The 144179-nt window shown below is 36.1% G+C and overlaps 8 protein-coding genes across 10 annotated transcripts in view; 2 read left to right on the top strand and 6 right to left on the bottom strand.

Moving 5' to 3' along the window:
* LOC144438740 (uncharacterized) overlaps window positions 1-6740 on the bottom strand; it is an 8034-nt gene extending 1294 nt beyond the window's left edge. Inside the window, exons 1-5 of the mRNA XM_078127894.1 lie at window positions 6399-6740; window positions 2161-2287; window positions 1620-1793; window positions 754-950; window positions 227-325 (exon numbers count right to left, since the gene is read on the bottom strand). Of these exons, the coding sequence (XP_077984020.1) occupies window positions 227-325; window positions 754-950; window positions 1620-1793; window positions 2161-2287; window positions 6399-6740 (939 nt within the window). The remainder of the gene's footprint in view (window positions 1-226; window positions 326-753; window positions 951-1619; window positions 1794-2160; window positions 2288-6398) is intronic.
* A 2866-nt stretch (window positions 6741-9606) lies between these two features.
* Window positions 9607-21229, bottom strand: LOC144438738 (uncharacterized). Its single transcript, XM_078127892.1, has 6 exons — window positions 20888-21229; window positions 13194-13323; window positions 11918-12094; window positions 11282-11502; window positions 11050-11148; window positions 9607-9753 (listed from the first exon to the last, which is right to left on the bottom strand). Exons 1-6 carry the CDS (start codon window positions 21227-21229, stop codon window positions 9607-9609), a joined length of 1116 nt encoding a protein of 371 aa, XP_077984018.1.
* A 3318-nt stretch (window positions 21230-24547) lies between these two features.
* Window positions 24548-36418, bottom strand: LOC144438737 (uncharacterized). Its single transcript, XM_078127890.1, has 8 exons — window positions 36368-36418; window positions 35397-35545; window positions 34468-34801; window positions 28402-28531; window positions 27240-27416; window positions 26067-26287; window positions 25834-25932; window positions 24548-24694 (listed from the first exon to the last, which is right to left on the bottom strand). The coding sequence occupies exons 1-8, from the start codon at window positions 36416-36418 to the stop codon at window positions 24548-24550; spliced, it is 1308 nt and encodes a 435-aa protein (XP_077984016.1).
* Window positions 36419-37303: 885 nt separating this feature from the next.
* Window positions 37304-45839, top strand: LOC144438734 (uncharacterized). The gene is made up of 9 exons (XM_078127887.1): window positions 37304-37372; window positions 39230-39566; window positions 41113-41602; window positions 42091-42176; window positions 42416-42534; window positions 43081-43229; window positions 43810-43897; window positions 44325-44784; window positions 45598-45839. The coding sequence occupies exons 1-9, from the start codon at window positions 37304-37306 to the stop codon at window positions 45837-45839; spliced, it is 2040 nt and encodes a 679-aa protein (XP_077984013.1).
* A 2135-nt stretch (window positions 45840-47974) lies between these two features.
* On the top strand, window positions 47975-55818 carry LOC144438733 (uncharacterized). Its single transcript, XM_078127886.1, has 6 exons — window positions 47975-48322; window positions 51893-52022; window positions 53321-53497; window positions 54111-54331; window positions 55020-55118; window positions 55672-55818. The coding sequence occupies exons 1-6, from the start codon at window positions 47975-47977 to the stop codon at window positions 55816-55818; spliced, it is 1122 nt and encodes a 373-aa protein (XP_077984012.1).
* A 4328-nt stretch (window positions 55819-60146) lies between these two features.
* On the bottom strand, window positions 60147-76973 carry LOC144438732 (uncharacterized). Its single transcript, XM_078127885.1, has 10 exons — window positions 76837-76973; window positions 74692-74843; window positions 70391-70645; window positions 70195-70265; window positions 68910-69115; window positions 67674-67770; window positions 65072-65224; window positions 63542-63714; window positions 61128-61293; window positions 60147-60726 (listed from the first exon to the last, which is right to left on the bottom strand). The coding sequence occupies exons 1-10, from the start codon at window positions 76971-76973 to the stop codon at window positions 60532-60534; spliced, it is 1605 nt and encodes a 534-aa protein (XP_077984011.1). The 3' UTR covers window positions 60147-60531.
* A 1425-nt stretch (window positions 76974-78398) lies between these two features.
* On the bottom strand, window positions 78399-117646 carry LOC144438879 (WD repeat-containing protein 19-like). Of its 3 annotated transcripts, XM_078128089.1 has the most exons (34): window positions 117510-117646; window positions 116079-116179; window positions 115448-115787; window positions 109930-110087; window positions 108734-108958; window positions 107887-108019; window positions 107387-107467; window positions 106679-106791; window positions 106021-106194; window positions 104998-105241; window positions 103848-103868; window positions 101090-101204; window positions 100211-100317; window positions 99865-99993; window positions 99129-99278; window positions 97630-97777; window positions 97264-97430; window positions 96301-96436; window positions 96032-96093; window positions 95598-95708; window positions 93831-93940; window positions 93183-93240; window positions 92114-92343; window positions 85919-86059; window positions 85524-85613; window positions 84718-84842; window positions 84248-84429; window positions 83624-83798; window positions 82620-82744; window positions 82314-82395; window positions 81616-81766; window positions 80729-80852; window positions 80265-80341; window positions 78399-79751 (listed from the first exon to the last, which is right to left on the bottom strand). In XM_078128089.1, the coding sequence occupies exons 3-34, from the start codon at window positions 115580-115582 to the stop codon at window positions 79637-79639; spliced, it is 4194 nt and encodes a 1397-aa protein (XP_077984215.1). In that variant the 5' UTR covers window positions 115583-115787; window positions 116079-116179; window positions 117510-117646; the 3' UTR covers window positions 78399-79636. The 3 variants fall into 3 exon arrangements, with proteins under 3 accessions (XP_077984215.1, XP_077984216.1, XP_077984217.1); XM_078128090.1 differs by lacking the exon at window positions 103848-103868; XM_078128091.1 differs by lacking the exons at window positions 115448-115787; window positions 116079-116179; window positions 117510-117646 and adding an exon at window positions 111476-111563.
* A 4505-nt stretch (window positions 117647-122151) lies between these two features.
* LOC144438731 (uncharacterized) lies at window positions 122152-122541 on the bottom strand. The gene has a single exon (XM_078127884.1). The coding sequence runs from the start codon at window positions 122539-122541 to the stop codon at window positions 122152-122154; it is 390 nt and encodes a 129-aa protein (XP_077984010.1).
* Window positions 122542-144179: the final 21638 nt, after the last annotated feature.

Genomic DNA, 144179 nt, shown 5'->3' with positions numbered 1-144179 from the left:
TCTTTTGTAGTTATTTAATCAATATTTTGTCATTATTTGATGTCTAATTATTATTTTATCATTATTTTATCATTAACTGATTGAAGTTATGTAATCTATATATTGTCATTATTTGATGATTAATTCATAAAATTGTCATCATTATAAAAAACCTATCTACATAATAGAGGAGAGGTAATTCAGAGACATTTAGAATAAAAAGAGTTTATAGGACAACATTATTTACCTTCTGAGAGCCATTATCCTCGTAAACATACGCCCAAGTACTCGTATCACCATAGTATAATTTATAAGCAGTAACCCATTCACTATAGTATTCACGTCCCTGTAAAAGAACATATATATATATATAATTAAGATTTTACACTCGTGATATCACATGACAAAGCACTTGTACTCTGCAACATTTGACCCACATAGCACGACGCAAATTGTCAATCATAAATAACACTCTGCACTTTTGTTCCAACAACATAACAATGCCTAAATCTAATACTTCATTTCTCTAAGCCAATGTTACATCTTTAGTGGGTGATAGAGTATTTTCCTTGTTTCGAATACAGTATTAACTTGGTGTCTTCAGAAAGTTGACAATCTTCACCAAAACTTGTTTAAAAAACGAAGAAGTATGCAACATACGTAACTTTATTATGAACCTTACATCACCATCTTCCTTTCTTCTCATTCTTTGTTAAAACATTTAATTATTATCAAAAAGCAAACCGTGTCACTCAGATATAAAAGTTACTGTACCTGAGTAGCGACCTGAGTTACCCATTTAACAGACCCAATATCAACTTGTAGCCACTGACCAACCGAGTTGGAGCTTGAACGCCAGGATCGGTCCCAGTAGGTGGCTGCGTAGTACCATGAATAAACAGAACTGGCTGTTATCTGATTAGAAGGAATGGCACCACTTTCACATCCTACAGCAACACCATTACACCATGATGATCATAGAAAGAAAGCCATTTGCAATTGCTGTTTATCGTTTCAATTCATTTCGAAAAATCAATCGGACAATTGGACAGACTGAGAAATATGAATGAAGTTGTGTGTGCATGGTTTACATTTCAATGTAGTTATTGGAGACACGTTTTCTTGTTTTCTTTCATTCTTCCTTTCCCTGTTCATATTCCCACCTTTCCCATATCCCCTTTCCAAAATGTATACATGTGGTACTTCAAAAGAATTGTCATTGACATCTGAAATACACGGTGGTTGGATTTTAATAGAATGACGTCACTGATAGCAATATGTTACAGCTGAGGACAAGTTGACAGGAAGTGGAAAAATGTAGCAATGACTTACTAGTAAAGTTGGCGGGAGGGTTACAACACATGACTTACTTGTACAAGTTGGTGGGGAGGGGTACAACATAGCAATGACTTATCAGTACAAGTTGATGGGAGGGGGTATAATATAGCAATGACTCACCAGTATAAGTTGACGGGAGGGGGGTACAACATAGCAATGACTCACCAGTATAAGTTGATGGGAGGGGGGTACAGCATAGCAATGACTCACCAGTATAAGTTGATGGGAGGGGGTATAATATAGCAATGACTCACCAGTATAAGTTGACGGGAGGGGGGTACAACATAGCAATGACTTACTAGTACAGGTTGGCGACGTAGTCCAGCTGCCCTGGTTGCACGTGACTGTACTGGATCCACTCATACTGTACCAGCTGTTGTCACATAACATTTGGATCTGTGTCCCACTAGATACTGGGTAAGTGTGGGAACCACTGATATAGCCATATGTAGGGGCCCTAGGGGTGTAACAGTTGGCTGGAGTGTTTTAATAAAGGGGCATGACCTGAATGTAAGTTTTTGCTGCATAATCAACAGTTACTCACAGTATCATACTTTCTAAAGTATTACCATCACCTCAGACCACATAGTGCTAGTGAGCCAACTGACAGAACTCACAACCTGACCAACGCAGAATCCGACCAAGTAAAGAAACATCAACTAGCAATATAAGGAGACGATTGTAAGCCATAGAAGACATTCTCTGAGGTTTAATGTAATTTGCATTTAAATAAACGGTTAAATAAATGAAACTTAGCTTGTGCTACACATTGTGTATTCGTATGTGTACAAAAATCTTTGGGAGAAATTTCCAGCACACAAAGTAAGAAAATTACAAAAATACCTGAACAGTCATATCCCACATATCCTTCAGTACACGTACATTTATAATATCGAGCACTGCCGTCACAAATCTCAGTACATGTTGCACCATTCTGACATGGATCACCATAGCAACCACCCAAAGAATCCTGTGTAATACGAAAATTGTATTATATTAAATTTCTTTAAAATGTCAACATTTCGACGTTTCAGGCCCACTTTTTGAAATTACCATTAACCTTGTATGTGTTTCAGTAGTTTACTGCTGTCAAGGAAAAAAATGTCTATGTTCCATCAAAACATGATTACATACATACATACATACATACATACACACATACATACATACATACATACATACATACATACATACATATTTATTTATTTATTTATTTATGAAGCCGTGTACACAAGAAGTGACATTGGCAAGAAAATATACCAAATGAAACACGTACTGATGTTTAAAATGTCTTGAAAATATTAAGAGATATTTAGCTGTGACACTTGTAACATACATACATACATACATACATACATACATACCTACATACCTACCTACCTACCTACCTACCTACCTACCTACCTACATACATACATACATACATACATACATACATACTGTTGCGGAAAGTTTGTGAGTGACACGCCCCAGGGTGCATGTATTTTGAAATTGGCTCATCTCAGTACTATAATGGAGAAAGTTGGATTTTCCCCTGTATTTCAGGTCTAGATACCCCGTGTTTTAAAGCACATTGTTCATATGCCAATCGGTTGCTGAGGGGCGGAGTCTTGGTCACATGGTCAGATAGCTATAGCAACACTTTTCTCCTATGCTCTATCTCTCTCTTGCTGGACACCGTGTAGTCAACATCGTGTCAAATACGCTCTTGACATAAGAAGAATTTAACGTTGGAATAAAGATGGATCAATTCACTTTAGAAGGTAGTGAGCTCAAGGCAATAGCTAGGCCTAGACTAGGAGCTTCGATCTGTTCCGTGGCTACTTCTAAAAAGATCCAAGTTAAACCATGAACATTGCATTGTGTGTAGTCTGAGCTAATTCCCTGAAGTCCAAGCGAACCCTTGTAGATATGAGTAACACGAAATGTTACATTGGTTGCGGCCTTGGACAAGGTACGTAGTGACACGACGTTTAAACCTTAAGAAGACGAAAATTAAGTGACGGAAATTGCAGAAGCACAGACTGTGTCTGAAAGCGTGGAATTGTGAATAAACAGAAAACGATAGACGCGGCTCGACTAGCTGACATGTGATTGGATTGGCATAGCAGAGACAAGGAGTATTAAAGAACAGTTCGATTTTCAAGAGATATCGGGCTCACTCTGATCAGAACGCAGCAGTTTGCACGTGAAGTATGTTTAAGACTTTTGATGGACAAAGAACTCAATCATACGTTAGCAAAATCTTTTTCAAAGATTGACATTATTTTTATTGCGCGAATTTATTTCTATTCGTGATCAGCGATTTTGTTACTGTGTGTACAAAGCTAATCATGAGAGAAATGTATAAGAAAAATAATTGTATGCTCGATTTGCTTTGACGACGAACAATTTTTGAAATCTATTTTCTTATCAGAACCATTTCAGTGATGCTGTTTTACACCTGAACAGTCGCGTACAAGCAGAAAGAATATTATTGATGATTTATTTATGGATAAATTTTAGATTAAGATTTATCGAAGTTTTATTGATCGAAGTTTGACTGACTCAGAGCTATAGTGAGCCGAAAACGCTACAGATATATGCGTTGCTCACACGTTGAGTCGGACTGTGTGATTTAAAGTTCCTACAGTAAAGAAAGGAACCATGGTGATAAAGTATTTTATTGAATCTGCAGTACAAGATAAATATTCGAATTCAAATTTGAGTATAAAACACAGATCCGACCCGAAATGAGCTTTAATATTGTCTATGCAAAATTTCTTTCAAATTCCGCAAGAATTTATGAAATTCCTCCGATGCTAAAAAACCGTATGATAACTGCTAGTCCAACTTTTTTTCAATCGTAAAGTTGTTTTTTAAAGAAAGAATGTAATATCACTTGTTTTTATGAAATTATCGTTTATTTCATGATTTTTGAGTTATCATTGAAGAGTACCTGTATGATTGATTTTGCGGCAAGTCAAAAGTAAAAAGGGGTTTAATTTTATCTGGGAAAAAGACAGGCATAACTGTGTGAGGGAATGAATAGTCTGACCAGACGCTGTATGATAGAGGATTCTAAAAAAGGTTCTTCTTGAATAGAATATCCACTCAAATTATCATCAATGTTGAAACGATAATCGCTGCAATTCTAATCTTTGAAAGTAAACTCGAAATGAGACTGTTGATCAAGAAATGAGCACACATTCATAAATATTCCAAGTTTAATTTCTTAGCTTGTAATTTTCTCCTTTTCTATCGATTTACAAGATCATCAAAGAATTTCAGTTGTGGAAGGCAATTATTTTGAATATTTTAATGCCTGATATGGAAGTCAGACTTTGGGAGGAGGGGATAGTGTTACGGATGACAGAACACAACTTTCTGATATTCGAAAAGTTTTAAAGTCATGCGAGGTCACAGTGAAAACTCAGTTGTAGTGAATTAATAATTGGAACAAATGTTTACATATCGCGAATAGTATTCTTCTAAGATGACAACATTAAGTTATTATAAGATCAACAGTGTCGAATAATGACTGATTACAGGCAGCTGGAAGAACAATGACGTGATCACATTGTTTAACTAGTTTTCACATAATTGTCAATATCATTTGTATTGAATTAAGGCAACAACAACACTCCCGTTTATTCATTTATGGTGCTGATTATTTTATCATCCAATCATTTGAGTATTGTATAGTTTATGTTTATAAGAATTTAACGTTGGAATAAAGATGGATCGATTCACTTTAGAAGGCCTAGACTAGGAGCTTCGATCTGTTCCGTGGCTACTTCTAAAATGTTCCAAGTTAACCATGAACATTGTGTGTAGTCTGAGCTAATTCCCTGAAGTCCAAGCGAACCCTTGTACCGTGAATCAAGTGTAGATATGAGCTTAACACAAATTGTTACACCTGAACATCTCTCAACCTATCGCTGAGTTATCACAGCTTTTCAAATGTATCAGTCGTTTAAAAACACCTATATGTTCTGCATATATATCAGTTTATTTCATCTATACTTACGATTCCTGGAACAGAACATATCTTAAATATTTGAGACTTCAACTTCTACTATCGCTCGTCACTCAAGACTGTGACAAACCTGGTATCATGAACCATGCATGTAACATGACACACATTACATCGAAAGAGTTATGGACAATGACGCTGTCACAAAAATGTTAACACTTACAGTCAAATCAGTTAGATAAAATATTTCCACTCTAAATATATGTTTGGGTATTGAAGTTGGTGTTTAGATATCACCCATTCAATTATAGCTTTAAGTCCTCAAACTCTTACAATTGTTTGGGAAAGTATATTCAAAATATACTGCAGCCAATGTCAACACATATTCCACAATCTTGTCTCAACTTGGAATTTGGAACTTTAAGTTAACTAGCCACTGTATGCCATTTGATGAAGGGAAAGTAGCCGTCCTGCATTCTTCTCCAGTCAGAATCGAGTCCCCATATGAATTCCCATCACACGTGTTTCAGCCAAGTGCCTATACTTGCCTTTTTTCAAGTATGACAACTAAGCCTAGCCATTTCATAGATAGCATCGCAAATATACCGGCCACATAAAGAAACTGTGCATGATTAATATATTTTTGCAATATATATATTTTTCTCACCGAGGAGCTCAAAATTGTCTATACCTAACTTTACCCTACCTGTGACCCACCTAATCACCATCTCTGTCCAAGGGGAGTACGAGAGGCAGTACCACTTTTGATTGTCTACAGCCCCCAGGGGAGAGATCACCAGGGGTAAATTAAGTCAAAGGTGTCACTTTGTCTCATACTCACCACATTTACACATCCTCTGCTCAAGATTTTCACCGGTGGAAATATATGTTAAAATATGACTTTTCGTTTAGTGATAAGGTTTTTCAGGTTGTCCAGTGTTATCACCTGGCCTAATCTTAGCTTATGTAACTGACAGGTGCAACCCATGTCATGGCATGGGCAACATGTGGCTGCGACATCTTAATCGACAATAAACAAAATTATTCCTCTTCGGTGAAATTTGTTTTATATGTAAATTATATCATACACAATTTCTTTTTTGTTTTCAGTATAGATTCATCATACCTGGTGTGCTTCAGCTAACTGCCTATACTTGCCTCCATACAAGTATGACAATTGTCCCATTTCGTAGATAGCATCCCTGTTTAGTTGACACAGAGATTCGGTCTTCCAGAAATTCAGAGATTCACAGTCGTCACTTTTGATACAGAATGATACACACTCTCCAAGACTTCGTGCCCTCTTGTTCTTGTACACCCCACCAAGGTAGACGAAGTTGGTTTCGTGTTTCTCGATAGATACCATATAGGACGATCGGTGACAGGATAACCGAATATTTGCAAAGTTGTCTTCATCATTGCAATATACCACTCCAAAGAGGAATACCAAGATAATTATTTTAAACATGACGAAGAAAACGTAACGAAGAAAATGGTGTTTTGGAAAATTCGTCAAATGTGGTGACACCCTAAGTCGTTCTTACATGTACCTCAGATTTCAAATCCGGTGGGGAGATGAGAGTAAATTACAATATCGTTTATTTAGACTTAGACTTAGACTGAACTCGTACAGAAATGAACTTTCATCATATCATCGTTTATTTACTATAATAGTATAAATATCACATAAGTTCACATTTCCTCATACTTTTTTTCAGAATAACTGCTTAAAGGACTATTTGACACAAATAGACAGAGCAAAGGAGTCATTTGAATGAAAAAGTCATCAAAAAATAACAGTTTGAGTCTCATATAGTTAGTTGTACGGTGATGGTTACTGAACCAATTAGGAGTAACTCAAGGGGTCCTACGAATTGTACGTAATTTTCTTGGATCGATTTCTAAAATTGATTCCTATGAGGTTTTCATGATACTGCTGACGTCATCGGTTGTCTGTCGAGTTTCTTTTGTTTTCCAGTGCCTAATAGAATCCACATTCTAAATTTTCAATTGTCTCAAACTTACATATGTCAGTGGAATAAAATACAAGTTATACGGTAACGTCTTCAGCTATAAGTTAAAGACCTTTCTATATATTATACGACTAATGTCTTCAGATATAAGTTAAAGACCTTTCTATATATTATACGACTAATGTCTTCAGCTATAAGTTAAAGACCTTTCTATATATTATACGACTAATGTCTTCAGCTATAAGTTAAAGACCTTTCTATATATTATACGACTGATGTCTTCAGCTATAAGTTAAAGACCTTTCTATATATTATACGACTAATGTCTTCAGCTATAAGTTAAAGACCTTTCTATATATTATACGACTAACGTCTTCAGCTATAAGTTAAAGACCTTTCTATATATTATACGACTAATGTCTTCAGCTATAAGTTAAAGACCTTTCTATATATTATACGACTAATGTCTTCAGCTATAAGTTAAAGACCTTTCTATATATTATACGACTAATGTCTTCAGCTATAAGTTAAAGACCTTTCTGTATATTATACGACTGTCTTCAGCTATAAGTTAAAGACCTTTCTCTATATTATACGACTAACGTCTTCAGCTATAAGTTAAAGACCTTTCTATATATTATACGACTAATGTCTTCAGCTATAAGTTAAAGACCTTTCTATATATTATACGGTAACGTCTTCAGCTACAAGTTAAAGACCTTTCTATATATTATACGACTAATGTCTTCAGCTATAAGTTAAAGACCTTTCTATATATTATACGACTAATGTCTTCAGCTATAAGTTAAAGACCTTTCTATATATTATACGACTAATGTCTTCAGCTATAAGTTAAAGACCTTTCTATATATTATACGACTAATGTCTTCAGCTATAAGTTAAAGACCTTTCTATATATTATACGACTAACGTCTTCAGCTATAAGTTAAAGACCTTTCTATATATTATACGACTAATGTCTTCAGCTATAAGTTAAAGACCTTTCTATATATTATACGACTAATGTCTTCAGCTATAAGTTAAAGACCTTTCTATATATTATACGACTAATGTCTTCAGCTATAAGTTAAAGACCTTTCTATATATTATACGACTAATGTCTTCAGCTATAAGTTAAAGACCTTTCTATTATACGGCTAACGTCTTCAGATATAAGTTAAAGACCTTTCTATTATATGGCTAACGTCTTCAGATATAAGTTAAAGACCTTTCTATTATATGGCTAACGTCTTCAGATATAAGTTAAAGACCTTTCTATATATTATACGGCTAACGTCTTCAGATATAAGTTAAAGACCTTTCTATATATTATACGGCTAATGTCTTCAGATACAAGTTAAAGACCTTTCTATATTGTCCAGAATAGGTGACATTCTCACAAGTCAGAGCACATGTTTCTGCTTCCGGACGATGCCGTAAAGAGGTATGAGGTTTACGACGTTGGAACAGAATATAGAAGCCAATACAGAACTAAAAAAGAGTAATCTATTTTATTGATCTCTATGATTTTAATGAGCACACAATAAAACATACAAATCATGTATAAACATGCATTTTACAATTTCTTTTATTTAAGGATTTCGGAAAAAGAAACAAAATCTTTTGGGGCTGATATACTCTTTGATAATAAAAATCATCTTGAAATATAAAATGTTTAGTATTTCTATCCAACCAATCCATTGGAAGATTAGTGTTGATAAGAACACGTGACAGAGACTAAATCCGTCGTATGGATGAGAATATATATTGAAACACAGTGTATACTATTTCACCCGTATATACATTATATACATGTATACGAATACATTTACCCATGCATATTTGTTTGTTTGGTTGTTTGTTTGTTTGTTTGTTTGTTTGTTTGTAACGCGCGCTCTTTTGTTCGTTCAATCTTACGCACGCACGCACACACGTACATACATTAGCATAGTTTATTATAGTGACATGAAGTAAAGTATGACTAATCTACCAAAAAGTTACGATACAGAACCTCCCAGTCGAGTCAAATGACCTTATATGCTACACCTCATATGCCACCTTAGTATGGAACAGAACTAGACATATAAGCTTATATTACATTAACAAACCCTTAGATAACAGGTATGTTCCAGATGTATGAAGAAAAATATTGGGGAATAATATAATTATACCCCCTAAGCATGGTTTATCAAAAATCACCGATTCGAAGTTCGGCCATGTTGACTCAGGTTTCGAGCACGACAGAACCAGTGACGTAGAAGGACTAGGATATATAATCCATATTTTCTGCTCAAACACAATGATTTATAAAACATATATATCGTGTACAGCAGCATTATTCATGTTAACATCTGACAGAAACTATCCGTTGCATGCATAGACTTCAACTCTCATTGACATATGACTATACCAAGATTGAACCACGAAACGTACGTAACGCCCTATAAAGGACTTATCACCCAGGGCATGGTAAACTATCGTATGGCTGTTCCAGTTTGCTGAAAAAACCTGAAAATGAAAAATAATTATTGTTTCATAAAAAAAAGAGACGATGTGGGACGTCGGTATGAAAGTATACTTTCAGACATAAACCAAAAACAACATGTCTCCTATGTCAACTGATTACTTGCTCTGGAAAGACCGAGGGAAAGACAATTTCCTTGAACGCGATCATTCGATATCCGTGAGATTCTTTGAGGACATGTCTTTAGTACATTTAAACAAATTGAAAGTTGTCTATGTGCTAGTGTTATTTTGTCTCTACCACAAAAGACAGCCACTCAAAGTTGATCAAAATAAAAAACCATCATAGTTGTCGTTTGAATAAAGTTTGTTCATGTTCATGATATTCTCCATTCCGCGATATGAAGCAATATTTTTACTTACATATATTATTGTGGTCAACACATTGTATTGAAAATCAAAATGGCTGCCATATCCTGACATTGCAACTGTGTACAATACATACAACCTATTCTTGTCTATGCACTGTGATCGATCATCTCCAGTAAACGTTGAAAAAACGACTACATGCAGGCAAATAGTAACTATATCAATATGGGGGGGGGGGAGATCCCGCCAAATTAGAATTCCTTTATATATGATTTTGTTATATATAATTGTCCAATTCCCAATTCCCATTATATCACTTTTACCTTTATTCTTAATTATTTCAATAGTAATTCACACAATTATAATTATTTTATTATTATTTTATAATTAATTGACGGTTTTATTATGATTTTGTATTTAATCAATATTTTATTATTATTTGATGATGTTATCATTATTTTATAAATTAACTGACGGTTTTATTCAATTCAATTCAATTCAATAATTTTATTATCCGTATATAAATGCGGAAATTTGTCTTTATGCTCAAAATGCAATTTACAAAACAATTTTCACAAGTACAGTAAAGATAATGTGAGTTTAAAATGGTCTTTACAATGAGTATAAAATTGACACAGCTGTTGGAACGAACGATTCTTTAAAGAGTTTTTTTCTCGCAAGAGGCATTCTGTAACGGCGTCCAGATGGGAGCTTATCAAAAGAGTTGTGTAAGGGATGCATATGATCAATGACAATTTTGATGTATTTTATCATTATTTGATGATGTTATCATTATTTTATCATTATTTTATCATTAACTGACGGTTTTATCCTTATTTTGAAGTTATTTAATCAATATTTTATCATTATTTGATGATTAATTCATAAAATTATCATTATTATAAAACCTGTCTACATACATACAGGGGAAGTAATTCAGAGATATTTAGTTTATAGGACAACATTATTTACCTTCTGAGAGCCATTATCCTCGTAAACATACGCCCAAGTACTCGTATCACCATAGTATAATTTATAAGCAGTAACCCATTGGCCAGCGTCTCCACGTCCCTGTAAAAGAACATATATATATATATATAAGATGTTACACTCGTGACATCACATGACAAAACACTTCTATTCCGCAAACTTTGACCCACATAGCACGACGTAAAATGCCAATCATAAATAAATGTTACTGTACCTGAGTAGCAACTTGAGTTACCATCTTAACAGACCCAATGTCTATTTGTAGCCACTGACCAACCGAGTTGGAGCCTGAGCACCAGGAGTGCGAATAGCCACTCCTGCCCCAGTTTAGACGACCTTGAGTGGCAAAGTGGTTCCATGAATGGCTAGAACTGGCTGTTATCTGACTATCGGGAATGGCTCCACTTTCACATCCTACAGCAACACCACTACACCCTGGTGATCAATTTGAAAAAAATAATCGGACAATTGGACAGACTGAGGAATATAAATGAAGTCGTATGTGTGTGCACGGTTTACATTTCAAACTAGTTATTGGAGACACGTTTCCTTGCTTTCTTCCATTATTCCTTTCCCTGTTCATATTCCCACCTTTCCCATATCCCCTTTCCAAAATGTATACATGTGGTACCCCAAAAGAATTGTCATTGACATCTGTTGAAATACACGGTGGTTGGATTTTAATAGAATGACGTCACTCATAGCAATATGTTACAGCTGAGGACAAGTTGACAGGAAGTGGAAAAATGTAGCAATGACTTACTAGTAAAGTTGGCGGGGAGGGGTACAATATAGCAATGACTCACAAGTATAAGTTGATGGGAGGGGGTATAATATAGCAATGACTTACTAGTACAGGTTGGCGATGAAGTCCAGCTGCCCTGGTTGCACGTGACTGTACTGGAGCCACTCATACTGTACCAGCTGTTGTCACATAACATTTGGATCTGTGTTCCACTAGATACTGGGTAAGTGTGGGAACCACTGATATAGCCATAAGTAGGGGCACTAGGGGTGTAACACTTAGCTGGAAAACAAAGAAATTGTTTTGAGTGTTATAATAAAGGGGCATGACCTGAGTGTAAGTTTTTGCTGCTTAATCAACATGTACTCACAGTATCATACTTTCTAAAGTATTACCATCACCTCAGACCACATAGTGATAGTGAGCCAACTGACTGAAGTTAAACCTCACCAATGCAGAATCCGACCAAGTAAAATATCAACTATCAATGTAAGGAGACGATTGTAAGCCATAGAAGACATTCTCTAAGGTTTAATGTAATATAGCTAAAATGATGTTGGCTTGGTGTTTCACTCATGGGACATTATGTTTTTGACACAAAGATAGACACATTTTAACTCTCGACTAACAATAGCAGAGACACAATAAACACAGCAGGAACCATTGACTAACAATAACATAGGCACAGTAAACACAGAAGGATCCTTTGCCCAAACACATCGAAAACTGATAAGCATTGCTATTCTTTCACAGTGCAGTAAAAACAGGCTTCTAATGAAAACATTACACATGGACTTGATGATTTTAATGGCTGCAATTGTTTATTTTCTAACTGATTTCAATTTCAATTTGACTACGTCTACATCTCCACTGTGCATGTCTCCTACACATGTAATCAATGTATGTAATTGTTTCTGAAGTTGTCTGAGGGTGTGTATTAAATATTATGTTATATGAGTGAAACACCAAGCCTACATGATTTTAGCTATAAGTGTCAAGTTACATGAGTGAAACACCATGCGTACATCATTTTAGCTGTAAATGTCATGCCCATGTTACACGAGTGAAACACCAAGCCTACATAATTTTAGCTGTAAATGTCATGTTACATGAGTGAAACACCAAGCCTACATCATTTCAGCTGTATATGTCATGTTACATGAATGAAACACCAAGCCTACATGATTTTAGCTGTAAATGTCATGTTACATGAATGAAACACAAAGCCTACATCATTTTAGCTGTAAGTATTTGCATTTAAATAAACAGTTAAATAAATGAAACCTAGCTTGTGCTACACATTGTGTATTCGTATGTGTACACAAATCTTTGGGAGAAATTTCCAGCACACACACAACAATTAGAAAAGTACAAAAAATACCTGAATCACAGTTGTATTCTTCATAGCCTTCCGTACACGTACATTCATAATATCGAGCACTGCCGTCACAAATCTCAGTACATGTCGCACCATTCTGACATGGATCACCATGGCAACCACCCAAAGAATCCTGTGTAATACGAACATTGTATTATATTAAATTCTTAAAATGTCAACATTTCGACGTTTCAGACCCACTATTTCAAATTAGTATCATCCTTGTACGTGTTTCAGTAGTTTACTGCTGTCAAGGAAAATTGCCTATGTACCATCAAAACATGATTTATGTGCAACTCCCTTATTTTACCATTATAAATTACGTTTGTCAGTAGCCAGGACATTGTATTTGTAGGAGGAGGGTGTATTGGTCATGCTTGTAGTATCGATTTGATAACAAACAAATAAGAAGTACATACATACATACATACATACATACATGCATACATGCATACATGCATACATGCATACATACATACATACATAGAAAAGCATAAGGAACTAATAAACCAGTCCGTATATATAGCTGTAAAATCCGACGTTTCGAATAAATAACTTCCAATTCACGTTGTTCTGTACGTACGTACCACCATATCTCTAAGACTGGTATCACGACGCCAAGCTGTTAATGGTACTGCAGGAAACAATGAATTGGTAACCCTATTAGAACGTAAGATATTAAAATGCTTGTATATAATGTTTTTAACTCTAGTTGAAAAGGGATGGTATGTAAGAGCTAGTATGGGACGATCGTTGTTACTCCTCTGATCATGTGATTTGATACAAGCTTCCCTAGACAAAGATGATACTTTATGTAAAGCCGCGTTGGTAACAGACATAGGATAACCACGTTGATGGAAGTACGTGCAAAATTCAGCAGACCTTTTTCTGAAATCCAAATCACTACTACAAATACGACGTAAACGAAGTAATTGTGAATAGGGAATGGAATCTTTACACTTATTAGGATGTGATGAACCATACTGCAAATATGAATGTGAATCAGTAGGTTTAGTATAAATAGATGTAGCTATATCATCACAACTACATACATACATACATACATACATACATACATACATGCATACATACATACATACATACATACATACATGCATGCATGCATGCATACATACATACATACATACATACATACATACATACATACATACATACATACATACATAAATGTTGACATAAATATTGATGCTGAATTCCTTTGTTTTATGAAGACTTTGTTGATAATCTTGATGTTGATGACACTCATGAATTTGGTGATCGCAATTTTGATATTTTGAATGCTCGTATTTTAATCTCCGAGATTGTTGAGTGTGTTAAGAAAATGGAAAAGGGTAAAGCACTGGAATTGATGGAGTACCTATCGAAATATTCAAAAATGCACCAAGAGTTCTTCTCCAAATGATTTGTTCACTATATAATGCATTTCTTGATAAGGGTAATTTCCTGATATATGGGCAACTGTATGATAACTCCATTACATAAGAAAGGGTCAAAAGATGACCCACAAAACTACAGAGGTATTACTTTGTTGTCTGTCATGGGTAAAATTCTCTGTAGTATTGTAAAATTGCTGAGGCACTAGCAGGTTTCAAAAAGAAATACCGTACTATAGATAATATTTTTGTTTTAGCAGCAATTGTTAATAAGTATTTATCTTGGCACAGGGGTCGCCTTTACTGTGCTTTTATCAATTTCGAAAAAGCTTTGATAGAGTTGATCATTATTCTTTATTTTATAAGTTAGCTAATTGTAGAATCAGAGGCAAAGTCTTAAATTTATCATTTGATCTGTATAAATCGGTAAAAGCATGCGTACAGACACCTGGTGGTTTAACACATTTTTTTCCTGTAACAATGGTTTACAGCAGGGTTCAGTTATTTCACCTCATTTATTTAGTTTTTATATCATTGACGTAGGAGAGTTCTTAGACACTGATATTTACCCTGGCGTCCACGGTGGGTATCCTACGGCTGTAGTACCTTTTATTTGCAGATGACTGACCTTGTTAATTTTAGTAGTTCTAACATTGGACTTCAGAGACTACTGAACATACATTATGACTAATATTGAAGGTGGAAACTACGTATCAATTTGGATAAAAGCAAAGTTATTGTTTTTAGAAAGAGCAGTTCATTCCACTCCATAAATAAATAAAATGAACAAAGAGATTTATATAGCGCCTAGTATCCATCAATGATGCTCACCTGCGCTTTACAATAGATACTGTTACAGATAAGCGCTCTCAAAAAGGTATGTCTTTAGTCTTAATTTGAGAGTCTCAATACTTGGTGCAGAGCAGACAGTGTTAGGTAGTTGGTTCCACGGAATTGACGATTTGAGTCTTGTTCTGGGAACCTTGAGTGTTGTATGATGACTTGAGCGCAAAGATCGTGTAGGGTTGTTAACTATGATAAGTTCAGCAAGATATTGAGGGGTGACACCATTTAATGATTTATAGCTGAGAAGTAGAATTTTATACTGAATTCTGAAGGTTCCCGGAAGCCAATGGAGATGCATCAGGATTGGTGTGATGTGATCACGTTTCCTTGACTGTGTGATAAGTCGGCGGCTGAGTTCTGTGATCTTTGCAAAAGATTGATGTGCGCATGTGGTAGTCCGAACAAGAGGGCATTGGCATAGTCTAGTTGTGAGGAGATGATAGAGTATATAAGTTTCGTGCAGGCATCTTGAGAGAGGTATTTCTGGATGAAACCAATACGACTTGCATGTAGATAAATATTCCTGCAGGTTCGAATAATGTGTTGCTTAAAATCGTTTGTAGTATGAAAACTGGGTAATGGAAGGTAGACCTATTGAAGTCGTTTCTTTTTATAGATACCTTGGACGTTTCTTTTCAAGTGGGACAGTTGGTATAAAGCACAGAAGTCTTTGTCCGATCAAGCGTGTAAAGCTTTGTTTAATTCGAAATCATCTTTAAGAAGATTTTTGAGAAATACCGATTAGTGTTTTAATTAAAGTGTTTGATACAAAAATCCTTCCCATCCTTCCCATCCTTCTATACGGAAGTGAAATTTGGGCCTTTCACAAAGCTCTAGATATTGAACGAGTGCAATACACATTTTGCAGTTACGTTTTACGTCTTTAGGGAGTGTACATTTTTAATTTCCAGGGGGAGGCCGGAGGATTTCTAATGAAGCAAGGGATTTTTATTGGTGGCCCCCCCTACAAAAACTGGTATAAATTATCTGGCCCCCCCCTAAGACTTCTTGTTTTTATTTCATGGCCCCCCCTGAAACCACTAACAAAATACATACAGATGAAACACAGATACAGCAACACATAGATTTGCCAGCAGTTGCTACATGTATTAACTTATTCCATATTTATACTTACTTCAGAATTGAACCAGTGCACAAAGTTGTTGAATCATGGACACTCATAAAATCACAAATAAAGACTATTATTAGTTAAATTGGCTGACAGGATGTCTACTTACAACTGAGGGGTGACAGAATAGACTACTGGTCTGGCTACACTTTTTCTTGGATTTTTAGCCCATCACTGACATAAATAAATTAGCAAATAAATGAACAAGTAAATATATATATATATATTACTTATTTATCACAGGTTTGGAAAAAATAGTGCAAAATTGCACCATGAGGAAACTTTTTTCCATGTGAACATATTCAAATTTTAGGATTAATTTGCAGTGGTTGGTCACACAATCATTTATTATTAATTTAAACACTTAAAATTACACATTTTAGAAACATTTTTAATTGCAGTGCAAATGGAAAACATGTTATTTAAGATTGAAATACATATTAAGACCCTTCCTATATTATAGTATTCATATTATCTCTACGCAAAATATAAAACACTTCTGGACTATATTTCAAGAGACTTTAGTAAACTGATGCGCTGAGGGGGGGGGGGGGCAGTACATGTATCACTTCAAAGGGTTGAATAATATTTTTATGAATGCATGGCTTGTTATGAATACATTCCTCACCCAGCACCTGTGAATAATTTTGTGTTTAATTCAAACTCACAAAAGCTATCATATAATACTTGAACCCTACCATGGTGATAGAATGAAAATTTATTGAAACCCATTACAATATTGGTGAGCTCTATATGGAATTTATTAGGGATTCATGTATACAAAATGGCTCAAAGTGCAGTTACTGTTCCACTACAGATTGGGTATCGCCATCTATGAACAGAATACCACATCCTATGCCAGATATGCACAACCCAGGTCATTATATGGATGTGTTTGAAACACCAAACACAAATCGAACTGTTGATGACTACCAACCACGTGCTAACTTAAAAAAGCTCTATGTTTCAAAACAATTAAATGATGAAGCTGCTATTTCTCATTTTGCTGAGAAATATATTGTCAGTGTGAACAGTGTTAAAAACTACATTGAACATTTGAGAAATTTGGAGAGGATGAAAAACATTAGATCCAGACATCGGTTAGTTAGAGGTGTAACAATTTATATGGTGACCTCTTCTGTTAAGGTAACCCCCCTCCATGTTACTCTCTCACTCTCCACTCTCCTCTCTGTACTCGGGATCGACTTGGACTTTTAGAGAATTAGCTCAAACTACACACAATGTTCATGGTTAACCTGGATCATTCGGAAGTGGCCACGGAGCAGATCGAAGCTCCTGACCTCGGACCGTCTCTTCCAAAGACTGAATCCATCATTTTATTATTCCATCAAATTCTTATAAACATAAAATATACAATACTCAAATGATTGGGTGATAAAGTAATCAGCACCATAAATGACTAAAACGGAAGTATTGCCGTCGCCTTAATTCAATGCAAATGATATTGGCAAATATGAAAACTAGCTAAACAATGTGATCACGTCATTGTTCTTCCAACTGTCCGTAATCAGTCATTATTTGACATCAACGATCTTTTAATAACTCAATGTTGTCATCTTAGAAGAATACTATTCGCGCAATGCAAACATTTGTTCTAAGTATTAATTCATGACAGCTGAGAGTTCACGGTGACCTCGCAAAACATCAAAACTTAGCGAATATCAAAAAGTTGTATTCTGTCATCCGTAACAGAGGTACAGAAGAAAAGAGAAAACAAGAATTATAATGACTATGACTGGTTGCAGTTATTCATAAGTGGAACTCTAGAAAAACTGAACGTAAAAGAGCTAGATAAATATCTAGACAAGCATAAATTGCCAAAATATAGAAAATTAAAAGGAGAAAAAGTAGACATAATATCAACGCACATACTTGGAACACCTGAATTTAGGTCAAGAAAAGTGACTGCAAATGAACTTCAAACTACAACTACAGACATCAGTGATACAAATAGTAGTGACTCTGAAAGTGAAAATGCTATAATAGGTGTTATAGACAGTGATGATTGTTTTTCTGATAACTCTGAAACTTCAAGCACGGCTGATATCTCAGACAGTGATTGTGATGAAACAAGTCCTACACAATTTCATGGGAAAGTTACCTTGAGAAGTGGCAGAGTCGCCGGTCAATTTTTGTTTCACTGAATACAAATATTGTGATTTAATAGGTTTGTGCACTGTTTTATCATCAATCCATGTTAAATGCTACTTCTGTAGGACATTGTGCACAGTCAAGTGTTTTGCCTATATTTTATTTTATATACATATCTGGCACTTGTCCATCCTGACATTCAGGTTTAGGTTTTTTTTGTGGCCCCCCCTAACAAATAGTGAAATTTTTGTTTAGCCCCCCCCCCTAAATTTTCTTGAGAAAAATTGGTGGCCCCCCCCCCCCTAAAAATCCTCCGGCCCCCCTGGAAGTTAAAACTGTACACTCCCTTACAATAACACATCCAATCTCGTTGTTATTGCAGAACTTGGGTCGTTTTTCTCTCAAGGTTAACATGTTTGTAAGGATAGTTAAGTATTGGTTGCATAAATTAGATATGGACGATTCTAGGTATGGTCATCATTGTTAACTGCATCAAGTCAATGTGACTGAAAATGGACGGAGCTGTTGGGCACTGCACATCAAAAATCTTTTATTTTCATATATAGGTTTGAGAGGTATGGATTATGCAAGGGATGGGAGACAAAGGTTTATTTTTAAATCTTTTCAAAGAGAGATGTTGTGATATAGATGGTCAAATTGGGTCAATGGTTTGTCAAAAAGTCAAAAACATACAAGCATTTCAATTCTCTTCTGCAATGTGAAAGTTATCTTTGCACGCACATACGTACATATGTACTCGTACATATACCAACACCCTCGATTCAAGGTTATTGTATTTGATGGTGTATGGACACTGTACTAACTGTAGAATACAGTGACTAGCGTTTGCGTAACAAATATTTATGAACAATGGTCTGATCGATATGATTTGTACCTGATTAATTATTCATGTCGTTCAACAACATAAGCATTTGTTTAAAGCGTAACAGTTGGCAGTTTGACACTAGTCTACCGAACAACCAACTTGTTTTATTAGATTTTACAAGGCATTTTATACTAGTAAACATTAGTCATATGGACAGTTCCTATATTGACATCTTGTAGAGGGTCTATGGTATATGCATTGCAAAATAACACCTCCCTACCCCATCACTCACACAGTGATAACCACCTATAATCAACAATTGAATGGACGAATAAAAACCATGGCCACCATTGCAGTAAAAGTATGTTACATGTCTTACATACCATAAAGCAATATATTCCGTCATTACCCGTGTGTTCATACTTAGATGTTCTATGTTTAATAATGGTGAAGTGACACGATGACGGTATTCGAAAACTAACAAAATACATGATTAACTGACTGACTGACTGACTGACTGACTGACTGACAGACTGCATGACCAACCAGCCAGCCAGCCAGCCAGCCAGCCAACCAACTAGTCGTGTTGTTCAGCCCTATCAGGTTTTCGAAGCGAGTGATACCTGACAACATGGCACGAATTTCCTCTATCGCTCGTCACTCAAGACTGTGACAAACCTGGTATCATGAACCATGCATGTAACATGACACACATTACATCGAAAGAGTTATGGATAAATAACGCTGTCACAAAAATGTTAACACTTACGGTCAAATATTGGTTAAATAGAATATTTCCACTGTCCAAAGAAGTATACAAAGTTGGTGTTTGGGTAATAAAGTTGATGCTTGAGTATCACCCATTCAATTACAGCTTAAGTGCTCAAACTCTTACAATTGTTTGGGAAAGTATATTCAAAATATACTGCAGCCATTGTCAACACATATTCCACAATCTTGTCTCAACTTGGAATTTGGAACTTTAAGTTAACTCGCCACTGTATGCCATATGATGAATGGAAAGTAGTCGTCTTGCGTTCTTCTCCAGTCAGAATCGAGTCCCCGATAGTTAATAGAAAAGAACATGAATTCCCACCCGTGTTTGCTCAAAGTATGACAAATAAGCCATTTCATACAGATAGCATAGCAAATATACTGACCACAAAAAAATCTGCATGATATATTTTTTCAGTTTTTCACCCAGGAGCTCAAAACTGTCTATGTATAAGGTTTTTCTAAAGTCCAATGTTACCGCCTGGCCTGATCTTAGATTATGTAACTGACAGGTGAAACCTGGGCAACATGTTAATCGACAATCAGCAGAATTATTCCTCGGGTGAAAAAAAATCATATCATACAGTTTCTTGTTGTTTTCAGTATAAGTTCATACCTGGTGTGTTTCACCCAACTGTCTGTATTTGCCTCCATACAAGTATGACAATTGTCCCATTTCGTAGATAGCATCGCTGTTTAGTTGACACAGAGATTCGGTCTTCCAGAAATTCAGAGATTCACAGTCGTCACTTTTGATACAGAATGATACACACTCTCCAAGACTTCGTGCCGTCTTGTTTTCGTACACCCCACCAAGGTAGACGAAGTTGGTTTCGTGTTTCTCGATGGATACCATATAGGACGATCGGTGACAGGTAAGCCGAATATTAACAAAGTTGTCTTCATCATTGCAATAAACCACTCCAAAGAGGAAGACCAAGATAATTATCCTAAACATGACGAAGAAAGCATAAAAAAAAATCACGAACAAAATGGTCTTTTGGAAAATCCGTCAATGAATGTTACCGAGGGTGACACCCTAAGTCTTTCTTACATGTACCTCAGATTTTAAGTCCGGTCTGGAGCTGAACATAGATTAAAATATCGTTTATTTAGTATAAATATCTCGTAAGTTCACAATTTCTCATACTTTGTCAGAATAACTTCTTAAAGGACTATTTAACACAAATAGACAGAGCAAAGGAGTTATTTGAATGAAAAAAGTCATGAAAAATAGTTTTGAGTCTCTTATAGTTAGTTGTACCGTGATGGTTATTGAACCAATTAGGAGTAACTCAAGGGGTCCTACGAATTGTACGTAAGTTTCTTGGATCGATTTCTAAAATCGATTCGTATGAGGTTTTCACTATACTGCTAACATCATCGGTTGTCTGGCGAGTTTCTTTTGTTTTCCAGTGGGTAATAGAATCCACATTCAAGACCGTAGCCTGACCAAATTGCCGGGGGGGGGGGGGGGCGCAGAACTTTGTCTTGGTGCAATCAGGCATTTAAAATTTAGAAAAGTGCTAATTTACATAAATATGCATGTCAACAGGTAACCTAACCCATCATATCGGGTAAGTAGGTCGATTTCATTTTTTTCACAATGCTTGACAAGGATAAAACAAACCATATATAATGACAGCAAAATATTTCAGGTCGGGTTTAGATAGAACTTAGTCATCTTGATACTATCTCATGCAATTTGTCTGCATAGCTACAGTTAGGAAATGTACACAATTTATAGTTAAACAAATGGTGTAGTTCCTCGCACCCTCTCTTCTAAAAAATGTTAAGCCCCGCCAATTGAAACTCAAGCATTATTTTAGCCACCCCTTCTCAGGCTTCTGTCACCTACACTACAGTGGAGATATAAAATCATATGGTACAATGATGCACTGGAAGGAGACAACTCCAAAATAAGACAGTGTAGGAGGCCATTTAGAGGCATAAAATATCAAACCATAGACATAATAAAATACCAGAATTGAAACAATTATGCTATGTATTACATATTATCTGGAAGTGTATTTTGTAGCGGCGAAGCTGAAAGATATTATGCGGATGTGCGCATGGTAAATTACTTCTCCTGAAGTTTAATTTCGTTCCAAAAAATCCCGAATAAAGAGCAAAACATTTCAAGACTTTCAGACTTTTGATGGCCCAATGGTTGTAAACTTTTGTTCAATTCTTTTTAGTGCACATTGGATATTTAATCTCAATTCATGCTTGAATGCAACATCAGAGCCAAGTAAACCACTGTATAAGATATTATATAATTTGGAATAGACTCAAATGTATATTGTTACATGTACTATTCAGAAAAATATAAAGAAATATCCTTAATTTTGAAAAGAAATGCGAAGCCCGCATGAGGATATATTGCCAATCCCCAGAAGAAAAAATATATGGGTAAGTTGAACAGCTTTTTCATTTTTTCTGGCCTACTGTCGCATCTTTCAAGGTAGTTGCCGGAAAGATGTCATATTCAAAGTAAAAATATGGATGGTGCTTTCTCAAATAAGTAACACAACAAAATGATCATTTTCTTTACCCACTCCCAAAACTGTTATGGCCTCGTTTATGTCAGAACCCAAGGTGAACTCAGTGAATTCTCCTTGTCATTATCACTGATTATAATAGAAATTGAAGTTTGGATTTTGATGTCGAAGGTACAGCTCTGTTTACAAATTCAAGGCCATTCTTTCCATAGCAAATTGTCGCTTCAAAATGAATTGAGGAAAAACGCTAGTGTCAGTGTGCAATGAGATAATTATATCAAACAACATTTTAACCAAAGACAACGTCGAACACAATTATTGAAAGTGGATCTTCAAAGAGTGGATCTTAAACTGCGTACCTGGTTTAATAGTTTTTCAGGGCCACAAAATATTCCAAAAACAGGTCTGTCGTTTTATCAGTAAATGTTTCAATATAAGGAACAAGATGTAAATGAGATCGAGCGCATCTTCGGAGTTACTGCATGCAGCATAGCAGGCGACCTCACGTTGAACGACTTTTCCAGTCTTTTTTTGAGTTTCACTCGCTGACATTATAATTGCGACTTGCTATCTTAAAATGAAGGAGACTTTCAAGACGACTGTTACTCGCGGAAAATGCACAGTTCTTTTGTACTTTCCCACACCAAGAAATTTTAATTTGCTGCAAAAAAGTTATAATTTTTAACTGGACACATTTTTATTCAAAGTTAAGTCAGGGTACAATAGCAATATAAGATACATATTAGCCAGGAGTCAGCAGTGTACAGTCACTTTAGTGAACTGTCCATTTAAATCGCGCATACTAGGAATCGTCACGTAGATAACGATTTTAATAGCATCGCTATGTATTCAAAAAGTAGCTTTTTTATTTCTTTTTTCCAAAATCTCAGGGGGGGGGGGGGCAGCTGCACCCCTTGCCCACCAGCAGGCTACGGTACTGTATTTCTGCTTCCGGTCGATGCCGTAAAGAGGTATGAGGTTTACGACGTTGGAACTGAATATAGAATTCAATACAGAACTAAAAAAGAATAAGCTATTATATTGATGTCTATGATTTTAATGAGCACACAATAAAACATACAAATCATGTATAAACGTGCATTTTAAAATTTCTTTTATTTAATGACAGGATTTCGGAAAAAGAAACAAAATCTTTTGGGGCTGATATACTCTTTGATAATAAAAAAACATCTTGAAATATAAAATGGTGAGTATTTCTATCCAACCAATCTATTGGAAGATTAGTCGTATGGATGAGAATATATATGGAAACATAGTGTATACTATTTCACCCCGTATATACATTATATACATGTATACGAATACATTTACCCATGCATATTTGTTTGTTTGGTTGTTTGTTTGTAGTTTATTATAATGACATGAAGTAAAGTATGACTAATCTACTAAAAAAGTTACGATACAGAACCTCCTAGTCGAGTCAAATGACCTTATATGCTATACCTCATATGCCACCTTAGTATGGAACAGAACTAGACATATAAGCTTATATTGCATTACCAAACCCTTATATAACAGGTATGTTCCAGATGTATGAAGAAAAATATTGGGGAATAATATAATTATACCTCCCTAAGCATGGTTTATCAAAAATCACCGATTTGAAGTTCGGCCATTTTGACTCAGGTTTCGAGCACGACAGAACCAGTGACGTAGAAGGACTAGGGTATATAATCCATATTTTCTGCTCAAAGACAATGATTTATGAAACAAATATATCGTGTACAGCAAAATTATTTATGTTAACATAACAACTATCCGTTGCATGCGTAGACTTCAACTCTCATCGACATATGACTATACCAAGATTGAACCACGAAACGTACGTAACGCCCTATAAAGGACTTATCACCCAGGGCATGGTAAACTATCGTATGGCTGTTCCAGTTTGCTGAAAAAACCTGAAAACGAAAAATAATTGTTTCATTAAAAACAGGGATTTGGGACGTCGGTTTGAAAGTATTATTTCAGACATAACCTTCGATATCCGTGAGATTCTTTGAGGACATGTCTTTAGTACATTTAAACAAATTGAAAGTTGTCTGTATGCTAGTGTTATTTTGTCTCTGCCACAAAAGACTGCTACTCAAAGTTGAACAAAATAAAAAACCATCATAGTTGTCGTTTGAATAAAGTTTGTTCATGTTCATGATATTCTCCATTCCGCAATATGAAGCAATATTTTTACTTACAGATATTATTGTGGTCAACACATTGTAATGAAAATCAAAATGGCTGCCATATCCTGATATTGCAACTGTATACGATACAGACAACCTATTCTTGTCTATGCACTGTGATCGATCATCTCCAGTGAACGTTGAAAAAACGACTACATGCAGGCCTATAGTAACTATATCAATATGGGGTGAGATCCCCGCCAAATTAGAATTCCTCTATATATGATTTTGTTATATTTAATCATCTAATTCCCATTATATCACGTTTACCTTTATTTAGCAATTATTTCAATAGTAATTCATAAAACTATAATTATTTTATTATTATTTATAATTAATTGACTGTTTCATTACGATTTTGTATTTAATCAATATTTATCATTATTTGACGATGTTATCATTATTTTATAAATTAACTGACGGTTTTATTCAATGCAATAACTTTATTATCCGTATATAAATGCGGAAATTTTGTCTTTATGCTCGAAATACAATTTACAATATTTTAAACAAGTACAGTAAAATTCCGTGAGTTTAAAATTGTCTTTACAATTAGTATAATATTGACACAGCTGTTGGAACGAACGATTCTTTAAAGAGGCATTCTGTAACGGCGTCCAGATGGGAGCTTATCAAAAGAGTTGTGTAAGGGATGCATATGATCAATGACAATTTTGATGTATTATATCATTATTTGACGATGTTATCATTATTTTATTATTAACTGACGGTTTTATCCTTATTTTGAAGTTATTTAATCAATATTTTATCATTATTTGATGATTAATTCTAAAACCTGTCTACATACATAAAGGAGAGGTAATTCAGAGACATTTAGTTTATAGGACAACATTATTTACCTTCTGAGAGCCATTATCCTCGTAAACATACGCCCAAGTACTCGTATCACCATAGTATAATTTATAAGCAGTAACCCATTGGCTAGCGTCTCCACGTCCCTGTAAAAGAACATATATATATATATATTAGGATTTTACACTTGCGATATCACATGACAAAACACTTGTATTCCGCTATCTTTAACAAACATAGCACGACGTAAATTGCCAATCATAAATAAAAGTTACTGTACCTGAGTAGCGACTTGAGTTACCATCTTAACAGACCCAATGTCTACTTGTAGCCACTGACCAACCGAGTTGGAGGCTGAGCACCATGAGTACGAATAGCCACCCCTGGCCCAGTTTAGACGACCTTGACTGGAATAGTAATTCCACCCATAGTTAGAACTGGCTGTAATCTGACTATCAGGAATGGCTCCACTTTCACATCCTACAGCAACACCACTACATCCTGGTGATCATAGAAAGAAAGCAATTTGCAATTGCTGTTTTGTCGTTTTATTTCAATTTGAAAAATTAATCGGACAATTGGACAGACTGAGGAATATAAATGAAGTTGTATGTGTGTGCACGGTTTACATTTCAATATAGTTATTGGAGACACGTTTCCTTGTTTTCTTTCATTCTTCCTTTCCCTGTTCATATTCCCACCTTTCCCATATCCCCTTTCCAAAATGTATACATGTGGTACCCCCAAAAGAATTATCATTGACATCTGAAATACACAGTGGTTGGATTTTAATAGAATGACGTCACTCATAGCAATATGTTACAGCTGAGGACAAGTTGACAGGAAGTGGAAAAATGTAGCAATGACTTACTAATAAAGTTGGCGGAATCTCGAGTTGTACAACATAGCAATGACTCACCAGTATAAGTTGATGGCCCGGGAGGGGTATAATATAGCAACGACTCACCAGTATAAGTTGATGGGAGGGGTATAATATAGCAACGACTCACCAGTATAAGTTGATGGGAGGGGTATAATATAGCAATGACTCACCAGTATAAGTTGATGGGAGGGGTATAATATAGCAATGACTCACCAGTATAAGTTGATGGGAGGGGTATAATATAGCAATGACTCACCAGTATAAGTTGATGGGAGGGGTATAATATAGCAATGACTCACCAGTATAAGTTGATGGCACGGGATGGGTATAATATAGCAACGACTCACCAGTATAAGTTGATGAGAGGGGTATAATATAGCAACGACTCACCAGTATAAGTTGATGGGAGGGGTATAATATAGCAATGACTCACCAGTATAAGTTGATGGGAGGGGGTATAATATAGCAATGACTCACCAGTATAAGTTGATGGGAGGGGGGTACAACATAGCAATGACTCACCAGTATAAGTTGATGGGAGGGGGGGTACACAACATAGCAATGACTTACTAGTACAGGTTGGCGATGAAGTCCAGCTGCCCTGGTTGCACGTGACTGTACTGGATCCACTCATACTGTACCAGCTGTTGTCACATAACATTTGGATCTGTGTTCCACTAGATACTGGGTAAGTGTGGGAACCACTGATATAGCCATACGTAGGGGCACTTGGGGTGTAACACTTAGCTGGAAAAGAAATTGTTTTGAGTGTTTTAACAAAGGGGCATGACCTGAGTGTATGTTTTTGCTGCATAATCAACATGTACTCACTGTATTACCATCACCTCAGACCACAAGATAGAGATATTGAGCCAACTGCCAACTGACTGAAGTTAAACTTGACCAACGCAGAATCCGACCAAGTAAAATATCAACTAGCGATATAAGGAGACGATTGTAAGCCCTTCTACATTCTCTGAGGTTTAATGTAATACAGCTAAAATGATGTTGCCTTGGTGTTTCACTCATGGGACATTATGTTTTTGACACAAAGATAGACACATTTCAACTCTCGACTAACAATAACAGAGACACAATAAACACAGCAGGAACCATTGACTAACAATAACATAGACACGGTAAACACAGGAGGATCCGTTGCCCAATCACACCAAAAACTGATAAGCATTGCTATTCTTTGACAGTACAGTAAAAACAGGCTTCTAATGAAAACATTACACATGGACTTGATGATTTTAATGGTTGCGATCGTTTATTTCCTAACTGACAATGAACATTTCAATTTGACTACTTCTACATCTCCACTGTGCAAGTCTCCTACACATGTAATAAATGTAATTAATTATCTCTGAAGTTGTCTGAGGGTGTGTATTAAATATTATGTTATATGAGTGAAACACCAAGCCTACATGATTTTAGCTCTAAGTGTCATGTTCCATGAGTGAAACACCGAGCCCACATCATTTTAGCTGTAAGTGTATGTTACATGAGTGAAACACCAATCCTACATTATTTTAGCTGTAAATGTCATGTTACATGAGTGAAACACCAAACCTACATCATTTTAGCTGTAAGTTTTTTACATTTAAATAAACAGTTACGTAAATGAAACCTAGCTTGTGCTACACATTGTGTATTCGTATGTGTACATAAATCTTTGGGGGAAGTTTCCAGCACACACACAACAATTAGAAAAATACAAAAAAAATACCTGAATCACAGTTGTATTCTTCATAGCCTTCCGTACACGTACATTCATAATATCGAGCACTGCCGTCACAAATCTCAGTACATGTCGCACCATTCTGACATGGATCACCATGGCAACCACCCAAAGAATCCTGTGTAATACGAAAATTGTATTATATTAAATTCTTAAAATGTCAACATTTCGACATTTCAGACCCACTATTTCAAATTAGTATCATCCTTGTACGTGTTTCAGTAGTTTACTGCTGTCAAGGTAAATTGCCTATGTACCATCAAAACATGATTTATGTGCAACTCCCTTATTTTACCATTATAAATTACCTTTGTCAGTAGCCAGGATATTGTATTTGTATTCGTAGGGTGTATGGGTCATGCTTGTATTAATTTGATAACAAACAAATAAAAAGTTCATACATACATACATACATACATACATACATACATACATACATACATACATACATAAATGTTGACATAAATGTTGATGCTGAATTCCTTTGTTTTATAAAGACTTTGTTGATAATCTTGATGTCGATGACACTCATGAATTTGGTGATCGAAATTTTGATATTTTGAATGCTCGTATTTTAATCTCCGAGATTGTTGAGTGTGTTAAGAATATGGAAAAGGGTAAAGCCCTGGAATTGATGGAATACCTATCGAAATATTCAAAAATGCACCAACAGGTAATTTCCTAATATATGGGCAACTGGTATGATAACTCCATTACATAAGAAAGGGTCAAAAGATGACCCACAAAACTTCAGAGGTATTACTTTGTTGTCTGTCATGGCTAAAATCTTTGTATCGATTCTCTGTAGTCGCCTACAAAGTTGGTTTGACGAGTATTGCAAAATTGCTGAGACACAAGCAGGTTTTAAAAAGAAATACCGTACTATAGATAATATTTTTGTTTTAGCAGCAATTATTAATAAGTATTTATCTTGTCACAGGGGTCGCCTTTACTGTGTTTTTATCAATTTCGAAAAAGCTTTGATAGGGTTTATTATTATTCTTTATTTTATAAGTTAGCTAATTGTGGAATCAGAGGCAAAGTCTTCAATTTATCATTTGATCTGTATAAATCGGTAAAAGCATGCGTAAAGACACCCGGTGGTTTAACACATTTTCCCCTGTAACACTGGTTTACAGCAGGGTTCGGTTATTTCACCTCATTTATTTAGTTTTTACCTCAACGCCGTAGAAGATTTCTTAGAGTTAAACTCTGATATTTTCCTGGCGTCCACTGTGGGTCTCCTACGGCTGTAGTACCTTTTATTTGCAGATGACCTTGTTACTTTTAGTAATTCTAACATTGGACTTCACGAGACTATTGAACACACTTTGTGACTAATATAGATGGTGGAAACTACGTATCAATTTGGATAAAAGCAAAGTTATTGTTTTTAGAAAGGGCGGTCCACTCCACTTCATAAATAAATAAAATAAAATAAACAAAGAGATTAATATAGCGCCCAGTATCCATCAATGGTGCTTACCTGCGCTTTACAAGAGATACTGTTACAGATAAGCGCTCTCAAAAAGGTATGTCTTTAGTCTTAATTTGAAAGTCTCAATACTCAGTGCAGAGAGGACAGTGTTAGGTAGTTGGTTCTACAGAATTGACGATTTGTGACTTGTTCTGGGAACCTTGAGTGTTGTATGATGACTTAAGCGTAAAGACCTTGTAGGGTTGTTCGCTACAATAAGTTGAGCAAGATATTAAGGTGGGGGGGGGGACCATTTAATGATTTATAGGTGAGAAAATTTTCTTTATACTGAATTCTGAAGGTTACCGGAAGCCAATGGGGATGCATCGGGATTGAATGTGCCTGCCCCAGCCTGTGTCTAGATATTTGATATTCAATGTCCATGTATATAGTTAGTCTAGTTCCTATATATTTTTTTACGTCTAATGTATGATATCTACAATCATCTCCATTAGAAGTCCCAAATTGATTTACTGTTGAGATCAATAGTTTAATGTAGGGTAAAAACTAAATTCTTTTAGTGTGGGGTGGGGGTGTGAGAGGAGGTCTTTTATAATGAAATCTGTTTTGTACCCCAATACAAACAATTCTAAAAATGTCAGATTGAAAAATGGGAAAAAAATTGTTATGCATGGCACTAAAATACATTTATTGTGCCAATAAAAGAGCGATTTTTCCTCACTACATACTGGCTTTGTATCCATAGCACTACATAATACTACATACTGATTTGAAATTGATTGTGCCGTGTGCAACAATTTTACCAGTTTAGTTGGAAGGGGATAGGGAAGGGGTTCTGAGGCGTCACTAAAAGAATTATTTTTTTTAACCTACTACCCCTAATGTGTTGATTTATCATACATGTACAAACTAGTGAACTGTTAGTTTGCATAGCTATAGTATCAACTACATGTCTTATCAAATATTACTTTTCGGTGTTTGTTTTTCACTTCTTCTCTGATACCTGTGACCATCACCAAGTTTAATAGATGTTACCAGGCTACATGTGAAACCCCCTTTTCTCTTGCTATTGTTTTACACCATAAACTACCAAGAAAGAAATATATTCCAAGGTGAACACAATATTAATCGGATTCTCGGAGACTATATATCATGTGAATGACAAAGTTATAAACACAGATTTGTTTGATGATGATCTAGTAGCCAGGACTTCTATAGTACTGACACGGTGCAAAGTTATGAGGAAAATTAGATTTTACATCTCCCCTGGAATATCTAGTATCCCCATTGAGTGACTGTATACTGCGAGTACAATTTTGTCAGCAGATCATGGTATTACATTTCCTTGGTATTAGAATGTATTTATTTTCAAGGCTATCATGTTGCCTGCAATATACTGGACAACATAGCCAATAGTAAGTGAATTGAATTTAGTAATCTAGTTTAGAACTGCTGTAGTACAGAAAAGATTTTTATGACATTTTTTTAATTTCTATTTTGAAACCAATGAAATTTATCACATTTCATTATCTAAAACCTTTCAAAAATATTTTGGTTAAAATTAGCAGTGTGGTCAATGAATTGGGGTGGGGTTTTGAGTCAGTGCCAATTATGAACAGGACAAACAAGTGCCTTGAGGAGTGCAAATGTGTACATGTATGGAAAGCCGCAGTTGTGTTAAGTCTAAAGAAAACAATACATTGACTACATGATGTGAACATATCTTTATATGATGTAAACAATTCATTATATGATGCAAGTACATCATTATGTGTGACAGTTATTGACATGAGTTTACTAGTATATTATCTCTATTTATAATATTGTACTTGATAATTAGCTGAATTAATCAATATTAATAGTTCACTCAATCTAAGAGATATCCTAGAACTTTTGGTTACTAAAACATGAATATTTTGTATGTCCGTGAACAGACAATCATACTTCTCACATGGTTCCTATCTAAAGAGCTTTATACATGTGAAACAGTGGATTTCGGATGGCTATTTACCAGATACACTTAAAATTACTGAAAATGTAACATGTAAAATTAACTATGCAGTGTGTGGTATTATGCTTTGAGAACAGAGTGTCTTTTGCAAGAACAAAAAGTGTTTCTTGTCAACAGATGGGGGGGGGGGGGGTCATTGTGTTTTTTTTATTTGTCAGAGAGGGGTTGGATTGTTTTGTGGATGAATTGCAGGGGGGTCACCCCTGGCCGTATAAACTGATCGCTCCCTTACGTTTTACGTCTTTACAATAACACATCCAATCTCGTTGTTATTGCAGAACTTGGGTCGTTTTTCTCTCAAGGTTAACATGTTTATAAGGATTGTTAAGTATTGGTTGCATAAATTAGATATGGACGATTCTAGGTATGGTCATCATTGTTAACTGCATCAAGTCAATGTGACTGAAAATGGACGGAACAATTTGGCACTGCACATCAAAAATATTTTATTTTCATATAGGTTTGAGAGGTATGGATTATGCAAGGGGTGGGAGACAAAGGTTTACTTTTAAATCTTTTCAAAGAGAAATGTTGGGATATAGATGGTCAAATTGGGTCAATGGTTTGTGAGAAAGTCAAAAACATACAAGCATTTCAAGTCTCTTCGGCACAGTGAAAAGTTATCTTTCAAATGTCGATAAGATATTTCGAACGACTCTTTGTCGATTTAGAGATACTGCTCACATGAATTTCATTTTTTGTTTAATGTGCCCTGTATATCAACACGGAGCACACACACACACACACACACACACACACACACACACACACACACACGCACACGCACACGCACACACACACACACACACAAGTATGTATACGTACATATACCAACACCCTCGATTCAAGGTTATTGTATTTGATGATGTATGGACACTGTACTAATTGTAGAATACAGTGGCTAGCGATTGCGTAACAGATATTTTATGAACAATGGTCTGATCGATATGATTTGTACCTGATTAATTATTCATGTCATTCAACAACATAAGCATCTGTTTAAAGCGTAACAGTTGGCAGTTTGACACTAGTCTACCGAACAACCAACTTGTTTTATTAGATTTTACAAGGCATTTTATACTAGTAAACATTAGTCATATGGACAGTTCCTCTATTAACATCTTGTAGAGGGTCTATGATATATGCATTGCAAAATAACACCTCCCTACCCCATCCCTCACACAGTGATAACCACCTATAATCGACAATTGAATGGACAAATAAAAACCATTGGCACCTTTGCAGTAAAAGTATGTTACATGTATTACATACCATAAAGCAATATATTCCGTCATTACCCGTGTGCTCATACTCAGATGTTCTATGTTTAATAATGGTGAAGTGACACGACGACGGTATTCGAAAACTAACAAAATACATGAATAACTGACTGACTGACTGACTGACTGACAGACTGCATGACCAACCAACCAACCAACAAGCCAACCAACTAGTCGTGTTGTTCAGCCCTATCAGGTTTTCGAAGCGAGTGATTCCTGATAATATGGCACAAATGTCATATCTTACAGACTACCACAAACCAACTATATACGTTACGCTTTCGTTATTTTATATTAATAAAATTTAGCTTGTCTGGGTGGTCCACTGAATATAATTAACCATATTCAAATCTCTGATTGTTTTTAATTCATGAAAATTATAAAGCCTGAACATCTCTCAACCTATCGCTGAGATATCACTAGTGTTTTTCAAATGTATCGGCATCTTTATAATTCACGAAATGAAGTCGTTTAAAAAACACTTATAGTTTGTGCATATTTATCAGTTTATTTGGAACAGAACACATATCTTAAATATTTGTGACGTCACGTTCTATTAATTTCCTCTATCGCTCGTCACTCAAGGCTGTGACAAACCTGGTATCATGACCCATGCATGTAACATGACACACATCAAAAGAGTTATGGATAAATAACGCTGTCACAAAAATGTTAACACTTACAGTTAAATATAGGTTAGATAGAATATTTCCACTGTCCAAAGAAGTATACGAAGCTGGTGTTTGGGTATTGAAGTTGGTGTTTAGATGATAAAGTTGATTTTTGGGCATCACCCGTTCAATTACAGCTTAAGTCCTCAAACTCTTACAATTGTTTGGGAAAGTATATTCAAAATATACCGCAGCCATTGTCAACACATATTCCACAATCTTGTCTCAACTTGGAATTTGGAACTTTAAGTTAACTAGCCACTGTATGCCATTTGATGAATGGAAAGTAGTTGTCTTGCGTTCTTCTCCAGTCAGAATCGAGTCCCCGATAGTTAATAGAAAAGAACATGAATTCCCACCCGTATTTCGGCCAAGTATGACAAATAAGCCATTTCATACAGATAGCATAGCAAATATACTGACCACGAAAAAAATCTGCATGATATATTTTTTCAGTTTTTCACCCAGGAGCTCAAAACTGTCTATGTATAAGGTTTTTCTAAAGTCCAATGTTACCGCCTGGCCTGATCTTAGATTATGTAACTGACAGGTGAAACCTGGGCAACATGTTAATCGACAATCAGCAGAATTATTCCTCGGGTGAAAAAAAATCATATCATACAGTTTCTTGTTGTTTTCAGTATAAGTTCATACCTGGTGTGTTTCACCCAACTGTCTGTATTTGCCTCCATACAAGTATGACAATTGTCCCATTTCGTAGATAGCATCGCTGTTTAGTTGACACAGAGATTCGGTCTTCCAGAAATTTAGAGATTCACAGTCGTCACTTTTGATACAGAATGACACACACTCTCCAAGACTTCGTGCCGTCTTGTTTTCGTACACCCCACCAAGGTAGACGAAGTTGGTTTCATGTTTCTCGATGGATACCATATAGGACGATCGGTGACAGGTAAGCCGAATATTAACAAAGTTGTCTTCATCATTGCAATAAACCACTCCAAAGAGGAAGACCAAGATAATTATCCTAAACATGACGAAGAAAGCATAAAACAAAATCACGAACAAAATGGTCTTTTGGAAAATTCGTCAATGAATGTTACCGAGGGTGACACCCTAAGTCTTTCTTACATGTACCTCAGATTTCAAGTCCGGTCTGGAGATGAACGTAGATTAAAATATCGTTTATTTAGTATTATTATCTCGTAAGTTCACAATTCCTCATACTTTGTCAGAATAACTGCTTAAAGGACTATTTGATACAAATAGACAGAGCAAAGGAGTCATTTGAATGAAAAAAATCATCAAAAATAACAGTTTTGGGTCTCACATAGTTAGTTGACGGTGATGGTTACTGAACCAATCGGGAGTAACTCAAGGGGTCCTACGAATTGTACGTAATTTTCTTGGATCGATTTCTAAAATTGATTCGTATGAGGTTTTCACGATACTGCTGACGTCATTGGTTGTCTGGCGAGTTTCTTTTGTTTTCCAGTGCCAAATAGAATCCACATTCAAATTTGTCAATTGTCTCAAACTTACATATGTCAGTGGAATAACATACAAATTATACGGCTAACGTCTTCAGATACAAGTTAAAGACTATCTATTATACGGCTAACGTCTTCATATATAAGTTAAAGACCTTTCTATATTGTCCAGAATAGGTGACATTCTCCCAAGTCAGAGCACATATTTCTGCTTCCGGTCGATGCCGTAAAGTGGTATGTGGTTTACGACATTGGAACTGAATATAGAAGCCAATACAGAACTAAAAAAAGAATAAAACATACAGATAATGTGTAAACATGAATATTTTTGTTTATTTGATCATCATAAAATTTTGTGAAAAGAACAAAATCTTTCAGGGCTGGTGTACTCTTTAATAAAAATTGAAATTTGAAAATGGCGAGTATTTTTATCAAACCAATCCATTGGAAGATTCGTGTTGATAAAAAGATGTGTGATTAAATCCGACAAGTCGTTGAGTTTGATGTATAGTAGCATATTTACAAGTTCCTTCTTGAGCTATTGCATACAGTTTTATCTGTTTGCGAGTATGTGCGTGATCGGTCTGACCACCACCACAAGTTCAGTTGTGAGTGTTAACCACTGTCAATCTGACCGGCATGATTGTCAGTGGGAAATGGGTACGTAAGTGTTATCACAGACCACCAAAGGTGGGCTGAGGTGTTATTACATCGACCATGCATCACCACTAGTACTTTTTTATCACTTGCAAAGTGAATTAGATGGTGCCAACATTGAAGGAAAGGATATACTGCAATATCTATAACTAGGTCATCTCGACCCTTCATGGCGAAATGTGTCAATAGTTCATTCACCCACTTTTCTATCACTGATCACAGATCTTTGTGAAAACAATGTGTGTCTTCCTAACACCTGCTTGGGATGAAACGTGTGTTATAAGACTAAAACGGGTTTCAAAATGTATTAATCCACGAAATGCTCCATATATTTTGACATCAAATTTCCGGAAATTCGGGTATTTTTTTTCATTTATTTTAGAAAAGTCCAGCACAAACCAACCCATACCGGTCCAGTGTTAATGCATAGGGGGATACTTGGATACCCGTAGAAAACCCACATCGTTCAGCTGGGCAAAACTCGAACGATACCCCATTTTGCTTTTATACGCCCATCTATTCAACTTGAAACCCAGCCAGTTGTGTCCGGGTTCAAACCCACACATCGTGGTAATAGGATGGTGAGATCCAGACAGCTGGTTGCCGACAATCGATTTTGTCTGCAATATGATATGTATACCCGGGATATAGTAAGTGTTTCCCCACACAAAATTACTATTTGTTCATTATTATCAAATTAAAGAGTATATTTTCGGTTAACATGAAAGTACATCTGTGTCTGTGATAATTCAGAGTTTATGCATGAATGCACACAGGAAACATTCATGGTGCAAACGCCAGATCTATTGGTTATTCTGTCATCCGGGTCATTCTAAATCAACATACACATGATCTATAGAGGTACTTGTATCACTTGAATTACATTACTCAGTGAGAATCAGACAAATACCGTCCTATTAGGTATACTGTTCCTGTTAAATATTCCCTTGAAAGAGCGCGTCACAGAAGGATCATATAATTGGCTCAAAACTATGGTCAAATGATACCCTTTGTTTGATACTCCAAACAGAAAAATGGTCCACCCCTCTGAAAGTGTAGAGTTCCTAAATTTGCATTCTAGGTAATAAAACATCTGGTAATTCCAAACAATATAAATGAGACATTGAGGCGATGCATCTATTAGGATTGTTGGCAGCGGATAGGGACGGTGCATTGTGCGGGAAGTCGATCTCCTTACCTTTTGTTTCTTTCTCTCGAAAACTTTCGTTTCAAGCTGTATGTGTTGAAATTCGTACTTCAAAATGGCTACACAGACGTTTTACGTTTGTACTGCGTTTCTTTCCATCCTTGTTTCATTTATATCAAGCCAACAACTCGGTCAAACGATCAGTGACAAAGTTTTCGACACCCTTTTCGAAAACATGGGGCAAGCGTACGTGAAGGAATTTGCCATAGTGGAAGAAAGACTCGTATTTGAAGTTGTCGCCCAGGTAAGATGAAATGTAACATTTCTCTTTTGTCCCGTCGCAATTTATAGAGTATGAGACGAGTAGTAGTTTATTTATAATTGTATGTGACTTACAATTGAAATAGTTGTCCGGCCCAATAGATGCTAGTCATTTAACAGAACGAGATATGAAAGTTGGAAATATATCGGAAAGGTTTGAACCTGCTGAAGACCTCGCATAAAATTGTTCAGAGTATAGTATTTCTTGCTAGTTTTGCTGGAACTAATTACTCGTCCGTTTCACTATGTTGTAAGCCGTAAAATTTAGTGTTTTTATCGCTTGTTTTCAATTAGCTGCAATAATTGCAGCGTTTGATGTGATTTTGAGGGCTTTTTCGTCTGTTTTTGTGCCTTTTTTCGTTCCGACTTTTAACCCGAATCAAACGCTACAATTCCTCAAACGCAAACGGAAATACGGAACGGACGGAACCGATTCAGACCTGAATCGTACAGTTGGGCGGATTTTTCTGCTAAATTTCGCCTTACATGGCAAAAAATCTGACATTTCCTAACGCCAACATTAATTACAGCGCCTTCAAGACCCAAGAAGTGTTCAGATGTACCCCAATTCCGTCAAAATCGGCAAATGTAGCAACGCATGCAGCATTTTGAAACGGGCAGTACACTGACACCTCGCTCACATTTTCAACGTGGTCTCGTCTATTTGCGTTTGCGTTACATGAATTGTAGCGTTTGATTCTGGTTAAACGTCGGAATGAAAAAAAGGCACAAAACGGACGAAAAAGCCCTCAAAATCACATCAAATACTACCATTATTGCAGCTAGTTTTCAATGAACTTGATTTCTCGGCGGTCGAAGGGGAAAACAATTGGTCACGTCGGAACCTTTCAGAAGTTACTTCATTTAGTACTTAGCTGCAATAACAGTAGCGTTTGCTGTGATTTTGAGGCTTTTCTGTTTTTGTGCTTTTTTGTCGTTTTTGTCGTACAATTCCTGTAACGTAACGTAAACGCAAATAGACGGAGATCACGTTCAAAACGTGAACGACAGGTCAGTGTACTACCCGTTTCAAAAAGCTGCATGCGTTGGTACTTTTGCCGATTTTGACGGGATTGTGGTACCTCTGAAACATTTCTTGGGTCTTGAAGGCTCCGTAATTAATGTTGGGAGTTAGGAAATGTCCGATATTTTGGCAGATACGGCGTAATTCACCCAACTTCGCGATTCAGATCTGAATCGCTTTGCGTTTACATTACAGGAATTGAAGAAGTTGCTTCCAGTTAAACACGGAACGAAAAAAAGCACAAAAGCAAGAAAAAAAACCCAATCACAGCAAACGCTACAATTATTACAGCTATTTAGTATGCATGCATACCATAGGGGACGTGCAAGGGTTGAACTTCAGAATCAGCTGTTTTCCTTACAAGGACGTGTGATTGGTTGTGTACGACAACTAAAATTTAAATGTTAAACTTCAACACGTTATGCTAGGAGTGTGTGGCTCTCTGTCGCTGTCTGTCTGTCCCATTTTCTCTAGAACGACTGGTTCAATTCAAATATTTTTTTGTCTTTGGGGTGACAGCTAGCACTAAAACTGATTATATAGGGGCGAAAGCCATGAATGACATTAGACTAATCGAGGTAAAATAGAAATTAGGCAATGTCTCATTAGTAGTTGATTAGAATCATATGTAATTTGCTGGGTACAATGATTATAGCATACTATTTCATATATTTGGTGGGCGTGGCTTGCATGTTAATGTATAATTTGCATGATTAGTGATTTCGCATAAATAATAAGATGGTGATTGTCTTCTAACCAATTGTCCAATACATCTTACGGGAGGTATTCAATTTACATCTGGTTAATTCTATTCAGGATACCGTGAACGAAGCAGAGTTTTGGGTGATTGATTTTCAACCGTACAAAGAAGATGAAGACAATCTACCAGTGAACCCAGACACTGGCGACATCCTTGCAGAAAATACTGGTGAATGTTCTAATGTGATGCCAATGGGTACCTTTGATTCCAACGGAGCAGGGTACTATTTCTCGGACGATGGTAATTTCATATCTAGGAATGTGTCCATTCAGGATGCTGCGGACGCTAACTTCAAAAGACTTTTCTCGAGTTACATCAGAGGTAGTCAGTATATAGCGCTGGACCAATATGGAGTGAATGCATCGAGAAGAGACTACAGTATGCGATTTGAAGGTATTGTACTCTAGTTTTTTTTATTATCATGTTGAAAACATGAGCTCGAGCGAGATGTCACCGTACTGTCCGTTTCAAAATGCTGCATGCGTTGCTACATTTGCCGATTTTGACAGAATTGGGGTACCTCTTAACACTTCTTGGGTCTTGAAGGCTCCGTAATTAATGTTGGCGTTAGGAAATGTCAGATTTTTTGCCAGGTAAGGCGTAATTTAGCAGAAAAATCCACCCAACTTTGCGATTCAGATCTGAATCCCTTCCGTCTTTTTGCGTTTACGTTACAAGAAATGTAGCGTTTGATTCGGGTTAAACATCGGAACGAAAAAAGAGCACAAAACAGACAAAACCCCTCAAAATCACAGCAAACGATACAATTATTGCAGAGGTCAAACTTGCTTTTGAACTACAATTTCACCAATACGCGAATGAGCTTTTAGAAAGCAGGCATAACTGACTGCATAAATAGAACCAATTGTAGAATTGCAGACGTCTATGGTAGAACTTGAAGGGCCACCTTTTCTGACTTTAGTAACCCACCATTATTAACTTATAATAGAACTTAATTGGTTTCTGACATTCTTTGCACATTTGATATTATAACTGGGCTCTCCTCGACTTTTCAGAATGCAATTGAACTATTTATGTATTCCTAAATACCAGTTTTTGAGTTCTTGTCAAGTGATGGTTCAGTTAGGCAAAGATAAACACGACTTCAAACAATAGGAAAAATTGATTTGATTTTTTTTTGAGAATTTGATTCAACACCACGACCCAGGTACTTATTGTTCGCAATACTTCTATCATAGGTTTGATCAGGTGTAAAAGTAAATGAAGACAATATTGCAAACTGTACTGTAGAAATTCCACTTGCTCTGAAAAGATCTCGTTTCTCTGGAATATGTTGATATTAAAAAAAATTGACAAGGATTCTTTGGCAGAGAAAAATTCCATGGAAAATATTCCACGGAAATAAAAGTAAATTCTCGCACCATTTTACCTTTTGAATGCAAAAAAAATACTCAAATATATCTAAACCAACAGAAATGCATGGACATGATTGAACACTAATCCGTAATGATGCACAGTATTCATTATTGCGACTTAAATACCAACATGTCATAAATTCCCAGTTGAGATACTCCGAACATTTTGTGAATGTAACAAACTGTGCAAGGCCAGAGGCTTAAACTAGATTCAGTCGGGTTATCGGAAAGTTTTTAAAAAAAATTATATAGTACTAGTAGAACACAGTAAGTATCTTTTAATCTACAGTTCAAATTAATTATCCTCAAAACGTATAAACTCAGATTGTGTCCCTTTACCAGTTTTTACAAGTACTGGTCGTTCAATGCGATCCAACATGTCAATTATTTTTTAACATCACAGGGAAGTATTGGGAAAAAGTTCAAGATGTATTTACAGTAGTCAAACGTAGAGACATGCAATCACCTTAATATATGTAAATGTATGTATAAAGTATGTGATAGTAAATTTATCATTTGATGTAGTTTTCAGCCAATTTGATAACATCTATATTTCTCTGTAGGCAATATGGGATACTTTTTCAATTGCACCAACACCGAAGATGAAAATATATGGTCTTTCGCCAACACAACGGACTCCATAGAATACCGAACAACGATGCACGTCACTAACGTCAGACCTATCAATCCATCTGTTGGTACAGACGGGATTGGTTTCGTGTCATCTAGCATCGACTTGATTTATCGACTGAGTCGTATCGCCATTGCCAACTTCGTCCTCAGTTCATCACCTCTTGTTCGACCCGTCATAGATTTCGTCATCGTGACTCCTTACTTCGATGAAGCCGGGCAACCGGTCACCACCAAGGCTAGGATTGAGATTCAGTTCAAAACCGTTATCGGATCCACGCCAACGGATGGATTAATATTGTATTATCTGAATGGTACAGAGACTTATAACCCAGAGAACAGTAATAACTCGTTGTCTGTGGGTGAAAATTTTACTTTGCCATCAGGCTTCAAAGAGTGTACATTCTATGACGCTGAAAACGTGTAAGGGAAATAACAATCCTCTCTTGAGTTGAATTATGAATGCAATATTGGTATGTTTGGCTACATGATGTATCCTTCGACTGCCTTACTTGCACAGACATATTTCGTATTTTGTCAGGATCAGCTTAGAATCTCTAGTTTAGTTTCTCCCTCGAAATCATTAGTTTATATACAAGCCCTGCCTTTCGCTCCAAATTCTACTGGACATGGTGGTTTGCTATTTTCCGCTTTTAATGTCAAAATCTATTCAATAGGAAGATGTTATAGGGACTTCCAAGGGTCATTGACTAGTGAGATGAGACAACAGTAGAATCGAATGCGCCAATTTATAGACGACCACTCGATAGGCAAACCGATCGATTTGAGAAGCGCAAGTTAAATCCTACATCTCCATTCACATGGCACGTGAACGAAATGAGGTTATTTCAATATAGAAAACATAGCTTTCAATGACCTTACAAATAAAATGACACGCTTTCATCTTCCAGGGAGTGTACACAAGAATGGAATTTCCACTTAGTATTAGAAGTTGATGATACTGTTGAAGAAGACGACATGCCGATTGATGCTACAGGTAAATTCGTTTATGTAACTTGAGTAGTATCAATGTGGGGTGGGGGTGGGGGTGGAGGTGGTGGCACTTCAGTCTCGTCTGCTAAGCTTCCATACGTCTATTAGTTATTTTTATTTCATGTAGGTTCGCTTCCACCGGGCATGCTTTGGGATTTTTCCTTTATTTCGTTTTCCACCTTCATGTAGACAAAGCACGTTGAATGTCATTGGTTACATTTTTCGTGGGTTTTAATTTTGTAGGTGTATTCAGCTTCGAATACAGTCAATACATCTGTACGGACACCCTGTCAATACCACCAACGGGATGTGTCAAGACTCCCACCTCTCCATTTCTCATTAGTATGGATATAACTATTCAGGTACGTACCTTTCTTGTTCGATATCGACCTGCCCCATGTCACCGTTGTCAAATTTTAGTTTTTGATATCTTTAAAAGCGAAAACAAATCTATGGTTTTAGCCAGCGGTTTGCTTGCCTCAGTTTGGAAAAATGCGACCACTTCGCTTTTGTTACCAGAGGGTTCAATTTAACCCTTGACCTACAAAAAACTTGCCAAATAATTGATCATTTCAATAGAAATAAGACTACATCTAAATCCAGTTGGGGTTTAAAATGCTTCTTCCCGTACACAAGTACATCACACTCTGGTAATGCAATCATAGGCCAATTAAGTCTTCCCGTACACAAGTACATCACACTCTGGTAATGCAATCATAGGCCAATTAAGTCTTCCCGTACACAAGTACACGTCACACTCTGGTACGTCACTTCGGTTGGTAATGTAATCATAGCTCCAGTCAATATGGATGCAGTGGGACGTTTGTAAATTACCATAAATTGTCTTGAATTGTAGACTGGTGTTTGTAATTGATGCAAGACTTTCCATCTCCCTGTCTTGTCCTTAGACTGTAGTCTTTGTAACCGACTCCGAGAAAGACTATCCATTCCTGTATCTTCTAAGTATCACTGGAGGTGATGGAGCAGATTTAAGAGGAGGTACAAGGGCTGGCAGCAGAGGGGTGAACCACCTCGAACCGATTAATATGAAAATACAGTAAGTCCATCGTCCTTTACAAAACATGGTCTCTTTAAATTCTATGATTAACATTTATTTGAACTTTGACCTCTACATCCTATGTTAACCATTTCCATTGATCTGTGCACGAATTTATTAGCATTTAAAACAGATTTATGAATGAAAAATGTATGGTCGGCTTCTGGTTGAATGATGACGTCATTCTGTATTGAAAGTTCAACTTAATCGTGATACCGGTGGCCCATGTTTGATTACAAGATTTTATTATATCGAAACAACCAGTCAACTGCGAGTGCGTCAGACGTGAAATCCTTCAGTTGTCTCAAGGCTTCAGATTAAAAAGTCGTTTTCATTTCGAAATATTTGCGCGTTTTGGAAAACGTAACCAATCGTACAACTGTTAATTCTCTGCAATCTTAAATGAACGAGGATGCATTATTGCATCAGAACATATCAATACTCTGAGTAATCCCTGTATACGGACAAGAGCACCAGGGAGTAATCATTTTGAATCTAGTAACTTAAGGTTGCCAAAGCAAGTATATGATTTGTCGGTCTTTACTTCATGTTCTTTTTATACACTTTCATTTCATTACAGACTCCAACCCGATTTCCTTCGAGACTACTACGACTTAGAATTGACACTGTTCATGGTTTGTAAAGAGGATCAAACGGATAACATAGGTGTAAGTTACTCTCAATTTACGTTAGTTAAATTACAATATTTATATCTACTATTTGGGCTCTACTATTTATTCAACCTAAAATCTATTATTTCCCTAAACGCTTTTCTGACTTCCATGTTGCCAAATAGGTTGAAGTCTTTACCATGTAAGGTAGTGGTTAGTTGTGTCGAGTCTGTTCATTGGTGATTACACCGGACGATGTGCCGAGTCTGTTCGTCATCGGCAATTACACTGGAGTAGAATTCTCGAATCACAATTACTTCACAAAGAGAACTACAAACAAAATGAAAGTAACAAACTTTCAAATTTGGTACGGATAGATTTAACTTGTTACTGATGTTTTATCGGTACTATTGTACAATTGCGATCTTTTCAGTCTTTTAGATCATCGGCTATTAAACGCTTTGTGGCTGTTTCATGTTTTTAGGGTTGCCTGGATGTTTCGACCACAAATAGATACATAGCGTATAGAACTGACGATTTCCAATTTGTTGCATCGGATGAGAACAATCAGGACGTGGTGTATGCAATGGATACCTTTGACGGGGACAATTGGGTACCTGATGGCAGCAACAGTTCCTACCAGTATCTAGACTACCATTCCTACGACACGCCAAATAAAAGATACGAAATCGATTTTACTAACTCTGCACTCTCCCAAGAAAGACTGGAGTATACCATCACTACTATCTTCAGATTGGTCGAAAAAGCTAGACGTCGAAGACGAAGACTTATTACAACGAAAAGTGCAATGAGGAATGGTGAAGTCATCATCATTCAACATTCGATGAACCCATTTGCCAAGGAAGAGTATATTACAATGCCTGAAGTTGGAACTCAAGTCCGCAAACGAAGGGATATATTTGAGCGAGCCCAGGACCCAACAGGTAAGCCTATATGATCAAACAAGGAACATTTCATTGCAGAATTTGTAAATTGTGAGTGTAGACCGATCAATGTATATGTACTTATCTCGGACCACTAAACTATTTGGTGTTGGATGGTTTGAGACTATACATACTCGTATGCACTGAAAAATGTGAGGTCTTGTTTCGCCCAAGTCGGCCGATTGTGAGAGCGCCCCGACACGGTGTATCTTTCGACTACCAGATCACCGGACAGTAACCCACACATTTCCTATTGAATATAAACTTAAATGCATTTCATAATCATCGAATACATTATTATTAAGTGTTATTTTGGTAGTGCGTTGTGCGACAATTACTCCGAATTCAAAGATACTCTTAAAAACCTTGTATTGTCTGTACAGAATAAAAACAATAGACAGGGATTTCTCTACGACTAAAAGGTACCATCGTCTGAGGAAGTTTACTTCTATGGTGGCGCCATTGTTTAATAGTTGATCCCATTCTCAGTGTTGACCTTTTTGAGATCATATTACAAGATAGTAGGTATTAGATCAATGTAGTCAAATACAAATATGATTTTGTACGCAATGAAATTTTCCTCAAATTTCGTATTCCGGTTTGTGAAATGTTAATTGACCAGTTTTAGACGTAGGCACATACGAGTACTTCAGCGAATATCAGTACAAATGCACTGCAGACCAAGATGCCTTTTGACTTTACTTCTCAAAAACGGCCTGTATTTCACCATGAGCTTAGCAGGGCACCTCTATCTTAAGATTGTACTAAATGTTATCCATGAGAGTAACGTTTTCTATTTTTGTATTTTTGTAGGTGAACACGTTGCTTTCCAGTTTGCTGGATGTCCTAAGTACTCCCTCTACGACGACACTTCTTTAGCCTGTCAGTGCGAAGACAATTCTTACTACAGTACGGCGTCATACTCCTGTGAAAAGTCACCAGTGGTTAAAGTCAATGACGATAAAACTGGCCCATCTTCCGCCGACAAGCCTCAACCACTTGTCATAATTATGTTGTTGAAATTACTTGTGTTCATTCTTTATCGTCTGTTTTGATGGTAGACAAATCAAATGAAATTCTGTGCATATGAATTACTGTCTTGTTCTTTGTAGATAGTTTGATGTACGCTTGTATATAAAATATAAAAATGTCGATACTTATAATTTATAATCTATATCGAAGTCTGTGGTATTTTTTTCAGTATGATTCAAGGATTATGAAAGGCAATATATATTGCAGTGTTGTATTGTGTATAAATACACAAAAAACTGTACATTAATCAAAACGTTTTCATTTGACGATTTTCCCTTACGCCAATGTATAGTTGCTATATTGTACTGTGCGTTATGGTGTGTTGAATTAATAGACGAGATTTCTTTTACCGCCAACGTAGTCTATACAACCATTTCAACTTCTATAGTGTTTTCTGACAAATGTTCGTTTTGACTCCATAACTTGCTGAATTGAGCTATCTGAAATTGTATGTTACAGTATATGTATATATATTCTGACTATCGAGATGAAAACTAAACACTTGCATTACATTACAAGTACATAACCCTTAAAATAATTGCAGAGACGTCACAAGCATAGCCTACTTGACTACCAGACGCTGCTACACTATTTCCGCTATCTTGGATCCTAACTGAACATTAAGATTTTTTTGAATTTTTGCTCGTCCATACGAGATGGAAAGGGAAGATCAGAAAGTCGGGATAGTATAGCGTTAGTCCTTCAAGACTACAGGTAGGCTGTCACAAGCACGACTGCACGATTAAACAGTAGTCGACCATCATCGTCAGCACTCTACGTCGTGATGGAAATTAATGTATTATATCGAACGGATCGTCAAATTTAGTAATTTTACGTTGTCCGGCCAGACACGTGGCTGTGTAAAATCAGGGATAATTCTGAATGACTTGCAAACTTTACACTTTCGATTATCATGAACCTCCTCAAAATAATGCACACTGACGGTGACATTTTAGAATACTGCCACTTCCACTTAATCTAACTCGTTTGGTTACAACTTCCATATTATTTTGATATATACTGTTTAATAACTATCAGAGTTTTTTTAACTTGTATAATTCCTGTAAAGGATGCAGTCGACATCAAAATGCATTCAAAGTGGTACTTAGTCTGTAGCCACTGTCCCATGGCCCGCTTTGAAGCCCGTACCAAATGCACATGCATCACGTACGTTTAATAGACATTGATATTTAGGAGCAATATGCTATAGTATGCGAAAAGAGAATTTGTAACAGGGACTTGCGTTCTATTTTTTAAAATTCTATTTCGTATCTTAATAGTGGTGAGAAATCTACTTGTAGATAGACTAAATACGAATAGATATTCAACATATTAAATTAGTTGGGAATAATGTTAATGCAAAAATGTCGTTATGAAAGTAAAGTAAATCAACAGGTTATAACGGACGATGAACCTGTGTTAGTCATTTGATTTATCACAGACGTCTCTCTGGATCTACCAAGCTGGTGAACGTTTTTGGTTACGAGGGGGAAGGATAATCAAAAACAACGATAAAAGAACAAAATGTCCAGTTTCCGTCCAATTTTCTAAAATCCAGGAGCAACGTGGTTAAGAGGTGATGGAAAATACACAAAATGACTTGGTAACCGTGACTTGTGTTCAATAATCTCACATATTCAAGAAGTTAAGAGGTACAGATTGGAAAGGTGCCATCAGGAGAAATTACAAAGAATTGATTTCGAAATGTCAATCCTTTGTTTGGTTTCCCTAAAACAATGACGCTTTAGATTACGACACGTCTTCATTTATCTAAACAAGAAGGCGATCGATGTTAATCGACCCAAGGGTACGACTAGTGGGCAGCGCCCTCTTCAGGATCCTTGTAACAGAATTATCGCGTTTATACCAATACATTTTACATTTAGTCCATATTTCTTAATCTCAAATGATATCCCCTAAATAGTTTCCACGAAGTAGAGGAACTTAATGCTATGATTTGAACGACTTTGGTGATGTAGCCGGTTATCTTCATTAAAAAGACTTTCTATTGATCGAGCATCTTCAAAGTTCAAATCGACGAAATTCTAATTAACATAAGAAAAAGTACAAACAAATAGCGACAACTGAGTGAAGATGATCTTGCATCCCTAGATAATGTTATTGGGGTGCCTAGAACACACGTACGCCTTGTGTGAAGATGATCACATTTAAAATTTTATCCTTTGCCTTCCTTTTGAGAGTGGTTTATTGCAATGATGAAGACAACTTTGTTAATATTCGGCTTACGTGTCACCGATCGTCCTATATGGTATCCATCGAGAAACATGAAACCAACTTCGTCTACCTTGGTGGGGTGTACGAGAACAAGACGGCACGAAGTCTTGGAGAGTGTGTATCATTCTGTATCAAAAGTGACGACTGTGAATCTCTGAATTTCTGGAAGACCGAATCTCTGTGTCAACTAAACAGCGATGCTATCTATGAAATGGGACAATTGTCATACTTGTATGGAGGCAAATACAGACAGTTGGGTGAAACACATCAGGTATGAATCTCTTTGCAGTTACACTGTTCTAAAAAACGGGACAATTAGCGATCATTTACTAGAACATGACGAAATAAGAAGTAGTTTAGAGGTCGCCCGACAAAGCTCGCCCCAAAGTACCATATACCAAAATAAAAAGAAGTGATACATGTATTTTTCCATCACAAAATATATTAAACACTGTTTAGCCGCCATGTTATGACTTTGTTTTATCATTAATGTTACGAAGCTTATGAGAAGTACATTATCAACAGAAAACGTCTTGCTTTGAATTCAGTTTACAGCAGTTTCGGGGACAGTTTTTGATTTTAGAAAAGTCTCCGAATACAAAAATGTAAAAAATTTCCATTCATGAAATGAGTTGTATCTTTGTAATAAGTCCAATAAAAACTTTATTTTAAAGACACAAAAAATACCTGTTCACTAAAAAGTGTACATCTTGCGGTTATATCGCATTGTAGTTGGGAAGAGGGATTTATACTGCGTCATTTATCGTTTTCTCCAAACACTGGGTACATTCAGAGATTTGTGTGAAGGAAATCTATCATATGCCCATATGTACTCATACAAAATCACGAGTGTATCACTTGGTATCTATTCACTTGGTGGGTGGGTGGGTGGGTGGGTGGATGGATGGATGGATGGATGGATGAAGAACAAATATACGTAGTGCGTTTAAAACACCACTGTACGTTCAACGAGCAGTCTGTGGTATATAGTAATCATTTTAAGGGGCACAAACTGAGTTCATACCTTTTTGGGTGTAATTTTGCAACACACTTAAACTGTACTCGTAGTATCTACTGAAGGATGCATACCTAACCATCACTTGCAATTGACTGAACTCAATCCTGGTATTAAAATATAACTTATAAACTGTCCAATGACGTAATTTATTATACGTAACACATAAAAATGTCCAGGAACGCTACTGGGCAATCAAATGTTCCAACAATGCATGAAGACAAATGTAATGTAATAGAAGGCATAAATCGACATTAACACTGTACTAGAATAGTGTAATCAAGGTTTTGTGCAAGTATTTACACTTCAGTAAGACTGTTTCTTAAACATAGGTTGTGCCACCTTAGGATTGTTTTCAAGTCAAGTGTGTTACAAAGTAAAAACCTGAACGTTTGAAATATTAAGAGTTTCCAATTGTTGCAACGACAACTTTGTTGTATTTTGTTGTGCGAGTATTCGAGTATTTCGTGCGACATGCTTTTCAAGAAGAAAAAGAAAAACAACAACTTATTCGATAAATTACCATTCTTTGGGCGATCAAGTCTTCAGCTTAGACTATATCTGGTACAAACAAAATCGATTGACCCCACGCAGACACAAAGGAATGCAATTAGACATGTGCTATAAATAGCCCGGCTAATTTGTTGTTTTGACTTAATAATATATATCCTAACAGATGAGTAGAGTACATAATAATGTAATATTTAACAGTTTATAATGGTTTTTACCCGGTGAAAATACTTGTACATAAAAGCTAAATTAACGCTGGTTGCGCCTCATAAATAAACAGTTCAAATTCTTTCTGTTACTTTGTTCAAGAAAACTCCAATCTATAATCCAGGTACAAATCAACGGAAAAAATGAGGGGTTACCGTACAAATTGAATAGATGTCAAACTGATATAAAAATGAAGCCACTTTAGAATCCAATATGGCCGACGACTACTGCGTTATCTGTATGTGAAAATAAAAGATTGTTGATTTCATTGAAAATAAGATGGTGGACCACAAATTTCATTTATTACATGTATTACAAAAGGACCAGGAACAAGCTTCCTTAGGACCAAGTTTGGAGAGATTTTATGGTCTTTGATTTCCAGGAAAAAAAAAAGTCGATCATCGAGGCGCACTCTACCTTAAAATATTATAATATTGATAGCAAGGTTGATGACATGATGGAGGGCTTTCTATATTTTAGTGGAGTACGTATAATGGATTACGTCATCGAATCTTTCATGTTTGAATTGTGTCGATAGGAAGTGATGGCCATGGTTAAGTATGAATCAATAAACAATGTAGTACAGGTACCATAAAAAGTTACCCTACAAAATTACAGAAACACTTTTTTTTCGCCTTAAAGCCACAGTAGCAGTGATTGAAACCATGACGATAGTCAAGTTATCTTTATAAGTTTTAGTCATTTCTATTTATGTATGCTATTTATATATATATATATATATATATATATATATATATATATATATATATATATATATATATATATATATATATATATATATATATATATATATATATAGCGCTCGCTAAGGCATGGATAATGACGACTGCTTATCAAACCCTTCCAGTAATTATTCCTCAAATTTACAATCTGTCGATCAACAAGTGATCCGTGGCTTTGTACTTACATGCCGGTGTACACCGTTGGGTGGGGTGGGGTCACTGGGGTGGTGTGGATGTGTGACCGTGATAGGAAAATAAACGAGGAGTCAAATGGTAACTGAGCTCACAAAAGCTTTATTAAGCTTTTTACTCATTGACAAGTGAATATACCTTCAATAAAAGCACATTCCAGTATAACGTTAATGTTGACGCATGTCTTCTATAACATTACGATTGTCTTCTTGCTTTGTTAAAACAGGTAAGTGCAAAGTAGGAATTTGATGACCATTTTTTGATACGTACGATAAATTACGTCATCATATCGTTTATAAGTTATATCCTAATACCAGGTGTGAGTTCAGTCAAGTGGTGGTTCAATAAGGAGAATACTGCAAGTACCTTTTAAATATGTAGAAAACAATTACATGCTAAAAAACATATAAACTCAGCTTGTGCCCCTTTAATGTGTTTGGACGGTTTCTTCTGTATTTTCCAACGGACTAGAATAATGAAAAATAACGAAATATACTGAGGTTAAAAATTTCAGGATATATATTTTTCGATATAAGGTTGGGTTGATTGTAATTTTCACTTTCTTGCCTGTTTATTTACTTTTCTAAGATACGGGATACAAATCTCGATAGAAAATGAAATTGGAGGAATATCGGCTTTTTTGCCATTTTCAATTATAATTTAGTTGGACAACTTTCAACACAATGAAGAGTCCTTGGCACATTTTCAAGTATCACCTCAAGACTTTCTCAAGAGCGTTTAAATCAATATTCAAATGAATAAACAAGTCAACGAACCCTATAAATGATTTTTTTTTACAATTCAGATTCTCTTACCACGAGTCTCGAGTTTGTTCAGGCTCTCATGACGAATAAAACCGAGGTGTTTATTAAAATACATATACATTTTCACTGCATATAGCGCCATAGATACGATTGCAAGTGAAAAGCTAGAATAGATGTTGCATTTTATTGTTTAGAATGACTATTTTTTCTCTTAATTCTGTATATCGAAAACTACGAAACTGTAAGCCTGGCTCCTCATTGATATCGTATAACAGTTAATTAATGAAGTACTCTCAATATTATTATGATCTTTTTTGGCGTTTTGTGTACAAATACGCAACCAAAGTTATCATTTCAAGATTAAGAATTCGATTCAAAAGAGAGTAAATAACGCATTTGTCTTGATGTAGGATTCTTTGGGTGGTTGCCATGGTGATCCATGTCAGAATGGTGCGACATGTACTGAGATTTGTGACGGCAGTGCTCGATATTATGAATGTACGTGTGCTACAGGGTACGAAGGCTACGACTGTGATTCAGGTACGTACGTCACGCGTTATTCCAAAACATACACGTACCCTACATAAATACAACGGGAATCGTGAAACCTGAAACAAAATGACGTCTGGCTAGACAAAAATCTTACCAACATTGCTACGTTTTATCATCTGTCCAGACAAATATTTTAAATCTTATGGTCTGACAAGACAAAATATGTAATTAAAATTGTTACTGTTTTGCATGACAAAAATGAAGTACAATAGCTACATTTTTGTCAATTAATTAATTAATATAAAGTAAAAGTTTATGTGTCAGTTTATTCTTAGGGAGCCTTCAGTAATTACATATAAAGGGAGTGGGTCACTTTTTACAAATCGGTTCAAGGGGAGGGTCATATTTTAAAAAAATGGATAAGGGGAGGGTAACATTTTACTTTGATTCACTTTACTGTCCAACTTTGTATTATTTAGTGATTTTGGCATCCCACCGCTGCCACCAGTTCTACATCCCATTGCTGCCACATTGGTTAGGGTTCAGTTTTATTAGGGCAAGGGTTAGATACTGCATTAGCAGAACATATCAATCAAATCACGGCTGACAGATTTTAACATGCAGTGAATCAATTGTCAGTTATGATGTAAGGAGAGGATTAGGCCTGGCAATAGTAAAGGATGTACAGTTTGGCTAGATATTAGGAATCAATAATATTGTAGAGATGTTGACATCGGTCACGACCATGTCGGAAGTGTGCCAATCTAATCGTTGGGAGTGTGACCTTCAGCTGAGCCAATGAGATCCAAACACAGATATTAATTAATGCAGTGCCTTCACGCAAATTCACTCTGGTGAGATGTAAAAGTAGTGAGAAATACCCAACGTAATGCCTTTAAAACTGTTAACATCCAGTAGATTTAAGTCATTACTATTGACATTTTAACATATATTTTGAAATATTTTTACAGGGAGAGGGTCCTGTTTTAGAGTAAGGAAATGAACGGAGGGTTACTTTTTAGCACAGCGTAATCGGGGGAGGGTCACATGTTACACCACAGCCCGAGCCTGTATTTCCCCTGCCCTCCCCATTGTAATTATTGAAGGCTCCCTTAGTGGTAATAAAGAATGGAAAACAAAAACTATACAGAATGGAAAAGATATTCTAAAAATAAATCATTATTATGTACTATATATAACCAATCAATGTTCGTATATTGTGTAATCGAAAACAATTTCTATTCAATAAACACTGAACATTACTTTTGGTGAATACCAAATGACATCTTTCAAAGCTGTCTCCGTTATAAATTAAACCCTCAAATAATTTTTTCTTTGTTTTTCAGCTATGTGTTACACCCCTAGTGCCCCTACGTATGGCTATATCAGTGGTTCCTACACTTACCCAGTATCTAGTGGAACACAGATCCAAATGTCTTGTGATAACAGCTGGTACAGTTTGAGTGGCTCCAGTACAGTCACGTGCAACCAGGGCAGCTGGACTGCATCGCCAACCTGTACTAGTAAGTCATTGCTAACCCCCCCCCCCCATATCAACATGTATTATTAAGTCATTGCTACATGTATGTTGTACCCCTCCCGTCAACTCGAACTATTAAGTCATTGCTATGCTGTACCCCTCCCCGTCAACTCGAAGTAGTAAGTCATTGCTATGTTGAACCCCCTTCCCGTCAACTTGTACTAGTAAGTCATTGCTATGCTGAACCCCCTCCCCGCCAACTTATACAAGTCGGCTGAAGTCATTGCTATGCTGTACCTAGTCCTGCTTCCATGACGGTGCACGAGTCTGTATTACTGACTTGACTCTAAACACACACATACATACATGGAGGGGGAGGGACAATTGTCAGAATCGAGTCCCGAATTCCTCCGTATGCAAGCAGGACTATGCTGTACCTAGTAAGTTGTTAATGTGTTGCTGCTCACCTCTTGATTTGCACCGTATGCAAATCACAATCAAACTGAGTTGTTGGCGTTCGTATACACATTTTCAACTATTATTAATTAGCAATACAATCATGATAAATGAATACATTTGAAGTCTTTCTGACTAGCTAGTATTGAAATTGTCAATATTTTGTCATATTGATGTTCATCCTCCTTATTCCTATCCAGGATGTAGTGGGGTTGCTGTGGGATGTGAAAGTGGTGCCATACCAGATAACCAGATCACAGCCAGTAGTAACTGGGCTTGGAATCATTACTCCAGTCAAGGTCGTATAAACTATGCCCGAGGTGGTTATTCCTATGCATGGTGTTCAGGCTCTAACTCGGTTGGTCAGTGGTTACAAGTTGATATTGGGTCTAATAAAATGGTAACTCAAGTAGCTACTCAGGTAAAACATTGTCAACAAGATATTATAGAAAAGTCATCACATCGCGTATAAACAGTTATATTATAGTGACACAGTATGTATGTAGTTATGTATGTATGTATGTATGTATGTATGTATGTATGTATGTATGTATGTATGTATGTATGTATGTATGTATGTATGTATGTACGTGTGTGTGTATGTGTGTGTGTGTGTATGTATGTATGTATGTATGTATGTATGTATGTATGTATGTATGTATGTATGTATGTATGTGTGTGTGTATGTATGTATGTATGTATGTATGTATGTATGTATGTATGTATGTATGTATGTATGTGTGTGTGTTTGTTTGTGTATGTGTGTGTGTGTGTGTCTGTCTGTCTGTCTGTCTGTCTGTCTGTCTGTCTGTCTGTCTGTCTGTCTGTCTGTCTGTCTGTCTGTCTGTCTATTAAATTTTGCATACCTAATATTACCCCGTCTTAATTTCTTTCATTTCTTTATCACCTGACCGCTGTCTGCTCATACATATGCTTATATATATATATTTTGTTTAACTTTCTTGATGCACTATATTTCGATAATTGATGTGACGTTAGGAAATGTCACGTAGTGTAATAATCTTGTATGTATGTGTATAAGAATTCTTTGACCGATGACGCCGTGATACGTCACTTAATCAATCTTTATCCTGTATGTTCTCTTACAGGGACGTGGAGACGCTAGCCAATGGGTTACTGCTTATAAATTATACTATGGTGATACGAGTACTTGGGCGTATGTTTACGAGGATAATGGCTCTCAGAAGGTAAATAATGTTGTCCTATAAACTCTATCATTCTAAATGTCTCTAGCTTACCTCTCCTCTACATAGATAGATATATGATATAAGATAGTAATAACATGAGTACATACAAAGCCGTTAGACGTTTCAAACGGTGTATGCCAACTTATTTGGGGAAACTCATTGCTGCATGACCTGATCAAAGGCTCTGAGGTAGATTTTTCAAAAGCGTCACTTCATATTATCGTGGAACCCTTGAAGTCTTTAAAAGAAAAGAGATACAGAAATTGGTGTAAAAAATAAAACTAGACGACAGACAGTTTTCAATCTTGCTGTTAGATGTACAAAGATGTGTCCTCAAAAATTCTCACACATATTATCGACATATTATCATAGTTACAGAAATTTTCTTTCCTGAGCAAACCACTGAGTCGATACAAACTGGATATAGAAGACATATTTTATTTTCGTTTCTGTCTACAAGCGTAATTTCAAAGCATCCTATGTCGTGTTTTTTATGAAACAATTTTATCATTGAAATATTTGTTTTTAAATTGTTCCTTTTATTGGTTTTCAGGTATTTTCAGGAAACTGGAACAGCCATACGATAGTTTACCATGCCCTGGGTGATAAGTCCTTTATAGGGCGTTACGTACGTTTTGTGGTTCAATCTTGGTATAGTCATATGTCAATGAGAGTTGAAGTCTACGCATGCACCGGATAGTCGCCATGACGACGAGAGACGGTGCCTTAGTCCACGTGTTATTAGTTATCATGGTTACCGTTGTTGGAGATGACTGTAAGAAAGCTTACAGCCAAGTACCTGTAAAAAACCTCAAAGGCTAAACTTATTAGAAAAGTGTACAGATAGATACGAGCTTAATAGAGCCCAGTGGGTGACTATGTGGGATTCTTTGCCTTATGTTTAATAGGTCCGGCAGTGAAACAAGTTGAAACATAGTTATTACTGGTTGGAATAACAACAACAAAGATGTCTTTACTTTGTGTGTTTTGCAGTAAACAACAACAACAACAACAACAACAACAACAACAACATCAACAACAACAACATAGTTCCATTCATTCACGTCGTTCATAAAAAAAACAATTCTAAACAATAATGCTAAACACCCTTCTGGAGATTAACATTGTCTTTACTCTCAAAGAATGATTATATACAGTAATAAATATTAAATATTACATAATAAATATTATTTGAAAACTTTAATCGTTTTTAAGTTTTTTAAAGTACATTTTATCAAATTGTGATTTGCGCCACCTAGTGTCCAAATCTGTCTTAGTTATAAAGTGATTCAAATAGACACTCTGAAATTCAGATTCTTTGATGATGAAATAAATGTTCAAAGTGTGTCTTTTTATGTCACCTTCTCTGATAGGTCAATTTTCAAATAGAAAGTAAATTGAAATGCGACCACCAGAGGAAAGCACCTTCAGATTCACATGTACTATTGTTTGCCTTCACCTGGAATGATTTTCTAAGGGTGGCTAGCTGGCTGTCTGAAACTCTGTTAGTGTTCATGTGTGTTCGTGTGTGTGAGAGAGAGAGAGAGAGAGAGAGAGAGAGAGAGAGAGAGAGAGAGAGAGAGAGAGAGAGAGAGAGAGAGAGAGAGAGAGAGAGAGAGAGAGAGAGAGAGAGAGAGAGAGAGAGAGAGAGAGAGAGAGAGAGAGAGAGAGAGAGAGAGAGAACTAAGTATCATAGATTTGATAATCTGAATGCAAGAGAGTGGTGTATTAAAGATTTGATAATATAACTACAATGAAGCAAACTAATTAACTTTATACATTCTTTTATTTCACAAAAATCACATATTTACATGCTACATAAATATTCATTCTCTCTCATCTACTCACAAAATAACTTTTTTTTTAATTTACTTCATTTTCTCTTCAATTAAAAAGTTTTACAAATCTATGTCAACATTAAAGCCTCTCCCCTAAATCACCCCCCCCCCCTAAATCACCCCCCCCCCATCACACCAATGGATATATTTGAAATAACTTTACAAGGAAAGTTCAGTTTAGATGTTCCTATGAAGGCGATTACTATGAACTGAGTATAATGATCTTAAAGAATGCTAGTGAAGAATAGTCAGTCTGATGTTTTAAAAGTTGATATGCATGCAGAGACTGATGCAACTTTGGAGGTGATTCTCATATATACATATGCAACAGCAGTTTGTAAGATTTGAATGTCTGCTTTCTCTGAGAGCTCTATTCATTGAAAGCAGACTGCTGGATATTAAAGAATACTGTATTACACCATAGACCTTACACAAAGGGTCTATCTATGATTACACAGTTCCCTTGATATACCAACTACAGCATGACTGCAATCCAAACCTGGATAAAGTTAGTCTCCTCACAAAGAGCACTCCTAGATCATTATGCTAAACACTTGGGACCATGCTTTAATGTAACATATCTGAACAATAATGAATTTGAACTTGGCTACACTTCAATTTACCTAACATGGCTTCTATATCAATAATGAACTTGGGACATGGCTTTTGAATTTGACACAATGATGCTGGTTCAGGTCAAAGTTCAGAATGCATTTACCAAGGTAAAGAATACATCCTTGTACTTAGGGTAATAGCAGAATGTCACACAAACTCAATAAACAAACTTTGTTTGTTTAGGGGGGATGGGGGTCTAGCATCAGTGCCATATTTTGAAAACTTTCATTCCTTCAATGATAAAAGTTCTGTATTTACTACTGAGTGAAGTTGATAACCCTTAAGTTAATTCAAATTTATCTTCTAAGTTCTCTGATACACAGTGTTAAGTTTCAGCTTGTAGTTCACCATCATGTTTTTACATTGCATAGATTGTAGTGTTGTGACCACTGTAATTTCATCATGGTTTACATCATATATAAATGGTGTCAATGTCACACTTGTGAATGTTTGTTTAGGGGAGGGGGTTTTGTCCTAAAAGAACAAAGTTCGTTTGTTGTGCTTGAGTGACATTGTGCAATCGTCCCTTAGTACTTGACACTTGAACCACAATACAGTTCATAGCTTGTGATAGGCAAGAACCATTTTGGTGTGAAATGACAGTATCTATTATTGGTAATTTGATTACATCTCCTATCTGTGGTGGTCTACAAATAAATCCTCACACAATACAGTTTTAATATATATGAATAAATACTAAAATCGATTGCCCAAAATTTTCTTCAATTTGAGAAAAAATCTTTGCTTTTTGAACTTATTATGATTGTTGTTATATTTTATGTAAAACATCAAACTACAACACATAGAATATAATGGTTTTATAAAAGAAGTACACGTAGTAAAAGCAACACATAACTAAAAAAAAAGTTTGTTGCCAGGAATCATTAATTTCAAGTACTATCCAGTTGATAGTGTTATTTTCAAACACAACCAACATTAACACTTCAATGCTAGGAGTTCTACATAAAACAGAGTAAATTAGACTGGCATATCAAACATTTGGTAATCTCCATATTTTTTCTCTACAAAGATTTTCACAGAAGAGTAAGTTCAAATTCTTGTGTAAAAATGTCGGCACAATCTGGTTATTCAAATATATCAAGACACGTCCTCTTTATATATCTTTGTTATAGTTTTTTCTCCACACATTACATTTTTTTACTCCCTGGAAAACTATTACAATGGGTTGTTGTCTTCAAAGATGATAATAACTTTTGAAACGTGTGTAGCTAAACTGAAAGACATAAACATGAGCTGTTCTAGTCATTAAATGCTGTTCAAATTATTCTGGCACTCACAGCTATTCTGTGATTTTGACAGAAACTGAATTAGCATCAACTATATAAGGGATTTTATGTCTTGTTGCATATCTCATGAAATATGTGCGATGATATTGAGAACAATAGTGTTGCTAAGCATTTGATACTTTCAGCTTGACTACCCTAATGTGGTTGCTATGGATGCAATGGCTAACGTGGGATCTCTTGAGATCTGCTGCGAAACAAAAAATGTTGTATTGACATCATTCTCTGTTTACCAGCATAACAAGTCAAATCTGGTTTCCCTCATCATAATCACAGGATAGCTAAGAACTTGTGTGTTGATACTGATGTAGCAAATGATTGGGGGGCATTAACAATTCTAAAGAAAAAGATCTCCAGGCAAACACAGTCTGACGTTAACAATACTGACATAATCATTGCACTCAATTGTAAAAATAACAAATATGACAGAATTCAGAAGAGTGAACCAAGAATGTCACCCCAAGCCATGTTCAATAACCATGGCCAGATTGAGTTTCAATCCCAGGTTCTTACATTAGTGTTATCTTATCAGTGGAGCCAATGTGTTCAAGAACCATGGCCAGATTGAGTTTCAATCCCAGGTTCTTACATTAGTGTTATCTTATCAGTGGAGCCAATGTGTTCAAGAACCATGGCCAGATTGAGTTTCAATCCCAGGTTCTTACATTAGTGTTATCTTATCAGTGGAGCCAATGTGTTCAAGAACCATGGCCAGATTGAGTTTCAATCCCAGGTTCTCACATTAGTGTTATCTTATCAGTGGAGCCAATGTGTTCAAGAACCATGGCCAGATTGAGTTTCAATCCCAGGTTCTCACATTAGTAGAGCCATGAAGATCACATAGGACCAAAATTACTACTAAATACATGATTAATATAGTGCAGTAGATAACAGATGGCCAATGGAACTCTCAGTTTTTCCAAAGCTAAGACCTTGAATTTCTCAGTGTCCAGTCAGTATATCATGGGCATGTCTTTTAGACATATTTTTGTGGAATTGCATATCACTATATACATTACAGTATGTATCATTTTAGATTTGACAATATTATATTTATACATACCTGTGTATTTATGTATTAGTCAGAATTTGTCCTGCCTTCACTATCTAGGCATACTATCATAAGAAGTGTATAAAGTGACATTATTTCCTCAGGAATAAATTAAAAAAGGTGAAATCATAAAAATATATTTTGTAAAATTTCATCTTTTTAAATTATTCTTGAAGAAATAATGTCACTTTATACACTTCTTAGGATACTGGACATTGAGAAATTCAAGACCTTTGCTTTGGAAAAACTGAGAATTTCATTGGCCATCCATTATCTACTGCAGTGTATTTGGAAATCATGTATTTAGTATTTTGTCATTTGAGTTTGAGTTTGCTAAAAATGTATGCTGACTATATTCTTGTACCAGTTCAAGCAAATGATTCCTTAAACATGGAAAGAGCGCCCTCATATTTTCATTCATGGTAGTCACTTTGATAGACGTCACTATGACAACAAAGCCTACACATCACACTCAGTATAAAAGATAAAGTAGAAAAAGTATTGCAGTAAAAAAAGAGATATTTCTATAGACAGCAACTAATTTGCTTTTCTAAAGTTAAGTCAAGTCAAGTCAAGGCAGCTATCTGACATTGTGGGAGTTGAGACTAGACTATAAATGTCTTTGTAGCTTCGATGTCTTCATCTTGTGGTGGTTGTCTTAAATGAAAGTATTCCTGGATATTTCTTTTCAAGCCTTTATTGTATGGATTGTAGTAGTGGCCATGGGCATCTTTCAAGTAGTTGTATCGTTGCCAATTTATTCTCTCATTGGTGGTGATATTGAAGGCAGCCATGCACCACTGTAGAATTACACAAACAATACAATGTTAATGACATAACTTAAAATGAGACTGTTCTCCCTGGTGGCTTACTGAGAAACTGAAGTACTCTCTGGTGAGTTGGTGGAAATGGAAACAAGGCCCTCTGGTGACTTACTGGGAAAATGAGTGGCATAAAAAAGTGAATTTTTATATTTCACTAGCATTAACTGTATTTTGGACATCATAAAAATACCCTAAAACAAATAACATCATAATATATTATACCAGCAGATTTTCAAGAAATAAATACTGGTACCTCTTGTCTCATCTTATCCTTTGACTTTTAACTGTAGAGGGCAGCATTCAGTTGAAAGACAGGAAAAGAACTCTTGGGTGTCACTGAGGGCAGTATTCAGTTAAAAGCGAAGAGAACAACTCACCGTAGCTAAAGTCAAACCAATAGCAATAAAGCCAAAGAAAATGACTTGAACCAATCCAAAAATATACAACCATCTCCAGCCTTCAATCTTGATAAGTGCCATGGCAAATAACTCAGTTATCAAGGCATTGATGGCAATGGTAGTTACAAAGCCAACAAAATATTTCCTGTAAACAGAATTAGGTATAGTGATAAGTTGATGTCTGATGTCATATCATGGCAGTGATAGATGGTAAGTTGATGTCTGATGTCATATCATGGCAGTGATAGATGGTAAGTTGATGTCTGATGTCATATCATGGCAGTGATAGATGGTAAGGTGATATCTGATGTCATATCATGGCAGTGATAGATGGTAAGTTAATATATGATGTCATATCATGGCAGTGATATATGGTAAGTTAATATATGATGTCATATCATGGCAGTGATATATGGTAAGTTGATGTCTGATGTCATATCATGGCAGTGGTAGATGGTAAGTTGATGTCTGATGTCATATCATGGCAGTGGTAGATGGTAAGTTAATATATGATGTCATATCATGGCAGTGGTAGATGGTAAGTTGATGTCTGATGTCATATCATGGCAGTGATAGATGGTAAGTTGATATCTGATGTCATATCATGGCAGTGATAGATGGTAAGTTAATATATGATGTCATATCATGGCAGTGGTAGATGGTAAGTTAATATATGATGTCATATCATGGCAGTGGTAGATGGTAAGTTAATATATGATGTCATATCATGGCAGTGGTAGATGGTAAGTTGATATCTGATGTCATATCATGGCAGTGGTAGATGGTAAGTTGATGTCTGATGTCATATCATGGCAGTGATAAATGGTAAGTTGATGTCTGATGTCATATCATGGCAGTGATCAATGGTAAGTTGATGTCTGATGTCATATCATGGCAGTGATAAATGGTAAGTTGATATCTGATGTCATATCATGGCAGTGATAGATGGTAAGTTGATGTCTGATGTCATATCATGGCAGTGATAAATGGTAAGTTGATGTCTGATGTCATATCATGGCAGTGATATATGGTAAGTTGATATCTGATGTCATATCATGGCAGTGATAAATGGTAAGTTGATATCTGATGTCATATCATGGCAGTGATAGATGGTAAGTTGATGTCTGATGTCATATCATGGCAGTGATGAATGGTAAGTTGATATCTGATGTCATATCATGGCAGTGATAGATGGTAAGTTGATATCTGATGTCATATGCTGGCAGTGATAGATGGTAAGTTGATGTCTGATGTCATATCATGGCAGTGATAAATGGTAAGTTGATATCTGATGTCATATCATGGCAGTGATAAATGGTAAGTTGATATCTGATGTCATATGCTGGCAGTGATAAATGGTAAGTTGATATCTGATGTCATATCATGGCAGTGATAGATGGTAAGTTCTAGTACTAGTCTAAGAGTGTTGGAGACTGCCATTAAAGAAAATCTTATGTTTTTCAATATACAAAACCATTAGATCAGATACAGATATCAACATATCTAGTTTTGTACTTCAGTACTGTAGTCATTGCATGTATGATACATTTCACATTCAAAACATTGGTCGCAACAAAGAGAATCTCAGAATGGATTTGACACCTGGCATTTATCAAAATAAATTCAAAAGCATGACAAATTTGGAAATCACAAGGAAGACATTCTGGTAAGTTCACGTTTTAATAATGCGACTAAAAAGTTAGAATATTTGTCTGTCTTTATGTCTGTGCCTGTCTATCTGTCTATGTCTGCCCATGTGTACATGTATGTCTGTGTATGTGTCTGTATGTATGGGCATGTGTGTATATCTGTATGTAATATGTATGTATGTATGTATGTATGTATGTATGTATGTATGTATGTATGTATGTATGTATGTATGTATGTATGTATGTATGTATGTATGTATGTATGTGTGTGTATGTATGTATGTATGTATGTATGTATGTATGTATGTACATACGTACATACCTATGTAAATAAATCATGCCATGCACTCGTAAACCATAATATGTTACGTATGTACGTACCTATGTATGTATGTATATGTGTACGTACGTACGTACGTACGTACGTACGTACGTACGTACATATGTACATATATATGTATGTATGCACATGTGTGTGAGTGTGTGCGTGCGTGCATGCATGCATGCATGTATGTATGTATGTATGTATGTACGTACGTACGTACGTACGTATGTGTATATGTGTGTGTGTGATTATGACAATATCAATACACTTCTGTACATGTACATGTATATGTATGTATTGTATGTGTATGTGTACTGCATGGCTGTGTGTGCATGTGTCTCTATGTGCCTGTTTGTGTGTATTTGAATATGACAGTACATAGGAATACATAACCGTGATGGTTTAAACGACACACCTACCTGTTGTAAAAACCCACACAATTATAGATGTAAGGACAATGGTGGTCAAAATGTTTGACACATCGATTGCAAACTTTGCAATGTTTGGTTCTCAATGGTTTCACTATTCGACATGTATGACAAAGTCTGCTCAGTGGATTCTTGCCTTGCTTCCACTCATCAAAGTGAGCAACCTGATAAGTCAGAGAATATCATACACACAGTACAAAAAGTAAAAGATAATATGAAAAAAAAGAAATAAAACCTGATCATCATGCTGACCAAACGCAGTGTTTTTCTAAAGTTTTGAGAAAGAAAATCTGGTATTACTTACATGTATATACATTTCTATACATTGTACCATTATTTTAGTTGGGCACCCTCATTTAGATATAACTTGCTTTAAATACTAATCTTAACAAAAAACACTGCGTTGTTATGATACAAACGAATAAAAGTATACTTGCATTCATTCATTCATTCATTCATTCATTCATTCATTCATTCATTCATTCATTCAGTCAGTCAGTCAGTCAGTCAGTCAGTCAGTCAGTCAGTCAGTCAGTCAGTCATTTTTCAGGTTTTGACAAACAATAACACAAATAAAGTTTGACCCCTGGGGCAAGTGAACAAAACTTAACAATGAGAATCAGCTGTAACTGAAATGACTAAATCATGCCATGCACTCCTAAACCATAATATGTTAAAGGGACACAGTCTGTCACTTTTATGTATTTAGTGGCTACTCTTGTCTGGTAAATTTGATATTATTCGAAATACCAAACAGTGCCTATGATGGTTGAATATACATGTACTATGATGTAGTGTAGTCAGCTTGGAATTATGTAGGTTGTAGGTTTGAACCCTGTCGCTGCCATCGTTTCTGAATGGCTAAAGTCTTTGGGCAAGATTTGAAACACCATTGTGTCCCAGTCAACCCAGCTGTATAAATGGGGACTTGGTACAGGTTTAGGGATGTGCTGGGGGTAATAATAACGTAACCCTCATGAAAAGAAATAAAACAACCACCTATGAGGTTATCAAGTCTAACTAAACTTTTATTTATTATGATTTCTACCAACAAGTACAATTTTCATGAGAAACTTGTATATGGCATAAAAGGAACACCACCACATAATATTTTGGTAACTAAAAAAGTAAAAACACATCTCATTCTCAGTTTCGAAGTCTTTTTGTACACATTTAAACATCTCTAGCACACTGTCAACTCAGATTCACTTCTAGGAAAATTATTGGGTGTATTGTGCAGTTGTTTTTATGCACTGACTTCAAAAGTTGAAAACTGGGCCTGTTACAGACTGTACCCCTTTAGACTGTAGACAAGATTACAAACAAAATGACTATCTTCATCTACTACTACTTCTAACAAGCATTTTATCTGGTGTATAAGTATCATCATTTGGCACAAATTTACATGGAATTAATTATGCATAAAACAATTCTAGCAGCTGAGAAAGAAAGAAAGAAAGAAAGAAAGAAAGAAGCTTAAATTACAAAGTATGCCACCACTAAAGTGACTTATATATTTACCTGTTTGATAGCTCTGTCGTATTCCGGTGTATTCTTAGGATAGAAACCTGGGTCTGTTGTGTAGGCCTTGTAAAAATTATACCACATTAACACATTGAAGAACAGAAAAATATAATGGTACTTGGGGAAGAAGGCATATGTAAGTGGTAATGCCTGCAAGAAAAACACAAACACATTGTAAGTAAGATGATTTTATGAGTACTTGTAGGTTACCACACAACAGTACTTGTAATGTTAGCATTACACTAGCTGTAAATAGAACATTTTTTCTCATAAATGTTTTGTTAGATACAATAACTCACTCATAATATAGTACACCATGAACAGTATCACATCAAGATGTGGATAAACATATTTTTGGAGCCATGTACACGATAAATCAAATCAAATTGATTTCTGGGTCCGCACCCCAAAATCAGCGCCCTCAATGGCGATTCTGTACTGCTTATGGATACTATCAACCACTGGTTAACATGTGCAATGTCTACTTACTATAGTATTGGTATTTTAACAATTTGAAGTGAATATATTGTGGTTGTCTGATTGAAAATGATACTCCAGTTACATCAGTACAGGGTAACAGATTCAAATCTAAGCTTTCGCTCAAAATCTTAACTTGCCACTACACTTGTCTACAGATAATATTGATTACTAATTAACAGATACAATGTCATTTTATAAATAATTGACAAATTTTTAATAAATATATCTTCGGTTCTTTGATGAACAAGTCATTGAGAATGACATAGTTCCCGCTATGATTGGGTTTTAAGGAACTGGCAGTTTATGTTGTCATTTTCTTGATATCACTACTCTGATCATGCCACAACACTTGTGAACCTAAATCAAACAGACTTAGATATGTTGTGTCTGCTCGTTGGACATGGAAAATGCCTACTCATGTTGTGTCTCCTCATTGGACATGGGACATGCCTACTCCTCAAGATGACGTGATGGAATAAACCATTCAACAATAAAGAATGGGTCGGGTATGGGGGGGGGGGGGGGGAGGGGGGACCTGTTCAAGCATGTCTGAGTTATGGCTTTTGGACATGAAAACTGCGCCAACAAAATGTCTGCCAGGTAGCCATATCGGATTGTATCACGACGAAAATGGATATGCACATGTATTTCATAGAACACTGTCCTAACACCAACTTTGAATGGGATCTGTTCAAGCATGTCTGAGTTATGGCTTTGGACATATAAAATTAGCAAACAAAATGGCTGCCAGGCAGCCATATTGGATTGTATCACGATGAAAATGGATATGCACATGTATGTTATAGAACACTGTGCTAATACCAACTTTGAATGAGATCTGTTCAAGCATGTCTGAGTTATGGCTTTAGACAGGGAAAATTTGCAAACAAAATGGCTGCTAGGCGGCCATATTGGATTGTATCATGAAACAAATTAACGTGCATATGTATGCCATTGTATGTTGCCCCTGTACCAAGTTTGAAAGAAATCGGTCCAGGCATCTCCAAGAAATGGCTGCGGACGGACGGAAGGACGGACGGATGGACAGACGGAACCCAATCCATAAGTCCCCTTCCCGGACTTCGTCCGGCGGGGACTAATAAATATCCCAGTTGCAGCTAGTGCAGGTTTCACAGGGTTTCATGTATTTCTTATGTTCTTCTTCTTGTTATGAATTGTTGTTCTAACAAAGTGGTCATGTACATCAAAGCAGGAATTGTCAAATGCCACTGATTTCATGTTGTTGCACATCATATGAGAGCCAAGCTTTATACATACAGTATTCTTAGCATACAATAGCACTGGATACAAAAATGGAATTTTAGACTAATATTTTTGAGCATCGATATTACCGAGGGGCTACTTAGATGAGACAATATTCTGTATTTATTCTACTTCTTACTGCAAATACTGTAACAAGAAAATGGTTTTAAGAAATTCATTTCTTACTGAGCAAGCAATCCATGTTACTACTATTGTTACATATGTACTAGTGATTACTTGCATGGGTACTGAAAACACTATTCTATACCTGTATGCAATTGATATGCTAATGCGTGTGCATTCATTCCTTGTACACAAAATCATGTGATTACACTTTAGAATATTTACAGATAAACGTACGTGTATGTAATAATAAGAGAACCCCATGCTGTGTTAGTGCCATTGTAGGTACTCTGGGATATTTACACCTAGTATTTGCAATGCTTTATGCTGTACTTTCACAAGTGTATAATCACAGAAAACACAGCAAGCATTCATGTAAATACTCTGAATATGCCACGCTTGCATGCTTGCTTGATGAAGACAAGTCTCCATACAAGACATATCCCCCACTGGTTTGGCAAAGTTATTCTTCAAATTTAAAGTTTTACCTTGCAAAATGAAGGTTATGGTTAAAAACTCTGTCAGCCATAACCTAATGTAATAGCCCCCTCTAGCTGGTGACTAATTAAAAGACATTTTCAACAGTTTTGCACTGTTGGGAAGAGGTTTAGGACTAAATATTCTCAGTCATTGTAGAACATATACTATTGTGTATTTCCCAATTTACATTGACACTTTATCACATACATTTAGGCAATAAATCTGACAGTGAATAGTAACTTTGCATACTTACTTTGAATATGTACATAGGATAACCCCACAATACCACATTGAACAGATAAAACAATAATGGTGCTTTTGTCTTTCCAGGAGGTCCAAACATAATACTCCTTTGAAAAAAAAAGAATAAATAAAACAATGGTATATTATAAATCTTTATGTATCTTAACAATGACTATAATTAAAAACAATGTAAAATACAATTGAAATAAGGATACGCTTCAGATGGTGCCATAAAGAGGCCAGTGGTTTATGACATTGGCCAAGTCTTTCTTTCACTGTATAAGTGTGCTTGTACCTTTAGCATTCTAATAACATTCTTTAGTAAAATCCAATTTCAAAGTCAATTCTGATAACATTCAAATAAAACTTTATGAATTATTATACCATGAATAAGCCAAAAATATGGAATATATACATCGTTTTATGTCACAACAATGTGCACCTATGTCATGACAACGTGTGTATATGTCAGCGGTTTTGCTGTGTTCGAAATATGAGTCAAAACATTCAAAATTGCTACTATATCCCCCAATTTTTCTTTGGCATTGATATAATTATGTTATTCTTCAATATTTTTCTTCATTCAGCTAGAAAATACTCATGACCTAGTGGCTCGTCATAACAAAGACCCCTTAGGTCACTCATATTTTACTTGGCTGAACAAAGAAAAATATTGGGAATAACATCTAAATAATTGCCCTATTTATGAGTAGTAAAATTTACAAACAATGTGTTTATGAATGGGTAGGATGAACATTTACACTACCTGGACTTTCTAGGCATTTTCCTAGGATTAACCTATACATTTGCAATGGAATGAATATTTCTGCTTAACTGGCTCACAAAACATATTTATGTATGAGAAAACACCGAAAAGTGAAAGTGTTCTTGTAGTCATAATTTGTTCAATGCTAACAATAATTGTTATACAACAGGTCAATACATCACCTGTATGTTTACACAACACATCACATTATAATAATTGAATACCATTTGACTGGGTCTGTGTCGGCCATATGGTTACACACACACACACACACACACACAAGCACACACACATACATATACATACATACATACAGTGACACAGACAGACAGACACATATACACATACATACATACATACATACATACATACATACATACATACATACATACATACATACATACATACATACATACATACACACACACATACACATAGTACACTTGGACTAGTATTTGCATACTGTTTATTATCACTTACTTGCAATCTATGTGAGGTATAAGGCTTTTCTTCTTGTTCACCATCTTTTTAAGATAGTTGTCGATATCTGAGTACTTTCTACCCTCTGCCAACAGGAGAGGAGTTTTACCATTGTTATCTTCACACTCAATATCAGCACCATCCTGTTCACATAACATCTCAACTGATAACAGATCTCCACTTAGACAGGCAAGATGTAACGGTGTCTGATAAGAAACATAACATGTTGATTTGGAAGTGTAGTAATACCAAATACCATAAACTCAGTATGGTACATTTCAGACAGAATAGAATTTGACATCATCTCACATCTGTATTATCTTGGCTACAACCAGCTACTAAAATGGCTAGTATGAATGTCAGACCAGGGTTTGATCACATCTAACACAGTTCTCCTCACAGCTCTTGAAAACAATATCAAATAATTTGTAGGATTTACAGCTATATACATGATAAATCAAATCAAATTGATTTTTAGTTCCGAACCCAAACATCTGGACCTTCAATGGTGATCGTAATTTCAACCGGTTTCTGTACTGCTTATGGATACTATCGACCACTGGTTAACATGTACAATGTCTACTTGTTGGCATTTTAACAATTTTCAGTGAATATATTGTGGTTGTCTGATCGGAAATGACACTCCAGTTACAACTAGTACAGTTTTAACATGGTGACAGATTCAAATTCAAGCTTTCACTCAAGATTCAAACTTGTTACCACACTACCTACAGATAATTACTTCCATTTCCTTGTTTTGACTATGTAACTGTTCTTTCTTTTTGTTATGAAATAAAAAAAATATTTAAAAAAAAAAAACCAAAAAAAACCCAACATGGTGACAGATTCAAAACCAAGCTTTCACTCAAGATTTAAACTTGCCACTACACTGTCTACAGATAATATTGACTACTAATTAACATATACAGTGTCTTTTTATAAGTAATTGACAAATTTTTATTGAATATATCTTTGGTTATTTGATGAATCAAATGCCCCAGTTGCAGCTAGTGCAGATATAATGGTACCTATGAATGTGTAATATCACAATAATACTACGAATAACATAAGGAGAAATTTATTTAGGAAATCTTTTGCAAAGTTATTTCTTCAATTTATTCTTTGTCAAGTGCTTTTTGAACCATCCATGGTATAAAAATTTGACTAAGATAGTTTACAACTGTTTTTGAACTCAGAACCTTTTCCTGTTACATATGTGTATTATCCAAACACTCTGAAATATGAAGTTACAACAATGACTCTATCCAAAGTAGAAGATACTAACCTGTCCGTAGTTATCTTTCTGTCTTGGATTAAACCCTGAATAAATTAGTAATCGTGTCAACTCACAGTGACCTGTGGAAAACAAAACAAAAACAAAATATTGAGTAAATGTAAGTTTTAGTTCATAGCAGCGAGTAAATTTCAGAAATCTGTCTGAAGCAATTGTAAAATGTAAGTGAATGTGGATATTATCTCACCTTTAAAAGCTGCCCAATGTAATGCATTATCACCTTCACGGTCACAAATCTGTAGCCTAGCACCTTTACCCATCAGATAACCCGCTAACATAGTTTGACCATACTGGCAGGCAATGATCAATGGAGTACAGCCTTTAGCATCTGTTGTATCAATACTAACACCAGCCTGTAGAAGTATATCAACCACTGCTATATGACCATTGACCGCAGCCCAGTGTATTGGTCTCGGCTCTAACTCATTCTTACTTGCCACATCTGAAATACAAACAATTTGATTATTTAAACATGTTATCAAAATCAAAATTTGCATTTAGTAGACTATTATTAAAGTATAACTTTGATAAATTAAAAGTTGTAGAAAGATGTATAGGAAAGTCAATTATTATAAGTTTACCACAACCACTTGTACAGTCTAAACAACTCTGTTATTCAGATTCCACCTGTTGCTCAAAGATGAAACAATCTGATTAAAATCTGATTATTGAAATCACTTGATTCATTTCATCTAACACATCTCACACCACTGTGCTTGGCATCTATGTATTACACATCTAGGTTTTAGTGGTCCTAGTAGTGGATACCCAGTGAATACAAAAGAGGTGCGACTATCTACACTTTGTAGCTTTGGGTCAAATTGTGATAACATATACATATACATACAATATCAAATCTTATAACATATCAAGTTCATATTGCCTTCAGTGATTAGCCTAAATCATGCAATGTGGCGTGGACTAATGACCTACAGTGAACTCAATTTGCATAGAACGGGGCACTAGTCGTGTTCTAATTGCCCAGGGCAATACAATAGTCGTGTAGCATGGAAGTGCTAATGATTGAAACAATATGTTCCTGAGAAAGTGACTTGTTATAAAACCCTTATTACCTGGCCTTATTCAGGCACTAGTAGACATCATATTAACCCTTGAGCTGTTATGTAGTAACTATATCCCTAAGCTTTCAGCCTTGGGAAATAGTTGCTGCAGCCCTTGGTGTAGTAGATGTCTACTAATGCCCTCATATACAGGCAGTAATTGTATAATAGACCATAGAGGAGGTAGGGGGTGGGGGTGATCTTTTCCAAGACTAATGACATCTTGACTAACCAAGACATTATAACTATGACATTTATCTCTCCGTCATTTACCTCCCTTGAAGGAAAGTCAGTCTGAATGATACCCATATAGCTTACATCTGCATCAAACAGTTACAACCTGATTTAACTTTGAAGTTACCCTACACCAAGGTCTATGAGGAAACACAATGACACACCTCATTGGGCATTGAGTTGTTGATGGCAGCCAATCAGGATAACTATTTTAATTGCGATCTAAGATAAATGAGTTTCAATGACTGTCCTTCAAGGCAGTTGATGGAGAGATAGATATTGAAGTCAGAATGCCTTGCTTATTCAACGTCCAATGAATGATCAGTTCAAAGGTGAGAAATACATAATATACCTAGATTATATGTAACACAGACAAACACAATGACAATAACAATTAACAAAGACAACAAGAATTGGAGGATATTTGGATTAACTTTATAATTGTTTGTTTTGTCTATACATGTATTCCAATTGATGTACAATTATGCATCAAAGAATTAATAGGAAGTCAAAATAAAATTACAATTTAAGTTAAATCAATTATAAACAGATGTATATTGCATGTAAACCTTCAGCTGTTACAAACCATTCAATACAATACAATACAATGTGTATGTATCTATTGTTTGATAAAAGAACTACCTACAGATTGTGGTGAGGTGAAAGCTGACAACACAGACACAGCTGGCGGTTTATTACAACTATCTAACTATTACTGAACATTCTCAATCAGATACAATTGGTAAATGGACCAACAACAGAGTTAGTGATTTTACTACTGTTTAGGGCACTGACAAAGTTGACCAGTCTATCAACCATCTTACTTGGTAAAGGTCAGAGGTCAAATATAAACAATTTCATGCTCATGTCCAATCTGATTAAAATCCGATGTAGATGTCGGCTAATCGTTCATTGCTATTTTCCAGAGGAGGCGATCAGGCTAAAAAATGTAAACATGTACCAAGAAGGTCAATTCAGGCAAAATAACGAAGGTAAAATAGCAATGAACAATTAGCCGACATCTACATCGGATTTTAATCAGATTGGCTCATGTCTGGAGATTTACAATACAGGAAAACACACTTTTGATATGAAAAGTTTCCTTCATAGCTCTGAATCTGAACATTCCAATAATAGAAAACAAGTGAGTTTTTTTGTTTTTTTAAAAATTTAATTTGGGGGAGGGAGGCTGTTTTATTATCATTTCCTATGTTTATGGGAAAAGTGTTGTGTCTATAACCTCTCTTGAAACTCCCTGTACAGTAAGAATAATAAAAACAGAAAAAATACATGTAGGTGCAACTGAAAACTAGAAATGGAGAAAGAAAGAATTAGAATTAGAGATTTTATGGAAGAACTTCACACCAGTATTGTACATAGCCTGGAATCAATACTATGGTAACCATGGTAACACTTTTATCACATACAATTATGTTTGTAACTCTACAGATTTGGCTGTAAAACACAAAAATTGATTAGTTTGGTGAAAATACACTTTTATATAACCATAGACAGTACTGGATTCCTCCATTGTTTATGACATAATCTAATGACATAGCAACAGTAATATCTGGTGATAACTCATCATAAAATTGTAAAGTCAATGTTTACCTACACTGTCTGTCTATTTAATCATTAGTACTTGGGTGGAATTTGGAAAATGTCTTTCCCTAAAAGAGGAACTGAATTTACTTTTCGGTTATTTTTGCCATGTTTTAGTGTTGGACAAGTACAGCATAGATTCCAGCTATACTGTAGAACAGGACAGTATGGATTCCAGGCTATACTGTAGAACAGGACAGTATGGATTCCAGGCTATACTGTAGAACAGGACAGTATGGATGCCAGGCTACACTGTAGAATAGGACAGTATGGATTCCAGGCTATACTGTAGAACAGGACAGTATGGATTCCAGGCTATACTGTAGAACAGGACAGTATAGATTCCAGGCTATACCGTAGAACAGGATAGTATAGATTCCAGGCTATACCGTAGAACAGGACAGTATGGATTCTTAACTGAAAGCTATAGTGTAGAATAGAACAGCATAGATTGAATGCTAAAACACAAAAAATACCTAAAATATTATTATCGTCATTATGTAATCCAATGTCAATACCACTAACACCATTTATACCAACACCTCTGATTTGTCCACTCATTGAAAGGTTTTGTTTTCTGCCAGCATCTAAATAGGGATATATTAGTAATGGGTCAATTATTACTATGGAATAATGATATAAAAACAAGGACACATACAATGTAATAATCTTTATGGCCTGGATATGGGTTTTGTGGACTGAGCTTGTATGGCAGAAGGGCGCAACTACCAAGGTCTGCAAAACCCATATCCAGGCCGTAAAGTTTTTATCATATACCTCATGTAGTGGCATGAAAACATCATTTGAATCACATAATCACATAAATTGACAGTGAAATATTAGTTTATTTGCTAAAACATGAAAATAGTGAAGAGCTAAATCACTGAGTGAACAGATATTGACAAGCTAGCCACCATATTTGGACAAAGTGTGTAAGGTGTGATATGGCAAATTATTGCCCAGTTTTTGGTGTGTGTTCTCTCCATTGAATTGGAAGTGATACTCTAGGTATATGATAAATATCTATATTTCCTAGGATTATAGACTAGACTTTAGTACATTCTACATCCCTTGTGGATCAACTTATCTTACTTTGATAAAGGATATAGTCTCTATATTTTGGTATTACTACTAGTACATGTATTTAGTTGCAATGATTTCATCCTTTTTGTGGTAAGTGATATCATAGACTGTGGAGTGATGGTTCAAGGGTTGATATACATTTATGGTGATGTAGATGAAATACTGCATTACAAATCCAGACAAAATGGAAATAAACAACTGATAAGCAATCAATCACCCCCTCCCCCCCCCAACACACACACAACTTCCCATTAATCCCCCCCCCCAACAAATACAGTAACACCTTCCTATTTCTCAGATTTGAATCAAACTTAATACCTCCAACTAATGGTAAACAAGAAACGTCCACAAAATACAAGGATATGTACAATTACAAACAAACATAGACACACCAGATAAATAATACAATTAAAATATACAGGTACATAAAGTGACAACAGTAATCATATAAAAGTAAACTTGGAATTTTAGCAAACAGATGTTGAGTGTACATAATCATTTCACATACCCATGTTAATCTTCTGGTCCACCATAAATCTAACAATATTAGTGTGACCACCCAATGCAGCCCAATGTATCGGTGTATGTCCTTTGTCATCATAATCTGTCAAAATCTCTGGTCCATTCTCCTCTACCAATTCTTGAACACGAATCAAGTATCTACAAATTTACAACATGTCATAGTATTTATAATATATATTCTATGGGGGAGGGGGGGGGGGTATTTGTTTGTACTAACTTTTGTTGACATTTCTAATTTTTTGAGGAATTATATTATATTTGTACAATGATGTCTCCACAAACTTTTCACCTTTCTAAGGGTTCTCAAATCTTCCAACATTTCTGTATTTTCATTTTTTTAAAATCATTTTAGTTTTCTCTAGAGCATGTGATACTTTTCAGATACATGGTACTAAACCAATGGTTGTCATTATTATTACAATGTACTTTTCTCTAGGGGAGAATTTCTTCAATTTTAAAATGGGGGGGGGGGGATTTAAACATTTGAAATGGTGGGGGTTTCTTGAAAAAAAGGGAAACTGAACATTATCAAGTGACACATCGAAATGGTGAAATATATATATTGCTGCAAATGGTGAAATAAAGGAAACATATTTTCTATCTACATTGTACCTATTATGCAGATTGGAATGCGTGACTCAAGACCTTCAAAGACCTCTACATGTAATACATGTAATGGCACAAGCTTTACCCTTAAAAAACCTAAAGAAATTCCAATAGAACCAATAGCGACCCTCTCCATAAACACCGATTATCCAATGACATTGATTGAAGGCAAGGCCGTTAGGGGTAAGACTTGGGTCATGCAGTCCAATCTGCATAATAGGTAGAGAGAAAAAAATTGTTTCCGTCATTTCACCATGCATCTTTGGTTGGCATGGTCTGATTGTAACAACTGAGTGATTTATTGAAAGTTTATTAAATTTAGGAACTAAAGAGCTTTCTTAAGGTGATGGACGATAAAATTTTCAAAATGTTTCCAGACAGTAGTCATGTTGTACGTCATTCTGTGGCTGTGTTCTGTTGCAAGCCTTGTTTATATTATTTTGCAGTGTGTGGACTTACGCTATCCTAGAAATCTGTGTTACTTTACCCCTTACCCCACATATTATTGGCCAAGTATCTCAATATTATTGCATTCTGAAACATATCTTGGGAAACAAGTACCTGTGGGAAAAGGCTACCTGAACATGTGATTCAAGCTGAAGTGAAACTGTGTTGGAATTCAAAACAAGACTTGACTCACAATTTACACTGAGGGATTATATAAGTCTCTAAAGGCTTCCTTCCCTGTTTGGCCATGATTTGTGAAAAAAACCATGTACATGTGACATGTGTGACCTTCTACCCTTATATTGTACAAATTATTATGCAAAACCGACAGTTAAATAAAGGTCAACCAGCGCATTCACTTCCTTGTTTCGCATACTGATATCCATATTGATAGTCTATATTCCTTTGTTGCTATCAAAATCTCAGAAAGTTAAAAGAATATACACGTAGGCAAAATTTTGTATTGACTTGAAGTTGAATTAATATCTGTCCACTAACTATTTAAAATAACCGCACCCTAACTTCTCCAATACTGCCTTGGTGACGAATATTGACTTAAATATTTAGTAACCAAGTAATGATTTTAATAGATAACAATTTATTTCACCGAGTGTCTATTTCTGAGACACAAAAACTAGCTTTATAATAATGTACGGCCAATAATGTATGCTATGTGAAAGAGGGGACAGTATTTATTTACAATGGTACGTGTGTTTACCATATCGATAGAAACGGAATGTTTACAAAGCTTTTGTACTCGAGCCAAAGCTACAAATGGCATTGGCCGTGATTCTAATATCACTTTGCTATACAGCTAAATAAAACATTTTAAAATCAAACCATACAATGATTTCATATCCCCATGACATATATTATCGAGAAATGTTGGACTCGTGACTGATATCAATCTATACGAATATACTGCCACATATTTCACCGTATGATGGATTACAAATAACACGTTACGACGAGTCGACTCGAAACGCTGTGATCGGACGGTTGTGTTACTAACAGTAACAGCCCCGGGCATATTATCACCGGATGGTATTCACGTTTACGGCGCGATGTCGCTACCTACCCACTTTTTGTTGCCTGGAATATATCCATTGCAAACCTATAAACTTTTTTGGAAGGATCTTCTTCGTGTCCATTCTCCGACTTCGACGTATTTTCCACTGGATTTGGTGGTACTCCACCTGTCCCGTTGGCTGCCATGTTTCACTTTTCAGATAACCTTTGACCTCGAATCCTACCAGTTAAAATGCGCCCTCTTACGTTAGAACAGTCAAATTTTGATATGTTTGGCTTTATAAAATAAATTCACTATGTTTTTCAACTTGAAAGAAATCAGTAAAAAGCATTGACTAGTATCGTGCTTTGTACATTGATAAATTGTGGTCATGTCAAGTGAATGGTTGGCCAGCTTGGAATCTGCAGGTTGCAGGTTCAAGCCCCATCGCTGCCGTTTGTTTCCGAGTGGCGAAAGTCGTTGGGCAAGATTTGAACCACGATTGTGCCTCAGTCCACTGAGCTGTATAATTGGAAACCTGGTAGGATAGAGGTTGCAATGTGAATATTTTAATCCTATGTGCTTATAAAGGCTGCAATGGATGGTATGCTCCCAAGGGAGTTGAGGAAGTATAAAAGGGATTTTGTGCCAATATAGACCCAAGCCAGGGGTAATAATTGTAAATTGCTTTGAGCACGTGCAGACTAGGAAAATGCTATATAAAAACCCAAATTATTATTATTATAAATTGCAAATAGCTGAAGTGTGTCAAAAGCATGTAAAGGGTTTATCTTCTGCAATTAATCAGATTAAGTTACAAACTTAGATTTGGTCTAGGTAGCTTCATATTGTATTTTAAAGGAATTAAAAATACAAAATAAATACAAAATTCTCATCCATATGGCCACTTTTTAAAAGTGCACTTTTGTACTCATATTTATATACATCTTTATCAGAGGTTGTGAAGTAAACCATAAATACATCAAACAATTACAGAAATTTCTCAAGTCATTCAATATAGTGGTTCTAAACAGAGTACTTCATGAGAAATACAAAAGATAATTTTCTGAGCATTTAATTTGTCTATTTTGATCAGCTGCTGGGCCACATTATATATATATTAGGACCACTAACTTACCGGTAATCTTATCATAAATATTAGCTATTATTGTACTAATCAACAGTTATCAAGACAATGGAATTGGGTTAAGACTAGTCAAAGTTTTAGAAGTGGTCATACCTGACTGGAAACACACACACACACACACACACACATTATGCATACATGCATGCACACACAGAGACAGACGTGCATGTACACAGAATGAATGGAGAGAGCGAGAGAGAGAAAGAAAGAGAGAGAGAGAAAGAGAGAGAGAGAGAGAGAGAGAGAGAGAGAGAGAGAGAGAGAGAGAGAGAGAGAGAGAGAGAGAGAGAGAGAGAGAGAGAGAGAGAGAGAGAGAGAGAGAGAGAGAGAGAGAGAGAGAGAGAGAGAGAGAGAGAGAGAGAGAGAGAGAGAGAGAGGGCGAGCGTGGGTGGGGTGGGGGGAAGACATTAAAAACAAACATTTTTAAAATCATTGAGAACCATAATATACAAATTGTTTAGAATACAAATGTTTTTATTCCCTTAACAAGCTTCACTCAATTCATAGGTGCAGGGAATATGCAAATAGAATTTCTTGTATTTACTAATAAACACATGACAACTAAAGTACACAAAATAACAAATATGAGAAATTACAGAACTTTACAGAAATGTACAGGATATATCACACTTTTCAAAATATCAAATATTTCTATGTCATACTTGTTTTTCAATATATATATATATATATTGACTCAAGGTATCATAAAGATCATTAATATAAGTACAGACATAATTCTAGCTACTGTCAACATTTCAGGAAGAAATCAATTTCTGTTGTGTTTCTGTAGTAACTTGACCACTTTACTGTTTATGCTTACAGTTTTAATATTTTGCAAATTCTTGGGGGTCTCTTTAGTCATAAATTGTGACACTGTGGTAAATCAGAAATGATAAGACTAGCCAAATCATCATGAACTTGACAATATTTACAGTTGTTCCTTAACATACAGTGTGTTTGTATTCAATCAATCATGTATGTGTTTATGCTATTCTTGAACTTTTGACTGACATTTTGTGTAGTGTCTTCACACAGTGTACTTTTCTCACTTCTATCCCCTTTCTTCCATAACATTGTGTGTACCTATCCACTATCCCCACTAAGTACGTAATAACTTATAATCAAATAGATGTGTACAGTGAAATAAGTTTTGGAGATAGCAAAGTGTACATGTTAAAATTGCAGAAACACACATAAAAATGTTATCACCCAGTGCACAATCTGAGGCCAATCAGTATTTATTCATGTTCAGGGCATTACTGAGTACTGTTGCTGTTTTCAAATTTAATGATTCATTATCAATGGATACTACTTACTGTCCTCAGATCTTGCACTGTATACTTCTGAATAGTGTTCAAAGACTATGTACGCATACAGTAATCAATTTCACTTTGAAACATCTAATGCACAATCTGAGGACAGTCAGTATTTAGTCATATTCAGTACATTAATAAGTATTGCTGCTGTCTCCAAATTTAATAATAATTATCAAGGGAGAATATTCATAGACCTCAGATTGTGCACTTTATATATAATGATAGACACTACATATAGTAAATTTTGGGGTGAAGGATAGATGCACAAATTCAGAAAATCTGGATGGTTGTTTTTTGGATTATTTGTTCCAGTTCTGGTTGAGTAGATTTTGAGATGAATTGTGTGAAATGGTTGATATGTTTTGATCATAAATTTTGGTACAAATATGCTGTCTTTGTGTTGTATTTACTCATCGCCTTCATCTGGGTGTAGATACAAGGATGGGTCATCAATCTTTGCTACCTGGTTGACAGATACTCTTTCAGAACACATAGGACAGTTGTCTTCTGTATCCATTAAACTGAAATGTAAAAAATTTAGTATTTTATTGTTGGATCAACTCCAGAATCTGTGTTCACTAAAATTTGATTCTGCTATCCAACCTGTCAATATATATAAGTTTGTCTGATTTGACAGTGGTGATTTTGATTTATATTAAACTAATACAGATTATGCCTGTGAAGTGGAGACATGTCTTGATTCAAACTTACTTTGTTGCTGATGAAGAGGGACATGCAAGGTTACAACCCTCTGTGTTGTACATGTCAAGACAGAGAGATCATGGTAAATGTGCTGTCATCACCATAGATTTTCCTATAAATCCTTGTAGGAAATTTCCACAAAAACACATTTCAAGTGCAGTACAGCTTTTTGACAAGATTTCAAAGTTGAGTAAGTTACCAAGATGCTGCTGTATTTTATATGTAAGCTGATGAGGAATAATCAATATAAATGTACTAAAGGCAGAAGTAAGTCTGACTGGACTTTTCCTCTAAACCTAACCTCAAAACAACTATAAATAGACAATACTTACTTTTTAAATTCTGAATTTAGTGCTGGGAAATCACATCTAGGACATGCAGCAAAATCATCCCTCAGCATGTGTCGACCCTGAAATAGAAAAATAATATCTGTATCAGGGAAACCCTTTTTCTTTCAATTCTTGAATTTCTATGTGAACAATAATTTTTCACCAGCGGTGTCTAATTATTAGCATTTTCCTCACTTGCAGTGCAGCCATCTGTCCATTGTACATTTTTATCTGATCTGGCTGGACAGTACTCTTTTTAGTAAGATTTAAGAAATACAGGGTGAGTATGGTTGTAAGAAACAGGACAAGTCTTTAGAGAAGACACAACCCCCCCTCCCCCCTCCCCCTCAAATATTTTATTGTGACACAGGGACATCTTGTATGAGACTATTAAACCATCACAATAAGGTACCGGTAATTAGAATTCATGGTGTCGATATAAAACATACTAATTTTAACAAACTTACCGTGACAATACAGTATGGAATATTATTCTTACATTCTGGACACACTAATTCAGTTTCTGGTAACTGAAATTTACAATACGGACAAGGAGAGTTGGCTTCTTCTTCTTCCGTTTTATCAGGTTTCCTGAAAAATATCATAATTGACCTTTATTGAATTTTGGTCTTCTATTTCTGATTCTTTTTCATGCATATACAAAATAACCAACATTAAAGGAGAAAGCCACTCAAGGAAATAAAGGCATTTTCATATGCTATGGGTTCTGGAGAGTCATTTCATGATTTTACATCACCTACAATTACTTGTGATTTCAGAGAAACATCAAGTTGGTTTTGTGCCATTATAGAGTATCTTTGCTGTGGGCTATTGAATCATGGGAGTCAGCAGAAAATAATATATTCATAGTTGCACAATGAATATTCATGAGAGATATTCTGAAGGGATTATAAAGCACTCACAAGTGATGAATATTCATGGTGCAACAATGAATATATTATTTCAGCTGACTCTCATCATGGCCCACAGCTGAACATGCAAGTAGGTAATGTAAAATCATGAAATTACTTTCCAGAACTTATATTTTATGAAAATAGCTCTATTTTCTGGAGTGGCAATCCCCTCTCAGGTTTGATGGAGAGGAACAAAGACTCATTTTGAAGTGAATGATTCTCAGTCAATAATAATGATAGCTATTTAAAACTACATATTTTTCATAAAAGAAATTATGTGAATTTTATTGTCATGTTGTTGTTTTTTTACATCGAACCAAAATATGTGTATTTGGGGGTGAAAACATGATTTTTGGTTATTTCAATCACTGATGGCTATGTGAAAACGATGTGTTATAATTTTCATTATTTGCCCTGAGACTAGGACATGTATCATTTACCTGACAATGGCTTCTATCTTCTTCTTATACTTCAGATCTATCTTGTTTCTATATTCTGGTCTCATTAACATTGCAGCATAGCTGAATGAGGAGTTCTTCAGACCTGATCTATGACATTCAATTACTGTTGATGTCAGAATGGGTACCACGTCTGTATGTACACAAATAGGAGGGAAGTACTAACTATATTAGAACTACAAAAATGAAATAATAAATGACAATTAAATGTTATTCCCCAATATTTTTCTTCATTCATCCAAGGAAAATATGAATGACCTAAGGGGGCTTTGTCATTATGAGTTGTAAAGACAACCCTTAGGTCATGAGTATTTTCCGGCTGAATGAATGGAGAATAACATAATTATATCAGCACCAGTAAAATTAAAAATATAAAAATTGGGAAAATAACAGCAATTTTGAATGTTTTACTCATATTTTGAACACAGCAAAACCAGTGACGTAGACACATGTTGTCGTGACATAGAACTACTATGGTATAATCATGGTCATACAACTAGTTTTGCTCCAAGAATCATAAACGTTTTGGACGATAAAACTTTACGTTAAACTTTCTTTCCGAAAGTCTCATCATTTGTAAGATGATATGATAAGAAACACAGACTTGAGTACGAGCACCCTAATACACCTGACAGTTTATATTGTTGAGAAATTACGAGGTCAAGGTACACATGACTTACGAGATGGAAATTTACTGATGTTGTTGGCTACCCTGATCAGCATCCTGGCTCCTTTTAAGTGATCACCTCTCTTAACATGAATCTGAAATTAATGTTAGAAATAAAATGTCAAATCATTTTACATCATCTAAAACAATATTAAATATAAAATATCATCACTGATTAATATCTGTAGTCAGTACCTTGACTGGTCGATTTCTTTTAAAAAAAGGTTTTGGATATTTTGAGAATTTAAACATCGTTAGATTTATTGTGAAGACCGTAGTCACAGGGTGTTGGTGTGATGTAGAAATGATTGCTGCTTACCTTAACCAATATATAACTGTGTAGAATCATCAAATTATTTGCCATCTCAGCTGGGATCTTAATTTTATGTGATTTGAGTTCAGTATACATGGAGAACAGCACATCATGAGCATTCCTGTAATTTCCTGTAAAACAAACCAAAAGATTATCAAATTAGATGTACTAACTGTATTTGTACTTTACTACAAAACACGATAGACTATAGAATTAAAATTAGGAGGGATGGTGTTTTTCACATCTCAAACAGCATTTTCTGTTGTGAATTACACAAAAAAAATTCACATGATAAGCACATAGAATGTTAGATTTGATCTCACTGGAAGGGAGAGGCAATCTCACAGAACAGGTCTGGATATATTCAAACATGTAGTAACCTGAAGATAGAAGTAACATGTACACATTGTAGGTCCAGATAATTAACCCATTTTTTTTCTCAGTAGCTTCAGAAGTGTCTCGCCAAAAGTTGGTTTCTTAGGGACGATCACACAATGTCACACAAGCTCAATAAGTGAACTTTGTTTTTTTAGGGGGAGAGGGGGTCTGGTGTCAATGTGATTGCTGAACTTCATTTTCACACTTCTAACTATATTTTGACAGAGAGTGTTCACTTCTTCAATGATAACAGCTTTGTTATTTATTACTGAGATGTTGATAAGTTGATAAAATTTTAATTTTAATGTGAGATATGGTGCTGGTTTTCTGGTAGTATTTTAATGTGTTTACAATCCTGCTTGTACATTACATCGATTGTAGTCGTTTGACTGCTACAGTTTTCATCATCGTTTACATCATATATAAACATTTGATGTCGCACTAGTGAACATTCGTTTAGGGGAGGGGTTTTTGACCTAAACGAATGATGTTCATTTGTTGAGCTTGTGTGACATTGTGCGATCATCCCTTAGTAGCTTGAGACCCATTAGGCCAACAGGGCCACTGACAGGGCTGATGTTAAAGATACAGAAATGGAAACACACACAAATAAACTAAGATTTATCCCCTACCTGCATTTTGTTCTTCCCTAGCTATAATGATAGCAGTCCTTGCAGCCTCCCTGTATTGCTTCAATGCCATGTATAATCTAAATAAGTATTTGGCATCTTTTGGCATGTTGTCTGTCTCACCCATTAGATAGTCAATTAGTTGATGAGTTAGTTGATCATCATTGGCTTGACCCACCTAGTATAACAATACAAACAAACTGACATGAGATAGAATAGTATGAAATCCCATTCATCCATCCATTCATCTATTTGTCTACCTATCTATCCATCTACCCATCTATCTATCCACCCATACATACATGTACACCCACCCACCCATCCATTCATCCATCCATCCATCCATCCATCCACCAACAAATTGACATGAGATGAGATAACATACAATGCAATTTGATACAAATACATTGACCTTGCCATCCATTAATTATATCCATCATATTTACCCCTACAAACTCACCCATCAAAACTCTAACACCCATTCAAACACATGCACCCCTCCCCACCCACAGGGCTATCCCAGAGAAAGTACAAATATTATATTGCCATACAAGTATATGTAGTTTTGTTTGATGAGTAGTTTGTAGTCCTAACCATCATTTTGTGCATCCATTGGATAATACTTACGGTTTCTATTGCCATTTCTATAGCCTGACTATCATCATTGGTGACAGGACACTTCAGGAAATGTTTCAATGCTCTGGCATATTGTGTGCATAACAAGAAGAATTTACCAGCCAAGAAATGATTCTTTTCATTCTCAAAGTACAATGCAATGCTTTGATAATCATCAGGAGTAGCATCAGGACCTGAAGTAAATACAAAGTGGAATGTCATATGGAAGACTTTATCATTGTGATGCAAATGCAGGAAATACAAAGTCAAACATGGAATGTCATATGGAAGCCTTTATCATTGTGATATAAATGCAGGAAATACAAAGTCAAACATGGAATTGTCATATGGAAGACTTTATCATTGTGATAATAGTCTTAGACTAAGAGATAGCACAGAGGAGGGGAAGAGAACAGAGATAAACAGTGAACTAGACAGATAAAGAAAATGTGGCTACCACAGAAGGAGATACTACTGTTTACCTATAATATCAGCATAGATCTCCATCTGTCCATGTTGTTGTGCCATCTGGAAAGCTTCATCATTACACCGTGACATCACCAAGAATTGAATGGCTGAACTATAGTCATTCAATTTCTGGAAAAACCTGATATAAAGCAATTCATATACAGAGAATTATTTGCAATTCAGTATTCATTGATTTTGAACTCTCATTGCCTCAAGAAAATGTGACTGTCTTTTTTTAAAAATATACTACATGTACCAAACTAAAATGACTATAGAGTTTCAATTAGGTGGAACAGTGTTTTTCACATTTCAGGCAACATGTTTTGTTACAAGTGACACAAACAAACTACAGACACTGATAGTACACAAGCACATGAAATGTTAAATTCTATCTCACTGTGAACACAAATAAACAGTTTGAATCTTCCTTGTTTCATCTGACAGTGATGTTGATTTGTGTTCAAAGTGAGATACAATATGTCATTTTATATGTTTGTGTGCTATCAATGTCTGTGTTATAATATGTAATTTGTGATTCAAAACCTTCTGTGAAATGTAAAACACATCATGCCACCCAATTAAAACTTTTATAGTCACTCTTGTTTGGTAGTAAACTGGTTACAAAATAAGCTTCAAAATGTGATATACAAAATTGCAAAAATCACTCAAAATGTCCGTAACTTTTTAACCGTGATGCAGTATGAAAGTAATCTCCTAATTAATACAGACAATTGAAAAACTGGAAACTCAATTTCAAAACAATTCTGAAAAATGGGGAAAACTCATATTACAACAGCTAGTCAGTATGTACGTGACTTACCTCGCTACCATTTTAGCGCCCTCTATAGACTGTGTTTCACGTACTATCTTGACTGCCTCTTCAGGATTATTGAGATAGTCAAGATGGATCCTGGATAACAAGATGAAGACTATTTAGTTTAACTCTTTCATGATAGAATAACATAACACAAGTTACAAAGAAAACACTTTCATGTGGACATACTCTGCTTACCACTTTTTTTCGGGAGGATGGGGTCATTGTTAGCTACTTTTTCAGTTCTTTCTCTGCCTCTAGCATATCAAATCTGAATACAAATATTTATAATGTAGACATATAAAAAGCATGTTTTTTTTTTCCAATTCTGCTACACAAAATGAAAGACAAATGTACATGCAGATAATTGCTTTGTTGTTTTTCAGTAATTGCCTCCTCACCTGATGACATTATCAAAGTCTTTAGCATTTTCATATGCCAAGGCTGCTTCCTTGTATCTTCCATCAGCTTCTTTAGCCTTGGCATACTGTGCATGAATCTTTGGTGATGATACTTGGGGTAACAACTCACCAACTTTGGTCCTGAAAATATCAACAATGAGATTATGGTAAGCTAATCGAATCATAGGGTGAAACAGGCTGCTTGGGTTTTTCATTTTGTATACCTTGTACCCTTCACTTCAAAATTGGTCCACCAAGGACTATAACTGGAAGGTTCTGATGAGAGTGGTGGTGGGTGTTTAGATTGACCTCATGAAGTTCTGGTTTCTTTTGTAGGTTTTGAGTCTAACTTAAACTAACATTTTGTATCCATCATGACACAGAGTTCACTGTTTTGATGAAACTTTCTTAGTCAACCTACTCAAAAATGATACTTTGCTTTTTCTCTTTAAGCAAAAAATCTGCACTCATCTACTGAGAAAATGTATGTATGTACAATTTATGAAAATGTATGTATGTATTCATAATACAGATTGTGAAATACAGAGTCAGCTTGGTATCACAGGGGCACACATTTCTCAGTATTGAAAATAAACATTATTACACAGGAGTCACTTTGTGTTGAAGTGAATTGAAGTTTCTACCGAAACTAATTTCTGTGAAGAGAAAATACTCACCTTTATTATACTACTATTGGGTTACCCTTTTGCTTTTAGCCTAACTTCGCAAAATAAAGTCGTGACCCCTGACCCACCTGTGGCTATCCCATGATGCCCCTTTTCCCGCCAGTACTAAATTTTGTCATATTAACAGACAAAAATACGGAAAAGTACACAAAACAGGAACTGTGGGGTGGTGGGAGGGATTCACATAAAGGTGAGTATTTTCTCTTCACAGAAATTAGTTTCGGTAGAAACTTCAATTCTGTTCATCGAAAATACTCACCTTTATTATACTACTATTGGGTTAGAATTTGTCAGCCAATTAGGAGGGGGGAGTTCCTGACATCCCAATTATACAATGTGCTGACTGACACAGACTGGACCCAGAGACTGCAATTCAGATGCATCCTGGGCCATATCTCTAAGATAGTAGCTTATAAAAGAATTAGGAGAACGCCAGGTAGCAGCTTTGATCACTTCTGCTACTGGAATTCCTGCATGTACTGCCCAAGAAGTTGAGATGGCTCTAACTTCATGGGCTGTGACCCGGGATAACCTTAAACTATCATCAGATGCTTCCTGGTATGCCCATCTGACTGTCTGAATAATCCACTTAGAAATTATGGCTGCCGAACAATCGCTCTTGTTGTCGGAGTCATAAGGGATGAAGAGACGTGATCTCTCTCCTCTGAATGAGTTTGTACGATGCAAATACCAACGTATGGCTCGAACCGGACAAAGTAATCTCTCTTGTTTGTCAGAACCTACCAAATTAGAGAGAGGAAGAAGGGTAATGGGGGAAGAAAACGACCCCAGTACCTGGTTCTTTGCTAAGAAAGATGGGTGAGGCCTGAGAATTACTTGTGATTCAGACCAGGTAATTCTCCCCTTGCTCACATCTAAAGCATGGATCTCACTGCGTCTTCTGCCAGACGCTAAGGCCAAGAGGAAGACTGTTTTGAGTGTCATTGCTCTCAATGAAACTGATTGCATAGGTTCAAAGGGAGCTTTCTCCAGTACCCTCAGGACTAATGCCAGATTCCACTGAGGGACCGAAATAGGTTTAGGAGGACGCTTGATATGGAAATGCCTAATCATGCTAGACAAAACTTTATCTTGACCAAAGTCTTTGCCTCCTGTACTCTTAATGGTAGATGCAATTGCTGCGCGGTATACCATTATAGTTTTTACAGCAAATTTCTTAACATTAAAGAGATCTAACAAGAAGTCTGCAAAGTCTCTGGTAGTGATATGGATTGGATCAATCTGCCTTCGCTGACACCAATCACAAAATCGTTCCCATTTGCTGTTGTAAGTGCTGAGAGTACTTGCCCGCTGCGGTCTTGCGATAACCGCGGCAGAGTCAATAGAAAATCCTTTCTGAACGAGGGATTTCTCGATAGTTTGAATGCGTGAAGACGAAAACTCTCTGGGCTGGGGTGAACAATGCTCCGACCCTGAGAGAGAAGGTCTGTCCTCTGTGGAAGCCGAATTGGGCAATCTACTAGAAGAGACAGAAGCCAAGGGAACCAAGACCGATTTGGCCATAGCAGTGCTATCAGAATAAGGACTACATCCTCCTCCTGTACCTTGCGAAGGACCAGAGGAAGAATCACTATTGGAGGGTAAGCATACGCTAATATTCCCTCCCATGAGATTGACAGCGCATCCATCGCTAATGCCCTTGTGTCCGGAGTTGGAGCTACGAACATTGGCAGTTTTGCGTTGTGGTAAGTTGCAAAGAGATCCAGCAGGGGGGTTCCCCAGTGAGCGAAGACCTGATTTGCTACCTCCTGGGGGAGATGTCGTGCTCTTAGGGTTATGTCCCTCTCTTTGCACCAAAACATCATGTCCCAGAGCAGATAACAGAGGTCTGGTGACTTTGTGCCCCCCATTTGTTTACATATGCTACCACTATCGTATTGTCGGAGTGGAGCAGTACGTGGCGAGCCGACACCAGAGTCTCGAATTGCACTAGGGCTAGAAAGACTGCCTTGAGTTCTAACCAGTTGATGTGTCTCTGACTTGTTACTCCCCCCCACTGACCTGAGGCCACCTGGGAGTCGCAGTGGGCTCCCCATCCCTCTTTCGAAGCATCGGTGAAAAGGGACAGGTTCGCTTTTTGATACGCTAGGGACCTCCCTTCTAGCAAATTGTTCTCATCCACCCACCAAAGCAGGTGCAAGCGGAGAGACGGACGAATAGGAACCTTGAAAGAGAGGGGGTGTAATGATGGGCGCCAGAATCGTGAATCGGTACATGAAAATATGCGTCCTTTAGATCGATTGACGCCATCCATTCCCCTGGCTGAACAGCGGCGAGAATGGATCGCGTGGTCTCCATCTTGAACTTGGACACGGTCATGAATTGGTTCAGTGCTGTTAGGTTCAGAATTGGGCGCCACCCCCCCGATTTTTTTGGCACCAAAAACAGGTGGTTGTAAAACCCTGGACCTGCATTGGTAGCGTTCACCTGTCTGACTACCCCTTTTTTGAATTGCTTCTAACAGAGCTTCTCTTTTTTGCTTGTTGCCTGGAAGCACTGTGACAAAGGGAGACGTTGTAAGTGGTGGGTGACGTTCGAACTCTAGGCGATAACCCTCTCTTACTATTGAAAGAACCAAGGAATCGTCGGTAATCAGCTGCCACTCTTTGGTGAATGACAGGAGCCTTCCCCCTACTGGCCCTACGCTTGATTGAGAGGGTGTAGTAGGGGCGGCAAAGAAGACGGGAGCACCGTCAGGAATGTTGCGCGAAACCACTTGCACCCCTCTCTGAGGGTGGTCCGGGTTTGCTGTCTTTGTTCGTCACAGACCACTGAGGCTTGCCTCTACCACGGCCTCGGGAAGTCTGTCTGCCCCGTCCTCGACCCCTCTGTGAACCTCGTGAGATGTTTGTCACAGGGGACTTACTACTGACTGGGGACTGTTTGAAGTTTGTATGCGGTTTCGAACGAGGAGTGTCAAAAATCAAACGCTCCCGCTGCTTTGCTTCACTGGCACGGTTAGCTATAGAAGTCAAAGTGCCAGCAAATAGAGAAGGTGCATCAATCGGTGCTGCGCGAACTTCCTGTTTTAATTCTGTTGGCAACACAATTGAGTTACGACGCAGAAAAGCATCTCGCTGAAGGAGTAACAAGGCAGCACGTGACCTAGTCGTTTGCTCAGTCACGTGGCTAAGTGCTTTATTAACTACCTGCATCAGACGAAATATCTTCTGTGAGTCAGGATGGGCGGACCTCATCTCTGACACCGTAGTAGCAAGGAACCAATCGATAGAGGAGAATATCCGAAGGGATAATGCGTATCCTTCTCCTAACCGTGATAAGTGTTTATTATCAATGGTAGTATTCTTAAAACCATCACGATCTTGGTCAACAGCGTCAGCATCAGTGTCCAGCTCTGGAAAGTTGACACGTTGATCGGTTGCGTGGGTACGATAAGGTTTCCCTGGATAGCGGAACCAAGGGTACCTATTCATTCGCATTGGCGGCTGACCTGGACCCTTGCCACAAACCTCTGAGGACACTTTACCCTGTACTGAAGTGACCATAGCTGAGAGGGGGAGTGTAGCAGGTTGATACTCCGTCTGTTCGAGTTGGCCCTCCAACGCTAAGCTTGTCTCAGACTGTACCGAATTCGTTGCAGTGGGACGGGTACATTTATCTGGGAACTGTTGATAAACCCATTCAACGCATTGACTAAATGGAATATCAGCAAAGCGTTCCGGAGAGGGCGCTCTCCCCTCTGATTCAGAGGGCGGCGGTCTAACCCGATCGTCATCCGAATGGTCAGCGCCCCCAAGGAGGTCGCGATCCTCTGGGGCCGTTAAGGACATTTCATCGGGATCGCGTCTCCATAGGGATCCGAAACGTTCGCCCTGTAAGCGGCAGAAACGTGTCGGTGAAGACGAGGGAGAACGCTCTTCACGCGTTACCGGAATGCGTGGTCTGGAAGAGCGTCTCGGTGAAAGCGATGATCTACGATCCCCACGCCTCGGTGGACTGTGCGAGCGGCGTGGGGAACGAGAGCGATCTCTGCGAGATCGAAGTACCCCTATGTCACGTTCCGTTTGCGGATTGCGTGAACGACGGTGGCACTGGGAACGGTCATAAGGCGGCCGTGACCTCTCTCTATCTCTATCCCCTCCTCCCCAAGGACCCCTAGACTGATGGGTATCCATGGTGGGGGGGTAACCATAAGGTGACCAATAATTAGGTGGAGGCCAAAACCCTGTAGGTTGGCCAAAGGCAGTCCAAGGAAGTGGATTTTGTCTTGGATCCAAATCTGTGGAAGTTTCACCTTGTGGGTAGCCCATAGCATTGAATGGATATGGTAGCGTCCCCGTAGGAGGCCATGGTATCGACCTAGGATCAGGTGACTGATCATGTGATCCGCTAGCGGTAGGACGGGAAGTGCGTCTTTTGACTTCCGGTATTACCCCACGCGAAGAATCTAGACTATTCGACGGCATGGTTTGACGTTCACTGAACGACCCTTGAACGGTATGTGGACGGCTCGAAGGGTTTACGTCAGTTCGCCTGGGAGGTTCTCGAAACCGACCGCTATATTGAGGTGTCGGAGACGGAGAACGAGAATCAGCTTTGTAGGAAGAGGGGCTGTTTGTAATTACAGGACACTCTCCACTAACAATACCCGTATCAGGACGTCCCTTATCGGACGAGTCCTGCATAGGTCCACGAGAAACCCGTACTTCAGAACCCGTTGTGGTTAAGACCTCGCCCTCAGAAGGGCGTTTTGTCGTGGGAGAACCCACACTTACACAAGACTTACCTGAAAATTTATCTAAATCAGTGCTCGGAGCAGCGGAGGTCCGCTTACTCTGCTTTGATTTTGGTTTACGTGACGATTCAATAGGTTTATCGAATTCCTGCCACTGATCGTCTGCCCAATGACCGCATACAGTTTTGCATGGTGAAGTACGGGAACACTTCCGACAAGAAGGGCAAAATTTGTGGAGGTCCTCTATGTGGAAAACATGTCCACAAGACCCCTTCTTTTGGTTCGGAAGCATGGTTTGAAAACACGCTTTAAACAAACAATAGTCAAAAGCGGAAAAAGAATGAAACGGTCGTGTAACGGAATACAATAGACGACCGCTCAATACAAACAGAACAAACAAAGAAAAGCGAAGCTTAAAACAAGCACAATTGAATGAAAAGAATAAAAGAAAGGACTCAGCTGGGTTTCCAGGGACTTGGGTGCCACAGAAGTCAGCTATAAAAATCCACCAAGGCTTGAAAAGGCTAATTTGTCGTGAGCGAAGAAAATATACGTCTTCTTTCGCTCGCAAAATTTAGTACTGGCGGGAAAAGGGGCATCATGGGATAGCCACAGGTGGGTCAGGGGTCACGACTTTATTTTGCGAAGTTAGGCTAAAAGCAAAAGGGTAACCCAATAGTAGTATAATAAAGGTGAGTATTTTCGATGAACAGAAACCAGTATACTAGAAGAGAAGTTTTACACGGTCTTGTTCATTCTCTGAAAATGTAGATGATAATATTAATAACTTACCAGTTTTTACTTCTGATATAAACAGCTGCAGCTTTATCAAAGTAACCACCTTTCTCATACAGCATAGCGGACTCTGCATATTGTTTCATACTTTCAAGAATGGATGCACACTCCTTCTTTAACATTCTGTTTGGCATCTTCATGGCCATGTTGACACCACGTCGTATATCACCCATACGTAATGACATTCTAGCTATGCCTGCTGCACATGCTTCATCATGTTCACGTTGCTGTAATTATGAACAGTGGATATTATCTGTTTGTTTAAATGTACATCTATCTCATCACTATACTGTAATACTGTAAACCTAGATATTTTCGCCACTAGAAAACTTTGCAATTTTACAGTCTTCCACTAGTTCTCAAAGACTAATTTTTAGGACTTACTATACCTCACACCACCTTGGTGTTCTGAGACTACACTCTTTATTTACAAAGAGGCATTTTTAATAGTCACTATTTATTTTTGTGATTTTGTTTTCCAGCAAAATAAGCAAAAATAAGTCTTCATCAAAAATGTCCAGGTTTACAGTATACTGAAAATGCTACTTAAACATACATTGCTGATTTGTCAAATTCATCAGAACTTTTCAGTGATTTGGTCTAAGTATAATGAACAATTGTTAGCCCTGCCACACACCTATAATGGAACAACCGGTTTCAAACTATTCAGTTCATTTCTCTGAGGATGATAGTTGACCAAGATAGACTGAAAGCTCAGAGGTAAAAGGTTGAATGGATCTACCCATTCTCGCAAACCAGAGCTGTTATTTCTTCCACTACACTTTGAAATAAAGACTGAGTGGGGACTGCTCGTTATGAACGGTGCCGTAAAACAGGTTGTGGTTTGGCAACGATGGGATCTACCAAGCTGACGAATATTTTTGGTCAGTTTCATTTTTTATTAGATTTTAGCAAAAGTGGTACCTAAGTTATAGACTGAGATGCTTTAGTAATGTAAATATCTACTAATACTAGTGGAATAGTTGAATAAAGCACTTTGAGGACAGTCTGGGAAAGCACTGTATAAAAACTAACATTCTTATTATTATATAATTATAATACTCACTTGTTCATCTCTTGTGATACCTTTCTCATAGTGAGTCAGGGCATTACCATAATCACCACTGAAAATGACAAAAAAACAAATCATAACATTACTAAACAAGGCAGTTTGAGTGGAACCCTGAGAATTTAATAAGCTCAGTCTTTTTGTCAATGACCAATTTCTTCTACAGCTTTGCTAGACAACAGTTTTTCTCACTCAAATTTGAATTCAAATCAGAACTGGACATAGTTGCCTGCATATCATTGTAAAGCTTTTAAAACTGTACTTGCTCTAACTGGGGTATCATCTTTTCGATCAGACATCCAACAATACATTTACTAAAAATTCTGAAAATACCAATGACTGTACATATCATTTAGAGATCTGTTTTATCTAAGTATAGTAATAAGTTGAAATTGTGATTCATTGGAGGTGCTGATTTTTGGGTACGGACCTAAAAACAATTTGATTGGATATATTGCACCATACTACAATGTATGTGTACTACTATATGAATCTGTTAATCCACCGGTGATTCAATACATCTCATGGTGAACAATATTAGGAGTATTAAAGTCATTATATATAACAAAACAGTTTTCAAATACATTCCAGTTGAAGCTAGTACAGTTTTAATGATGTCTATAAAATGGTCAATGGTAAACATACGTGAATTCCAGTTGTTGGGCATATTCCTTGGATATATATGGTATCTGGTCTGGAGCTAATGCCTTGGCTAACTGCAATGCCTGGTCCCAATGTAGTAGATCTCTCCTCATCTATAATGACAATGTATGGTCAGTGAAACCGATATTACAATGTATGGTCAGTGAAACCGATATTACAATGTATGGTCAGTGAAACCGATATTACAATGTATGGTCAGTGAAACCGATATTACAATGTATGGTCAGTGAAACCGATATTACAATGTATGGTCAGTGAAACCGATATTACAATGTATGGTCAGTGAAACCGATATTACAATGTATGGTCAGTGAAACCGATATTACAATGTATGGTCAGTGAAACCGATATTACAATGTATGGTCAGTGAAACCGATATTACAATGTATGGTCAGTGAAACCGATATTACAATGTATGGTCAGTGAAACCGATATTACAATGTATGGTCAGTGAAACCGATATTACAATGTATGGTCAGTGAAACCGATATTACAATGTATGGTCAGTGAAACCGATATTACAATGTATGGTCAGTGAAACCGATATTACAATGTATGGTCAGTGAAACCGATATTACAATGTATGGTTAGTGAAACCGATATTACAATGTATGGTCAGTGAAACCGATATTACAATGTATGGTCAGTGAAACCGATATTACAATGTATGGTCAGTGAAACCGATATTACAATGTATGGTCAGTGAAACCGATATTACAATGTATGGTCAGTGAAACCGATATTACAATGTATGGTCAGTGAAACCGATATTACAATGTATGGTCAGTGAAACCGATATTACAATGTATGGTCAGTGAAACCGATATTACAATGTATGGTCAGTGAAACCGATATTACAAAGTATGGTTAGTGAAACCGATGTTAAAATGTATGGTCAGTGAAACCGATGTTACAATTTATGGTCAGTGAAACCGATATTACAATGTATGGTCAGTGAAACCGATATTACAATGTATGGTCAGTGAAACCGATATTACAATGTATGGTCAGTGAAACCGATATTACAATGTATGGTCAGTGAAACCGATATTACAATGTATGGTCAGTGAAACCGATATTACAATGTATGGTCAGTGAAACCGATATTACAATGTATGGTCAGTGAAACCGATATTACAATGTATGGTCAGTGAAACCGATATTACAATGTATGGTCAGTGAAACCGATATTACAATGTATGGTCAGTGAAACCGATATTACAATGTATGGTCAGTGAAACCGATATTACAATGTATGGTCAGTGAAACCGATATTACAATGTATGGTCAGTGAAACTGATATTACAATGTATGGTCAGTGAAACTGATATTACAATGTATGGTCAGTGAAATTAATGTTTCACTGTATGGTCAGTGAAATATATAGTGCATTCAGGTGACAAGAGTAAAAGTTTATGTTAATTATGATATCAAACAGTATAATTACTGGGGAACAATGAGAACTACATTGTGTATATTTTATCAGTAGACAAAACACTAGAATGGAGACTTTGATGAAGAAATCAACCACCATTACATAAAGGGTTTGTTGAACTGTAAAAGTTCACGTATAGTACAACACAACTCGTAGGTTTTTGTGTACAAACAAATACCTAACTAGTGAAATGTACATCAATGTATATTCAGTGACTAGATCAGGAATTATTGGCTACCTAGCAAAATGTACACCAATAAACATTCGGTGACAATATAAAGTATGCATTCAGTAATCACAGTAAATAACAATACCTCCAATGCTGCCATAGGGTTGGTTGAAGCAAGATAGAGGTCTTGTGCAAGACTGAAGTCCTCCATAAACATTGCCAGGTAACCAGCTAACAAATTACCATCTTCTACGCCCTACATTCAGGTGGGGATAAAAATAAGACAACGTTTATAAATAAATAAACATGAGTCAGAAGAACAGTTGCTCCCCCAAATCACACCACAATAGTTCTTTACTAAGTCAAGCCTCGCTTGGTACCACCATGTATTTTAGTTTGAGTTATGGGTAAGACTGCAACTTGATTATCAAATAATAGCAGCACCCTTTGGTTTTGTTGTTATGCTGTAGTCATGAAACAGACAATAGTGTCCTTTCCATTCTAATAGTCCCCCATACAAATCAACAAGTATCAGTTAAAGTGAACGATTTGTAAGATATTTCATAATTTAGTACATACCCGTATCTTCTGTAATGATAGAACCATACCGGCTTCACCAATATTTCTATACACTCTTATTGCTGCATTGGGATATACAAAACAGGACTGGTGTCAATGTTTGGTGAGTTACATCATAATGCATTCTTTTAATGTACCATGCAAAGATACACTACAGCATTAGTGTAACTTTGAATGGAGGAGCCATCTGATATGAAATGTGAGATTAAAATTTCAAAAGCACTGAGAAACAAACGGGTCTATCATATTGTTATATAAAGACAACTTACCAAAGTCCACTTCCATGTGTTGTATAGCAGCTTTAGCTAGATCTAGCCATGCTTCTTTACTGTTCAGGAAATGACATAGTACCCAGGCATCCTTGAATCTCTTTAGTATCAGACATTGTTGTTGAGCTGATCTCAGCTGAAAAGTGACATCAAATCATAATCAATTCAGACTTTAATAGAGAAACATAATTGATTCCATCATTTGTCTATGAATTCATTAGTTTTAGCATTTATTCAAGCCATGACAATTTCACTTTTTTACCAAATTACTATGAAGTCTACTACAACTGCTGATGGAACAAATACATATGTCAGTTTCATTTACAAAAAAAACCAAACAAGTGTAATTTTCAAAGAATGTTCTTATCATTACAAACAGTATATATTAACTTTTATTTCCACTAAGTATAACACAAAACAACTCCCTAACAATGTATTAATTTTCCAAATGAATTTTCTTAAAGTGAAAATGACAGCAGAAAAACAACAAGTAAAGAGTGATATAAACCACTAGTACTGTCTGTTTCAGGAGACTTTGTACTACAGGGTTACCTAAAGTTACTATTCATCATCTCAGATTCATACAACCATCCAGAAACCAATAAGAAACTGTATATGCTACACTTCACAGCTGTAAGAAAGCAAGATTGGGTGAAAACAGTTTCTTGTGATATTTTGTCTACATGAATGTTGACACCATGTAGACATCAAATGCAGCCACCAAAACATTGGACCCCAAGTGTCTGCATCTAGTTGCAGTACGTTTAAGTGATTTATTTCATAAAAGACAAAATGTAGCAAGAAATTGTTATCTTAGAGTAGAATATACAGATTCTTATTGGTTTCTGCATGGTTGTATCAAACAAAGTCGGTGAGTAGTAACTGTAATGATACTTCATACATATCTGAACAATTCAAACCGTAGTCATTTTTCCATTGTTCCATATGTAGTACAATACTCACATCTGCAGGTGCTAATTCTGATGGTTTCTCATGGAAACAATGTGTGGACAACATCAATGTTGTAGTTTTACCACTCTGAGTTTGGCATGTGACTTCACCATTGTTTAACATGATGGGGTACTGTGCATAGGGTAGTTTGGTTGTACCTGCTAGCATCACCTTAGGACCTATAGATCAAATATACAAAGTTAAGGTACTGTGCATAGGGTACTTTGGTTGCATCAGACAACATTATGTTAGGACACAGCTTTCAATGTTAGAATGAATTTAACTCCCACCTGTATAATAGCTATAGTCCTACAAGTCACTATTTCAGAATGACACAATATACTTGACTGTGTAGTTGACATGAAACAAGACACTTACCTCCCACCATCTCTTTACAGTAGACATATGTATAGACTTTATCATCATCATATGCTATAAAGACACCTCGGTCTAGTGGCCAGTTTTCCCACAGGATTCCCTTCACTGTGGGTGAAAAGTTTGGAATATCCAAAGTGGCATCATTCACCTGTAGAAGTGAGGAGAATAGAATTGATTGTTATACTCTAACAGCATTGGTTGCATTATTGCAAACAATGTACATGTATCTTGTTCTTGGGAGAACTTGATTGTGAGTGTACTTGGTGGTTTGGCATGGTATGTTGATCTGTTTTGCACTGCATTAACTGTTTTATTGGTCCATTTCAATGTTGACACAGTCATAACTCATAGGTTTCAACACATAAAATGATGACAAGTTTACCACTCATACTCACAGGGTTGTACTCATAAAATGATGACAAGTTTACCACTCATACTCACTGGGTTGTACACATAAAATGATGACAAGTTTACCAGCCGTACTCACTGGGTTGTACACATAAAATGATGACAAGTTTACCACTCATACTCACTGGGTTGTACACATAAAATGATGACAAGTTTACCAGCCGTACTCACAGGGTTGTACACATAAAATGATGACAAGTTTACCACTCATACTCACTGGGTTGTACACATAAAATGATGACAAGTTTACCACTCATACTCACTGGGTTGTACACATAAAATGATGACAAGTTTACCACTCATACTCACTGGATTGTACACATAAAATGATGACAAGTTTACCACTCATACTCACAGGGTTGTACACATAAAATGATTACAAGTTTACCACTCATACTCACAGGGTTGTACACATAAAAAGATGACAAGTTTACCACTCATACTCACTGGGTTGTACACATAAAATGATGAGAAGTTTACCAGCCGTACTCACTGGGTTGTACACATAAAATGATGACAAGTTTACCACTCTTACTCACAGGGTTGTACACATAAAATGATGACAAGTTTACCACTCTTACTCACAGGGCTGTACACATAAAATGATGAGAAGTTTATCACTCATACTCACAGGGTTGTACACATAAAATGATGACAAGTTTACCACTCATATTCACTGGGTTGTACTCATAAAATGATGACAAGTTTACCACTCATACTCACTGGGTTGCACACATAAAATGATGACAAGTTTACCACTCATACTCACAGGGTTGTACACATAAAATGATGACAAGTTTACCACTCATACTCACAGGGTTGTACACATAAAATGATGACAAGTTTACCACTCATACTCACAGGGTTGTACACATAAAATGATTACAAGTTTACCACTCATACTCACAGGGTTGTACACATAAAATGATGACAAGTTTACCACTCATATTCACAGGGTTGTACACATAAAATGATGACAAGTTTACCACTCATACTCACAGGGTTGTACACATAAAATGATTACAAGTTTACCACTCATACTCACAGGGCTGTACACATAAAATGATGACAAGTTTACCACTCATACTCACAGGGTTGTACACATAGCCGTCACTTTTATCATCAATGAAGACCATTCTGCTACCAGTCACATCTGGGTAGACTTTACGAATACCAACCACATGACGGAATTCATTCACAAACTGCCAATCTTCTATAAAGAAGTAATGTAATCCACCAGCCTGTCAACACAAAATAAAAGTACAAATCATTTTAAATCCTAGGACAGCGTTTTCTTTATTGTGTTACTTACTATGAAACCTTTAAATCCCAACCATTTTGTCATTTAAAGGACAAAGTCTGGACCAAACATACTTGTGACACAAAGCAAAACTTACTAACGGTAGAAGTAAATCTCTGAGTCTGAGTCTAGACAGCATAATAGAGATAATTAAATAGGGAAAAAAGATGCTAAGTAACTCTCTCGATGTTTTGAAAACCATAAAGTCATGTCATTCTGTCATTTTCAAATTTCTGGTGTAAGTCAGTTGCTAACCCACATATATGATTCAATATGTTTTAATACTTACAGTAACATAAGCACATTCCAATATATAGCAAAAAGTACCCATCAAAAAAGCCATGATTGAAATAAGTTCCTACAAGTACATCTAATGCAAAATTCTTTTGTTCCCAACTTTTGACAGCCTTGTTTCAAATTCAGAGAAGTCAAAAGTAGGTTTGCATTTTGTATGTGTGTGTGTACAAAGTGCAAATAAATTCTTTTAATTTTTCCAATATGGCGTATAGTAATTTTCTATTACTTACATTAGTTCCATAGATAAGGAAGTCGTTAGTGAGGGCACAGCAAGTGATTCGTGTATTCATGTCAGAATCGGGAAATAAACGAGTTTCACGCTCTTCACTCGTAGTGCCATCTCCACCTTCTCCTTCAATCTGTACAATAAACCAAAGACAATGGATATCAACATTTGATAATTAATTAATAAGTGAAATATACACTTTACAAATAACACTTTTACACTTTTGTTGTTAACTTTTGTACTTTTGAGGAGACTGTACTTGAGATTTGCATCATCCTGGAAATAAAGTAAATGAAAAATTCACAATGCAATATTTTTAAAATAATGAATAAAACGATAGTGTGACGTACCAGATGTAACTGTACTTTATTTTCAAAGAAGACTGCAGCATAGTCTGCATTGAGAGCCATACTGTTGATAGTACCCAGATATTCTTTGTCTTTCATTCTTTCTGGACCTGTAAAATAGAAAAATTATTACCTATCAGTAAGTGTTATGTCAGATTTACTTGATAACTTGATGTATATTGTTTACACAGTCCTCTGCATTGTACAAATATCATGGAAAACATAAAAGATTTTGAATTTATATTAAAAATGATAATTATAAACCTGAACATTTTTCATTAAAGACAAAATTTGACTTATTGCACAGCGGAAAGAAAATCAAATGCAAAAACATGTCTTTTGTAGACATATTGTATTAATATAATGCACTAGATGTTTAGTCTCTGGGAACCAGTTGAACACAAAACATTCATAGAATGTTTGAGTTACTTGGAAAAACATCAAAATTTAGAGTATAATAATCTTCTATATAAAAGAACATGATAGCATAAGTTAAGTTTTACAGTTGTAGCTATTACAAGGTCTGATCACAATTCCAGTTTATCATGGGGCTATGTTAATTGTGATGCCTTCTATGGAATGAGACCGTGTACAAAGTGCCTTCTTCAGTACTCCTTTCAAACTGCAGGTTGAGTTTGTGAGATTGAGTTTGTAGTATCACAACTAATTCAAGTAAACAATTGCAATCCCCTGTCAGTGTGTTTGATAGATTTACTCTGACATGCACTGTTCATCCTTTCCCCAGCAGGAGATTTAGTTAGATTTTTAGTAGATTATGACTATATGTTGAGAGAGAGAGACCATAGTAAATCAAGCCCAACGTATAGCAACTAGACTTAGTAGCTTGTTGATGGTACAGTGTACATTTATACATTCGCTTACCTTTATCTCCAAGTATATAAAACCAAGCTCTGTTATTCATCCCAGCAGCTAAATGGTATGGTCCCAATGCCACAAAAGTGGGTTCTACTTCAATGCCAATAGTGACAGATTGTTCCTATGATAGAATTCAAACAGTAAATACAGCATATATTACTCTATAGTGGGATTAAACCTAATCTGGTATTTTGACATCCATTCTGACTTTCATCTATGATCTACAACAAATACATCTAATCAGAATCCGCAGCCATACTACCAGAATACACACTCCATCAAACATGCCTAGAGTTCAAAGTTCAACACAGACAGACTTACACACTGTAAGCTCTATATATAACAAACATATTAGAAGACATGAAAAAGATCTGTTTATTATAAAGTGATTACAGTGAAATATGAAGAACCACAGCCTCCTACTTACAGAAGGGATGTGACTAAACTGTACAACTTTGTACATAAACACTGCCAGCATTAAAGGGTATGCCAATCAACAAGTCTTGACATAGACTAACATCCCTAAAAGATGGCATTCAACAAGTCTTGACATTGATTGGCATTATTGATCAAAATAATCTATGTCATGATTTACATGATTTATAACACACAAGCAGTTCAATATTTTTAGCATCAAGTTTTTGATTTGTCTTGGTTGACAATCCTCATCAGAATGACAAATTCCATAGTTACAGTTGACCACTAGGTGGCAGTATGATCTGTCTTGGTTGACGATCCTCACTTCATCAGAATGACAAATTCCATAGTTACAGCTGACAACTAGGGTATGGTATGATCAGCCAACTGCAGATATTAGGTGGTTGGATGCGGTGGAATTTTACATGCTGATGAGGATCATTGACAAAGAAAGACTAAAAGCTCAATGCTAAATAACTTTGAACTGCCTGAGTAAGTCATTTGATCTACAAAGCTGATGAACATTTTTGGTCAATGTCTATTTCAAGTAATAAGACTATGTTTGATGAACTCCATCTTTTATTGTCAAGGGCTTCCAGCTATATATTAAACCTCCAATGACAAACTCTTGAAGTCATATGCTATGTATGTATTATGTCTTGCAGGCTTTTTTCTTACTAAATAATGTCGTAACAGGCCTTAACTTACTACTACACTCAGTTAAATTATAATAATGCCTCAATGTCTTAAATCATCTCACAGATAGTAAGCAATTGACCAATCAGACATGTACAGATTCTTTTAAAAATCTGACCTGACTTCACAGACAATATATGGGTAAGTCCTACTTCAAATATCAATATATGGGAATTGGGTACAGTTGATTTAAACCTATGCTCAAATTAGATGATTCAGAAGCATCCTCATTACAATGTTAATTGTCACCAATCAGATAAACCATATGGTGGCATACTAGTATACATACAAAAAAGTAGCATATGACTTCACAGGTTTATCAAATTCAGGGTCAGTGGTTGAGAAAAACTAATGAAAGGTGAACTCCAATCACTGAGTTCTCTTGAAGTTCAGCTTTCTACACTTCTGAAAGCCCTTTGGTAACCATAATGAAGCAACACTTTTTGGTAACCACAGCAAAATGTGATACCTCAGATAAAAAGCTATAATGATGTAAATAAAGACAATATGTAAATTACTTATACATTTGCATATCATGTAAATGAGAATAAAGTTCTAAAAAACAGTCACTAAGTCTGGTTACTTATATGATTCACAGACAGAAAAGAATAATCTTCCTTTTTGATTTGAATAAATGCACTTTCTAGATATAGTGAATCATTCTTCAAATGCTATTTAGATACTGCGTATAAAGTAGACTGACAGATTTGTTGATGTGTCCATTCCTTTACGAGACTCAGACTTTTAACAAGTGTTAAAGCTGCACTAGCTGCAACCGGAACATTTTTTGAAACTGTTTTGTTAGATACAATAACTTAATTGTAATATTGTACACTCTGAACAATACTGAATCACCTATTTGTGTAGCTGTATACACAGTACAGTGCAATATATTCAATCAGATTTATTTCTGCATCTACACCAAAAAATCAGCACTTTCAATGAATTATAACTTCAACTTATTACTATACTACTTATAGATAACACAGACCTCTAATTGACATCTACAGTGTCTAATTATTGACATTTTAACACATTTCAGTGAATATTATTGTTGGTTGTCTGAAGTGCAGTTTTTAATAACAGACATGCCAACAAGGATGAATCACTCAATCTATTCCTTAGACTGAACAGAATTAATCTAGGAATAAAAGTCATACTAAATTCTAGTTTCTATGCACTACAAAATCCACAGCAGTGGTGAAAAGAACTTATGAGTGATTCTCTAATGTACAAAGATACTAAACTATCTACTAATACTATTATATGCCATGCGACTACGCTAACTTGATATATACATACAACAGAAAAAATTAATTCCCATTGGGACTATAGTACTACAATTCTTGTGATACATCTGTATATGATGATGAGTGATTAACTATGAAGGTGAATTTATTGGCAAAAAATACTATATAGCGCTACTTGGTCATGCTGTACTATCGCCATGCACATCAGTATGCCAGGGAGGGTGAATAGTTATGCACTGTGAAATTCAGCATTTCTACGCAGCTCTTTGCTATCTACATTACAGTGGTGAAATGATGGTAGTGTGTTTGTAACTTTAACAATGAAAACTGATGCATGGAAAGAAAAGGAGGTGTTTGTCTTTTAAAACTGTAAGTAGGTAAGAGTAAATGGGGACACTTGCCTTTGTACGCCCAACTCGGCGCTATTAACAATGAAACGCATGCAAACAAGAAAAACACACAATAATGACATGTGCATTCATTAGTATATATATATATATAGATGTGATAAAAGTATACATTTTTACATGGTTATATTATTACCCAGTCAGTGGGGGTATCACATGTCTAAAACATTCTATATTGTTTTTTAGTTCGACAACAGGAATATGACAACACAATATTACATTACAGTTATTATACAGATATTAATCATGAAGTTTATAACAACACAAAAGAATGAGATGAATAAGGAAATGATATGATGTGATACATGTAAATAATATTTGATAAACTGTATGTGTACATGATGTATTATTGGAAATATATTCTGATCACATTAACCATAATCTATGTTATCATATATTTCATGTACACTAAATGATGTTTGCTGATAAGGGGGTTACACTGGATGAAACATACTATGAACCAGGATTTCATCCACCGATAATTTAACACAATTTCTGACAGCGCATACCTTTTAGTATATAATAGTCATTAGGAAAGTCATTTGTTTCAACAAGCATCATACAATATGTCATATTCAAGTTATTGTAAAGATGGATGATCATTAGCTAATGGGGAGCTATTTGATAGCAGATTGAGGATGAAATGTGTCAGTTTGAATCCTCCTGTACTGCACTTTTAAAATCATCCTTTCCCAACATTCAGGACAAATTCTGATAACATTCTTGGGTGGATGTACTTATTATGTTTTCAAGTTTTGAAGTGTCAGCAACTCGTGAAGTTATTAATACACCCATTTCGTTGACTGCTTCTAATACTACCATGCATTTTGCATACCCGGTTAAACTTTGACCCCCATTTTCACCAACCTGGAAGGCCCTTGCATGGTGCCCTTTTCAGAAGTAGCTGAAAAGTTGGTGGTCGGGATAAAAAACAGCCCCCTCTATCATGGGAATAGGAAAGATATGTTTGACCACTCAAGCATAAGAGCCCCCTCAACAAAATAGAAGAGAGATGTCTGCTGTCCAGTAAATAATACATTGTTAAAACTACATACATCCTCCCATGGATTGTGGTTAATGTGAATAAACATCATGTACATGTAATGTGTGTATGTGCAATAGACAACAATATAAACCCAGAGACCTGTTCCACATGGTTGACCACGGTGACTTCTAATAGTGATGTAAGGTAGGCTATCCGTGTGCCGTATGCATCTCCCAAGACTGGCAGTTTGGTGAGATAGGTATGTAATGATCCCTTCTGTGTACTGATAGCTAGCAGCTGGCCATCATCTGTCCATTCCATCTTGCCTAGTCCTTTGTTTTCATCTTCCATGGTGATGATGGCGTACATTTCTTTCAGTTCTGATAAATCATGGATCTTGATACTGTTGGTAGATTGACACCAGATAACATGTGATCAAAAAAATCTCCATCGTTTCCAACGACTTTAGCAACAGATGAACACTACATGTATCTGTTGAGTGGAAATTTGACCAAACATATTTTTTTTTTTCAATCTGGTACATGCAAAAATTCACTAATCTTTATTTATATGGGATAATTCTTTTGGCATATAAACTTGTCTCCCAAGAAGTCTAATGAGTGATGTCCCTGTGTTAATGCAGGAGGAAACCGGAGTGCCTGGGGATTCTCACAGCCCATTTTAAGTTACCGCTCACTGCTCTATTTGATACACACAGAAACCAATAACAAACTGCATATTCTAAGATAGCATGATCACAATTTATTGCTACATTTGTCCAAATGAAATAAACAATTTAAAAGTACAGCAACTAGATGCAGACACACAGCACAAATGTTTTGATGTCTGCATTTGATGTCTGTATGGTGGCACTTTAGTTTATTTCATTTATTGACAAAATGTTGCAATAATCTGTTCACTTGCTGCCTTAAAGTGTGGCATGTACAGTTTCTTACTGGTTTCTGTGTGGTTGTATTAAACAGAGCCAGTGAACAGTAACATGAAATGGGCTGTACTATGACTCATTACAGATGAATCCTAAACTCAGACTGCAGTGTTAGTCCTCAGCCACAGATGACTCTGACTGCAGAGAGTGTTAATTCTCAGCCACAAATAACTCTGACTGCAGTGTCAGTCCTCAGCCAAAGATAACTCCATTTTCACCTTCACAAGACAACTTACCAGTTATCACCTGCAGTAGCGGCTTTATTGAGTGGGAAGGACACAGCTATGGCCATCAGATTGTCCTTATGATTCCTGGCTTGGAACAACTCCTGACCAATCTCCTTGATGTGAGTTGAGATGACAATGAAATAACCATTGGAAAATCCTATCATGATGTAACCATCCCCATACCTAGTATAAAACAAACATCAAACATTACCAGATATGTCATATGACATGTGAGTGCCAATAACACATACTTGTGGTACAAGTACCGTACTTACTTTGTTCTCTGCAGTTATACTTTAATTAAAGGGGCATAAGCTGGGTTATCGTAATACATTTTGGAGCGTTAATATTTGCTTATTACAAAATAGTTCTGGCAACAGCTGACCACTAGATGGCGGTATGATCAGCAGATTGTAGATGTTAGGTAGTTCGATGCCCCTGACATCTACAATTGGCTGATCATACCGCCACCTAGTGGTCAGCTGTAACTATGGAATTTGTCATTCTGATGAGGATCAGCAACCAAGACAGATCATACTGCCACCTAGTGGTCAGCTGTAACTATGGAATTTGTCATTCTGATGAGGATTGCCGACCAAGACAGATCAAAAGCTGATTGTGATATACTTTATATTGAAATTATCATACTTGTTTGTATCTTACTTACCATTTGTAAGCTATTATATTACCATAACGTTGTTGGAATGCTAATTCTATTGGGTTCTCTGGATCGTTCAAATTGAACAGAAATAGAGTCTTTTTGCCAACACATATACTGATCTATAATTGGAACAAAAGATACAGGGTAAATGTAAATGTAAACGTATGGAATCTGAAAGATGTACTAGCTGTAACTGGTGTATTAGTTTTACAATCAGACAACCAACAATATATTTATTCAGAATTTTGAAAATACCAATGACTGTACATGTCAATTAGATGTCTATTTTATCTGTAAGTAGTATTATAATAGTAATAAGTTGAAATGGTGGTTTATTGGTGGCACTGAGTCTTGAGTGCGGCCCGCCGACCTAAAAATCAATTTGATTGGATATATTGCACTATACTATGTGTACAGCTACACAACTATGTTTACCCACATGTGATGATGGAATATTTGCAGGGTGTACAATATTATGATTATTAAAGTCATTTTATCGAACAAAATAGATTCACGAATGTTCCAGTTACAGTCTGTGCTGTTTCAATCTTAGATCTACAAAGTCACAAATAGTGTCCTCAAACCATGTGAGCTTTTGAAACTGGAAGTATTCAATAATTGTGTAACACATTAAAATTACAATAATTCAAAAACAATATTTCAATAAAGTATATATTGCAATAGAGAGCAGAATAACTACAAATCTATACTCACTGTGTTTTCCCCGGCAGCACTGCGTTCATCAGTTTTCATCTCAGAAAACTGAATTTCAGAAGGTTCCATGCGTACAGTAGTCTGTCAAGGTAGTATGGAACACAATGACTTAAAGTTAGACAGACCTCTATGTCCACATAATACATACAATTAGTTATACTGATATCAACAGTACTATATCAACAACTTTCCTTTATCAGCATTCAATATATATATATATGTATATGATGACCACAAAGGTGACAAGTCAGTCTGGTTTCAATAAATTGCTGCCCATAAAGCTGTTAAGTGTTTGAAAGTTAGTTTAAAGTAGTTTTAGTTTACAAAACCTTTAGAGTTGATTTTTGTTCAGATCATCCAGTTTTCATTTAGTTTTTTTTTTTTTTTTATCAATGAGTATTATCAAAACTGTGCTGTAAACATAACTTAATAGTACTATACATATGTATGTTGTTATTATGCTACCTATGTGGGATTATCTGAAACTCTTTCCTGCATACCTGTCTGATAGTATCACCATCAGCATTACTAATAGTAATGGTTTTATCTTCACTACCCAGTGCTAACAGATTCTGTGTACTCCATGCACCACATGTAATCTTTTTGGTGTGTTTGCCAAGAATTGGAACTTTCCTATAAATCAAAGTATACATGATATACATCAGTATTTACAAGTTTGAAAAAACTACAAAAATACTGTCTATGGTTTGCCATATTCCTACATCATTACATTTCACCAAGCTGTACATGGCTTACAAGAAAACAAAAACAGTTACTATGTATCATAGCTATTACAAAGATTATTAACTTCAGGCTCTGTATGTTGGTAAACATAACTTGTACATAATCCATTTTATAGGGGTATTTCCTTCAAGGATACACAATAAACAACTGTAAATTTGTCATTTTCACCCCACCTGGAATCTTTGGATAAAAAAGAGACAACACAGATAACAGACAATCTCTGATATAAGCAGATGATGGGGGACGAGCGGTGAATAGACAATGAGAGATGAGCAGTGAATAGACAACGAGAGATGAGCAGTGAATAGACATTGAGAGATGAGCAGTGGATAGACAATGAGAGATGAGCAGTGAATAGACAACGAGAGATATGCAGTGAACACACAACAGCAAAGGCTTTGGTACTTCCTGCTTATAAAATCTGGTGTAACTGGAAAAATTGTTTAAAATGTTGGAAAGCATGTACAGTAATGTAAAATCTTGTGTACACATGTCAAATTGCTGTACAGATTACTAAAATGAACAAGTTGAACCATGATAAGAGATCCACAGAGAATGTGAGAGATACATCAAATCTGACAATATGCAAGTACTGTAGCTCACCTTGATGTCTGGTGATTGTAGATAAGTAGATTTCCCTTAGATGTACCAACAGACAACTGATGTCCAACTCTAGACCAGAGTAGTAGTGACAAAGTGTCTTTCATTCCACTGTCTAAGTGAGATGTTTTATGTGTGTTTGCATCCCACAGTATAATTGTACCATTCTTATCATTAATGACAGCCAATGTATCACCATCACAATCCCAACCAATACCAGTACAGGTTCTGTAGTAGAAGTAAAAAACAAACTATCATTTAATATTCCTAAATAAAATACTTGGAAGGATACATGCATCGATATACACAATGCTTTGACACACCTGAAGGTGACTGAACTCAGTCTCCCGCCCTGAACAGCCATATTATCAACTTAATCTTATACCCGTAACACTATACTAATGTAGTGTTTTTGCTACCATGGTAACAGAAAGGGAGAATACGGGAAAAACTGGCATAGTATCCAAGACATTGTACCATCATTTTGGTAATGGTAGGACAGCTTGGTAAAATGACAGGAGAATTCGGGGAGATTTATCTGATTACAAATGTACCACCCTTAACAAAAACACTGTGAATTGAACTTTATTACACAAAACATACATTAATTTAGAGCCAGTGTTCTTTAGTCTTCTTCAGTGATTTGAACAGTTTATATCCTTCAGTTTAATATCCTTCAAGTTTATTACCTCATTTCAAATTCAGAATCTATCACTTTAATGCAATCTGACTCAAATCTAATGTGTTACATTTACATGTAGGTCATCTAATTGTCCAATTCAATCTTATTACTTTCCTTTGCTTGAATTGTCCTTTGAAAATAAAAGTTTTGGTCCCCAAGACTGCCACCTAACCATGTAGGACAAATGATAATTCAAGCAAATTTAAAAGGTGAAAAAATAACTCAAAAATAATTATCAGACCTAAAGATCAGATTTGAATCAGATTGATTGAGTTCTATCATGATTTGGTGGAGGTCATAGTGACTTCACACAATTTCACAAGAAAACTTTCCAACCTGGTAACGTACGAAATCTTCATTAAAGGGGCACAGGCTGAGTTTAGATAGTTTTTACTTTGGTTAGTAATACAAAACACTTTACATAAAACCATGGCTAAAGTCATCAAGTAACATTACAATAATGTTTATATTGGACTTTCCTAGCAAGGGATAAATTTGAAAGAAGAGATAAGCTTACCCTGGTAAGTTGATTTCATCTCTGAGTTCTCCATGTCTATCATAGATGTTGACTATGTGGTTACTACCTGTCGTAGCTAGGTAATTACCAAGTGTCTTCTGCCAACAAAACTGTATTGACCCATGACCATGGGTTTTATCAGATAAATGAAACACCCTCTGAAACAGGATTAAAAGTTTGACAGTTAATTTTATATTTCACAAAATCAATGTCTGGTTATTATAGTGAACATAAATATATGGGAAAAATATGCCTTTCTAGATAGGGCTGCACCTTCCTGTGCAGTAGTCATATGTCACTGCTGAAACTGCGTTGGGATCTCCATCAATCTTACTATCATATATGTATTATGTGATCATGTAATCTAGCAACTATACGTGTAGGCTCATTTTCAAATTCAATGATCTCTTTCTCTCTCCATGTATGAACAAATACTAACACATATTTAGCTAAATCTCCTGCTTGGGAGATGGTGAACAACATGTGTCAGTAGAAATCTATCACACACTGATAGGTGGTTGTAATTGGTTGCTTTGTTCAGTTTACAACAAACTCAACATCCAGCCATGAGAACGCAATCACATTTATATCAACACTCCAATAACATTAAGCTATCGCTGCTGTTGGTAAGAACGGAATGTTGTGCTACAGAAAGCCACTTGAGAGAAAGATCTTACAAAATGAGCCCACTTGTAAGAGTGTGCGAAATGTTCTATAATCCTAAATACTTATAAACTGACTTTCCAGAAACAAAATCATTTTTCACAAAATTTGAGAGTAGCATTTCATATAATAATTAATATACTCAACATAAAATGTCAGGCTCCTATGTACATGCATGAACCTACAAACCATGGATTACTGTTCAACAATCTATTAGTCATGGGATATTATTATTAATAGAAATTACTTTGTAACCATAGTTTGACAGTTTAATATTTGTAATTTACATATCAAGAGTGACCATGAAAAGATGATGTGGGTATTTAACTAGTGTAAATACACTGTAAATCAAAACTCAAAACTGAGATGAGTTGACTGTTATAAGGGGGTTGGTTGTAACAAATCTTTCCTGACGTTTTGGGGAATAAGTTGTTGACTTGGCCGGCAGAAACGAAGATGTGGGATAACAATCGCACCCCTCCCCCTCCCAACACACGCACACTCGTCCTTCCAATATCCCCCACCCCCACCCCTTCGTTATACCAGTACACTACAGCGTATACCTCATGAATCAACAGTTGTCGTTACACTCATTGCAAGGTTTTTAGACATAATACATCGGAGACAAAGCTTACAGTATCGAATTCATGTCCGTAACGAATCGTAACCATGGTGACAACTTATGTGACACCATTTCCATTTTCAATTTCGAGCTTGTTCAGTATTGGATTTTGAACGACTTGAATTACGAATTTTCTTCATCGATGTTGAAGATGCCAATCGATCGTCACAAATCGTCTATTTTCAATTACTAGAGCTCAAAGGACTTGATAACCTAACAAGACAATGAGTTCCAGGTAAAGAATCGAATCATTTTGCCTACCTTCATTTTAAACACTAATTTGTGTAATATTTCAGGATGTCATCGATACAGATCAAAACAATCGTTGAGATGGACGGGAAATGTCTGACTGGAATTTCGCACATGCGCAGTTAGCTGTTACAGCGCCACCACTGCCCGCTTTTACGATGTCTTTCGTTCTCTCCCGGCCCACTATTTAATTTTACTGGGTGGACAACACTCACCGGGTGGATTTGTGCAAAGTCTTAGTTGTTTATATTTTGTTTTGTATTTTCTGAATAGTTACAAAACTTATGTTGAAAATTAAAAACAAAAAAATGACCAAAATTTGGCAATCATAATGTGAGTTTGCAGCCATCTATAATTCAGAATATCATAACTAGGCAAAGCCCTAGGTGCAATAATTGTAGCGTCTTGTTGTGGTTTTGTGTTTTTTTTCGTCTGTTTTGGTGACCTTTTAAGTTTTAACCCGCACCTAACGCTACAATTCCTAGTGCAGGAATTCCAATCAGCTGATGCGATGCGGATCTGCATCGCACGTATCAATCCCTATTTTCGCCAAAATATCGACCTACCTACGGAAAATCTGACATCTCCTAACCGCAACACTTCTTAGGAATCCCCCGCACCACAATCGACGCCCCGATCTGCCCTTTCCCCCGTCAAAAACGGCCGCCGAACATGCGAGACTAGACAATTTTGAAAACTTTCGCGGCTACGAGATCTCGGCAAATGTATCGCGTGATCAACGACCTTCGTTAGGTGCGGGTTAAACACTAAAACTTAAAAAGTCACCAAAACAGATGAAAAAAACCGCAACAAGACGCTACAATTATTGCAGCTAGGCAAAGCCCATAAGCTCACGCAGCTAAAAGCAGGCCAGGTAGATTCATTTGTGACCGGCTGCCTGAGCCAGGGTTCGCACACTTGATTTGGATCATTTTCCAGGGGTGTTGACCATCCAAATTTATATTATTGAATGACAGCTAATTCTCTGACACGGACGAGAAGTAATTAACAACGCGGCGTTGACAACGGCTCTCACAATATGTCACAAAACATTTTAAAGAAATCAACACTCTATGCAGTTGTTAATTTAAAAAAAAACACCATCATAACCATTAGATTAATATTGTTTATTTTCAACTTATCATAGACCCTCCACCAACGTTGGTCTTTTGTTAAATACATGTTGCCACATCCAGTGGTCCGTATCACGTACCGTTAAACTTTAATGTAACACTGATTTCTTCAAGGGGTACAGCGATGCCTCGATACTCGTTACAATGTTACGATAATCGTGCTAACAGGCCTACTGTTACAATATTGCAATGCATGGCTATGTTATGTCGCCTATATGACGTTCGGAGTACGGTATCGGTAGCGTGTGGAGAGTGCACATAGTAACATACATGTATGTCATTGTATATTAATCGCATAGAGCTATCGCATAGAAATTCGCATAGAATATACGACGCGCATGCGTACTAGTAATTGAGCCGCTCCGCGAGCTAATATTAAGATAGTGATAATATATCTGTGAAAGCCAAAGTATTGTAACTTGTCATTAATATTTAGCCATTAAAACACATAAAGAGATTTTACACATCATTTAGTCATGCTTTGAAGTGTCAAATACGTATCTCTTTTAGTAAAGCCTTCAGTAATTACAGGGGCGGGGAATGGGGGGGGGGGGCTACACTTACATAGGGGAGGGCAGTAATTTAGAAAGAAAATGAGGGCCACATTTCACTTGACCCATTGTATAATTTAATTTCCACTGTTCTGTGAGTTTCCATCACACCTTTGCCAACATCGCTATCGCTGCCACATCCCACTGCTGCCTTCGTTGTGCCGTAATATAAAAACATATCAGTCAAATAGCCGTTGACAACCGTGCAGTGAATCAATTGTTGTATTGTGAGGAGTGCATTTCATTGAAACGGTATGGAGAAAGACTGGAGCTAATATATTTTTTCTGGCCTTCAGCTCCACCAACTAGATCCAAACACGGGAATTAATGAATGCAGCGACTTCACACAAATTCAATGTGGTGATGGTAGTGGGATACCACCAATGTCTTTAATTTGATCAATGTGGTGGCAGCAGTAGTGGGATCGAGTCATTACCATAGATTCTGGGACTCGTGTCCTTTTCACGTCTGACAGCGTTTATTATTAACCCCTGGGTTTTTTGTCAAATATTTGAATGGCGGGGGGGGGGGGGTAATGTTTTAGAGAAAGAAAATTGGGTAGGGTCACTGTTTGTAGAGAACGGAACTTAGATCTAGAGGTTCGCAATTTATGCAACAGACCAGATATGATTTACACAGACTCCTCACGGGCCCCTTGTAATTACTGGAGGCGCCTAATATATGTCGAGAAATCATGCACCTTTCTTTCTAATAAATAAATTCCGTCGGCCATTTCAACCTAAAGAGACAATACGGTTGTTGTCATGGAAACTGTGCTGTAACTCCCCGTACTTACATGTATACAATGGTGTATTCAATGTTGTCATCCGCTTTAATTTAGCATAGCAAATACTACTACTTATTTTCCTCACAATCACCCTTTTCTAAGGTTACTATTTTTGTCGTCGTGAACAAAGTGCATGAAATATGCAAATTACACAATGTAACGTTGTTTGTCTATGGGATCATAAAACTAAAAACCGATCAATAGTATAGTTCATAAATGCAACGTACTCCTAACAATATCATTGAATATTTGCTCCATTCCAGTGGAATAACAAACTATATAAAATAATATGTACAGCTTGAAACAACTTGCAACATTTAGAAATTACTCCGTTAGACCGATAGAGATATACTAAGTTCCTCTTTGAGCGGAACGAATATCCGAGATAACAAGCTAACTCAGCTACTAGGCACTGCAAGAACAATTAAAACTAAACTCTAGTGTATATCGTAAATGGCAAACTCGCTTTCTGGATCCGGATAAACTAAAATTTAACGAAGTACCTAAAAAATAATTTCAGTGCAATCGCCCTGGCTTACAAATTAAATCCTTCTAGATAAAAATGAAAATATCATAAATTACATATGGTTGGGGGATATGCACATAATCACGTTTTAGATATAATAAACATATCTATCATTTATTTGAAATGTTTCTTGTCTAGCTCTGTTATTCATTAAAAAATCATTATTCAATCATATTCCCTCGCCGATAGTCTATACACTTACGCTACAAAACAGAAGAATGAATATTAATAAGTCATTTTAAAATTCCCCTATTGATGTAATGAAATTACACCACTTTAGTGTGAACAGCAACTGATTGCCCGTGAGTTTGTCATCCTGTGTCTATGCTGTGATGGATGTATACAATTGATTCTGATTCGATGGCGATTGGTATGCACTTGTAATGTTTCTAATTTAGCAAATAGAACATAATACATATGGATGTCAAATTAAATATATGCAATCAATGAAATATCATATAAATGACTCGATGTTGTCGCTCATCGAAAAATGATGAATACTTGTCTGTCAATATTGCCATCTGTCGCCTCTTTATTGCATCGTACTAGGTGGCAATTCAGTGCTTTCAATTCAATCACTCCCTTTCATGTAAAATAGCGTACTCGCGCCAGAATCACAGCTCACTCATAAATCACCACTGTTCGATATTTATTTTTCTCCATGCCTCTCAGTGTTTTGGTTCAACAGACTACCACAATACTTCAATACTTTGTGAATTGTCCAAATCCGATTGAAGAGACAAGGAACAAAAGCTGGCACAACTTTGCAGACACACATACAATCGAACACAATGATAGAGTTGGTTGAACACCAATACAACCACAACCTTCATTGTTAAATATCACCATGCCATCATTGATAGTAAAATGTTTATTACGAGCGAACAGTGTTTCATTCTGATGTGGATCGAGGCCAGGTACCTCACAGTCGCTATATGAATACGGAAATGCAAATACATTGTATCCTGCCGTATATTGCATACCTACCGAAGTTAATGTGGATTTTTCCTCAAATGATGACTCTCGTCGACGGTATTCCCTTCTACGCCGTGAGTTTAGTACGCTTTGCATGTCCACTTCAATGTGGATACTGTTCCCAGTTTTATGTACGGAGGCCATCATTAAAATGAAGGTGTGTTCACTTGTGTACTCCAGAAGCTAAACAATGGTATCTGCTGTTGTATGTTATACACGTTTCTCCCTAATTCACCGAATGTTTTACCAGTGATTATAGTATCCTCAACACATAATATCCAATTAGTCCATTAATTGCATCATACCCGTGATTCACTGCGTTCTTCAGTACATGGTAACTGTAAACACACAGCTGTAGGTAAACCAGACACGTTGCATTTTTAATCGTTCGTTGTTGAACGTTTGACAAAACCACTTTATCAAATGTATAGTTAAAATTTATACACTCCAGTAAGTTTCAACATAGTGGTCACCTATTTCCACTGCACCCGAATTCTCTTTATCCAATATATAGTTGCTAGGCAACGTGTTCGTGATCGGCTTTGTCTATGTAATATAAACTATAATGACAGATCATACACATTTTACCTGCGGCAGAGATACTTGTCCGGTCATGTTTATGGTGTAATTTTGTAGTATTCACCGTCAAACTGACGATTCGTCTGCTCACTCTATCGTGACAAGACGTCAGCGTTGATGCAAAGACGTAATAGTTAGCCTTGGGTATGGAAGTTGTAGAACCGTCTGCAAGATGAAAACAGTACTTGGAAATGACTGAGTAATGTACAAATATCTAAATGGTTAGGCCTCTCATAATATGATAGCAAGGCTATGATTTAAATAGACAAAGTCAAAAACTGTCACCACTATTATTATTGCAACTCGGAAGAGTTAGTTGACCAGAATGTGTAACCTGTTACCTGTAACATTAGAATGAAGGTATCGATATCATTGATAATTTCACATGCTTTCACATGGAAACGTACACTTGACTAATCGCAACAAAATTTCAGTTATTCGTCTGTCCACAGCTACAAAAATTAAGTAAATAAACACTTGGGATAAAGTAATGAAAACTGATTTACCTGTAGTATCTATCTAGCAAACCGATACAATAATTATATCATCCAGAAAGACAGAGCTTTTGTATCGTATTCTCTGTCAATTCACAAAGCATTGAAAACACTTATTTTTCACGTGTGGGTAGTTTTGTTGAAATGACGTCGACCTTACAAATTAAAGGACTGCACGCATGTTTAGAAAGAACGATTCTGTTCTTTTCACCACTATTTGTACAGTTGAACATTTAATCATCGACTAAATATTCAGTATTGAACAGCGATTCAAAATAAATAATAGAACTTGGGTAGATCGTATTCAAAACATAACTCCCCCTCCACCACCACCACCACCACCACCACCACCACCACCACCACCACCACCACCACCACCCATCCATCCATTCAGTTGCTGTTCTGTAAGTTTACTTGTGTTGAATGTAGGTGTTCATGTTCATTTTTTTGTTCCGTAGAGAACGTGGTATGTGAATTACAAAACATCATGACAAATACTTGGCAACGTACGGATTGTGAATCCAAAGTGTACAATCGGATCACAGTAAAATACTACTCTGTTTACCACTGTTTTACTGAGTAAATGCACACAGCCCGAAAACAATGCAAAGAGGCGTGCGATGAAGATTTTCTGTGTTAAGCCATGTATAATAAGCTGAGTTCTGTCTATGGTTGAACCGGTCTTAATATTGACATTAATTAATGCCATGCCACGTGAATACATCGCGTTAAGTGTTTTTCATGCCAACCTTTGAATATCTCAAAATGAAATCTAAAACCCCTTTAACTTGAATTCCAAAAGTATATACATGCAACCACACCATGGACTCATATCTAGGTTTAGTGTATTTTCATTTCGATTCTCTCAGATCAAGTCGTGTAATTTGTCAATACACTACGTTGATGAAAACCTGACATGTACTGATTGCTTCATATCACATCACCAGATAACATAGCGATATAAGATATAACATGTATAGATGAAACAATCTCATACTCACCTTGGATATACTGCTTACTTGTAATTAATTAGGGTGTTGTCAATATCAAGAAAATCAACCTTCACCTGCTGTCAAGCACACTGGCTACAGTATGCATGTTGGTCAGGTCGTATTTGTAGAGACGACAATATTCTCAATTAGTGTGGAATTAGCTGCTTAGACGTACGTAACATGTACAGTACTCTAGTGGATGTACCAGTAGATATCAATGGCCACATGCGTGTAACATAGACTGGGCTTGTATGCGATTCAGAACGTTGTTTGATCAAGATAAATTGACCTGTCAGTCAAACCGAAGCCACTTTCCAAAATAGTAACCAGGGCAACCAGGATATCGCGTATGTGTTTTATCTACGCGTCACGTAAATATGCGGCTGGCGACCAGAGTGTCATTTCTATCCACCGGCAGTAGTGTGTGTGGAAAGGTAGTAGTTGAAGAGAAACGTCGGTAACCCCATACAACTAGTTGGAAGTCATACATCAAAGGTTGCCAGAGCAGCCCTGCTTTTAACGGAAAACATTCAAAAGACAACTGTCTGGCTATGTTTGTCCTCAATTCATGTGATTGCAAAGGTTTTATGTAATCGATGTTTCTTTCAATACACCAATAGAGAATATATATAATCTGACACCGAATGGAAACGGAGCGTTTTGTTTGATTAAATCAATCATTCATGACACGAAGTGTTCACGAATTAGCTTGGTTATACTTCAAACACCAAATAAATGTCACTGCAAATGATACAATAACACAGCATTGAAAGGAAAATAACGGTTTACCGAACTCATGTAATGAATTTCGCACCTTTCACGTCTAGGAAAGGAAAGTACATACAAAAATGTATCATTCGAAATGTTTCTATATCGTATCGCGCGCATTTCACATTTTACATATAAATGAGGCACTTTGCATTCATATTTGTATATTAGTGAAGTACTTTACATAAGTTGGATAAAATGATTTAGACAGTGGATCGATGCATGATGAACACAGTCATTCGTGGATCTATGGTTGAATAGAAAGGTCACGCCAACCCTTTATGTATTTTCGAGTCAAGAAACCTTTGGTATTGCACGGAAGTCGTAGGCATATAAACTGAGGATTTGAGATATCAAAGCAACAATATAATGAAAGTAAATTCCCCGATAATAATCCTTCTAACTTGGAGCTGCATGAATATCACAGCATTACAACAATTGCTTTAATACGGGAAATACCAGGGTAAGATTAAAAGTTAATGCTATGCAAATCTTCCATTCCAAAGTTCGTTTTGGATAAATATGAAACTATTGATTAACGAGAAAACGCAAAACCAGTTATTATTAAAGTGTTATAAATTAACTTCATTTTCATAATGAACGAGTTAGGCAGTGATTTCAATGCTCAAACCTAGAGTAGTTTGGAATTGTAAAACCATTCAACCGCTATAGAAATGACTCAGCTAGTTACGTGAATGTGATATAATCAACACATTGAACACACATCAACAACTTGCAGATCGAGTGCTTCGTTGTATTATATTTTGGTTGTATTATTGTGTTATTCTCAGCAATGTGGGTTGATATTGATTTATATTTATATTTTACTACTAACAGTTTATTGCTAAATAAATCTTACCATGTAATCTAATTAGTTTAATGAATTCTTGTCCTATCTAGAAGAATAATTGTGTGTGGGTGTTCTGGTGTGAGATGAAGGTTTTCGTAGAAATACCAGCTATTAATATATACAACATATCTCCTCAAATTTACCGTTGAGACATACCATATTGGGTTATGTTTTATTGAACACGTGATTTCTTATCTTACTAAATTAGCATAATATTGTTTAAATGACCCTATGCCTTGTTTCTTTTGTATCACGTGTCTCTACAAATCGTACAAATATGTAAATCAAGAATAATGATATGCCTAATAGTAGCCATTTTCTTTCAAAACAACGTCACCTGTAATAATTAAGTTTTTTTTTTTTTTAAAAGCAGACATTTCAAATTTATTTTGAACATTGATACGTATTGTAGCTGTGCCCTGCCCGCTGTGTGCAGGTTATTTTTAGTACACTCAGTGCACGTTCAACATATATTGAACAGCGCCCGCACTCGTTGATAAAGATTACCATTCACGGGAGAAACTACAAAGATAGTCCAACTGGCATTGCACATCCCACTTGACTAGAAAATTAGATCTAAAATCAAAAGAAAGACCAGGTTATGGAGAAATTATTTACAAACCCGAGATCAAGAAGTTTATAAGGAATACTGTAAACTAAGAAACCAGACGAGAAGAATGACCAGGAAAGCAGTCAAAACATATGAGAGCAGTTTAGCTAAACAAGTTGGACAAAACCCTAAGAATTTCTGCAACTACGTCAGTAGTAAAACGAAAGTCAAAAGCGGAATACCACACCTATCCAAAAGTGGTGATGAAAAAGGCAAAGATTTGACTTCTGACGATGTTGAGAAAGCTGAGGTGCTGGCAGATTTGTTCTCGACGGTATTTACAAGAGAACCAGCTGGTACTTGGACTCCACCAAAGTTCACTGAACCCACTTCAGTAATGGCATTTGACCTTACTGAAGCAGATGTGATGAAACTACAGAGAATATCACCTTTAATTTGAACTATTGTTTCATCTACTGGAAACATACACACATATTTACATGCTAGATCAAGCAACAAGTATACACAAGAAAGTTATAAATGCAATGCCAAGAACATTGTGAAATATATCTCTAATAATTACTTTTTACATTACATTACTAAATAGTCTGATTAAAAAGTGGAGAAAGCAACTTGATTGATCGATCGATTGATTGATTGATTGATTGATTGATTGATTGATTGATTGATTGATTGATTGATTGATTGATTGATTGATATAATTTTTAAGATACTATCTTATATGCTAATCACGCCACAAAATCTTGACCAAACTTTGTATCTAATACTCAAACAAGCAAGTAGCAATATCACACAAATATCGAGAGAAGAAGTTTGGAAATATAAATAAGTTTTGTAGCTAGACCTGTATAGGATATTATCTATCGTGGTTGACTGAGAATATTAACAGCACCATATAGTAAACCTTGCACAAGACTTCAAAACTTTTGGATTACTAGGCTCAAGGTATTGAGTTATACAAAATCTATCGTATTTTAATGTATGTACTCTATAGGTTGACACAATCATACAATATTAGTACAAGGAAAATAGAGCAATCATCTTTGATGGTAGAATGTTATCTACAACAGACTGATATAGGAGAAAGTTTTAAATACATTTTATATGATTTGTACATTAATACTCTTGATTTTTGAAGCGATGTATCAACACATCGTAATTCTAGAGCTCGACTCTACATCTATTTCAACCATGCCCTGATATGATGAGATACATTCAACTTACAATGTTCACATACAATATTAACACCACACAATGTCTCATAATATCAACACTATTTCCATCTAAGGGCAATGTAAGTACAGTATACATTTTACCAAGGTTCCCAACCTAAAATACACTGGGTAAAGTGTTCTAGATCCTATCTCTATAGCTATATACATTTATGATAGTATTTATATTTAAAACTAAGTACAAACATTGAGTAGAATACAAGATTTACAAATAATGCACTGGTTTATTAGCCCACAACTTAGTTTTTTCCTGTTTACTTTAATATTGTATGAAAACCTTACCATATTACATAGCCCTGTTAAAGTACAATTTCACCATGCCAGCTTGCCTTCTTTTTATTTCCCTTCAATTGTGATTGTACCTGTGTATTGTAACGGAGTGTTTTTGCCACAATTTCAGGAGCCCAGATATTGTATTTCTTATAAACTCACAGGTTGGACTCGATTAGTTGATAGTCAACTACATCTAATCCCCTTTTTCCTGGCATCATGTAATCATTTACCATTGCAATGTGTCCTTATATATCTATATTTCTGGGAATGAATGAATGAATGAATGAATGAATGAATGAATGAATGAATGAATGAACAAACGAATGAATGAATGAATGAATGAATGAATCAACGAATGAATCAATGAATCAATGAATGAATAAAATAAATCAATGAATACTGAATGAATAAATGAATGGATGGATGGATGGATGGATGGATGGATGGATAAATGAATGAAAGAATGAATCAATGAATAAAATGAATGAATGAATGAAAGAATGAATGAATGAATGAATGAATGAATCAATCAATCAATCAATCAATCAATCAATCAATAAAATGAATCAATGAATAAAGAATGAATGAATGAATGAATGAATGAATGAATGAATGAATGAATGAATGAATGAATGAATGAATGAATGAATGAATCAACGAATGAATCAATGGATGAATGGATGGATGGATGGATGGACGGATGGATGGATGGACTGATGTATGGATGGATGGATGGATGGATTGATGAATGAATGAATGAACAAACGAATGAATGAATCAAGCAATGAATGAATAAAATAAATCAATGAACAAAGAATGAATGAAAGAATGAATGAATGAATAAAATGAATAAGTGAATCAATCAATCAATCAATCAATCAAACAATTTATATAGCGCCTGAATCCATTACTCAGAATGTTCAAAGGCACTTTACAGGACACTAAAAAGAGTTCTTATCAAAATGCTCTCATAAAAAGATGAGTCTTAATGTCTTTCCTGAACTTGTCCAGGGTTGGTGATTGACGCAGAGCAACCGGAAGACTGTTCCATAATTGCGGGGCAGCGCGTGAAAAAGCACGTTCACCATAGGATTTAAGTTTGCAGGGTGGGATGTGTAATAGACCTTTGTTGTTGGAGCGAAGTACACGTGGAGCATGCTTATAACTGATCAGATCCGATATGTAACTAGGTGCAGCATTGTTGAGAGCTTTGTAGGTCATCAAGAGTATTTTGTAATGTATTCTATCTGTAGTAGACTGGTAGCCAATGTAGATCTTTGAGAACTGGGGAGATATGGTCTGATTTCTTGCGGCGTGAAACAATTCTGGCCGCTGTATTTTGAGCATGTTGTAGATGAGTAATGTCTTTAGATGCTAAACCATATAAGAGTCCATTACAGTAATCCAGTTTGCATGAGACAAGAGCATGGACTAGATTTTCACATGCTTCACTTGTCAGATAGCGACGAATGAGACCAATTTTTCGAAGATTGTAATAGATCGAATTGCATGTTATGGTAATGTGCTTCCTAAGAGTGTGTTTATCATCGAAGGTTACACCAATATTGCGTGCATAGTTAACCAAGTCAACAGAACATGATCCAATGTTTATACTGTCAATGGGACGGGGTATGCGCATAAACTGAGACCTAATGAGTAGTACCTCAGTTTTACCATCATTTAGTTGAAGTTTGTTTTGTGTCATCCATGATTTTATGTCCAGTGAATGAAGTGAATGAATGAATGAATGAATGAATGAATCAACGAATGAATCAATGGATGAATGGATGGATGGATGGATGGATGGATGGACGGATGGATGGATGGACTGATGTATGGATGGATGGATGGATGGATGGATGAATGAATGAATGAATGAATGAATGAACAAACAAACAAACGAATGAATGAATCAATCAATCAATTAATCAACGAATGAATCAATGAATCAATGAATGAATAAAATAAATCAATGAATAAAGAATGAATGAATGCATGAATGAATGGATGGATGGATAAATGAATGAAAGAATGAATCAATGAATAAAATGAATGAATGAATGAATGAATCAATGAATGAATCAATTAATCAATGAATACAATGAATCAATGAATAAAGAATGAATGAATGAATGAATGAATGAATGGATGAATGAATGGATGAATGGATGAATGAATTAATGAATGGATGGATGGATGGATGGATGGATGGACTGATGTATGGATGGATGGATGAATGAATGAATGAATGAATGAATGAATGAACAAACCCAATTTAACTAACAGCATATCTCTCTGCTGTACTCAGCCAACATACAGGACCAATTATATTACATTTTATAAAATATCTATTCATTGTTGTTTCCTTACATTGTTATATTTGAGACTTCTGTGGCTGTGAAAACATTACACATGGACTTGATGATTTTAATGGCTTGAATTATTTATTTTCTAACTGATAAACAACATTTCAACTTGACTACTTCTACAGTTGTCTGAGGGTGTGTATTAAATGTCATGTCACATGAGTGAAACATCAAGCCTACATCCATTTTAGCTGTACTCTCTAGTGCCAAGATTATGAAGCACTGTGACAATAATTTGACAAGAATTTCATATGAGAATAAAATAACCAAGTTGTGCAGTATAATTTTTGGAATTGTACATGAAATGGAAACAACAGTGTATTACTAGTTATATTTATGACAATTTGCCATCACTTTACGACAATTGTTTTCAAAATACAAACTAGTATATCTTGTCCCAAGCACAAAACATCATTTGTATATATTCCTCAAGTTAACGTTTCTAACTATTTGAAGCAAACTGTAATGTTTTTATCAAATTTGGGATCATCTCTAACTATAGTATAAAGGGTACCTACATTAACAGATCAATATGGGGGAAGGGGGAAGGTTCAGTTGGGTTTTTCAAAAAAGTTATTTTAATACACATACTAGCTTTGTTGATGAAAACAGTGTACAATACATACACATTTTCACAATTAAGATCATTAGTTGAGGTCATGTTCAACATACTAGACATAGAAGCCATTTTGACCATGTTTAGCGTACACACCATATCGATAATGTTTAACATAATATCTGCAGCCATTTTGATCATGTTTGACAAATGCATCAACCATATATAGGAAATGTTTAACACTATATGTGTAGCCATTTTGGATCATATCATAAAGCATACACAAGTCGTTTTTGAAAATTGTTGAAAATTATATCTAGTCTTTTTCCTGTTTAACATATATATCAACACATTTTAATGTTGAATATGTTGTAAGCATTCATTTCTAACATAGTATCAGTCATTCTGGGAAGGTTGAACATATGTTTGCAGCTATTTTGATCATGTTTTGACAAATGAATCAGCAGCTCTGTTTGTCTATCTTGATTTTCTTTTAAAAATATAACATTTGCAGTCATTTTCATAATGTTTGACATATTAAAAACATCAGGCATTTCAGTATTAGTTATGTTAAACATAATATATGTATCCATTTTAATCATATTTTGGATATATGAAACATAACAACGGCAACCATTTTTATCATATTAGAATAAAAATTGATACTGGATCAACTATGTAGATTCATGTTCATGTGCATCAGACATTTTGTTACTGTAAAATATAAAGTGGTGAGACATCCTACGCACCCCCCCCACCCCATCTTTCCTTTTTATTCCAATGCTTCAATCTCCCTTATAATATGTAGGACTTCTGAACAAGATTAATGACGTGGATATCTTCTTACAGAACATGGTTAATAAACACACACAAAACCATGGTAACCAGCTGGTTTGGGGGAAGTTTATGTATTTTTTATTTCTAATACGGAAATGTGCACGTAAATAATAGTTTTGGCAAACTGTTATCTTCCAGTTGGACAAGTAAACATTGTCATAATGTAAATGATACATAATTCACAATTCAAATGAAAAAATAAATGCACGAAAAAGTATTTGGGAGTATACAGTATATAAACTCAGAACATGATCATCACTTGAAGTTTGGGACTGGAATTGGGAATTGCGCCCTCAGTGTTCATTATTATGATTATTCCTGTTGTTTTCACTATTCTAATGTTTCATCACCTGCTTTCATTGCATGCATAATAGTATTTCACTGGCATGTCAGACAGCAGACTAATGAAGTCAAGTTTTGATTCAACTTTAATATGCATTTTGAAAGCAAGTAGGGGAATACCTGAAAAAATGTTTTTTGGTCCATCTTGACAATTTCTCAGACTAATCAAAATACATTTAAATATCCACAACGTTGTTCAAACTTTTATCATTGTCAACTTTCTTCTCATTTGAGTAAAAGAAATTGTTCTCCAAGTTTCAAAACTTCAATGTAGATGGTTACCATACAAGGTGAAGTGTAATGAAAAGAGATGTAAACTACACATGTAATCAAAGGTTTAAACCAGTCCTTTCTGATAACCATTGCCATTCTTAATTCCCATTTACTTTGTTTCTAGTTTACCAGTTGTAGACCATTTGACTTTAATTATTCTTTGACAGTGCTACAGGGAGGCAACTGATCAGTCTAAGTAAATGTCTGTACTGATGATAAATAAAACACTGCCTTACTCTTGGCATGTCTGATACAATGTATATTATATCAAAACGGATTTCTTGTCATGATCCGTGGTCCCATGATGGGACTCCATCAAAGAGAATCCGCTGGTAAAACTGCTGTTCAGATGGATCTCAAGGGAATAAATGTGGTCATGGTTGTAATATCAGTAAAACACTCAAGCAGATCAAAATTTCATCACTTCAACTAAATCCCCCATGAGTAGTGATTTTTATAAACTCTCATCATGTCTACACTACACTGAATTTTTAATACTGATGTCAAATCTAGTTTTCAAAGTTCAACGAACCTATGACATATATCGCATGAACATTTGCTATGGCAACTATTGCTATAGCAACTATAGGTGATCTTAAATGACATGGACACCGGGATGAGCACAATTCTATGTTTCAGTCAGTTTCACAAACTGATCTAAAACTTAATTCAGAATTCTAAAATTCCCTTCAAAAATGACCATGACAAACTTCTATATCATCTAATTCTCTGATATATATGTATATATTGTACATTTAAATATTACAATTTCTAGACACAAAGACTTTCATACTAACTGGTACAAGTCAAGAAATATAGAAACAATTCAAGACAACATAGGAAAGACCAATTTTGGTCTAGAAGCTCTCCTTTGTAATGATTCAGTATAAAGCTAACTGTGGGTTTGTTTTGTGTCACTGTTTATAGGGCTGCAAGCAACGTGGTATATTGCAATATTACAAATAGCGTCAATAGGTAGGTTACCCTACATTATTCACTTGACCACAATTTGTCTAAACTGAGAACTACTTTTTGAGAAAATAAACAAAACATATATCCATACACAAATAAGCGACATACTCTTTAGGTAGTCCACAATGTCGGTGTTTTTTTTCACCTGGTAACAGTTTAAACACTATTTAAACAGAAAATTCTTTCTTGGAAAAAACACATATCCATACACAAATAAGCCAGATACAGTGTAAATTAATTGTGAACAACAACACATCTATGGCCAACTTTAGCTTGTGTGTGTTCTCTTCATCAGCATCAGCTTTGTTCAAGATGGCATTCTTGAATTCACCCATTACTACTTCCTCGGCCTTCTCTCCACTATCTGTTGTCATTATCTCACAGCCATCACCACCATGTCGTTTTGAATGACGTCATTATCCCAGAGTCATCACCACCAAGTCATTTAGAATGACGTCATTATCTCACGGTCATCACCACCATGTCGTTTTTAATAACGTCATTATCTCAGAGCCACCACCACCATGTCGTTTGGAATAACGTCATTATCTCTGAGTCATCACCACCATGTCGTTTTGAATGACGTCATTATCTCTGAATTATCACCACCATGTCGTTTGGAATGACGTCATTATCTCAGAGCCACCACCACGTCGTTTTGAATGACGTCATTATCTCAGAATCATCACCACCATGAAATGTCGTTTTGTATGACGTCTTGAAACTTTGAATTTGAAAGACCACTCAGTTGTTTATTACACACACATACTGAAATATCGCCCTCTGTAGAGGACAATGGAACAATTCTTTGTGTATTTTCATTGGTTACAACATTGTTAAAGTTCCAAATTTCAAAAGAATTTACAACAGCAACAAGTGACTACGGTATTTGATGTTGAACTTTCCGTCATTCTACATAATTAGGATATGAATATGCATACAAACAAATAGTTCAATTTTATCAAATCTTATACAATTGTAATCTACATTCAAAGGAGTGAAGGGCATGTATTTAGATTCACTATTCTGTGCAATCTTCCCCACTATCTTCTCCATTTCAATTTTACTTTTTCCCCGACTTTTATTAGACTGTTTCTGTTTTTCTAAGATGAACTGTTCTCGCTGTGATATATCTTGCAACTTTTGTCCAACGGTCTTTCCTCTTAAAATGACAGCTTTTCTTTCATCTTCTAGTTTTTCTTTCAAGTTCAGATATTCTACCATGTTTTCAATCATTGCTCTTGTTTCATCATCCAAGGAAGTTCTATCCAATAGAAGTTCTTTCCCTGTTGTTTCCAAGGATTCTTTTGACGACGGCTCTAAATTGTTGAAGCTTCTTTAGTTCCATCTGTTTTATCACATATTTCTCATTCATTTGTGTTGACGTATAAGTTGTCAGATTTTTATTCCCTTCAATTAACTTCCTATGCATTTCATCATTTTCCTGTTTCACCTTTGTAATGTTGACTTCTTTTTCTCTGAGTTCATTTTCCTTTTCTGTCATTTCTCTGTCATTCTTCTCTTGATTGTTTATTTTTCAGTCATTTTCTTGGCTAGTTCTCTCTCTCTTGTCTTCATCAGATCCAAACGTGACAGACGTTCACGTTCTTGTATTTGCATTTTACTTTGGACAGATGTCAGTTTTCTATTCCCATAAGAATTACTTTCTACTCGTCAATAACATCTTCCACCATAACCATTTCCATAATTTTGTTCTCAATTGCTGAAGTTTCGCTTCCACTTTCTGTTCCCTCTGGTCCAAATCAGATTGTTTTTCTTTCAATGTAGCTTCCTTGCAAGCCAAAGTCTTCACTTATCAAGTTCTTCAGCCTTTTCCTCCCTCTTTACAAACATTAACTCTTTTTCGTTCAGCCTCCTTTCTGTCTTATCAATATTTTGTCTTTGTGCATTTTCCGCGAGTAACAGTAGTCTTGAAAGTCTCCTTCACTTGAAGATAGCAAGTCGCAATAATGTCAGAGAGTGAAACTCTAAAAAAAACCCGGAAAAAGTCGTTCAACATGAGGTCGCCTGCTATGCTGCATGCATGCAGTGACTCCAAAGATGCGCTCGATCCCGTCTACATCTTGTTCCTTATATTAAAACAATTACTGATAAAACGGCAGATCTCTTTTTGGAATATTTGGTGGCCCTGAAAAACTATTAAACTAGGTACGCAGTTTAAGATCCACTCTTTGAAGATCCACTTTCAATTGTGTTCGAAATTGTCTTTGGTTAAAATGTTGTTTGATATAATTATCTCATTGCACTGACTAACACTAGCGTTAACGTTATTCCGCATTTCATTTTAAAGCGACAATTTGCTATGGAAAGAATGGCCCTGAATTTGTAAACAGAGCTGTACCTTCGACTTCAAAATCCAAACTTCAATTTCCATTATAATGACAAGGAGAATCCACTGAGTTCACTTGGATTCCAACATAAAGGAGGGCCATAAACGTTTAGGGAGTTGGGTAAAGAAAATGCTTAATAATATTTTGTTGTGTTACTTATTTGAGAAAGCACCATCCAATTTTTGTTATTTAAAAGTTTTTTTTTGTTTTACTTAGAATTTCACCCCTTTTCGGTAACTACTTTGAAAGATACGACATTAGGCCAGAAAAAAATGAAAAAGCTGTTCAACCTACCCATATATCTTTTTGGTGATGGGCAATATATCCTCATGCGGGCTTCGCATGTCAGTAAAATACACACTTTGTTTCGAAATTAAGGATATTTCTTTATATTTTCTGAATAGTACATGTTACAATATACATTTGAGTCTATCCAAATTATATAATATCTTTTACAGTGGTTTACTTGGCGCTGATGATGCATACAAGCATGAATTGAGATTAAATTAAGCTGTTGCATATCCAATGTGCACTAAAAAGAATTGAGCAAAGGTTTACGACCATGGAAGTAAAGCTAGAGAGAGAGAGAGAGAGAGAGAGAGAGAGAGAGAGAGAGAGAGAGAGAGAGAGAGAGAGAGAGAGAGAGAGAGAGAGAGAGAGAGAGAGAGAGAGAGAGAGAGAGAGAGAGAGAGAGAGAGAGAGAGAGAGAGAGAGAGAGAGAGAGAGAGAGAGAGAGAGAGAGAGAGAGAGAGAGAGAGAGAGACAGACAGACAGACAGACAGACAGACAGACAGACAGACAGACAGACAGACAGAGGCAGGCAGGGAGGGAGAGAGAGACAGACAGAGAGAGAGACAGACAGACAGACAGACAGACAGACAGACAGACTGAGGCAGGCAGGCAGGCAGACAAACAGACAGACAGTAAGACAGTAAGACTGACAGATTTCGTTTTTCGCCTCTTAAGTTTAATCGTATTCGTTCTTCCTGGTCTTTGACAACAGCTTGATTATGTCTTAGTTACAGAAATGGATGTACAGATGTGGATGATACATGAAGACTAGACATTTACTTTTATAACTGTAAACGTGATGAGAGATTGTACTGTTTTGTAAACAAATACAAAATAAGTGAATTTAGTATTGAACAAATATATAATTTTTGAAAAGAGTTTTCTATCTTACCTTTAGTACATGTTGTCAACATTGTCAAAGAGACTCGTCTTATTATCAAGGTAATATAAGTGGATATACACAACATATAAGTTTACTATCACTGCACAAACAGTCAACATTCCCACGTTCTATTTCCACTGACAACTATCGCTTGTGTGCGTAGTAACTATGCTCGAACTTCTGACAGTCTCGTAGAATAGCGCGAGTTCACGCGAGTTTCCATTCGAACACACCTGGGCAACGCTCCGTGGCCGTGGGAACTATGGATTTGGCACGCACAAATCCACGTGTACATTCTCTAGAATCGGATACACTCACTCTTCCAGCGCCACCTTTACAACATTTTAATTTTCAAATGATTAAAAGTTGGTGAAAGATGTGACAGGTGCAGCCAAAGAAGCAGTTCGTGTAAACAGCTATTCGTACACGAATTTTTTATTTTGGTCATTGAGAAGGGAACACAGTCAGTATTTCAGTAGGCAAAACGTATTTCAAAAGACTGTAGGCAAGGGGAGTAAAGCTACCGACAATGCAGCAGTTCTATGCGGAATGATGAGGGGGGGGGGAGCAATGTGGAGAACTAAAATTCAAATTAACATTTCAAACATTTTAACAAAATACATTTTAAAAAAACAACAATAAAAAACTCAACTTGAAACATTTTACCATCATTATATGTGGCTCGTTTTACCTCCTTGTCCAATCATTATTTTTTTAAAAATCGACCTTTACCTACCAATGTAATGGTCTATGTTGCCCCTTTGAACAGCCCTTTAATTTTGTTTGGCCGAATGCATATTTAAAAAAATATATATTCAGAAAACGTTTGAAATGTTTTATTTACATTTACAAAAATTATTGATCCGATAACATCACACCACGAACGTTCATGACGATTAGTTGACATTTTTTACAATATCATCCAAGTTACAGAAGATGGATGATATTCAATTTTCTGTTCTTTATTTCTGGAATGTCCTGTTTCCACTCCGAAACACAGTGACTTTATTTAATAATCATGCGTGACTTTAACTGATGAAAGGTGTGATTTCATTAATTTGGTGAAATAGTTTTAAAGTCTTTCCCGCCATTTATGAAAACCATTACCAACTTATCCCACGATCATTGAACGATAAGATACCGTAACGACATGGAAAGACTAGTGGTCGAGGCTTGAACAGAATCCCTAGCATCTTTTTTTTGGTCCTGTTTTGAGGGCTAAGAAAATATACAAACATTTTACACTAACAAGGATGCCCTCACCCGCAGTGACAATGTCAATTGAAATAGGTATATACAAGACAGACGATGACTTGTATATATAAGTCTTGCATAATGAAAGTTGAAAAGCAACAAAGCAAAAAGGGTGTTACTACTTATGCCTCATGCAGTGTTCGGGATTTGAGAAGGGTGGACGCAATTCGTCATGGATTATGTATGTACACGTTTTAGCTATAGATGTATATGTTATTACAGTATTCAGGTGAACTCTCCCTGTTTTAGCTGTAAATGTATATATGTATGTACAGTATTCCAGTGAACACTCCAGGCGCTAGCTGTATGTGTATATGTTATGTACAGTATTCTAGTGAACACTCCCTGTTTTATCTGTAAATGTATGCATGTTAATGTTATGTACAGTCTTCAGGTGAACACTCCCTGTTTTGGCTGCAAATGTATATGTTATGTACAATATTCCAGTGAACACTCCCCGTGCTAGCTGTATATTTATATGTACAGACTTCCGATGAACACTCCCTGTTTTAGCTGTAATTACGCCATGGCATGAATCTATATAAGTGTGGTGACCTCAAGTGTGGACTTAATCTTGAGACTAGGCCAATGTTTACATTTGTATAGGGAGCTTGACAGGCTGGCGACAAAGCACTGTCGAAGTTGATGGAATTTTGATTAAATCTGTTCTCATAATAATACGCCATCAAATCAACCGGCAATATTAAAGTGCCCTTAGGAAAAGTCAGACCTTTGTTTATGTACTTCCTTCATCCATACCAATCTAATCATCATTCAATTATACCCAGGACGAGTCACCAAGTATTCAGGAAATACACTCATACATAATGTTCTACAAATACTACTCAAGTCTGTTTTCATTTTGATGTAGTTTTCATCTGACTACAATGCTTTCTAACATTACCTTCTTGATAAAGAACTAGTGTATAGAAATGCACATCATTAGAACCAATGTCTACAGTCCTTGTATAAAAGTCTCGTGTTGAAGGTTCATGTCAAACTTGAAAGGCAGATATATTAACAACTAATTAATGTATGTCCATGTTTATTAGTCAGTCAGTCAGTCTGTCATTCACTCATTCTGTTACTCAATACATACATACATACATACATACATACATACATACATACATACATACATATATACATATATACATACATACATACATACATACACATACACATACATACATACATACATACATACATACATACATACATACATACATACACACACATACACACATACATACATACATACATACATACATACATACTTACATACATGTATACATACATACATACATACATACATACATACATACATACATACATGTAAATTATGTATATATACTTGATACACACACACACACACACACACACACACACACATATATATATATATATATTATATATATATATATATATATATATATATATATATATATATATATATATACTAGTATATATATACATATATATTCAAGGTTTATTTGTTCGCAAAGGATGTTGGCTAACATTGTGTAACAAGATAGTTGGAAGAATCTACTTCTTATGGGGGTTTTCTGATGTGATTGGCGAGGTAGAATTTATTCTCAGAGGGACATTTCGAAACCAACGAAAGATCCTTTGTTGAGTAATTTGCTTTTATCAGTATTGATTATACAAAGTCTGTCTGTCAGTTACACACAGATTACAACAACACAAACACCGTTTTGTCTAATTAGTGTAAGCCGCTAACTTGGAGATAATAGCCCAATTAGCCCAATTAATGCAGTATGGTTGACTTTCTCTTTCAGACCCAAGTTGTATTTGGATAACTCCGTGCTGAATTGAAGTCTTGAGGAGGACACGACTTCTCAGTTAGACCATAGTACAGCTTTGAGTTGTTATTGTCGACACGGCAGCGCTGTATACAATATGTGTGGATAAACAATATCCATGCAACGGACATGAAATACTATCTCTACAGATATTAAGTTATGGCTTAGGACCTCCTCATATCTTGAATTAAAATTAGATGGATGGAATAGAGACTCGTTTGTAGCCTGACTTTTCATGTTTATCATCCTCGTAAATAATGGCTTGTTATGTGTATGATAAATCAATCGTCCGGGTCCACGTTCTCGGCGAAAAGAGAGCTATTAACCTCAGAGTTGCTGACTGGAATTAGTTCTGCTTTATATCATCACTAACTTAAAATTAATCGTGTTTGTAAACATTTTACCTGTTGACAAGCTAGGTGATTTAATTTAGTGCGGTCATGATCTGCACAACTCAATCACAATCATCACTAGATTTAAACAGAATGCCTTCCGTTTCTTTTCTTTCCTACACACAATAATTGTTGGAATGCAACCGGCCGGAGATATGCGATTAATTATGCTTGAAGTATGTACCAAATTTAATTGAATTTGGAGAATGCATTTTTATGATAGTCTAATTACTGAATGTCGTTAATTATGCAAATTACATTAAAACTGAAAGCTACATCACCAAGCTTTCAGAACATGTGTGATTATTTATGTTTGAAGTATGTACAAATTATATTGAATTTGAAGTATGCATTCTTAATATAGTCTAATTACTGATAATCATTAATTAATATAATCTTCTCTTGTGGAAGGTTGAACACAGCGTTTCATCTCTACAAGTAATGGATGAATCCAGGATCTGACGATAAACCACTTTAAACTTCGCTATGAAATAAGGAATAGAATTAATTGCAAAAACAAACAAACAGCAGTAGTCCTAGATTCTGAAATCGTTCCCTTATTTTCTAGTACATGGTAATATTCACGGCAAATGTTAAGAAGTGCATCTCGGGTAGGTCGATGATTTGCTCCCGTTATCACATCACGATATATATCTATGTAAAGTTTATTTCGCTTAAGGCCATACGATAACCGTAATATACGACATCAATTCGTAAAATTCGTAACTGACAAAGATGAATAGAGCGGTAAGCGACTGTGGACTAATGTACTGCGTTGAAATGCTTCTATTAGCTACAAATTACATCATGAATGGAACAATATATTTTTCTATGTCAATCAAATCATTTAAGTGTCAAATTTTCAAACATGTCACTGGTGTATTATTTTTATAAGATCTTTATATTTTGGTATTGGAAAGAGAAACTATGCTTCAAATAAATCCTCGAACAGAATTCAGAATTCGTATGATGAAAACAGCAAAAGCTTAAAGGGGTATAAGATGAGTTTGTACTTTTTGGGACGATATTTATATTGTGGTGTAGTATTCTACTTACTAAAGCAATCTTAATCATAACTTGCAATTAACTGAACTCACACCTGGTATCAAGATATGACACAATCGACCCGATGAAGTAATTTTTCATACGTATGAAAAATGTAGTTGAATTTTCATGACTTTTATATTTTGGTATTTGAAAGAGAAAGTATGCTTCAACTAATTCCTGAACAATTCATATGATGAAAAAATGAACAGCTTAAAGGGGTACAATCTGAGTTTATACTTTTTGGGGTGAGATAAAAATATCAGAGATTTATATTGCGTATGTTAAGCCAATTGAGACTATGAGACAGTCTAACAAAAACTACCTTATGTATTAAAGATAGGCTTCCTTGGTTAATTTGCTGCTAATGTTCAAAGATTCCATCGTTTAGATTAAAACAGAATATGAAAACGGAAAACAAACCAAAAACACAAACTTAGTTTACAAAGTGAAAATACTTACATAAATTCAACTTTGATTAAACTATTCTAGTGTAATATTAATGTCGATACATTCCTTCTATGATATTACTACGAGTGACTTTTAAATACGCAGAAAAACCTCGCCCCCAAAAGTATAAACCCAGCTTGTGCCTTTAATATCATGTTGACCATTTGTTTCACTGAACTCAGGCCTGAAGTTCAACCTCGTACCAACATTAATAACCACATCGGTATTAAATGTAAAACTACCACTCAATGTCAAATCAACTCTCATTGCCAAACTACCTTAAAATATTACAGTCTCTTGTTTGTTTCATCAATGTATTTTTTATATTAATATAATACTCTGACAATTACACTGTGAACATCTTAAAACGAGCGCCAAAACTGAAAGGCTGATATCGAAAAGTATAATATTATAAAATATTCATGATGCCTCAAGACTTTAAGAAAACATTTATCTTTTCGAATTTATAGATCATTTTCGGATTGAGGCGTTTGCATATAAGAAGAAGGCCAGAGGTCTAGTTCAGATTAGTATTAAAATTTACTTACATTCAAAAGAGTGGCGTGATAGAGCTATTACGTGTACATAGAAAAGGGTGGTCCAAAAGAAAAGATTGGTCAAATTTGGTGGTCCACTGATAAGATAGCACTAATGTGAGAACATGAATTGAATCCTGGGCATTTCAGTATGCATTCTTATATATACACGTTCCAATAGTATAATCTCCTTATATGTATGTATGTATGTATGTATGTATGTATGTATGTATGTATGTATGTATGTATGTATGTATGTATGTATGTATGTATGTATGTATGTATGTGTGTGTGTGTGTGTGTGTGTGTGTATGTATGTATGTATGTATGTATGTGTGTGTGTGTGTGTATGTATGTATGTATGTATGTATGTATGTATGTATGTAATGTATGTATGTATGTATGTATGTATGTGTGTGTGTGTGTATGTATGTATGTATGTATGTATGTATGTAATGTATGTATGTATGTATGTATGTGTGTGTGTGTGTGTGTGTGTGTGTGTGTATGTATGTATGTATGTATGTATGTATGGATGTATGGATGTATGTATGTATGTATGTATGCATGCATGCATGCATGCATGCATGTATGTATGTATGTATGTGTGTGTGTGTGTGTGTGTGTGTGTGTGTGTGTATGTATGTATGTATGTATGTATGTATGTATGTATGTATGTATGTGTGTGTGTATGTGTATGTGTGTGTATATGTATGTGTATGTGTATGCATGCATGCATGCATACACACTAGTCATAGAAATTTAGTGTACGTCATGTACAACCGACATTTGTAATAATTGCCGAAATTTGTAATAAACCGAAATTTGTAATAAAATGACGAAATTTGTAATAACAAGTATGAGTCCAACTACATGCGAACACCAGTTGTTGTATACAGAAACAGGACGTGGAGGAAATACATGTATTGTAGTGGGTATAACAGAGAGCAAGCTCAAATTTCTGAAAAAATTGCATATTCTTTATTAGAAACTACACCTATAATTTCTAATTTCTAATTTCTAATAAAGAATATATAATTTTTCGGAAACTTGAGTTAGCTCTCTTGCATACCCACTACAAACTTGGATGTTCTGTATCAAGTGAACACTCGGGTATATATTCAATCCATACAGAAAGACAATGTTACAATAAGTCCATTCAAAACACACACAAAATCAATCAACAATGCCATGAATGTGTTAATGTACACTGTATCGAAATAATGCCATTAATGATCTTTATTAACATGTCAGCTTCAACCCAACCCCCGTTTACGCGACTCTCTCCACTAAGATTCAATTAACAATATTAATCAGATAACTTTTTTGTAACATACTGTTTAGAGATCTGAGCACAATACCGTTGCATTGCACCTAAGAAAAACGTAAGCGTTATACCAATCACCTAGCCAATCTAACGGAGAAGAGAAAGGAACAGTTAAAACGAAACATTCAAATATGCAGCAACAACACTGTGGATGTTCGTTGTCATCAAACATTTTGCACGTCAGCCAAAAGATTTGATTACCTAGATAAAAAGCAGTATTTAAAAAAAAAGAAAAACGTATTCGAATAGCATGTACAACAGGTGCCCATCCGATATAAATACTGAATTAAAACTTAGTCGGTTGTAGCAAAATTGTGTTAGAAAACTATTAAATATAAAGACTCATTTCATTACCAACAAAGCGATAAACTCTTCTGAGTTTTTTCCCTTTCAAAAATGGCTGGAAATATTAATTTGAATCTCTGAAATATATAGCCCTGGCGATGTAAACATATATCTTTGAAGCAGGCGAAATTTCACGACCGTGACATGCCTAGGCCATCAAATGAGTGAAAAAAGACGAATACAATTAGACTGAAGAGTTCTGGAGTTTAAGAAATCAGTTCTATCATCAAGGTTATTATATATATATATTCGACATAGCTTTAGATTTATTCAATAAACACAACCATATTGTGTTGGTTGGGATTAATCTCTTGTTTAAATTGAACGAAAATGTAACAACGCTGGAAAGTCAGAAATCAACCACTGGAAGTTGTGACGTCGTCTTCTAAATTGTGAAGTGTAACTATAGTAACGGGTATATCAGGTTTCTTTGCGAAAGCCCCTCTCTTTAGACTAGATGTGAAACGTGTTGTCTTCGTTTGAAAGGCTTGCGGCACCCTTGATATTTTTACATTAACGAATGATTCAGACCGGGATCGTTTTCGCCTAGGTCTTGGTGAACCATATTTTTCCTGTGATTCGTCAGCTTCACCGTCGAACTTTTCGTCGTCGCTGTCATGCCCAACATAAAAAGTTGCAATACGGCCTTCGTCCACATCTTTCGTCCATCCTGAAATACTTGTTAACGGTTTAACTTTCCCGCCACTATTTGGTCTATCCGACGGAGGGCGTTCTTGATAGATTCCGTGTCCGTAGGCAAGCTTCGGAACATCTAAAAAATGCCCAGTCGTTGTACTCCGAGACATGGCTTTTAGTCGTTCACTCTTATTTTCGGGTAACGAACCCGATCGTATTCGCACGGCACGTGATTGTCTGATCTGATTTGGGGGATATCCAACACTGACAGTCGACAAACCTCCAACACTTGGTATACGAGTCGATCGTGTCCTGTTATCACTGTTCAGTGATGATGCTGTTGAACTTGATCGTGACCGCCATGTAGGAATGTTGACGGCGCTCATTCGGCGACTTATGGTCTCGATTTCTTCGACACGGTTAGTGTGGCAATGGTTGTGCCGTATTTTGCGATATATACGCCGTATCGCTGAACGGAATTTTCTGTTTCCAAAGCCGTAGATAAGAGGATTCAGAGTTGATGACATCATAGCTAACCATGTTGCTATGGCAGCGATACGAGGCGCCAGAGTTGACGGAATGCCGCTGGCAACCAGAACCATATGGTGTAAGTTTATGATTACGTATGGCAACCAGCAAAAGAGGAAAACAAAGATCACCAAAAATAATCGCCTGGTTGCTCTTGATTTGGATTGAAGAATAGGACTTGTAGTCTCCTCAATACCAACTTCTCCTACGCTGCTCACAGATGCGTTATCAGAGTTCTGAGCACTGTCTCCGAAGTCGTAACTGATGACATCATGAGCTGCACTATCGGTTTCAAAAACTGATGATCTTTCTGTCGAGGCTGGGTATAAACTTTGTCGACTGGCACTAAGATGGATACGAACGTCCCGAATTCGACGTGCGTGTTGCCTGGCAACTCGAAGAATTCGTCCGTAGCAGAACAGAAGAATAAGTAGAGGAATAAGGAAACACGTAACTGCTATAAAGATCGTGTAACTTGGACTATACGTCCAGTCGACGGAACAGGCGAATCTGGCGGGAATATAATCATATTTGCCCCAACCAAGTAGTGGCACACAACTACAGACAAGAGCTTGAAACCAGGTCCACATCAACACAACTATTGCCTGGCGACGGTGTTCAGATGATGCGTAGTATAGACACTCAATGATGGCCTTGTATCTGTCTATTGCCATGGCGACCAAGGAGATGATAGAATTGACGCAACAGAGTAATGTCAAAAAACCCAGCACTTGACAGATTTCCTGAAAAAACAACAATTACACACGTGATTGTGATTAGAATTAGAGATGCTGAAAAACCTTTCAGGACTAGAGCAACTATATTATATAAAGCGCTTTTACAATTTCATAACTTTTACAAGTTTTGGCATTTCATTTAATCCACAATCTAATCGTGTTTAAGAGATGAATTGTGCACATACATACATGCACATACATACACACACATGTATGCATACATACATACATACATACACACATACACACATACATACATACATACATACATACATACATACATACACACACATACACATACATACACACACATATATACATACATACATTTGTCTTTATCTGTCCAGTTACTCGCTACTCAAGCCTCTACTACATTCATGCCCCATCCCCAGTATGAGTTCATTGTATTTGCGTTAAAAGACACTATCTGTGAGTGTGTTGTTTCAAGGATTAGGTGATCAGTTAAATGTCACTCCTGATATCTGATGCCTATACTTAAAGCATACATAATGTATGTTTCCTCAAAGTACCGCTCCAAATTCATTCTTGGGAACAAAAATATTTTTTCCTCTCCCGAAGAAGTGAGATAATGGCAAAGTGTCATTTAAACATCCTTGTTAAATGAACGTTTCCCAAAACATCCGATGCCATGGCAACTGCCAACACGTGCTTGACGCGTGATTGACGAATCGTTCTATAATTTTCATTTCACTCATAATAGATTTTGAGGAGATTTGACGGTTTGTGTTCATATTGATTTCAACCTATCTCGATTAACTTTTACAACTGAGTGAATGTAGTCAACACATCATTGATATTAGTTTCCGTAAAGTCATACCTTATTACAATGTAAAAGTGTATTGAGTATGAAGATATCGATAGCAAAGATATTTGTTGTTATTCATTTCAAAACCTTCACGACCAACTACACCGTGCAAATCAATCATTATAATTATAGTTATGGGAAAACAAGAAAATTAGGGTGGACGATATTATTATGCATGGGATATGGAGCGACACACTGGAATCAATGCACGTCGTTTAAAAAGACACTAGATAAAAAAAGATATTATGCTATTGACAATCAATTAAAACAAATGATGTTCTTGGCTACGGCAGGTTTCATGAATGTTAGTCTTTCTAGCAAATATCAGGGGTAAATTAAAAGTATCATGTACGTTGAAATGTTTGCGAGAGTAAGAAAGTATGACAGCAGCTCCATCTGAATCCACATTACATCTGAAAAACATCCTGCTCTATTTCGAGCATATATATATAATTCATATTGTGGATGTGTGGATTATACATAGATTTCAGCAAACTATAAAACCATATTTGCTCTACTGTTAATACTTGGTTTCACAATGAAAGCTATCATTCAACCCTGGACACAACTCATTCAGTGCTAATTACTTGATATGCCCATATGGCCATAAAATAACTATAATACTCTCCAACAGTGGTTATGTGCAGCTCTCACATTGATAGGTTGCCAAGTATGCAATAGATATACTCTTTTATTACAGTAACTACAAAAGTGACAGAGAAATAGTAAATCAGTGGTCGTGATAATAACTGAGAGCAACTGGTTTCAAGTAATAAATTTATGGATATCCCCATAGTAAATAGTCATTCTATTCAAATGTCTCCCCCCCCTCTGTGTTAGAAACTCGAGCTGTCACCTTCGAGCTTGACCTTTGACCTTGATCTTTAAACTTGGTCTGTGAAGTCTTCAGATTATTACTACTGTAACAATAAATTGAAACATTTTCAATTGGGGAGAGATTAATACAGGTTAAAACTCTGATTCTTTACTAAGGCCTCTGACCTCCGAACCCCCGCCTCCTTCTAACTTTACATGTAATTGGCCAAAATTTCTTATTGTTTCAGATAGCACCATCAATTTCAAATCAATATGTAGTAGTATGTAGTGCTATGAATACAAAGCCAGTATGTAGTATGTAGTGCTATGAATACAAAGCCAGTATGTAGTAGTATGTAGTGCTATGGATACAAAGCCAGTATGTAGTATGTAGTGCTATGAATACAAAGCCAGTATGTAGTAATATGTAGTGCTATGAATACAAAACCAGTATGTAGTAGTATGTAGTGCTATGAATACATAGCCAGTATGTAGTGCTATGAATACATAGCCAGTATGTAGTGCTATGAATACAAAACCAGTATGTAGTAGTATGTAGTGCTATGAATACAAAGCCAGTATGTAGTAGTATGTAGTGCTATGAATACAAAGCCAGTATGTAGTAGTATATAGTGCTATGAATACAAAGCCAGTATGTAGTAGTATGTAGTGCTATGAATACAAAACCAGTATATAGTAGTATGTAGTGCTATGGATACAAAGCCAGTATGTAGTATGTAGTGCTATGAATACAAAACCAGTATGTAGTAGTATGTAGTGCTATGAATACAAAGCAAGTATGTAGTAGTATGTAGTGCTATGAATACAAAGCCAGTATGTAGTAGTATGTAGTGCTATGAATACAAAGCCAGTATGTATCTGTATCTGTATAGTTACGGTGTAGGTCCTGGGTAAGGAATAACACACCGGGGGAGAGTATTTAGTCAGAATGGTTTTTGACAGTGACTGCCATTTTAAAGGCGTCACAAGATTTAGCGCACACAGTACTATTGTCCAGATGGTTCCAGTCTACTAGTGTTTTTACAAAGAATGACTGTTTGTATTGAGCAGTTTTACAATTGTCAATTTCAAAGCACTTTGAGTTGTTAGTAACTCTTTGTTCAACAATGTTAGCTGAGATACAGTCGGCAAATTTCCTAGCTTTTATAGATCTTTTGGGTCTTATGGGTTTAAGATAGTCCGCTGGTTGAATTGCTGGTACTAGGCCCTCAACCACCCTGTATAGAAGAATTAGCCTGTTTGCTGTGCGTCTATCCTGGAGTGATGTAAGTTCGAGGCTTTTTACCATTTTGGTGACACACCCTTCGTCCCTACTCCTGTAGTTCCCTGTGATGAAACGTGCTGCTCTGCGCTGTACCTGTTCGAGTCGGTCAATGTTTTTATGTAAGTAAGGGTCCCAAACCACTGAACCATATTCTAGCATGGATCTTACTAGTGAGATGTAAGCTGTTTTCTTACATGACTGCGTACAGTGACGAAGGTTTCTTCTCAGAAACCCCAATGTAGAGTTTGCTTTCTTTGTGATATTTGCAATATGTGGAGTCCATTTCATGTCCTCTGACAAAGTGAGACCAAGATAAGGATTTTGTGTGACCTGCTGCAATATGTAGTTACTCAGTGTATAGAAATGAGAAGATTTATTTCGAAGAGACATGATGTAGCACTTTTTGGCATTAAAGCGCATCCCCCAAGTGGTGGCCCATATTTCCAGTTGATCTAAGTCTCTTTGCAGAGTGAAGTGATCCTGATAGGTCTTGATCTGTCTATACAATAGGCAGTCGTCAGCAAAGAGTCTAACATTTGATTTGACACACTCAGGTAAGTCATTATGTGGCACAAGAATAGTAACGGCCCAAGTACAGTGCCCTGGGGGACTATGTAGTAGTATGTAGTTCTATGCCATAAATACAAAGCCAGTATGTAGTAGTATGTAGTTCCATACCATAAATACAGAGCCAGTATGTAGTAGTATGTAGTTCCATACCATAAATACAAAGCCAGTATGTAGTAGTATGTAGTTCTATACCATAAATACAAAGCCAGTATGTAGTAGTATGTAGTCCCATACCATAAATACAAATCCAGTTTTTTAAAAAAGAAAAAAGCTTTTTTATTGACATTTTAATTATTTTGTTATTATTACAGCCTGCGATAGTACCAGCTATATGTATGGTTTTGTTATTATTACAGCCTGCGATAGTACCAGCTATATGTATGGTTTTGTTATTATTACAGCCTGCGATAGTACCAGCTATATGTATGGTTTTGTTATTATTACAGCCTGCGATAGTACCAGCTATATGTATGGTTTTGTTATTATTACAGCCTGTGATAGTACCAGCTATATGTATGGTTTTGTTATTATTACAGCCTGCGATAGTACCAGCTATATGTATGGTTTTGTTATTATTACAGCCTGCGATAGTACCAGCTATATGTATGGTTTTGTTATTATTACAGCCTGCGATAGTACCAGCTATATGTATGGTTTTGTTATTATTACAGCCTGCGATAGTACCAGCTATATGTATGGTTTTGTTATTATTACAGCCTGCGATAGTACCAGCAATATGTATGGTTTTGTTATTATTACAGCCTGCGATAGTACCAGCTATATGTATGGTTTTGTTATTATTACAGCCTGCGATAGTACCAGCAATATGTATGGTTTTGTTATTATTACAGCCTGCGATAGTACCAGCTATATGTATGGTTTTGTTATTATTACAGCCTGCGATAGTATCAGCAATATGTATGGTTTTGTTATTATTACAGCCTGCGATAGTACCAGCAATATGTATGGTTTTGTTATTATTACAGCCTGCGATAGTACCAGCAATATGTATGGTTTTGTTATTATTACAGCCTGCGATAGTATCAGCAATATGTATGGTTTTGTTATTATTACAGCCTGCGATAGTACCAGCTATATGTATGGTTTTGTTATTATTACAGCCTGCGATAGTACCAGCTATATGTATGGTTTTGTTATTATTACAGCCTGCGATAGTACCAGCAATATGTATGGTTTTGTTATTATTACAGCCTGCGATAGTACCAGCTATATGTATGATGCAATTGAACACTGAAACAAAAATATATTATACCATGATATGCACAGGCCAAGTTAGTCTATGAACAGAAAATATGGATTTTATACCCTGGTCATTCTACGCCAGGACAACCCGTGTCTACGTCACTAGTTCTGTAGTGCTAGAAATATTACTGTCAAAACTCGTAGTGACAAGGTCCCCCAGGTCACTCATATTTTCCTCAGACCACTATAGAAAATAGTAGTTTGAGGCTGAACGAAGAAATGAAATATTTGGGAATAAGATCTAATAAGTATTTCAGATATAAAACTGTATTATTTATGCCA

This window comes from Glandiceps talaboti, chromosome 8 (genome assembly GCF_964340395.1).
Source record: "Glandiceps talaboti chromosome 8, keGlaTala1.1, whole genome shotgun sequence".
Classification (NCBI taxonomy): domain Eukaryota; kingdom Metazoa; phylum Hemichordata; class Enteropneusta; family Spengelidae; genus Glandiceps; species Glandiceps talaboti.
Note: the sequence above shows the minus strand (reverse complement) of the source record. Positions and strands in the feature narration are given on the sequence as shown.

Bases quoted from the DNA above. Each gene is read 5' to 3' on its own strand.
- LOC144438738 (XM_078127892.1), bottom strand. From the start codon at position 21,229: ATGTTTAGGATAATTATCTTGGTCTTCCTCTTTGGAGTGGTTTATTGC. The intron at 13,324-20,887 runs GTATGAACTTAT...CGTATTACACAG, and splicing joins AGTTGGGTGAAACACACCAG to GATTCTTTGGGTGGTTGCCA. The intron at 9,754-11,049 runs GTAAATAATGTT...TTTCATTTTCAG, and splicing joins AGGATAATGGCTCTCAGAAG to GTTTTTTCAGCAAACTGGAA.
- LOC144438737 (XM_078127890.1), bottom strand. From the start codon at position 36,418: ATGGGGTATCGTTCGAGTTTTGCCCAGCTGAACGATGTGGGTTTTCTA. The intron at 28,532-34,467 runs GTATGAACTTAT...CGTATTACACAG, and splicing joins AGTTGGGTGAAACACACCAG to GATTCTTTGGGTGGTTGCCA. The intron at 27,417-28,401 runs GTATTTTTTTTG...TTTCTTTTCCAG, and splicing joins AGAATACAACTGTGATTCAG to CTAAGTGTTACACCCCAAGT.
- LOC144438734 (XM_078127887.1), top strand. From the start codon at position 37,304: ATGGGGCAAGCGTACGTGAAGGAATTTGCCATAGTGGAAGAAAGACTC. The intron at 39,567-41,112 runs GTATTGTACTCT...ATTTCTCTGTAG, and splicing joins CTACAGTATGCGATTTGAAG to GCAATATGGGATACTTTTTC. The intron at 43,230-43,809 runs GTAAGTCCATCG...ATTTCATTACAG, and splicing joins CCGATTAATATGAAAATACA to ACTCCAACCCGATTTCCTTC.
- LOC144438733 (XM_078127886.1), top strand. From the start codon at position 47,975: ATGATCACATTTAAAATTTTATCCTTTGCCTTCCTTTTGAGAGTGGTT. The intron at 48,323-51,892 runs GTATGAATCTCT...GTCTTGATGTAG, and splicing joins AGTTGGGTGAAACACATCAG to GATTCTTTGGGTGGTTGCCA. The intron at 55,119-55,671 runs GTAAATAATGTT...ATTGGTTTTCAG, and splicing joins AGGATAATGGCTCTCAGAAG to GTATTTTCAGGAAACTGGAA.
- LOC144438732 (XM_078127885.1), bottom strand. From the start codon at position 76,973: ATGGCAGCCAACGGGACAGGTGGAGTACCACCAAATCCAGTGGAAAAT. The intron at 70,646-74,691 runs GTATGTGAAATG...TTTGTATTTCAG, and splicing joins GGACCAGAAGATTAACATGG to ATGTGGCAAGTAAGAATGAG. The intron at 60,727-61,127 runs GTGAGTTGTTCT...GTAATTCTACAG, and splicing joins TTGGTTTGACTTTAGCTACG to TGGTGCATGGCTGCCTTCAA.
- LOC144438879 (XM_078128089.1), bottom strand. From the start codon at position 115,582: ATGATGGCCTCCGTACATAAAACTGGGAACAGTATCCACATTGAAGTG. The intron at 108,020-108,733 runs GTGAGCTACAGT...TTTGATTTATAG, and splicing joins TACAATCACCAGACATCAAG to GAAAGTTCCAATTCTTGGCA. The intron at 100,318-101,089 runs GTAAGCGAATGT...TCTATTTTACAG, and splicing joins TTATATACTTGGAGATAAAG to GTCCAGAAAGAATGAAAGAC.
- LOC144438731 (XM_078127884.1), bottom strand. From the start codon at position 122,541: ATGCTCAAAATACAGCGGCCAGAATTGTTTCACGCCGCAAGAAATCAG.